The 128,165-nt window shown below is 47.1% G+C and overlaps 2 protein-coding genes and 1 long non-coding RNA gene across 8 annotated transcripts; 1 reads left to right on the top strand and 2 right to left on the bottom strand.

Annotated features, from left to right (window-relative positions):
• Nucleotides 1-14,816: 14,816 nt before the first annotated feature.
• ASPRV1 (aspartic peptidase retroviral like 1) lies at nt 14,817-16,461 on the bottom strand. Its single transcript, XM_046661618.1, has one exon. It carries the CDS (start codon nt 16,444-16,446, stop codon nt 15,415-15,417), a length of 1,032 nt encoding a protein of 343 aa, XP_046517574.1. The 5' UTR covers nt 16,447-16,461; the 3' UTR covers nt 14,817-15,414.
• Nucleotides 16,462-32,670: 16,209 nt separating this feature from the next.
• Nucleotides 32,671-119,001, bottom strand: LOC124238856 (uncharacterized). Of its 6 annotated transcripts, XR_006888419.1 has the most exons (8): nt 118,095-119,001; nt 117,503-117,593; nt 115,093-115,293; nt 93,118-93,226; nt 70,751-70,873; nt 67,895-68,047; nt 55,095-55,318; nt 52,488-53,874 (listed from the first exon to the last, which is right to left on the bottom strand). It is a non-coding gene; the product is annotated as an uncharacterized LOC124238856 (long non-coding RNA). The 6 variants fall into 6 exon arrangements; XR_006888421.1 differs by lacking the exons at nt 52,488-53,874; nt 55,095-55,318 and adding an exon at nt 32,671-33,312; XR_006888420.1 differs by lacking the exon at nt 55,095-55,318 and having other exon boundaries at nt 52,491-53,874.
• Nucleotides 119,002-119,534: 533 nt separating this feature from the next.
• On the top strand, nt 119,535-121,158 carry PCBP1 (poly(rC) binding protein 1). Its single transcript, XM_046660038.1, has one exon. It carries the CDS (start codon nt 119,740-119,742, stop codon nt 120,808-120,810), a length of 1,071 nt encoding a protein of 356 aa, XP_046515994.1. The 5' UTR covers nt 119,535-119,739; the 3' UTR covers nt 120,811-121,158.
• Nucleotides 121,159-128,165: the final 7,007 nt, after the last annotated feature.

Genomic DNA, 128,165 nt, shown 5'->3' with positions numbered 1-128,165 from the left:
ACAAGGCTTCCCGTCTTTCCAGCAGTCCAGGGTCTGGTGGGAAAGACAGACACATACTCACAATTTAATGCAATATGGTTAGCTCGTGGAATAAAGCTGTACAGGGACATGCCATGAAAAATCAGAGGTGGTGGCATCTGAGTTGGGCCCTGGAGAAAGAGTGGGTGTTCACTAGGAAAGGAGCCTTGCAGGGAAAGAGGACTCCTGTGCAAGGAAGCAAGCATTCGGGAAAGGGACTAGCTCCCTGCACTGGGGTGTGACCTGGAGGCTGAGAGCATGTGGTATGCAGTGGGACGTGTGCGAGGAGGATGCCAGACTGTGAAAGACCTCGTGTATCACGTGATTCACTGAGAGGAGAAATGCACCCGGTTTAGGAGGTTAGTTCTGTTACATATTGACCCCTTCGGCTAATTTACATTTATTCATTCATGGAACAAATAGAGATTGAGCACCTGCTCTGTGTCAGGCTCTGTCATGGAGCTGAAGGCACATCAATGAACAAAACACACACGCCCCTGCCCTCTGGAGCTGCCTTCCTAACGTAACTGACTGACTCGGGAGCTCAAGTCCTTGGCCCGGCAAGTCTGCTGAGCTGAGCGCACCTTCCTGAGCTGAGCGCACCTTCCTGAGCTGACTCTTCTTGCTCCCTCAAGAGAGCACTTGTTTAGACTCAAGAGGAAGGAAAAAGCTGTCTTTCTCCTTCTTGACCAGTGATTTCTTATTCTAAAAACCACCTAAATTTTTGGAAAGGTTTTTATGGTGCCCTAAAAGTTGACGACGATGGCCTGCAGCCTGCGGGTCTTATGAAAAAAGATCTTTCTGGCACTTCTCCTTGGGAAAAGTGGCCTAGCTCTTCCACTTTCTCCAAAAAGCAGGGGCCACACGCTGGGCCCTTCTGGGATGTGTGATTCTAGGACCCATCTCTGTGGACAGGCTCCAAATGGAACCCAAAGAGTGAATTGTCAGCAACATTGAAGAAAGCTACGTTCTACCACAGCATCAGGATCCCTGTTTGCTGTGGCTGAGGAGAGGAAGCTTTGAACGACAGATAATTACGAAGACAGCGTTCACATACAGATAGCCTCCCTCCCAAGATGACAAATCTTATTTCCAAGGTTTCCTGCCTCTGTTTGTTCACAGTAGCCTGGTGGCAAGTGTCCTTCATTATGCTGTGTAGGTCCATGTCATGCTCATGGACAGCTCCCAGGTGCTGAGTGCTTACCTAGTGCTGAGCACTCTCCTCCAGTGCCTCATGAGCTCTCACACCAGCCCTGGGGCTGAGTTGTGTCTTTACCCCCATGTCACAGATGAGGAAGCAGGGGGAGGGGTGAGGCACTTTGCCCCAAGTCCACAGAGCCGGTGAGCTCTGACTCCAGACCCCACAGTCCCTTACCTCAATTTTTGCAAGAGCTCTATCAACCTGGATTCTCTTTTCCATATATAACATCTTTTTCTTTTTTAAGACTTTGAATGCAGCTATTTTCCATGGAGGGGGACTTAGGTTCCAATTAATGGGGCAGGAACTGGGAATACACAAGACAACTGTGGATTGTCATTGCTAAGTCATCAGCCCCTGCTCCCCTCGAGCTTAACTTCTCTCTCTGCCTATCGTGAGGAATAACCCCTGACTCCTGAACCTCATGGGGATCTTGTGGCAATAACCCAGCATGCTCTTGGACAAAGATTCCTGTGCAGGTGTTGAAGTCATTCTTTCCGTACCACGTCTTTTTGATTGTGGACCCTGTGACATCACTGTATTGATTCAACCAGTATTTATTAAACACAACTTTCACCTAGGCCTTGGTGTCCCCATTAGCCAGTGCCAACTTGGTCCGCCTCTTAGATGTCACTGTGACCTAGACAAGGAGGGACACACCCCAAGGCTCTCTGCCAAGAGACTCTGGAATAGCAGCCCCTTGTCCCCTTTACCGACTTGGGCCTTCCCATCAATTAGGGACAGTCAGCTTCCAAACGCTGAGGGTTCCACAGGCAGGAAGCATTTTTCAGGGCTCAGCACTGACTAGGTGGCAAGTCAGCTCTCTGCCCACTCTGTCCCACGTGGAACTCTTGGGGTGTCCACGTGGAGATGAGGTGGATGGGGCTGCTGGCTGCTGACTAAGGGTGAACAAGTTGCCCAGAAGAAAAGGAAGCTGCATGTCGGGAGAGAGTGATTGATCCGCTCACAGGCCGGCAGGTAGGCAGGCTCTGCTCGGCTGGAGCGGGGCGGGGAGCCTCCCTCTGTGTGAGCAAAGGCAGTGGCTCTGCTGAAGACACTCTCAGGACATGGTGGGACAGCTGAGGCAAGAGGCAGTGCAGAAGCAATGAGGATGGCTGCAAGGCCAAGACAGAGCTGATGGGCTGGGGACACGGGGGCAGGAGAGGTGCACTGAGGCCCTGGGGGAAGAGGCAGGAGCCTTTTACAGCCTGCCCTTGGCCTCACCCAGGGGCAGAGGTGAGCGATGACTATCAGGGCGGGGAACTCTGGGTCAGGAATCTGTCTACCTTCAAGGAAACCAAGGTCCTGGGAGAGCCTAGAGGACAGAGGAAAGGGAGAGACACACCAGCCTGACCAACCCTGTTGGCCACCCAGAAGGTCAGGCTGGGTAACACCTGGCGGCAGTCCCCGGCCCTGCACAGTGGCCACTGGGGTTAAGAGATCCAACATGCATCTGCTGGAAAGGTTGTTTAGTTAAAAACAGAGGGTCTGTCAAATTGTTGCCTTGCTGATGTTCCCATTGCCCAGAAGGTAGAAGATAGCGTCATCGTGAAGCCCTGGAGCTAATTCCGATCAACAAAGATAGGCGGGCAGGCCAAGCGGCGTGGCAGAGCCTCACGGGAGTGCATGTCCCTTAAAGGCCCTGAGAGGAGGTCCTGAGTGACGGTCAGGCACACAGACTCTGGTCCGATGGATCCAAGGTCCAATGCCAACTCCACCCCTTACACTCGGGGTGACCCGGGCAAGTGTCTTGGGCTCTATTTTCCGGGTCTGTAAAGTAGGGATAAGAGTAAGTCGGTCTCCACTTACAATGGTTCGACTTACTAATCTTTCACGTTACGGTGATGAAAAGCGATGGGCATTCAGCAGAAATCCTACTTCAAATTCTGAATTTTGATCTTTTCCCGGGCCAGCACTAGATCTCTCTCGTGATGCTGGGCAGCGGCAGCCGCGGCAGCTCCCAGGCAGCCGCGCGATCACGCGGGTGGACAACCAGCACACTCACCCCCACGCTGCACCCATGCATCTGTTCTTCACTTTCAGTACCGGCCTCAGTAAATTACTGAGATATCCAACACTTTATTATAAAATAGGCTCTGTGTTAGATGGTTTTGCCCAACTGTGGGCTAATGCAAGTGTTCTGAACACATTCAAGGTAGGCGAGGCTAAACAATGATGCTCAGTAGGTTAAGTGCATTAAATGCATTTTCTACTTAGAATATTTTCAATTGACAGTGGATTTATTGGGATGTAAGCTCTCCGTAAATCGAGGAAGAGCTGTCCTTACTTCCCAGGGCTGTGGGGGGCAGTTAGTGAGGTAGGGTATGGAAAGAGCGCAGCCCAGTGCCTGACGTCCAGGAAGTGTTCACTACACATGAGCGACTGTGATGGTTTTACCAGCGAGGAGAGAAGCCGGAGCGCTACCGGGACGGTAAGCTAGACTTTCAGAAGACAAAATTCCAACATTCAGAAAAGGAGTCAGCCTGGAAGGGAAAATGACATTAGACGGTAGGGAAGTGTTCAAGTATGTCATTCTGACTGTGCTATTTAGACAACAAATAGTGGGCAGGAAGTGGTTAAACTGAAAGGGGGTGCAGGGAAGAGCGTGACTCAGGGACGGAACAGGGCCGACAGTAGGGGAGGAGGCGTCCTTCAGGTGGTGCCTCACCTGGGTGCTGCTCAGAAAGTTGCAAGAAACCCTAAAACCTCTCCAGCTCTGCAGGGCAGCTCCGAGCCTCTCAAAGAGAAACCAGGCCGTGCAGGGCGGCTCGGAGAGGGAGACCCTTGCTAAAGTGCCTACCTTTCAAGTAGCTCATCCGAAGAGTGGGGGCTGCCTTAAGTCCAGTATACACACGTGTCTTTCCAACAGCTAATTCAGAACAACGGTAGCTAGAGCTCTAGCCAGACAATCAACAAAGATGCCACACTTCTTGTGGAAACTCTGAGCAACTGCAGAGGTTGTGACAACTCTCTGCAACTTTGCAGTTAAAAGCTTTGGTCAAAGCAGCTGCCTGTCAAATGCAGACCAACCCAGGGCATGGAACAGCATGGGGCCAGAAGAGGCATCAGTAGAAACAGATGATCAGAACAGGACCTGGGCAAGGCACTCCTCTCTCTTCACCTCACTTAGATCCTTTAACGTTGGGTGAAACAATCTTGGAGAACTCAGTGCAGGAATCCCATTGCTTTCCCTGAAGAATGGGTGTGTGTTTCCTTAGGGAAACAGTGAATCATGAAATGGATCATCTTTCTCTTCTTGCTTTGGCTGCCAGGAAGCTCAGAGTCATATTCACACCTCACCTTTAGTAATTATGTAAGACTTTGTGATTTGTATATTTGTGCCCTAAATTCCCCCTAGTCTTTTCTCTGGCCTTGATTTTTATTTAAAAACTTTCCTATTTTAATATATGTGATTTTGAAGTCATTTCAGATGCATCTTTGTAGAGAACAAGGAGGACATGGTCATTTGGAGCACTGCCTGTGTATAATGAAAAAATGTTCTAGTCTTCTTTTGTAAGTAGAGGGAAGTGAGGTTGACTAAGCAAGGGTGAGGTTATTTGGGTAGAGAATGTAGAGAGGGAAGAGTATGACTTTTCTTTAAGTAGTGGGAACAAACTTGCCAAAGAATAGAAGGGAGTTGCCTCAGGGCTGAAGGTGATCTCGACTAGTCTAGCGGAGCCGGAGAGTCTCCAGGGGTTTCCACAGAGGCTGCAGACAGCAGCAGAGTTGACCTGCGTCTGAGTCACCTGTCAGATGCAAAGGAACATCACCCTTTCTCCCCAACTCAAGACAGTATATTGGTTTGCAAGTCAGAGAATTGTGCTTCTACAGGACGAGCCTGGAATCTGCGCGGCTGCATATTTTTAGAAAGTATATCAATTGCAAATTTCAGTATTTTATTAACAAACTACTTGTGGCCCCAGTGAGGTTAAGTTAGTGGGTGCAGGTCAACCTACAAGAAGGCGTCCAGCGGCATGAATGGGACACTGTCCTCAGCCCTGGCCCGTTCAACATGAATGCAATAATTTGGAACTGAGGATGGATGACTCACTCTCCACATCCGGCGATGGCCCCAAGGTAGCAGGATGGCACCCGATCGCCCAACAGAATCAGGATCCAAAACATTCTTGACGGACTAAAGTGAGGGGTGGGCTGAAGTGAGGGGCGTCTTGGACAAGATTCATTTTAAGAGATAAGTGCAGGCTCCTGGATTGGCTGTGAATGCACCATTCACGGAGGAAAGCGCTGTTTACTGCCCTGGCTGGGGTGCGGGGGGGAGGGCGGCAAACAGAAAAGGGGGCCGTCTGTCGCAGAGTCCGCAGAGTGAAGGGACCAGCGCAGAGAGAAGCTCCTAGGCCGAAAAAAGAGGCCCAGAGAGCAAACCAGAGCAAGGGAGGGGACACGAGAGCAGGGCTGGGGCTAAAGGCAGCACTGGACCTCAACAAGGCCCTGAGCGGGTCTCCCCGCTTCCTCCCTTCCTCTGCTCCCCCTACCCAACTCAGGGCTCTCCCCATGCCCCGAGGATCCTTTTAAAACTGACATTGGATCCCAGGCTGCCTCGGAGCAAAACCATCCCGTGCAACTCCACTGCTCCACAGCACGTCCAGGTCTCTGCAATGGCAAGTCCCCACCTGACCTGGCCCTGCCCATCCTCCCCCACCTCCTGTCCAGCCACCCTCTGCCTCACTCACTCTGCTCCACCCACCCAGCCTACGGGCTGTTCCACGAATACCCAGGGCCTTTGCACTGGCTACTGCTTCTGCCTGGACTACCCTCCCCTCCCCCTGACACCTCATGGCTTGTTCCCTCACTTCACTCAGGTCTCTGCACACATGTCACCTTATCTATAGAGGCCCCCACAACCCCCTCTGTGTAAAATTGCACCTTCCCCATCACTTTCTATCCACTATCCCCCTTACCCTGATTCATTTCTTCTTGTCCACACATTACGTTTTTATCTGTTTGATGTAAAAACGGGGGCTCTGCGAGAGCAGAGACTGAACTCTCTGTGGTGGCTCAGTTGCAGCATCTAGAACATTGCCTGGCACATAGCAGGGGCTCAGCGGGAAACATTTGTGGATGGATGGATGGATGGACGGACAGAAGGATGGATGGATGAATGAGTGAATGAATAAGAGACAGAGATAAGCTTCAGGCTCAGAGCTGAGGCAGGACAACAGTCTCCCATGTCATGTGCCCCAACGGCAGGTGGAGAAACAGGGAGTGAGGTTTTTGTTACAAATTAAGAATTTTATTACCATCAGAGTTGTAGGAAGGCAGGCAGTGAGGGTCCCAGAAGATGCCTGGGCTTTAGAATAATCCAGATGACTTGGTCAAAACCAAAAGCAATTTGATGACAGAAAACAATTTGGTTGAGAACAAGTTGGAGGGAAAACAATGCAATCCCTCTGTGCCTTTTCAAGTACTTTGCTTAAATTTCAGAAGAGTTTTACCCTCTGCTTTAAATTTCTGGTTAATATTTTAGCCAACTGTTTTAATTCTGTTCATTTTAAAAAATTTATTGTGAAATGTGCACATAGATAAAAGTGCATAAAACATAAACGTGACGTATTATAATTCTATTTTGCCTAAAAAGGGAGAAAGAAAAAACGAGAATTAAAGAGCGAAAGAGAAAGAAACAATGATGAAAAATACATCCATATGAATGTCGACAGAGAAAGGTCTGAGAAAATGAGCCATGTTTGTCCCAGGGAGCCAGCGTAGGTACAAGGTTCATCATGAAGTTTCTTTATATGTTTTTGGACTGACCTAATTTTGGGGTTTTTCTAAAATAAGCACTCAGTTTTCTTCCTTTTCTTTTTCGAAAGCTTTAAAAGGAATTTAAACAAAAAAAAAATTAACCAAGCAATAATAAGTAACAATCAAAGAAAAAGATCTGGAATTTGGGGGAGGTTTTAGAGATTTTTTTTTTTTCCTCCCAGTTTATTTTCAGCCAATTATATCTCCTCTACTTGTTTGGTGGTTTTTGTGAATTTTTAAATTTCGTAAGTTGATAAAAACAATGAATGTTTCCAACCACAGTGAATAAGTTCATGGGTTTTATAAATCCCTTACACACTGTTTAATTAACCAAGACCCACCCATTTGTTGGACACCGCAGCTTCTCAAACTCATTTCCACGCACTTTGTCGTGCCTTACTCTACTTATAGTAGATGAAAACAACCTAAATCCATTTTTACCAAATCTTTGTCTGTCCAGACTGCTCCAGCAGACTGAACCGAGCACTCTGAAGTCAGGCAGGCCTAAACTCCAACCTCGGTTCAGCCATTTACCGTTTGAGTAACCTTGGGCAAACTACCCTCTCCTGATTCCAGTTTCCCCATCTGTTAAATGGGGGTAAAACCTACATTACAGGGGTTTTGTGGCACAGAAAGAAGTTGCTAAATCAGCACCCTGTGTGTCACCTCAGGCCAGTTTCTCAGCCTTGGCACTGTTGACATTCAGGGCTGGAGCACTCGGGAGTGAAGGGGCGGGCTGGGGGGCGTCCTGTGCATTGTGGGAGACTGAGCAGCATCCCTGGCCTCTACTGACCCCCCTCCCTGAAGTTATGACAACCAAAAATGTCTCCAGACATTGTGAAATGTGCCCTGGGGGCAAACCCGCCCCCGTTAAGATCGCTGCCTTAGTCTTTCCCTCTCTCACACCCTGACTGATGCCCAGAGTCCTTTCCGTGTCACCTCGGAAATCAGTCCCCTTCCCCACTGAGCCTGCTCAGCTCCTTCAGGACTCACCTGGGCCAGCGCGGACTCCCCACCAGACAACCTCCCTCCGTGCAGTCTTGTTCCCTGTGCCCATCCAGGGGCTGTGGGACATGAAGATACTAACATGTGCTTTTGCTCTTGATTCTTCTGCCTCAGGCAAGTGGCCAGGCCTTTTAGGGCCCTCTTACGTTCCTGGGCCAAAAGCCAGTATTGCCTGTAAGGTGTAAGACACTTTTCTTCACCATCTTTTGTACCTGCCTAAACCCATGAACGAGAAAATGTTCAGATGCCCTGGTCAGGGAGGTGTGGGGTGGCGTCAGAACGTACAGGAGATGAGGAGAGCAGATCTGGCTGGACAGAATGGACGGTGGTCAGTCCTGGAGAGAACAGGCACCCACACACCACTTGGCAGCCTCACCCCCATGAAGCGGCAGGATATCCCAGGGAGGGGCTTCCTGGCGTCCCTAGGAAGGCAGGATCTGAGACCTGGGCTCCTAGTGCCCCCATGTGTGGCACAGAAGACAGCACAGCCGTGTGGCCTAAAGGGATTGTGTGAACAGGGACATGGACATCTCCGTGGTAACAGTGCGCCTGGGCATCCATGACCTACAGCTCCTCCCCCTCCACAATGAGTCAGTGCTGCCTAAGATTCTGGGACCTTTCCCCAATCCAAAGAAGAACAAGCCCCCAAAATGACTGAGTGACTGTCTCCACAGTGGCTGAATGGGGACGCAGAGTTGGACGTAATTAGCTTTAATTTAAGAAAAACATTTTAATATATTTCTCACACATCTCTGAGTTTGTGGACTGAGGCTCAGATGTGTTACAAATGCAGATGTCATCATGTCACTTCCCTGCCTACAACTCTTGCACGGCTCCTTGTTACCTAAGAATGAAGGTCCCTGATTGCACACAGCCAAGCAAGCTGGTGCTGACTCTCCACACTTGCTCCCAGGGCAGACATTGCTAATCAATCATGGCATCTTTCTGGCCATGTCTGAGCATAGTCCCAGAATCCTTTGCAGCACCTCCCACTGGACAGCTGCATGGATCAGAGTTGATACTTGAGATAAAGTCAAGTATTTTCTCTACTTTAGGATCTACACCCATCACCACCACCATCTCCCCCATGCAGAATTTTTTACTGCTTCTTAAATCAGGATATACCATTGGTATATACACTTATTTTACAGGGTTTATTTTTTCTTTCTCGAAAAAATATTATTAAATTTATAAGGTATTTTTTTAATTGAGTGCATCTTAGAGCTGAAGAAATCCGGCATTGGCTATCCTTGGCCTTCTGGAGTTTCCTCAAAGGTCATACAGGAACTCACACCTGGCCCTTTGTCTACCCCGGACACTCAGTCACCCAGTTAGCTGGCACCAGCCCAGCTGGTCCTTGCCTGCCTCTCCTTCCTCCCTCCACTCAGCGTCTTCTTGGGAAATGGTCACTTATCTTTCAAGACTTGGCTTAAAGATATCCTCTGTGGGGTCTGGCCCCATGGCCGAGTGGTTAAGTTCGCGCACTCCGCTTCAGTGGCCCAGGGTTTCCCCAGTTTGGAGACTGGACACGAACGTGGCACTGCTCATGAAGCCATGCTGAGGCAGTGTCCCACACAGCACAACCAGAGGCACTCACAACTGCAATATACAACTATGTACCGGGGGGCTTTGGCGAGAAGAAAAAAAGAAGATTGGCAACAGATGTTAGCTCAGGTGCCAATCCAATCTTCAAAAAAAAAAAAGAAGATATCCTGTGTGGAGCCTTTCCTGACCCCCACCCCTACCACGTGACCCTCCCTGTGCCCCCACCCCTGCACAGATGGGAGCAGGAGAGGACACAGCACCTGGCCAGTCCCAGGCCCACTTCCTGTGCCTGGCTGCCTTCCTCCGCAGACTGTAAACCCCTAGAGGGCTGGGCTCACTGCACGCACTCCCAGGTGCAGGAAGACACTCGACTAGGAGCCCACGGACACAGGGCAGGCCACGGCTGGCCCCAGGAGAGTCCCGCAGGCAACACGTGCCTTGGAGACTTCACCTCAGTCCAGGCTGGGGGAGGCTGGCCCAAGAGACCTGAGCAGTCAGAACTTGAGAATCAATTTATGAACCCACAATGAGAAACAGAACAGCTGGGTGGAGTGGGTGGTCAGAGTGGCCCAATCAGAGTTTGCCCTCCTCGCAGCCTGGCCAGGGAAGCCACATGCATTCCCCAGGGCTGCTTGGCAGCCATGGACTCTGGATGGGACAGTGACTGATGAGACTGGAATGTGTGGTGGCGTCAGCTCCAACAGCTGCCTCCATGTCTCCTCAGTGGCTGAGGACCATCTGGGCAGGCCAGGTCACCTCTCTGGGGCAAGAGGTTGGCTACTTCCTCAGCATCGCCACAAGAGAAGGACTTGTGGCCCTGGGTCTCTGACTCCAGCTGCCCTCCTGATTGACACATTGAGTCCTCAAGATAAAGTAATACCTTCAGCCTAGCACCTAAAGCCTTGCACACCTGGGAGCCTTAGCTCTCCTCCAGATAACCACAGTCTGATTTCATAATTTCTCTTGTTTGCTAACAAGGACCACCCACACCTGGCACTGAGTAGGTGATTAATAACTGGTTGCTTCTAGGTTTGTTTTTCATAGGCACATGGCTTAGCAATTCTGAAACTACTCTCTGGGTATTCTAGGATTGAGCAAATAAGTAACCGGGAGCCAGGTTTCTCACTGTTGGAGAAAAAAGTTGCAAATATGGAAAGGGGGAAGTTTAGAAGAAACCCTATGGTGCTGGAATTGTAGGTATTCATATGGACTCATATTTTAACATATTTAGAGAGGTAGATATGGAAACATATATAGATATGCTATATGTCTTTTTTTTTCTTAGCTCTGACCTCTGAAAGGACCTAGGGATAATGACACTCCAGTAGCAATGAGTACACCTGACACCCAGATGCTGGTTTCTGAATATCGGACTCCGCCAAAAGGAATCAGGGTCCTGGGAGAAATGGCCAGTCCCAGGGCCAGTGCAGGGAAAGTACGAGATGAACCTGGGATATCTGGTGACAGAAAATAAGGAAGGGCTCAGATTATGATGGGGACACGTCCCAGGAAGACAGGAGCCAGTTTGAAGAGCCTCGTAAGGCCAATCTAAAACAATTTGAACATCAAAATAAATAATGATAGAAAGAGTATAAATCATCAAATAAGAGTCTGTGAGTCTACAGTGATGTAAATAAATAATAAATAAATCAAAGGGAAAGCTCTTCTTTAGAGCTGAGCACCAGCTCATAAACGCAGAAGGGTAGAATTAGAAAATCACCATGGGCGGGCAGGGATCGTGGATGGATCTAGTGGGTGACTGACGAGAAACAGGCTACTCGTGTGGTCTCAGAGCAGCAACCCAGCAGACACAGGAAAAATAGTTTACAGTAGAAAAACCCGGCGGACACCAGTCTGACCAACGGATTCAAGTTGACATCACCAGTAATGGAACAAACAGGGATCCTGTGCCTCCTGATATGATGCGCTGGGAAGGACAGCACATCACTTCTGGGTATTTCTACCCAAAACACATAACCTGAATCTAATCCTGAGAAAACATCAGTCACCCAAACATAGATTCACATTCTACAAAATAACTGACCAGGCCTCATCAGAAACATCAAGGTCATGAAGGTCAAAGACAGACTGAGGACTTGTTCATATTAAAGGACACTAAAGAGACAGGGCCACTAAATGCAGTGTGTGACTGGATTGGATCCTGGACCAGAAAACAATTGTTTTCTCTTGCTTATAAAAGTCATTATTGGGATAATTGGTAAAATTTAATAAGGTGTGCAGATTAGATAATGGTAATATTATATCAATGTTAATATCCTGATTTTGATTGTTATATTGTGGTCATATAAAAGAAATCCTTATTTCGGGGGAAATAAATACTAAAGTATTTAGAGGTAAATGTGTATCATATTTGCAGTTTCCGAACAGTTCATTTACATGTAGATGCAGAGAAAGATGAAGATGAGAGAGAGAGAGAATGATCAACTTAACTGGTAAAGGTTCCTACTCGGGGACGAGGAGAAGCACACATGGAAATTCTTTGTACTACTCTTGTGACTCTTCTGTAAGTCTGAAATTATTTCAAAACAAAAGTTTTTAAAAATAAAATAAATGTTTGCTGGATAAAAGCATGAAGAATTATCTAGAATAGTCGGGGCATTAGTAGGCATCCGGTGTGTGGTCATTATTAGTGTAGAGGGGGTCTTGTGGGGGCCGTGAGTTGGCCCTTAACCAGAGGTACCAGAACATTCTAGGTCAGAGTTTTTCAAACATTCGTGTGCATGAGAATCCCCTGGAGATCTTGTTCAGCGCAGGCTCTGGTGCAGGTTTGGGGAGCATTTCTGACCTGCTGCCTTCCTGGGGGTTCAGGGATCACCCTTTGGGTCACAGGGTGGTAGATACAGCTGGGACTTAGGCCAGGGGTTCCCAGCCTGGCTGCACATTAGGACCACAGGAAGAACCGGCTTAATGGATCTTCCCAGTGATTCCAATGTGCAGCCAGGATCAGACCTTTACATTGTTGCCTGCGTCCATCTCCTGCTTTCCATCATCTCAAATTCACCCCCAAGTCTGGATCCTGCCATGGCTTCCAAGCTGGAGTCTTTGCTGCTGCTTTACGCACGCAATCCAATACCCAGAAACCAGGTGAATCTTCCTGCTCCTCCACGGTTCAAACACGCATGCAAATCAAGTGTAAACTCCTCACCCAGGCCTCAAGACCCCCCGCAATGTGGTTGCAACCCACTTTTCCTGGCTGCTCTCCAGGGCTCCCCCGCTTGAAACTCTGCTCCCAGGAGAGCGGCGTTCAGCACCCTCGGGCCCAGGTTCCACCTTCTCACGTTTGCGTTGGTAACCCCCTCACACACGCGCAGCGCCTGTCTTAAGCCTGACTCTGTCTCCAGTAACAGCCACCACTTGGTTCCTTCCTCCACGGGGCCTGTGCCACACACAGCCCCCTCCTCTCGCCGGGCCCACCCGGCACTCATTTTCTTCTAGGAGAGAGAGCTGGCGGAGAGCCTGGTGGCTCAGCCAGGCTCTCCTCACAAAGAACAGGGGAAAAAGAGTCTCTGAGGCTGGGACACGGGTCCCCTGGTTCCTGTTCTCCCACGACAAGCCTCCGCAGCCAGCCGTGTGTGGGGAAGGGCAGAGAGGGAACACTGCGGGTGTTGCCCTGGAATTCTGGCCTGGCACTCAATGCCCCAACCCCCGCCTGCCGCCCAGTGACCCACCCACCCCACACCCTCCCTCCTTCAACCTGGCCTGTGGTTAGGATCTGAAGGAAAATAGGTCACAGGGAGGTGCCACCTGGTTTGTCCCCTCAGGGGAGGGTTTGGCCTAGGAGAGAAGCCACATTTGTTAGTGGTGGAAAAACAGATTTGAGAAGGAGGACACATGACCTGGAGACTCGAGGAGACCGTCTTTTCCAGTTTCTCCCTGCTTTTCCTACCTCCACAGCACGGCCTCTTGGGGGGCCCTCCCTGTCTCCAGGCCTCACTTTCCTGGGAAAAGACTTCCTCCTGATCTAGCGCCTCCCATCATGCCACGTGCCCTGGGGCTGACGGAGCTAATTCCTGTTAAGATGCTTGGCTGCCCAGGGACAGGGGCTCCAGTAATCATGAGGATTAGGGGCAGAGCGGGTGCCTCAGTTCTCAGGAGAATCACAGCTGGGATCCGAGGGAGGAGCGGCTGCTCTTGGCTCAGATCAGCTTCCAGAGGTCCAGGGTCAAGTCCCCAGAGGCTTCCTGGGAAGAAGGCTCATTCCCACCTCTGCCTCCGGCTCAGGCTGTTTGTCTTTCCCTTGGAGATGTCCAGGTGAAAACTTCCAGAAGAAGCTCATCTCACCCTCATGAAGATGGGGGCCAGCCCCAGTGGCCTGGTGGTTAAGTTCAGTGCACTCCGCTTGGGTGGCCCAGGTTCTGTTCCCAGGCATGGACCTATACCACTCTGTTCATAGCCATGGGGGTTCACACACTAAAAAATAGAGGAAGATTAGCATGGATGTTAGCTCAGAGTGAATCTTCCTTAGCAAAAAAAAAAAAAAAAGAAGAAGAAGATGGCCCTTCCTGCCTCCCATCCAAAGCTTGAAAAGCTTTGCGCCCCCCAGTCTCCCTGCAGATCCCTTTTGTCTGCAGAATTTCCTTTCCAGATTCGCAGCCTGGCTGAGTTCCAGAGAAAGAGGCAGGAACTTGGAAGCAAATATGAGGTAGACCCCTTAAAGAGATGAACACCGCATTCCCAGATCTGGGGCGGTCCTCCCCACTCCATCCTGCCTCACTAGTCTCGAGTCCATGCCAAGTCCCTCCAGGAAGAAACTATCCTCCTGCCACCAGAGCCGCCTGCTGCCGTCTCCTCCTCTGTCCTCCAAAGCTCCCTTGGGCTGCCCCATGCCGGTCAACACATGTGCCCGGCCTTGCTGTCTGCCTCCACGTCCCGGCTCCCAAGCAGCTGTAAGAACCTATTTGCCAGTCAGATCCTTTCCCCTTTGCCTACAGTAACCATAATTCTCAAATCCCCAATTAAGACCTCACAAATAACTTTAGGGTCACTTTTGGGTATAAGAGGCAATTTGGATGCTAAAATATTATAGTTTGAAATGATTAGAGGAATCATCATTAGATTAGAAATGATGACAGGAATTATGGAGGAAACAAGTCAAAATATTTTAAATTGAGGCTGTCATAGAAAACCCAAGAGATATAGTCCCTGTATATATATACAGTCTCAAACCTCCAGGCTAGGCACTCAGTAAATACTTGGATCTTCCCTCTCCTTGACATTTACTGTTTTTCCCACCCTCTCACATCCGTTCCCCAAGTAACACATTACGTGGTTTTTCCATGAGTCAATCTTTATTGGTTTTTGAAGTAATGAATTATTGACATAAGGCTCAATGCATTTCAAAGCAAATGACAGAAGGAAACAGATGATGCAGGTGAGAAGATTCAACAGGGAGGACTCCCTGGCCGCGGTGACCCTCACCTGTGAGAGCTGGGTGTTGCTGGTGAGGACCCTGCAGCCAGGACCCAGCCCAGCTGAGATAGGCTGCATGGACCTGAAGGTCACTGAGCTACATCTCAGGGGATCTGAAGGGGTCCCCAGTCCTCTCTCAAAGACAATCATCTCTAGCCTTCTTGGAACCTTCTTTTAGCCTGAGAGTCTTTGCCAACGATAGCAGCTTGACAAACATAAGGACCCTCCCTCCCTCTGAGAAAGTCGGCCGCTCTCCCTCACCTGCGCCTTTTCAAACGGAAGCCTCCCCCACCAGGGGCAAATCAAGGCCCCTGCAGAGGGAAGAGGAGTGGGAGGAGGAAGGCAAGAGTTGGTTTTAGAGGGTTGGCCAAACCCAGTGACCCCTGAGGGTCTGTGCCCTTCCCCTCCACTGTGGTGGGTCTTCCCACTGATGTTTGGGGATGAGGAAAAGGGGCTTCTCAACAGGAGAGCTGCTGCTGCCCCTCCTCCGAGGGCTCCTCCTCTATGAGCTCCAGGTCAAACTCATCTTCCAGGGACCCTCCAACAGGCAGAAGGCGGAACTTCTTCCCTTTCAGGGTGCAGGTGCGATGCTCGAAGTCCAGGATGGCTTGGTGGTCCTGGAGCACGTCGGTACCAATGATGGCTTCCTCAGCACTTGCGTTGGCCACTAGGAACTCTGCCTTCAACTTCAGCTTGCCCAGGGACACCACTGTATCCCAGATGCCCAGGATCTTCATTTCGGCCCCATTGGCTACTTTCACCACGTTCTCAAAGGGCCGCAGGGTGTCCAAGTCGCCATCGGTGACCTCCTCCCACAAGCTTGGGTGGACCACGGAGACCTGGGCCCCAGAGTCCACCAGGAACCTCACCGGCACTCCGCCAATCTTCCCCTTGAGGTAGTAGCCCTTGCCCATGCTGTTGGCAAAGACGATCTCCTTGGGCAGGTGGCTGTGGGCAGTCCCGGACCCCCCAAAGGCCTTCAGGAGAGTCTCCTTCACAGCCCTATAGTCCCCCTGGTCCTGAGGACTAAGTGCATGGTAGACCTCCAGGGCGTCTCCCCTGAGAGCCTCCTTCAGGAACCGTAGCTTGGTGCCATGGTCCCAATGGTTGAGGTTGTCTATGGCCTCAAAGCGGTGCAGCCAGAGGTTTGGGGCTACATTAGCTCCATCAAAAGGCTCCGGCACGAAGGTACGCTCCCGGTGGCCCTCCCGGCTCCTGGCTCCGCTCTCGGCCATCCCTCTTCTCTCCCCTGGAACTGCAGCAGCAACGCACGCCAAGTAGAGAAAGCCCCAGAGCAGTGTCGGCGCAATCACGCTGGAGAACAAGGCCGCTCTAAACAGTGTTGCTAAGGTGGCCGGCCTCGGGCAGCCAGAAGGGACCGGGCGAGAGCTGTCTGACCGACTTCTAGGTGCAGAGGCGGGCAGCTGCTGTGGCCTGCTCCCTCTACAGAGCCTTTTTGATGCCTTGGCTGAGCCCCCAGGGCTCCTCATTCTCCTTTGTTCTGGAAGCTCCACCTCTCCTCGTCCCGCCCTCCAGCCAGCATCCTGCCCAACTAGCAGGATCAGTGCCTCACCCTTCTGCATCCATCCACGGGAATGGCGCAGGCCAGCCCACGTTGCAGGAAAGGTCAGCCTCACTCAGAGGGAGCCTACCCAGGTACCCTCCTCAGCCTGTGTCCCATCATAACAGATGAGGACACGGCGGACATTATGACACTCAGGGGTTTGCATCAGCTGGAGAAGGGAGGGGGAGGCAGGGACCGGAGGCCCATCAGCTTCTAGACTGGGAAAGCCCTCTTGCCCTCAAACCAAAGTGACCACAGAACAATTAAAGGAAAGGAGCTTACATTTATTGCACTCCTACTATGTGTGAGGCATAGGGTAGATGTTTCTCGTGCATTCTAAACCAACTATGGAATCCCATAAGATTCCCTGGGGAGGGAGATAGAGGAGGGTCCTAGAAACAAGAATACACAGAAATAGTTTTTGGTGTTTTTGTTTTTTTTTTTGAGGAAGATTAGCCCTGAGCTAACATCTGCTGCCAATCCTCCTCTGTTTGCTGAGGAAGACTGGCCCTGAGCTAACATCCATGCCCATCTTCATCTACTTTATATGTGGGATGCCTACCACAGCATGGCTTTTGCCAAGCGGTGTCATGTCCACACCCAGGATCAGAACCGGCAAACCCCGGGCCGCCAAAGCAGAACATTCAAACTTAAACATTGAGCCACCTGGCTCACCCCAGAAATAGCTTTTTTTTTTTTTTTTCAAATAAGGGCACACACACACACACACACACACACCAGCATTTTCCATGAACTCAATTGCTATTTTCCCTCATTGATCACACTTAATTCAGAGTCAGCACTTTTCGGGGCTAGGCCTCAGCCCATGCACCCTCCTTAAGGTCCTGAAATGGGCTCCACAGGTGTTGTCTCTTCCCCCACTGGTCCCTCTCACCTTCCAGGAACCTTCCAAGAGCCTTTGCCCAGGTGCTGCAGCCCTGGCCCCACTCCCCCCACCCCCCCTCAGCTGGTCATCTATGGAAAGAGCAGCCAGGGAATTTCACCCCCTTCTCTTCTGAGAGGGGGAAATGTCTGCCATGTCGGTGAAGCCAGTGGTGAGGATCTGAAGTCTTTGGCTGGAGGAAGCTGGCTGTGTGACTTAATGTGGGAAGGGGGTGGGGGTGCAGGGCTGCCCCACAGAAGACCAGAGGCAGATCTGCGGGTCCTAGGGCTGGAGCCCGACTTGGGCCTGTCCAGGGCCATTGGGGCTGTTGGGAGGACCCACTTTTATGACTCTGTTCAAAAGTCACCCCCTCCATGGAGCCTTCACCCCTGCCCCAGGCACCTGTGCCCACTCCCGGTTGAGCCATGTGTTGTGCTGGTCTGTTCAGTCTGTCTCCTGCGATGAACCAGGGCATGAGGCCACACAAACCTGTCATGTATGACTGTCTCCAGCCCCCATGGAAACTGACTCTGGGGCTCAGCAGGTGCTCTCTTCTGGGCTCCAGAACTGGCTGAATGCTGTCACCAAACCGGAGAGGGGAGCAAGAACCAGGGGCACACTCGTGGCTCTGGGCTGTTTTTCCTGGCCTAGAGCCTGTCCTTTTCTGGCTCCCTGTACCACTCATCACCCAGTGCCTGCCTGAATCCCAGAGGACCCTGGCCACAGTCCTGCCTCTGGGCGGCCCCCATGTTGAAAAGCCCTTGGGCCCTGCTGCTGTCTCAGCCCCTTCCACCTGACCCCGTGAGCCAGCAGCGAGGCAGCTGGGGCAACACCTCGAATCACAGCTGCCTGGCTAAGGTGGGGCCCTAGTGCCATTCCAGGAGCCTAGAGGAGGGGGAAATGAAGTCACGGGGAAGGTGTCAAGGTGGGTCTCTGAGAAGGTTACACAATGAAACACCTGCACCCCACCTGCAAGACCAGGATGCCTCTTCCGCAAGTCCACTTGTGAAGATGGACTCCCAGCCCCTGGGACGGGCATTCTGCGGGCCAAGGGACTGACCTAGTGGCTTCCTGACTCTCTGGGATGCATCACTCTGCACACATGGTCCCCTGGAAGTGGGAAGGAAGTGGGAAGCTGACATGTGACCCAAGCAGGTGAGAGGCAAGGTGGCTCATCAGCTAGCAAACAAAGACGGCTAGGACTGTGGCTTTGCAAACCGTCATGGTGGACTCTGAGGTCAGACCTCCCCGTCGCCCTGGACTAGCGGTAGATGGTGCTGGCCCACAGGTTGGGCACTTCACTTGATGGGGTTCGGTGTTCGCTTTGGCAAAGCTACCTCCCATCCACCACCTCAGTAGCGCCAGGACAGCCTGCGAGGCAGCCTGCCGCCTGATTACAGGACTCTCAGGCATAGGAACTTAAACGGCTGACCGGCATGCCTCAGGCCCCAAGGGACACGAGAAGGGCATTTTGCAAATAAAGGCAGGCAAGAGGTGTGCTGCATTCAGGGAGGTGTAGGTTGGGGTCGGGCGGCCTGAGCTGTTGATGGCCTGTGACGTGGACAGGGACCTAACGCACAGTGAGCAAGAGCTGACTGTTAAATACTCAAGAATTTTGTGAGCCAGCTGTTAAACCAACTGGCAGCTTGAAATCGGACTTGGTGGGAATATTACACCACGGAAATTGGCAAACTCTAAATCAGGACTTTTGTTTTTCTGGAAAGCCGGTTCATCATGACACCCCTGAATTGGGGGCCTCGGTCACTCTCTCTCTCTGGGGCAGGCAAAGCCCCATGGCTAGTGATTAACAGGTTTATAGCACTCTCCACTGCTGCCCACCCACTTGGCCCCAAATCCCCTCCCTGGCGCACCCCGCCCCCCCCGCCACGCTCCCTCACACCCTGTACACTCCTGGGTCCTTTGGCTTGGGGCAGGTGGCCCTCCTCAGGGAGGCCCTCCAGGCTGGCTGTTCACACAGGCCCATCTGGATCCTCAAGACAGAAGCATACAGGGGTCCCATGGGTACTAGGAGAGCTGGAAGGGGTTGAGCTGAGGGGCCGTTTCTGGCTAGGACCAGGAACATGGTGAAGTAAGTTCTCAAGTGCCCATAACCCTTGGGAGATGCCCATATCTGGAACACCCAGAACCACTCAGGGACCTTGGAATTGCTATGTTAATGGTACTAATGAGCTAAACCAGCAGGGGCGGGCCAGGTGCCACTACCTCCTCCCAGAACCTAGGAAATCACGGCTAATTATTGACAAATATAGGTATTGGGGCAGGAGCACCCTCATTCTTGCCCATTAGCACCTCCTGAGCGTGCTCTGAAGCAGGCAAGCTGCACCTAACCTGAGGGGAGGCAAATCAGGACGTAAACAGGAAGGACCTAGGGAGTCCCCACCCTCCAACCCCTCCATGAGGTCTCAGGATGTGAGCTCTGCCAGCCCAGTGTGGTCCCAGGTCCCCGGTTCCTCTTTGCCATTTCTTCCCCCCAGGAGAGGACTGGGCCCACTGGGGCCCCTGGGAATCGAAGCCCTTGGTGGGCAGTGAGGACGTAGCTCCTGCTCTGTGCTGTTTCTGCTGCCTGATGACTTCTGGGAGCAAAGTGAAGGCAGGGCAGGCAGGGGGGCTGGGAGGGGACCTGACTGTGCTCAGGTGATCGTTTTGAGCAAAGAGCCGAGAGACACCTTATGGATTTGGGTGTCCCAGTGAGACCCAGACCGAAGTGCAAGGAGGGTCAGGAAAGGAGCAGACAAGCCCTTGCAGGGCGCAGGCTGAGCCACAGCTCCTCTCCAGGCCGCCTCAGCTGGGTCACCCCGGGAGCTGCACGGGGAGAGCACAGCCGGGGGTGGGGGGGTGCTCCAGGACTTTCAGCAAAGGAAGGACGTGGGGAGACAGGAGGTGCATGTTCTCCAACCAGGGCTGGCTTCGAGCCATTCCACCTGTGAAGTCACGTGAGCTCTGCCCTCAGAAAGGCCCCGAGCCTGGTTTGATGCTCTGCTCTTGCTATCTTGAAATTCCCAATAATTTTGAACAAGGGGCCCCACACTTTCGTTTTGCACCAGGCCCTGTAAATTACGTAGCTGGTTTTGTCTCCACACTGAGGGGGACTTCTCTGTTTTATTTATTTATTTATTTTTTTGAGGAAGATCAGCCCTGAACTAACTACTGCCAATCCTCCTCTTTTTGCTGAGGAAGACCGGCCCTGAGCTAACATCCATGCCCATCTTCCTCTACTTTATACGTGGGACGCCTACCACAGCGTGGCTTTTGCCAAGCGGTGTCATGTCGCACCCGGCATCCGAACCAGTGAACCCTGGGCCACCAAGAAGTGGAACGTGCAAACTTAACCACTGGGCTGGCCCCATGAGGGGGACTTCTCTTCACACACACATACACACCACAAACATATGCACACAGACCCATACACACACTCCCTACCACACACCACACATATACTCCGTCTGCAAAAACACACTCCCCACACACTGTACACACATCCTGCACATGTAGAACACACGCCACACACACACAGTCGCACTACAGTTCTCAGTTCAAAACAGCTAAGAAACTGTGTAACGTGCATATAGAATTCAGCTCCCACCTTTCATTTCACATATTTATTTGCAAGCACATTTACACTGAGTACTAGAATCATATTTACTGGGGGCACCTGCTGTTTATTAGCCTCTGGGCACACTTGCTGGCTCAGAAAACTAGGCAGGTCTCCATCACTATGGCTTTCAAGCTAATGAAAACAGGATACAGATGTTTAACAGCCCAGTTTTGAAGAGTTTCAGACCAACGTGTATGCGCTGGCTGACCACCTGAAGCAGCTCCAGTCACAGCCACCCGAGCTTCGACGGTGGGTCATCCAGCCTTCTGCGCGCCACGCTGTGGGGCCAAGGACACGATGCCGTCCATTCTTCCCACCGCTGGGCACTCACCACTGTGAGCAGGGTCCCGTTGCCTGCCCCCATCCGGCCCCCCTCCTGCCCCAGCCTGTCCTGAGGCCCGGCCCCCCGGACCCCCTGGGTTGGTGTTGGGGGTTGTGCCAGCTTTGATGGCGCAGCTCCTAGGAGCAGGGACCACAGCTGCGTCCAGCTTCCGGCATTCTGCTTCAGTGGGTTATGGCGCCAGTTCTGTGAGTTAAAAGAGGGGCAAAGAGGTGAATTCTGCACAGAAGTCTGGTTAGGGATTCAAATCAGAGCCCAAGGGGGTCTGGATGGGCTCTGACCAAAGCAAGGCGTGTGGGGAGCCCAAGGCACCAGCAGGTTCCTTATTTCCAAACCACAAGCCCTCTGACGACCAGCGTGCTCTTCCCGAGTGGGAACCACCCAGCTCCCACATGGGTTATGGCTAAAAGCACTTGGGCAGGACAACTTGTCCTTGGCTGGTCCCCCTCCTCGGTCCCTGCCACAGCCCTCTCTGAACAGGCCAGTGTTGCTGCTGAGGGACAGAGCATTCCTGCCAGCAGGGCCCTCCCCCAGTTCTCCACTGCTCTGGAACCTCTTCCTCCACTTTGGGTCGCCCTCCACCCTTCTGCACCATCCAGTTTCGAACCCTCGCCCAGGAAGCCGCCTGGCTGAGCCCAGCTGAACCCACTCTGTCAGCAGGCAGCAAGATGCTTGGTGCCAGTTGTGGCCCTGGAGGATCTTGGAGGGTTCCAGCAGTATTTAGGGAACAGGGACCCCAGGCCCCAATGCCACGGCCAGCCCTCCAGGCCTGGGGTCACGGACAGGGCCAACCAAGAGCTGGTCAGAAGCAGTTGCTGACTAATTCCCTGGAAGTCCAATATGCCAAAACCGGTTCTGTGCCTGTTTTATCTTTCAATCGAATATGAAGATTACTTAAGGTGTCCTAAAGGCCTCCCCACGCCTCCTCACAGCCCGGCCCTCCAAACGGGGTTCCCGCCTTCTTCCCAATTGCTGATGCCCCCACCCGAGACCTGGCCCACATCCCTTCCTGCTCTGATTCCTGCAGCTCTCCCTCCGGGTTTTGCCCGGCCAGAGGGACTGGATGTATGGAAAAACCCTATACAGATCCCCTCATCCTCTCCTTCTCCGTGGTCCCCTCCTCTTAGTTGAGGTTGGAAGTGGGGCTTGTAAGACATTACAAACAGCTCTGGGGACATTTGCCCACTTTCGACAAACACCCCTGCTATATATGAAATGTTCAGGCAATCAAGTCCCCAAATACTAGGCTTCTAATGCCACCAAGAAACTTGACTTGGAGCTAGACTCATGGAGGACTTTGTCCAACTTCAAATACCTCAAAGGCAGCTTTGAACTGATCCTGAAACAGTTTTAATTGCTGTTACTGATACGTGGTATTGTGAGCAATACAAACATGTAAAATAGCCTCAGCGCAGGGAACTGCTTCTCGTGAATCCACTGCCAGCTCAGCTTTGCTCCTGACTCATGGAAGACGGGGCACAAGGCGTGGGCACCTGCCCGCTGGCACATCAGAGTGGTCTCTCTTCTTCACCATGAGGAAGAAGTGGGGGAGGCTGGAAAGGGAAGGGGGAAAGAATAGCAGGGCCCTAACATGTAGGGAAGTCTCCAGGTTATTGGTAACAGTAGTAACAAACATTTACTGAGCACCTACCGTACGCCAGGCACCATGCTGGTGGCTGTAAATTATGTAAGGCACTCTGAGAGTCTGCAGCATAGATGGGGATGGGCAATGCCAAATAAGTGGGTTGATTCAATTCCATGCATATTTCTTGAGGCCAACTCTGCCTCATGTTGAGAGATGAATCAGACCTGAGCCCTAACCTCAGGGCTCAGGTGAGTGGGGAGACAGATCAGACACTGATGCCCCAAATCCAGAGAGATGAGTGTGGGAGGTGAGCAAGGTGGCAGTCCAGGGAACTTTGGGCAATTTGTCCCACCAGAAATCAACCCCTATTATCCAAGAAAAACAAAGAGGAGAGGGATGTTAAAGGGGAGACCTGCGTTAGCACTGAAACCAGGGAATGAGGGCATCCACGAACCACAAACTTGGATTAACTTGTTGCTCTCAGCAGACTCTCGGTTGGAGGGGTTTAGGGTGGAGGCCTGGGACTAAGCCAGCTCATGTGGACACACCAGACCGGAAGGCTTTGGGGGATGGGGTTAGTCTCTGAATAAAACAGTCCAATTAAAAATACGTATGTAAGGAGCCAGCCCTGATGGCCTAGTGGTTAAAGTTCGGCGCTCTCACAGCTTTGGTGGCCTGGGTTTGTTTCCCACGGAACCACACCACCCATCTGTCAGTTGCCGTGCTATGGCAGTGGCTCACATAGAACTAGAAGGACTTACAACTGGAATACACAACCACGCACTAGGGCTTTGTGGAGGACAAAAAAAGAAGAAGATTGGCAACAGATGTTAGCTCAGGGTGAAACTTTCCCTGCAAAAAGAAAAAAAACAATGTATGTAAGCATAGAAAAAAGACTGGAAGGAAATACACCAAAACAATGACAGTAGCTATTTTCAGGTGGTAGAATCCTGAATGATCTCAATTTTCTTCTGAGAATAGATTCTCTAATAAGAAAAATATTATATAAAATAAAAAGACTAGTTCTTGCAATTTTCTGTAAGCTTAAAATTAATTCCAAATAAAAAAGTTTTTAACCAGATATATATGCGAAATCTCTGTACCTTCCATTCAGTTTTGCTCTGAACCTAAAACTGCTCTAAAACAGTCTGTTAAAAGATTTTTTTAAGTTTTTAAAAAGATACTTAAAAGGGGGATCATAAAATAACATTGACATTAGTAATAATTATTGAAGCCAAATGATAAAGAAGGTTCATTTGCATTTCCCACGACTTTTAGATGTTTGAAAATTTTCCATAGTAAAAAGTAAAATAATAAGTAAACAAAATCTCTTTGCCAACACCCTCCCCAGCCTGGCCTGCCTAGCTCTAGGCTCGCTGCCTGGGCAGGCTGCATGTCACCCAGTCTTGGGCATGGGAACTGCTGGTCACCTAGGACAGGGCTTCTCAGCTGTGTCTGTGTCCCTGCTCAGCGTCCTCTCCCACGCCTCACCTCAGAGATTCACAGCTAACTCTTGCCTGCACACCAGCCCAGGGCTCCAGGCTGCGTGCACAGCCCTGCTCTCCTTCAGCCTCCGCCCCCTCCCGCAACAACCCTGGGAGCCGCACCAGCCTTGTCCTGGCTCCCAGCACATCAGAGGCGTGCCCACTCCGGCCTGGGTTCCCACGCAGCTTCTTGTTGCAGGTCTCCCTGTCCTGTACTCTTTTTCCTCAGGGATTCCCCTCTCTCATCCGAGTCAGCACGCACCAGGCTCTCACATCTTAAATAAACCCCTCACATGGTCCAGCAGCCCCCTTGGTCAATGACTACTTCTCTCCTTCCTTCCAGGTCAGTTTCCAGAAGGGCTTGTCCACTCTCGCAGGACTGTGGCATGCAGATGCCCCACTGTGAGCCATGTGGGGCTGAGGTCCCGCCCGCATCCCTCCCTCGCCCAGCCAGCATGCTGGGATGAGGGACTGATCTGCCCAGAGGAAGGGGCCCCCCTGTCTAATTCGCACAAAGGCGTCACATGGTCTAGACACAGCCCTGCTTCCTCTCTGCCTCACTGTGTCATCTCCACTCGCCCCCAAAGCCCCTGGTTCTGCCCCCACCACCCTCCGCTGTACCCTTCCCAAGGGCATCAGTTGCCTCCCAATGGCCACATCCCACGGGCCCTTCAGAGAATTTGATTTTCTGAAGCATTTGCATTGCTGCTTTTCCTCCTACGTCCTTTCCACCCCACTGGCTCTTGTGACCCAAGTTTCCAGATTCTGTGCCTCAAAGACCACTCTCCTCAGTCTTTCCTGGACTCCTTTCACCCTGAGGCTCCCTCTACAGCCTTTTCTCTCTCATTCTACATGCTCCCCGGGCTGTATCCCCCCGCCTAACCTCTCTCCGCTGCTCCAGCTGCCCATTGCCATGTCCACCTACAAGGGCCACTTTCAGCATTAAATGCGTTATCTTCTCCCTAGACCCGCTCTGCCCCCCACCGTGTGCTTTATCTGGGCAAAAGGCACTATCATCTAGCCAGTTTCCCGAGTCAACAACCCTGAACTCGTCCTCACCTCCTCCCTTCTCTCACTGCCCATCCAATTGATTGATGAGTGGCTGCGTTCTGTGGGCCCCTCCTCCTGAGGCTCCCTCCCACCTCCCGCTGCACCCGCACTGCCCTACTTCAGGCCCAACTATTGCAATAGTCATCCTACAGGTCTGTGGCCTCCTGCCTCCTCCCTGTTAATCCACTCTCCTCAGGGCTGCTGGAGTCCTGAGATGTAAGTCTACTCGTCATTCTTCTGCTGAAAATTCCTCCACGACTCCCCATGCCACAATGAATCCTGACTCTCAATACGGCACGTGAAGGCCCCTCCCTAGTTCATGCTCTACCTGTACTGAATGGCTCTACATATACTAAACGCTTCCCCCAAACATGACGGGCTTTCTCGTGCCTTTTCACAAGCCACTCGCTTGGCCAGACAAGCCTTCCCCACACCCCTGTTCCCCTGGCAAACCCCAACTCTTCCCTCAGAAGTCAGCTAGGAAAAAAATTAAATTAAATTAAAATTAATGTTAAAAAAAGGGGCCGGCCCCGTGGCCAAGTGATTGGGTTTACGAGCTCTGCTTCAGCCGCCCAGGGTTTTGCCGGTTTGGATCCTGGGTGCGGACATGGCACCGCTCATCTGGTCATGCTGGGGCAGCATCCCACACAGCACAACCAGAGGGACTCATGACTAGAATATACAACTATGTACTGGGGGCTTTGGGGAGAAGAAGAGAAAAAAAAGAAGTCAGCTAAGGCATTGCCACCTCTTGAAGTCTCCTTTGATTTCCCCAGCAGACTTAGGGACTCCCTCCTCTAAACTCCCATCACAGGGACTACAGTCCTCACACAACCTGCAAGCTCCCAGAGGCCACGTCAGACCCATTCTCTCTTTTTTTTTTTTTTTTTTGAGGAAGATTAGCCCTGAGCTAACATCTGCTGCCAGTCCTCCTCTTTTTGCTGGGGAAGACTGGCCCTGAGCTAATATCCATGCCCATCTTCCTCTACTTTATATGTGGGACGCCTACCACAGTATGGCTTGTCAAGCAGTGCCCTGTCCGCACCCGGGATCCAAACCGGTAAACCCAGGGCCAGGGAAGTGGAACATGTGCACTTAACTGCTGTGTCACCGGGCCGGCCCCTCAGACCCCTTCTGAGTTGGAGCACCGACACAATCGAGGCTTGAAAGTCGTCGTCTTTCTGGGTCTCTGCTCATGTCCTTCCCTCTGTTCGTTCACAACCTGGACATCCTCCAAACCCAGCTCACCCTCACCCTTTCCCTGGAAAGTGGTGCCTGCTCTTCCTCAGCAATTGCTCTCTCTTCCATGGCTTCCAGTGGCAGGCCTGGCAGTGCCATCTTTATCCAGTAGACCGGTGGAAGACATTTTTCATCAAATTCCGGTACATACATGCATTATAATATATGAAATACCAAAAATATATGAAATACCAAAAATAAATATATGTGAGTATACGGCACGTGACATACACATGCACTGCATAATGATGTTTTGGTCAGTGACAGATGGCATATACGTTGGTGGTCCCATAAGATGTGTACCATACAGCCTAGGTGTGTAGTGGGCTATACCATCTAGGTTTGTGTAAGTGCACTGTATGATGTTTGACAATGAAACTGCCTAGCGACGCATTTCTCAGAACGCATCCCTGTCGTTAAGCGACGCGAGACTGTACACAGCCAAAATAATGTATTTACTAGATGTGATATACTCCAATATTTTCTCTTTCACCCCACTTCTTTTCTTGTTTTAACGCTGGTAATGACTCACTAAATTAAGCTCCTACCCACGAATTGGTCCCCGCCCACCCTTTGGAACCTCTGCTGTAGCCAGTGGGGATCACAGAGGGTTCCCAGCAGGGGAGCAACCCGATCAGAAGGGGCATTAGGTCAGTGCTGCCCAAATGTTCTCAGGCGAAGGACCGATTCTGTAAATTTCCAATCTGTCGTGTACTTTACTTTTTTTTTTTTTTTAAAGATTTTATTTTTTTCCTTTTTCTCCCCAAAGCCCCCCAGTACATAGTTGTATATTCTTCGTTGTGGGTCCTTCTAGTTGTGGCATGTGGGACGCCGCCTCAGCGTGGTTTGATGAGCAGTGCCATGTCCGCCCCCAGGATTCGAACCAACGAAATACTGGGCCACCTGCAGCGGAGCGCGCGAACTTAACCACTCGGCCACAGGGCCAGCCCCCGTGTACTTTACTTTTTAAAAATACAATAAGAATGAATTATTAGAAAACGAAATAGCCAAGACAGAAGAAAAGGCAATCCTGATTCGTTACTATTAGCTTCGGCAGACACTGAGGAGGGGCTGCATGAACGTTGTTAGGTGGACACCAGCTTGGGGTTAGAGGCGTGAGGCGCTTGCCAGTCCTTTTGATGCCCTCAAGCCCTTGACGTGTGGCCACACCTGCCCTGCCAATCTGTTCTGGAGCTGTTCCAATTTGCATAGTCTGCAGGGCTTTGCTAAGGAGAGAGGCGCTGTGCAGGCTCCTGCCCTGTCAACACAGCCCAGCTGCCTGAGTTCGCATCCTGCTTCTGCCACTAACTGGCTGTGGGCCGTGGATAAAGGGCTTCACCTCTCCAAACCTCGGTTTCCTCCTCGGACTGTCCTGGGAGATTAAGAAAGCAATCCACACTGCGGGGCTTGACGCAGGGCCAGAACCGGGTTTACACCTCACCTTCCAGCTCTCACAGCTGTGATTCTGTTGTTGTTTTCTGTCTTTCTGAGTCAGGCTCATCCTCTCGGGTCCCTTCTCTTTGTCCCTCACTGGCCACGTAGGCCAAGCCTTCTCCCTGCCTCAGCTCTTCGCTTCTTCTCTCCCTCGCGCGTCAGAAGATGGCTTACATCCTACTTGGCAGAGAAAACGGCGAGCTTCCTCCCCCAGCTTCCTTCTCCTCCAGGTTCTCCTCACTCCTACATCCTTCCTCCGGGCTGACCCTCCACCTGAGCCCCACTTACCTGCCCCTCTTCGCTCCATTGCTAGGAGCTTCTTTCCATCAGTGATTCCCTCCCTCTTCTGGGAATCCTTCCAAAGTCACATCTCTGGTCACTCCTCAGCCTAAGGCAGTCTGCCCTGTGGTGTGCTGCTAAATGTCTAACAACAGGCCCTCTGGAGAGAAAATGTATGCATATATACGCAGATATGAGTTTATTATAAATTTTATTGACATAAAGAATGTTTAGCAATTTACAAATAATAAAATATACAATATTCTTCATTGTAATTGCATATAGCAAATTGAATCTTACAGAAAACTTTCACTGATTTTTATCAACCTGCTAAATCCATAACCAACCTATAATTGTAACTGACAAATGAGTGCAGTTCTGACACAAATGTTGGCTGATATTTTCGTTTGTGCCAACTAGTAAGAAAAAAGTGAAACAATGAAGATGCATGTGGGAACTGCACTCATTTGTCAATGGTGTAAGCAACTTCTTTACTGAATCAGATATAGTTTTTGAATACTGAAAGAACATTTGCTCAATTTTTCTGTGCTATTCACAATGTAATGGCTACAGGCACAACATACATTTAAGTTTAATGTGCATTATTAACATTTTCTCCATAACTTTCCTAAGTGTAGACAGTCAACAAAACAATAACTCAAGCCCTGATTTCTGGTGTTTGCCAGTTTCCATGGTGTAAATGTTCCCACTGTGGCCAATTTCAAGGTACCAAAGTGATGTCACTGAATGCATACTTGGGAAGAACAGGGCAGCTGCATAACGTTATATAGTATTTGCACAGACACAATAGATGTAAATAACCTTAAAAGCATAAACAATAAATGATGAGGATTTCAGGCTGGTTACTTTTAAAACTGTAGATGAGAAGCAGGCTCTGAGGACTGGAATTTGCTTGCTCTTCCAGAGATATTTGCACTTGTGAAGGAAGTGGGGATGACCTTGTAGGGACCTGAAATTGGCCACCCCAGGATATGTCTCTTTGGAATCGGGATTGTTTGGGGCTGATTGTTTTGGGACAGGGAAGGAGGCTCTGAGGAATGGAACTTGCCCTTGTTGGGACACATTTACATTTGTAAGGTAAATCTCTATCTGTAAAAGGTGCCTCCCTCTGTGTACCAGGAAGGAGAAGAGAGATGACCTTGTCCCTAGAAACTCTTAATGGGGAAGGCAAGAACTTAAGGTGGTTGCTGTCTGGCAATCTCATGCAACTGATTTAGGGTGGTGGCTTCTAACCTTTCTAACCTTTACTTAATCCGATTTGATTCTTGTCTAAAAGTCATGGGATCACCCAATGACCAGACCCCACCTGCACTGATACCATTTTAACTTTTTTTCATGTTCTTTCCTTTGTCTTGTAAAGAGATGACTCACATACCCATGCCTTATAAAATTAGCCCTAACCCTCAACTCGGGGCAGCAGCAGGAGCTCTGACTGCCCGTGGGTCCTGTCCCCACGCACCAGCTCTGCCTGCCCATGGGTCCTGTCCCCATGCCAGCAGGGGCAGCAGAGGCAGCAGCAGCAGCAGCTGTGACTGCCCGTGGGTCCTGTCCCCACACACCAGCTCTGGCTGCCCATGGGTCCTGTCCCCATGCCCGCGGCAGCAGCAGCGGCTCCTCCTGCCCGTGGGCCCTGTCCCCACGCAGCAGCAGCAGCTCTGACTGCCCATGGGCCCTGTCCCCATGCTATTCCACACTATTCTCTAAATAAAAGAGCACTACTGCCAGATCTTGAGAGTCCAAGAAATCTTTCTTTTGACTCCTCGGCTCACCGATCCCGCATCAATAAAATACTGTAAAATTCTTAGGAAGTGATGAGTTTTGAGTATTTATCTTTGTGTGTGTTTTTTGGTTTTTTTGAGGAAGATTAGCCCTTAGCTAACATCTGCTGCCAATCTTCCTCTTGCTGAGGAAGACTGGCCCTGAGCTAACATGCCTGCCCATCTTCCTCTACTTTATACGTGGGACACCTACCACAGCATGGCTTGACAAGTGGTGCCATATCCGCACCTGGGATCTGAACTGGCAAACCCCGGGTCGCCGAAGCGGAAGGTGCAAAATTAACCACTGTGCCACCAGGCCGGCCCCTCTTTGTTTTTAATATAACTTATTTAATTGTAATTTTATATAATTTTTTTTTTAAAGATTGGCACCTGAGCTAACAACTGTCGCCAAGGCCAGGACTGGAGAGTGGGGATTCTGGAATCGCTTTGGAGCAGAAGTGGAACAGTTCTGCGTGATGACAATGCTCGATGGCTGAGGAGGGTATGGACCACGAGGCCAGGCTGTTCCCAGAATACGGGGTCATGGGCTGGCGGCACGTTTACATTCCTGTCACACCCCCTGTCAGCTAGCCACCCTGCAACCCTGTGTCTCACAGCCCCAGAGCTCCTGGGGGCAGGGCTGGTGCTCAGGCACAGAGCAGGCCCTGGTCACAGGCCTGGCTGCTCCCCACCAACACCCCCGGGACAGTTCCAGGCTAAGGCTTGATCTTCAGGCAGGAGGAAGGAGGGCCAACCTCAGCCAGAGGCCCCAGAAAGCTGAAAATCCCCAGGGCTTGAAGGTCAGAGCTCCCTCTGAGGTGAAATAAAGGCCTGGAGGGGAAGAGGAAGAGGGCATTTAACAGAGGACCTGGCCGTATCCAGGTGCTCAGGGAAGGCTTTCCAGAGAAGGCCCTGCCTGGATCAAGATCTGAGGAAGGAAAGGGGTGTCCTAGGTGAACTGGGGGACCACGGTGAGTGGGGCTCACAGAAAGGCCCCACTTGCCCAGCAAGAGCCCAACCTGCAAACTCACCTTTCCTTCCTTGTCACACTGCCTTCCCTTGGGTTTTTGAAGGGCCCTTGTTCCCTTTGACCACAGGGCCTTTGCCCATGCTGTTCCTCTCCCTAGAAACCTTCCCTGCCTCCTCCTCCATCCTTTAGGGAGTTGGTAAGTTTGGAAGTAACCCAGAAGGACTTGAGGAAACGACTGTTAGTAGCAGATACATTTGAGTTTGCCAAGAAACTTTGCCACTGGCTTCACCCACGAAGAGCCAGAGGCCAAGTCTGTGGTTTTCTCCCTGTGGTCCCACATCTTCGCTGGTAAAATGTGGGCCTTGATGAGCGATAATGGGGAAAGCAGTGGAGCGTGAAGGAGACATGAGCCAGAATCCCCCTCACTGTGGAAGGCACAAAGTCAGTGCCAAAAAATTATCTGCTAAATGATAGGTCAGATGAGCAGAAGAGCCTGGCCAAGGCTGCATAGTTAATACCCCCCAGCCCTTACTCCAGGGTCAATGGATTTGCTTTTGAGTGGGCTGAGCCAGGGTCAATTTCTAGTGGCTTTGGGGCCATAGGCACACCTCAGGGCACACTGGGTTATACCTGTCCTTGCTCAAAAGTTACGGGAAGTTGCTAAAGGGGTCAAAAGAAGAACCAGCGGCCTTGCTGCTCTCTGTTCTCTCCCCCACCCCCCAGCTGTTGCCTCACAGAGGGTCAAAACAGGCAAGATAAAATCTGTCTGACTCATGGCTCCAAAGAAACGGGACTTAGAGATGGGACCCGACCGCACCCTGCCCTGCCCATCCCTTTCTCTCCCCTCTGGGGTCCTGGAGTCCCTACCCGACCCAACCTGACACTGTGCCCACCTGCACCCAGCTCTCCGGGCTTCCGCTTTGAGACTCTCTTCTGATCTCACCTGAGATCCAAATCTGGTTTCATTTCTGGAGAGTGGACCCGGTTGTGTGCATCTTCTCTAACAAAAAGTCGGATGTGAGTCAGGGAGGGGTGGAAACCCCATATCCTCCAAGACCTGCCCTCGGCCGCCGGCTTCTCAGAAGAGCGGTGGTGGCAGTTCTCCTGGGGAGCCAGGCCCGGCCCACACACCGCGCTGCCTCCAACCGGATCTTGGTGAGGCGGCAGTGTGGACGGGCACCTTTAGCACCCCGCCAACCCCAGGAGGCCCAGAACCAGGAGTCAACTCTGGATCCCTTGAGGTTGAGCGGGAGCCCTCAGGCAGCCCCTGGGACCTGCAGGAGACAGGAGAGAATATAACCAAGGCACATCCCTGGATATAGCACACATCCCTCCTGGAACCTGACACAGGGCCTCTGCCTGGGGTGATTTTTAGATCACTACTTATTGACTGTTCTCCAGAATAATTTGAATGAATGAATGAGTGACATTGACATTGAGTCAGGAGTCTTCAAAACCTGTACACTTCTGGGTTAAGAAAGCCCTTTACCTGCCTCTTTCCTTTCACTGAGAGCCCCCACCCCGCCTCAGAGGACAGCCACGGCAGACGCCCTTCTCCCTCCAGGTTCAGAGTCCCAGTCAGTAAGACGGCACAAGGTCTCCTTTCCACACAGGCCCAGTTCCCTCTTCCCCACACTTCATTCCCATTCTCTTCTGTCTCTGTTGTCGTGCCCACGCAAAGCACACACAGAGAGCCCTAACCCAGGTCAACCTATGTGAAATTGTCTGAGAATAGAAAGTGCTAGAATACCCCCCACAAAACACACACATACACTGAAGCAGCACAAACTGGGCAAATATGAAGGAATTCAATTTCACCAAATCATTTTTTTTAATCATGGGATTTCCCAGTGTTTCAAAAGAAAATTACAACCCACAGACAAGCATATATAAGTAAACAACATGTAACACTGGCAGTGAGAAACCACCACCAAGGGGAACTGCTGGCTCTGTCGTTGTTTCAGAGGCGTCACTCCTGCTCCTCCAACCACAGCGTGAGTTGTGTAAGATGCTGTTGAAAGAGCACAGGGCTGAAAGGCAGGAACTTAATGTTCCAAACCCACAACTGCCCCCAAGTAGCTGTGTGACCTTGGCCGATCTCCTTAGCATCTCTGGGCTGTCTTGTTTCCATCTGTAAAATGAAGGATGGCCTTTAGAACTTTTGCCTTGGATTTCTGTTATACTCACAGGTGCCTAGCCCACTACCACCTAGGAAGGGCTTAATAAGTACAAATGGAAAGAAACGGCCCAAAGTGATTTTTGAGTCAATATAACCCTAAACCTGGCTTAAGTTAAGATTTGGATAAACAAGGTACCATTTCCCAACCGGCTCATCAGGAAAGTTGGATAGGATACATCTTTGGAAGGCCGCACGGTCTTGGGATTTTGTCTTTTTCCAATTTTTAGCCCACGGGGTGAAGGGAGAGAGGTGGAAATTGGCAGTAGGAGTAACTCTGTGGAGACAGTGGAGGGACCCATGTGACAGAATCACTGTAGGGGAGGCTTGCTGGCGTCACTGTGAGGGGCACCATTCCAGGCTGTCTTGGACCTGTCTTTAGGTGGAAGCCCCAGATGCGGGTCCTGCGCTTGGGGATGCATGATGACAGTGGCATGTGTCTGCCCATAACCTGGATGCAAACCCAGACATAGCCCCAGCCCAGTCCAAGGAGGAAGCAGGCTGAGGTATTCCAGACCACCCTTGCCTGAACACAACTGGCCATGTGCCTGTCCCCGGCCACTGGAGAAAGGACAGCCCTCTGCAGGGCAGCTGTGCAGGCAGGGTCCTGGGCTTTATGTCCCGGCAGTGGCCGCAGAACTTTGAGAAATGCTTCTTTCACCCCCAGGGTGTCCATATGCTCCTCCCAGCACTCTCTCTCTACCTTGTCAGGACCCAGGGGACACAAGAACCTGGGAGTCTCTTCAGGGAGAGTTTTCACAGACTGGATCTGAGGACAGTCACACACCGGTCCCAGAACATTTGCCTTCCGGTTCCCTCTGCCTCCTGAGGGGACACAACCCAGTGGGCTGGAAAGCTCAGCTTCAGAGGCAGGCCGCTCCACCTCTCACCCACAGGGTGGCTGTGGGAAAGCTACCTGGCCTCTGTTTCCTCTTTCAGAAAATGAAAACAATAGGACCAACCCAACAAACAGTTAAGAAGATTAAATGAGATAATGCAGACAGAGCACTTAGGCCAAACCCAGAGCAAGCTCATACTGACCGTGAGGATTACACAGAGCTACAGAAAACCCTCACAGAGTAGACCAAAAACAGCCTCAGTAACAATCTGTCGGCGATGCTGCTATAAGGGTCCCGTCTGGTCATATGATAGTGACTGGGAAAGGCCAGGAATGCCAAAATAAAAGAAAAGCTTGCCCCCTCCCAGGAAGTGGCAGACTCTAGGACAGTGAGTGCCCATGACTGCTTTAGAGGTTATGGACCCACCCCTCACTGCACAGCTGAGGAAACAGGCTCAGAGACAATGGGTGGTGTGCCTGAGACCACATTGCAGGTTTGTGACAGTAGTTGGACAAGAGGACATAGCTTCCAGTTTGTTCTTGCTGCGGCCAGTTTATCTTCTCAGATATTAATTTGTGTTTAGATGGTTGCATTTTCTTCCCCCTCCCACTCCAAGAAGTTCTTGGATCAGTCCTCTGAGTTTCAGGACCAGATACAACAGCCCCAGGCCCTCCTCTCCTTTCTGTTTTCCTGAGCCTGGGCTCCTTGCAGACTCTGAGGGCAGTGTCTTGAAGGTCGTGCTGACTATGAGAGGGGAGAGAGAAGAGGAAACTGAGGAGTGGGAAGAGGAGCAAGAATGTGCTCTCCACCCCGAGGGGGCAGCCTCAGAGGTGGGGAGGCAGGGCTCTGGACATGAAAGCATCAAGGAGCCTGGGGACAAGAGTGTGAGCCACACAGGGCACCTGGCCCATGAGAGCAAACGGCGCATGGAAGTGCCCCTTTCCTGGGCAGCCCCATGAGCCTCCTGGATTCTAGGGTAACCCTTACTGGGAGGGGACCTATGCCGACCGTGATGGAATTTCCTCCTAGTCAGGCAAGATGGGAGCTCAGGGTTGCAACTAGTTGATCTCAGGAGCATCTGCTGCCCTGGTGAGATGGCAGACTGAGAATCACACTGTCCACATGAGGCACTGCTCAGTCCCCTTCATGATGTCATTCCCAAGACAATATCACCCATTTGTATAGGGCTTTACAAAGTGCCTTCACAATCGTCTATTGGGTCCCTGAGATTCCGCCTGTTAACCAGATGAAAAAACCAGAGCTCAGAAAACAGACTGGATTTGCTCAAGTTCACATAGATAGTAAGAGAACTAGGACGAAACCCCAGTTCTCCTGACCCCTAGACAGTGCTCTTCACAACATGTCACTGCCCACCCTGTACTGCTCTTTGTACACAGCTGGCCTCCGGGCCACCAGCCGAGCCAGCTCTCTAGGAGAGCACACGTCGCTGTCACCTAGGTTCCAGGGTCGGCCTGGGACAGGCCTCTGCAGGAGAAACAAGGCCTGCAGGCAGCATGTGGGCAGGCCTGCCTTTCCTAGGTGGCCCTGCCTTGGGGACTTTGCAGGATGCAGTGACAGCTTTCTAGATGCTCACCTAACACTGGTTGTGTGCCAGCTAGAATGGAAACTAAAGTCCTAATTATTGACAAAAACCTCTTTAGATGATGGGAAAAACAAAAACAAAAAGTATAACTGGTCACCAAACAGATGGAAAAATCTATAAACCTACCAGCAGTTAAGAAATGCCCAGTAAATTTCACACTGTTGTTGCTGTTGTGCCTATTGGGTTAGCAAAGTCTTTTTTTCGCCTATGTTGGTGGGAATATAAATTGATACAACTTTTCTACACATACACACACCAAAAGACTTAAAACTATTCACACCCTGGGGCTGGCCCTGTGGCCGAGTGGTTAAGTTCTTGCGCTCCGCTTCGGTGGCCCAGTGTTTTGTGGGTTCAGATCCCGGGCACGGACACGGCACCGCTCATCAGGCCACGATGAGGCGGCGTGCCACACGCCACAACTAGAAGGACCTGCAACTAGAATATACAACTATGTACTGGGGGGCTTTGGGGAGAAGAAGAAAAAGAAGAAGAAGAAGATTGGCAACAGATGCTAGCTCAGGTGCCAATCTTAAAAAAAAAAAGTATCCACATCCTAAATACAACACGGTATCTTAGATTGGATCCTGGAATGGAAAAAGGACATTAGTAAGAAAACTGGTGAAAGCCAAATAAATAAAGTCTGGAGTTTAGTTAATAGTAGTGTATCAACGCTAATTTATTAGTTTTGATGAATCCACTCTGGTAACCACGTTAAGACACGAACATTAGAGGAAGCTGAGAAAAGGGTATCTGGGAACTCTCTGTACTGTCTTTGCAACTTTTCTGTAAATCTAAAATTATTTCAAAGTGAAAAGTTTATTTTTAAAAATGCTTACATTTTTTACCCAGAATTTTACTTCTAAGATTTTATCTCAAAACTTATCAGAGATGTAGAGGGACATTTATGTACAAGGATATTGCATCACTTGTGATAATTAAAAAATGTGAAATTATCTACATGTCCAAGAAGAGCAGGTTGATTAAACAGGTTATGATGCGCCCAGTGACGACAGAATGTGGTCAGAAAGAATCACTTTATAATAACATTTATTGACATGGAAAATGCTAACAATTGAAGGTAAAGTGAAAGAATGAAGACGCAAAACTATATATAGTTTAAGCTCAATACAACACTTAAAATGATGTACATAAGCAAGACAAGAAGGAAATATACCAAAATATTAAAGGTAGTTATTCACAGGTTATATAATTTGAGCGAATCTTATTTTCTTCTTAATATGTTTATATATACTATAAATTTTCTACAATGAACATATGTTATGTTTATAATAAGGAAAAAAGGTATGAAAAATCCAAAACCCATGGCAGTTCCTCAAAAGTTTATAGACAGGGGCAGGCCCGGTGGCACAGCAGTTAAGTTCGCACGTTCCACTTCTCGGCAGCCTGGGGTTCACCAGTTCAGATCCCGGGTGCAGACATGGCACCACTTGGCAAGCCATGCTGTGGTAGGTGTCCCACATATAAACTAGAGGAAGATGGGCACGGATGTTAGCTCAGGGCCAGTCTTCCTCAGCAAAAAGAGGAGGATTGGCAGTAGTTAGCTCAGAGCTAATCTTCCTCAAAAAAAGAGAAGTTTATAGACAGAATTACTATATGGCCCAGCAATTCTACTACTAGGTATATACTCAAAAGAATTGAAAACATATGTCCACAAGAAAACTTGTACCTGAATGTTCAGAGCAACATTATTTGTAACAACCAAAAAGTGGAAATAATCAACGTGGCCATCAGGATAAACAAAATGTGGTACAATGGAATATTATTCAGCAGTAAACAGGAATAAAGTACTGATACATGCTACAACATGGATGAACCTTGAAAACATTAAGTGAAAGAAGCCAGACACTAAAGGCCGTTTATTGTATGATTCTATTCATACGAAATGTCCAGAATAAGCAAATTCACAGAGAAAGTTGATTAGTGGTTACCAGGGGCTGGGGGCAGGGAGTGACTGCTAATGGGTCTGAGGTTTCTTTTGGGGGTAATAAAAATTTTCTGGAATTAGATAGTAATGATGGTTGCAAAACCCTGTGAATATACTAAAAGCCATTGAAGTGTACATTTTAAAGTGTAAATTTTGTGGTCTGTGGATTATTATAGCTCAAAAAAAGAAATGAAGGAGAAACAAAAAAAATTTCTCCTACCCTAATGGCACATGTCACTGCTTCTCATAATTTTCTCTAAAAAAATTGTTTTCCCAAGCCAGCACGGATGGGCTAGTGGTTAAAGTTCGGCACTCACCACTTCAGCGGCCTAGGTTCGTTTCCTGGTCGCAGAACCACACCACCTGTCTGTCAGTTGCCATGCTGTGGTGGCAACTCACATAGAAACTAGAATGACTTACGACTAGGAGATATATACAACCATGTACTGGGGTGTCAGGGAGGAAAAAAACAAAGAGGAAGATTGGCAACAGACGTTAACTCAAACATTGTTTTCTGGGGCTGGCCCAGTGGTGCAGTGCTTAAGTGCGCACGTTCCACTCCTTGGCAGCCTGGGGTTAGCCGGTTTGGATCCCGGGTATGGACATGGCACCATTTGGCAAAAGCCATGCTGTGGTAGGCATCCCACATATAAAGTAGAGGAAGATGGGCACGGATGTTGGCTCAGGGCCAGTCTTCCCTAGCAAAAAGAGGAGGATTGGCAGTAGTTAGCTCAGGGCTAATCTTCAAAAAAAAAAAAAAATTGCTTTCCTTACTTTTAAATGATGCTCCATCTGATGGAGTCCAGCTGCCCTTCCGGCCAGCCAGAACTGTGTAGGCAGAGCAGGCAGTCATGTGTTTATGTCGTGGATGACTGGAAACCCCTCCCCATCAGTCCCTTCCTTCTCCACCAGTTGTCTGTTAGTTCCTTCCATCCCTCCCTCCCTCCATCCCTCAGGCACTAGAGCTACACTGCCTGGAGGCCCCACAACGAGGAGCTAATCTTTAGACTTTCCCTTTGAAATTGCCACTATGTCCCATTAAATCTCCCCTATAAAATACAAGTTTTCTGGGATTTTAAATTTACTCCCCGTGTGGGAATTAATCAGAGCTTTCTAACACACAGCTGGCTGAAAGGGACAGACACACAGCAGAGAGGGGCTTTAACAAGGGCAAAAGGAACGGGAAGGTTCGCAGCAAGTGGCAACTCCTGGAAGGGACGGTCTTGGTGGTCTGGGAGCACTGGCCCTCGGCGTCTTCCAGGAGAGAGGGGAGGACAAGGGCAAAAAGGCAAACAGGCTGACCTACCAATCCTGAGAAGGCAGGCCTGCCTCTCACCCTTGTCGAGCCTGAGGCTGGTCACCATGAAATCTTAGGCCTCTGAAGTGTGACCCCCTCGGGTCTAGAGGCCTTTGAGACATCCTGAGTGGAAGATATTGCTGCGTTAGAATACTGGGAGCAGAAAGGGCTGGCAAAGCTGGCAGCTGGGTCCCTCTGCCAAGCCCTTCCCTCCCACGGCCCAGTGGAGGGCTCAGTACTGTGTTTGCAATCTGTCTCAGCTGAGCCTGTTGTTCTATTGGAAACCCAAGATCTCCCAGTAGCCTAAGAACATATTCCCTGCAGGACTGTACCAAGAGTAAAGTAAAAAGAAGAGTCAGTTTTGAAAAAGTAAAAGTATGGAGAAGCAAATGAAAATTTAAAAACTGGCCTGGGTTCCTTTCTGTAGGGTGTCTAGAACTTCGTAAAGAGTGGGCAAGTGTTTGGGCCTGGGACTCCTGAGGAGGGACGGGGAGGAGGCAGGAGGCCCTGGAGCAAGGCAGACCTTTGAGTCAAGATTCCACCCTACTGCTCAGGGCCAGGCTGGGCTGGCCTGGGCCGGGCAGACAGTGTACTGAAATGAAAAGTTGGTGGAGAAATTTAAGGAATGGGGGAGGGTGTGGGGAAGTAGTAGTTAATAGTTCTGCACATGGAGGCTCCCCTGGCCAGCCTACATGAGCCCCAGGGTGGGAGTGAGATTGGGGGTAGAGGGATCCTCATGTGTGATGGTCAACAGTTCTGCCTGTCTCTACCTCCCTTCTTCTGGATATAGCACCTTACTTCTCTGAGGGAGAACTCCATCTCCCTCAATTCCCAGTGGGACTGTCAGCACAGAACCCACACCAGCCAGTGAGACTCGATCAAGAGATCACACAAGGAGGCTGGCACTACCTCTACCCAAAGGCAGCCTTCCTGTTCCTGAGACCCTAGGCCCAACTTTCCTGCCTTCCTGAGGCCTCAGAGTCAATCTCTTCTTCAAGGCTGTGAGCCAGAATTCTTCTAATAAATGACCCCTTTTTGGGCTTACGTTAGCTGGACCCACACTGATATGGCATGCAGAACAGGATGCCACAGCACTAACAATTCCCCTTATTTACTGAGGGTCTCGCATGTGCTAAGAACAGTGTGGGGTGACACACATATTAATCTCTCATTCCACAGACGCAGAAATTAGGATTCACATTAATACCATGTCTCGAGTTCCATAAGTAAAGGAGATGGAAAGGGGATTTAAATCCAGTTTGATCTAGGTTCCAAGCCTAGCTTGCTCTCTCTCCTTCCTTCCTCCCTCCCTTCTTTCCTTCTTTCCTTCCTTCCTTCCCTCTTTCTCTTTTAGATTTGGACCTTGCAGGCAGAGAGCTGAGTTAGCCAGCTCCTCAGGTCCTGGCACTTGATCACCATTGTTCCATGCAAAGCCCCTCTCTTGTTTCATTACTCAAGTTCTTCTCACCTCAGTGTACCACCTTCCTATTGTCCATGATCATGGCTCACAGGTAATAGAGTCGGGCCCTCACTGCCAGGCACTCTAGATATTTGGGAGAGGCTAGCCTTTGGGTTTCTTTGTTTACTTGTGGATCAAAATCCAGTTTGACCTGAGAAATTTTTCCAGGTGACTCTCTAGCACTCCCATCAATTGGCCAACCTATTGGCCTTATTATGGGCTCAGCTCTGGGCTGCGCTGAGATGTGGACTTGGTGAGAAAGGGATAGACAGTTTCCACCCTCAAGAAGTTTAAAATTCATCCAGCCAGCCACTCAACAAATACATATCTAGCACTGACTTGATGTGCCAGGTCCAAGGACAGAAAGATGAATGCAACAGTTGCTACCCTCTGAGAGCTAAGAGTGTCGTGGGGGAGAAGACGATTAAGCAATCAGACTGGTGTCACAAGGCTGTGGTAGGGGAGATGCAGGAAAGCTGGGTGGACACGGAACCCAGGCCTGGGTGTGGCTCAGAGAGTAACATTAACCCCAGAAATTATGAAGAAATATACATCTATAAGTACATTTGTTTCTGCTCATCTGCCTCAGCATCGTACAATCATGGTGGATGGAATTTTCATCAGATTTGGAGGGGAAGTTTGGGACGACCAGACTTAAAATGCAGCCTATGTGGCATGCAGGGTGGGGAGCCACGGGGTACACCTCAGAGAAGGAAGAAGTCATCCTAGACTAGACCTGTGGGGACTGGGGCCAAGGGAGGCCTGTCTGACTGTTGAATGGAATACAGATGTCCCCATAGGCAGGTGCCTTTACTGGAGAAACCAACCAGGGTGTCTAATACAAATCCCAATCAAAAGCCATGGTGCGGAACCTGCCCTGCAGGCGGCAGTCAGGACTGGGCTGCTTCCCACAGGGGTAACTGCGTGTGGCCCGGGAGAGGTAGCGGGGGGCCATTTAGCTAACGGTAGTGAATGGCCCTCCTGAGCAGCCTAGCTGCCCAGCAGGTGAGAAGCCAGCAGCGAGCACTCCTCCCACCCTGGGCAGAGTGCGCCCAGGACAGAATCTGCTCACCAGAGGCTGCCCCCTGGGGTGGGTCAAGGCCTCCCAGGTCAGCAAGTCCATATGAGGACACCTAAAAGGTTCTTTAACTCAGGTTTTCACATCCACAGCCCAGCTGTGTTGAGCAGGAAGAAGCCCACCCTTGGAAGTGGGAGGACAGTTTCCTAGCCCTGTTCCATGCAGCAGACCTCAGGAGGTGCCAGTGTTTGGGACATGGGTTCCCAGCCCCTTCTCACTCAGAGACTGGGGACTGTTTGACTAAATGGTGAGGGACATCAGGGCCATCAGAACCCCCCCTTCTGGGGGCCTCGCTGCTGGTCCACGATGATTGGGATGCAGAGTTTGGGGCCCGGACCACTAGGAGCCAGGCGAGTGGGAGGGGATGTGAGGTCACTCAGAGGAGAAGACAAGCATCCTGCTCCCAGCTGGAGCTCAAGAGGGGTCCCCATTGGTGTAGTGCCACAAGACCTGCTGTGGAACACAATTCTTCCCAGCCCTGCTGACCACAGACGTGTGCGGCTGGGGCTCGGCACAGGGGAATTAGAATGGCAGGAAAGCCCTGCAGAGGGTGTGGGCCTTCCTTTGGGCCTCGATGGTTGAGCCACCTTGGGTTAGGAAGAAAGGGAAAGGGTCAGGAAGGGTATTCCAGGGAGCAGAAACAGCCCAAACAAAAGTGGAGAGGGCGTTTGATCAGAAGTCCAGCCTGAGTGAGGAGAAACCACCAGGAAGAGGAGTCCTGGAGACTACAAGACTCCCACACACCCACCCGCCCCCGCCCTCCAGCAGAAGATGCCCATGTTCCCCTGTCACAGGTGCATCTCCTGTCTCTTCTCCTATCCCCCACCTCCAGGGCCAAAAAGCCAAATTCCAGGATCCACAGGAAACAAAGGTGGGCTTTCCAAGGCCCCTCACAGCTTCCCTTCCTTCCTGTTCCTCTCGGCCTCCTGACTCTTATCTTTGCCCTGGATATACTTTTCCTTTCATGTAAAAATAAATCATCACTCACACACACACTTGCTTAAAACTCTCCAGTGGCTCCTCACTGCCCATGGGACACAATCCCAAATTCTTACTCTAGGCCGGCCCTACCTGGTCCCTGGCCCTCCCCAGGCTGGCTCAGCCCCTCCCCTCTCCTCTCTCAGCTGCCACTTGCTCAGGGTCTTCTGCACCCCTCTCCTGGCCTTTGTCCATGCTGCCTCCTCTGCCGGGAAGGCTCGTTGCCTGCAGGCTGCAACTTACTATCCTTTCCTCACAGAAGCCTTCCCTCCTGGTCGAAACCGGGTCCCCCTTCACCAGCTCTCTCAGGACCCTCTTGTTTCCCTTCACGCCGTTCATGCCACTTTCTATAGCCATGTGTCTCTTGCGTGACCCCTTATTTCGTGTCTGCTCCCCATGCTGGAGTGCCAGCTTCTCAGGCGAGGTCTTTGTTTCATTCACCCTAATTCCCCAGGCCCCAGCGCACATCCAGACCCGTGTTTCCTAAATATTCAAATGACACCCCTCTGGCTGTAGGGTGAAAAATCTAAGTTCTTGGCACAAAGACACAATGTGCCCTTCGCCTGCCCTCCTGCCTCATGTCCCCCTAGTTAGTCACCCCCATCCCTGACCTCCTTAGGGATCCTGGACTCAAGTCGGACAAGGCTACTTTCTATTCTTTGAACATAATCTGCTCTTTCTCATCTCCATACTTTCCTATAAGTTTTTCTCTTGGTAGAGAACAGCAAACTCTTGTTCACCCTTCAAGACCCATTCCAGCATCCTTCCTGGACTCCCCCAGGCAGAGTTCACTGTCTCTCCTCTTCCATCCCTCCCCACAGCAGGCTGTCCCCTTTCTTGTCCTCCAGCCTCTCTTCTCCATTAAACTCCTGGAGGCAACCTCTGATCTTTTTCATCTCAAGTGTCTTTTACACAGCCTAGCACACAGTAGGGCCTCAAAACAAAGATCTTACATGCTGAATGGTTTCTGCTCAATAAGAGAGGAATGTTCCAATGTTACAGTGGACCCCCAAAAAACATGGGCTTCCTTGGAAGGTAGTAGGCTCCCTGCTATGGGGAAGTCTTTAAGCAGAGGCTGCACATGCTATACAAGTGTTTTTTAAACTCTTTGTGATCCATTACACACGTACATAAATATCACACTAAAAACAAAAGTTTCACAAAGTGATACTTACTCTTTCTCCTGTGTTGTATACCCTGGTATTTTTATTCTATTTCATTTTTCATAAATGCTGGTTTTAACCACTAACAACTGGTATCACAAGCCACAAAAGGGTCGACACCCACAGTTTGTAAAGCACTCCCATGCTAGCCAACATGTTAGATTCCCTGACCTCCACAGTGCCACATTTTCTCTTTAACGCAGCTCTCAACACCAGTGGGCACCTCAAGGTAACTTACCCCATCGAAAGGGTGCTTCTCTTACAGCTGAGCAGGGACTAGAAGAGGAAGGTTCTGTGGATTGGGTGACAGGCAGGAGGACTCCCTGCTACAGCTGCCCAGAGACCAAGGCCTCCCATTCATTCAACCCAACAAACATTTATTGAGTACCTAATATGTGCTGGGCACTGTCCTAGTCTCTGCAAATATAGCCATGAGCAAGAGATAAAAACCCCTGCTATGAAGACAAGGATGTGGAGAAATTAGAACCTTTGTGAATTGTTGGTGGGAATGTAAATGGTGCATCCTTTGTAGGAAATGGCGTGATACTTCCTCAAAAAGTTAAACATAGAATTATCATATGATCCAGCAATTCCACTTCTGGCCATATATCCAAAAGCAATGCAAGCAGTGACTCAAACAGGTATTTGTACATTAATGCTCATAGTAGCATTGTTCACAAGAGCCAAAAGGTGGAAGCAACCCAAATGTCCATCCACAGACAAATGGATAAAGAAATGTGGTATATACAATGGAATATTATTCAACCTCAAAAAGGAAGGAAATTCTGAGACATGCTACCACCTGGATGAACCTTGAAGACATTATGCTAAGTGAATTAAGCCAAGCACAAAGAGATAAATACTGTACGATTCCACTTGTGAGGTATGTAGAATAGGCAAATTCATAGAGAGAGAGTAGAATGGTGGTTGCCACGATCTGGGGAGAGGGAGGATGGGGAGTTATTTTTTTTTTTTTTTAAGATTTTATTTTTTTCCTTTTTCTCCCCAAAGCCCCCCGGTACAGAGTGCGCGAACTTAACCACTCGACCACGGGGCCAGCCCCCGGGGAGTTATTTTTTAATGGGTATAGAGATTCAGTTTGAGATGATGAAAAAGTTCTGGAGGGGCTGGCCCTGCGGCCGAGTGGTTAAGTTCTCGCGCTCCGCTGCAGGCGGCCCAGTGTTTCGCTGGTTCGAATCCTGGGCGCGGACATGACACTGCTCATCAAACCACGCTGAGGCGGTGTCCCACATGCCACAACTGGAAGGACCCACAACAAAGAATATACAACTACGTACTTGGGGGCTTTGGGGAGAAAAAGGAAAAAAAATAAAATCTTGGAAAAAAAAAAAGAAAATTTCTGGAAATGGATGGTGGTGATAGTTACACAACAATGGGAATATACTTAATGCCACTGAATTGTACACTTAAAAATGGTTAAAATGGTAAATTTTATGTTATGTATATTTTACCGTAATTTTTTTTTAAAAAAAACATGCCGCATGGAACTTATGCTCTAGAGGCACAGACCCAGAGAGGAGCTCATTAACAAAGAGTAGCATTAACTCTCGCCACCTCAGAGTAGGGGTCATAAACTACATCTGGCTCTGCAGAATCTGAGTGGGTGGTAGGAGGGGTCAGAAACAGGAGGGCTGACAGGTTCCCCCACACTCTCCACACAGAATAATTCCCCTTGTATCTGTTTGCAATTTTAAGCATGTTCAGATGAAATTCTGTTTGGGAAAAAAGGCTACCACATAGACTCATCGACTGTAACAAATGCACCGGTCTGCTGGGGGATGGAGATAATAGGGGCTGCTATGCATGTGTAGGGGCAAGGGGCATATGGGAAATTTCTGTACCTTCCTATTAATTTTGCTGTGACCTAAAGCTGTTCTGAAAAAATAATAGCCTTTGGGGGGAAAAAAAGGCTAACACTGCTTTAAAACATGTGTTTTTCTAAACCACTGCCTTCCTTCTCTAAAATGACCACTGGTTGAGACATGTTTCCATGAAGTGAGCAGGTATGCAGCACTTTGCAGACAGGTGTTGGCTTTGTGAGGGAGGTCCCATGAGTGGGCAGGGATCCAAGGAGCCAGCAGGGGACCAGCCTGGAAGGGCAGTGCTCTCAGAGCCCTTCTGGCCCATCCCCTGGGCTGCAGTGGTCAGTTATCAGATCTCTGGCTCCATCTCCTCCTGAGGGCAGAGTTCTCGGCTGAGTCATCTCTGGTCTTGCCCAGGGTGGGGTATGGAAACAGCACCCAACGTTGGCCTTGGAAACCTTGGCTCCAAGTCCTGGCTCTGCTCTTTATAACACTTAATGTCCCAGGCTGTTTACTTAGCTGTAAAATGGGGACGACTGGACACCACCCATCTCCCGGGATACAGTGTGCATGACACCACCGGAGGACGCCCAGCACAGTGCCAGGCACAGAGGAAGCACGCAGAGGGAGCTTTAGTGTACAAGCTCGAAAGGTCAAAAATGGGGTCTGTGGGCCCTAGCTGTGCCCGGGAGACCTGGGGGCAGGGCCCTGCCCCCTCAGACGTGCCGGGTAGGCCTGGCCAGTCCTAGCACCGGCTTGGGGTGCAGAAGGGGCACCTTGTGCACAGCCACCCCCAGAGCAAATAGCCAAGGAGAGCACTGGACTGACGAGACAGCAGCCCTCAGATGCCTCCAAATGCTTTGGAGTCAAGTCAAGTTTCAGGAGCTGGTTTCCGATGAAGGATGCCCCAGCCCGCTGCCCCCTCCCCAAAGGGCCACACCCTGCCCTGCCCCCAAACCAGTCTCCACATGTGACAGTTCTCTGCCTTCCATACTGGGCTGCAACTTCTTGAAGGCAGAGATCCAACCTACTCATCTCTACACTCCCAGAACGTAGAGATCAGTAACTGTGTGATAAATCGGTGGTGGCAGTGGTGGTGGTGATGATGACAATGGGGTCGATGACAATCACAGCAGCTATCTGTATACAGCCCTGACCGGGCACGGCACAGTTCTAAGTGCCCCGCTTTAACTCTTTTAAACCTCACAAATGTCCTAACGGGTGTGTACTTATTCCAAGACCCTTATTTTTAATGAAGGACTGAGGTGTAGGGGGTAACTTGCCAAAGGTCACACACGAAGTGACAGAAGCAGGACCTGAACCTGGGGGCCTCCGTTTGCCGTTTTACCGCCACTCCCAAGTGCCTGGGCAACGGTGCTTACCCTTCTGCTGACTCCTCATCCATGGCGAAGGGAGCATCTTGAGAAGGGACTTCAGAACCCTCAAGTCCCTTCCTAGGCAGGCTGTGCAGTCCCCTCTGAGATGCCCCCGGCAGGGAGGCCATCCCAAGACTGTGCAAACCTTCCACTGACAGGGAAGACACAGGGCACCTTTCTCAGACGGAAGGCAGGCCTGCTTCCCTCCAATGTGGCCCAGCCCCTGGACATACAGATTTGTCCTCTCCTTCACCCTCAGGTGGCTCGTCAGGTGTGTGGGTTCACCTCTCTTCTCCAGGCTGATGGTCCCTGCCTCATCACCCACTCTTCCATCTCCAGACCCTCTCCCTTCTGGTGACCCGCCTAGGACATTTCCTACTTGGTTAGTCTCCAGGAGCCTGTGCCCCACGGTGGATATCCCCATGGCCTGAGCAGGGAGTGGAGATGGCCATGTCCTCTCCTTTGTCTGCACCTCTCATGTGTGGGTGGGCTCTCCTGAGCCCCAGACTCCTGGCCCACGTGGAGCCTGTGGTTTCCCAGCCCCTGGCACCCCTCCACAAGCCCAGCTCCAGCGCCCCATCATCTACTTAGATGACTGATTTTGTTGAACCCAAATATAAAATGTTACATTTTCCCTTGTAAAATTCCCTCCTTTTCCTCTACTCTGACAAGACTGTTTTGAATCCTGACTTTGTCACCCCAAAGCCATTTACTTGTCCCTCCCAAGGCTGTGTCATCCGCAGCCTAGAGAAGCCTACCTGTAGGATCTTTATTGATTTAAAAAAATTGGGGCTGGCCCAGCGGCGCAGCGGTTAAGTGCGCACGTTCTGCTTCTCAGCGGCCCGGGGTGCGCCAGTTCGGATCACGGGTGCAGACATGGCACTGCTTGGCACGCCATGCTATGGTAGGTGTCCAACATATAAAGTGGAGGAAGACGGGCATGGATGTTAGCTCAGGACCAGTCTTCCTCAGAGAAAAAGAGGAAGATTGGCAGCAGTTAGCTCAGGACTAACCTTCCTCAAAATAAATAAATAAATAAATAAATAAATAAATAAATAAATAAATAAATAAATAAATAAATAAATAGAAATTAATTAATTAATTAAAAATTACTGAACAGGACAGGTTTCAGTTTCCTCCTCTGTGTTTAAATCTAGGACTAATAAATGAATGTGTCTCTGGTTAGCCCACCTCCCCAGAGGGCTGATTCAGGGACGCGAGTCAACCTGGATAACCACCTTTGGGGAATGTGACAGGTGGACTTTGCCCCTGAAAGGGGTTGAGGGGGTTCCACTAACATCTCCTCTCCTGTTGGGAGCTTTATTTCACTCCATATGATCTTTGTAACTTTTTCTCCCACTTTGAGGACTATTCTCAGGGGAGGCAGAGTTGGAAACAAACCAGAACTGGGCACTCCTGTCTCTCTGACGTTACCACTCCATGCCTCCCCCTGCAGAGGGCCTGCCCTTGCGTTGTTCATCCTTCTGCTAGAAATAGACTTCAATAAGGAAGCAGATGAGCAACCTTTGTGCTGGCCGGGCTTCCTTTATAATCACTGCTAATTCTGGACTTTGGTCCTTCTGGACGTTCTGACACACCAGGCATCATGTACATGTGAAAATCCAGTAGGTTCATTGAAAATCTAAGCTCATCTGTCTTCTTTTGCTGTTGACTCCCCTTCTCTCTGTTCAAATCATTTTGTGATTTCATCATCAGAATCTAATTTCCACTAGTTAGAATGCTTAAAAGCTTGAGTGGTTTTTCTCTACCCCACACATTATTATATTCCTATTGAAAAAAAGAATTTCATTAGGCAGCTTCTTAGAACCACCACTTGACCAAGCCCTACTCCATTTCTGGCCTTAGGGACACATCAGTGAATGGCTTTGCAAACCTCTGAAATCTTTTCAGACTTCTTTTTTTTCCTTCTTCTCCCCAAAGCCCCCCAGTACATAGTTGTGTATTCTAGTTGTAGGTCCTTCTAGTTCTGCTATGTGGGAGGCCACCTCAGTCTGCCTTGATGAACATTGCTAGGTCTGCACCCGGGATTCGAACCTGCGAACCCTGGGCCACCAAAGCAGAGCATGAGAACTTAACCACTTGGCCACAGGGCCAGCCCCTCAAAGACTTTTGATATTGTTGTTTTAGTTTATTATTGTTATTCTCCCCAATTAGGAGAAACAGTTTCATCATTTTGTAATCAAACAGTATTTGCAAATACCAACAACAGGAGGTGCAATGCATTATGCAGGCATACTATGTAATACCCTATTGTGAAGACAGAAACCTCCTGGTGGTGTGACACATCTCCAACCCCGCAGCCTTCTACTTAACATTCACCTTCTCAGATGGTGTGGAATAAATCACCTTTGTCTCAGAAATATCCGGCTTTTCTTTGAGGTTCCCTCACTGATTGGAACACCCCTGCAGTCACCCAGGGTGACTCACAGAAGCAGCTCTGGGGACCAGGTGGCCAAGAGGCAAGGAGAGAACAGCCTACTGAAGAAACAGACCTGGCCCTGCTGCTTGAGTAGGCTGTCCTCAGGCAAAGCAGGGAACAGGGTAGAATTTGTCTTACAAGCCAAGCCCACCCACCACTGCTCTCTAAAAACTCACCCCAGCCCAAATCTCAGGGGCTTTGTCCTGCCCTCTGGTCATTTAGGCCACCCCACCCAGGCCTGCCATCTCCAGGGAGTGTCCAGCTCAGAGTCCTCTCTCTACACCTATCTTCAGGGCATCAGGAAGCCACTATCAGCAAGCTTTCAGACTGGAAAGGATTATTCGGGAATTCACACTGGTGAAAAAGGAATGCAAGAGTAACAAGGGGTTTGGGGCTGTGAGGCAGACTAGGGCTGGGTGGGTAGGACCCTGAGATCACAGCGTGCCTCAAACCCATGGGGACGATGGATGGCCCTAGTCAGGACTGGCTCAACAGCACCTAATTTATCCAAAATCACTGAGGTTCCCATGGATTACTTTTTCTGAAAAGTGAAATTTCAATTGCTAAAACACTATTTTAACCACTTTAAAGGGAAATCTTGCTAAAATGTGACCACAGTTCCCTAACACCTTAAAAAAATATCCTTTTCCCACTGAAGTAGTCATCTTTAGGAGCATCCCCTATGGAACTAGAGAGTAAAGTGACTGTGTGTCCTTCTTATTGTTTCTGTCCTTCCCATGGTCTTTACTTTTCTGTTATCTACACATCTGGCTCTAAAAACCGCCTCCCACCTCTCCGGGCCATTTCTTTTCTTCTGTAGGAGTTGGGAAATCAGACAGCCACTCTTGTTAGAACAGTTTGCTAAGTAAGAGTTGACAGAGTGTGAGGCCATGAGAGGAATAAACACCCGGTTTAGAGGCAGGGATTCTGATGTAGCTATTTCTGTGGGTCCTGTTTTCAATAACTTCTGGTTCAGGGCTAAAGTCCAAAGGCAGACGGGGCTCCCAGACTCCCACCTGGAACACTCCTTACATACATTTATGACCCATCCTCTGGCTGGTAAGACGTTTCTATTCTTATGACGCTGCATGCAGGAGCCCCATGTTTTGCTCTTACTCTATCTGCTGTTTGTAGCCCCACTAGGCCTGGGAGCTTTGCCTCCATGAGGAGCCTCATCAAGAGGGATGAGGTGTACAGTCTTATGACGCCTGACGGTGAGCTGGTGTCTTTCTCTCTACTGTCTGGAGTGCTTTATAGGCTGGAACCTCCTTCCACAGCACTGAGGCAGCATCTGTGACCATGACCACTTTATGGCATGAGCAACTGGGGCCCTGAAAGGAGACTCCACGGAGAGAGCAGAGCCCCACCACGTCAACCACCACCAAGAGCACAGAGCTGCCAGTGCCATTGGCTGCCAGCTCTTCAGGAACCCAGAGGAACTGTCTGGACAGGGCCACTTGGCCTGTGTTTGGAGTTTTCCTGAGCAGCAATGACCTCACTCTGTATTTTTTTACCCTGTGGGTTGTGACCTGTTACTGGGTTGTGAAATCAGTTTAGTGGGTCACAACCAACATTTTTTTTTAAAAAATAAATAGAACAGAAAATATCCAAGTGCATCACATGTAGTGAGAGTGTTATTTTTCTAAAGCTTTTGCTTTGGTTGTATCTATCTGTACGGAGGTGTGTGTGGTGGTTGGGACATGAGAGATATTGAAGGAAGTTTGAAACACAGTGATCCAATGCACATCCGTCCTGCAGCTACATCTTCCTGAGATCCATCCCTGCCACCTCCACCTGCAACGGGGAAGCCAAATGGAATCTATTCAGGGCCCTAAACCTGGCTTCACCTGGAAGGGACAGGAGTCAGGGAAGCCTTTTGGGGGGGAAGTGAGGATGCTATGGCATGAGCAGGAATACGGAGAGGGGGCAGCAGGGCAAAAGGAAAGGCATGGGCAATGTCCTAGGTAAGGAGTGGGGAGCGCAGGGGCTCAGAGAGGCCTATGGGGGCAGCTGTAGATACCTGCTTCTTGGAGGGGCGAGAGACAGAAAGCCCATTTGATTTCAAAGTGACCTTTGGGGGCTGCTTGATAGTAGGGTGTCAGGCCTGGCGTCCCTATCGTTCATTGATCCAGTGAATGCAAACTAACAGTGCGTGCTTTTCTTCTGTCAACTTAAATTTAACTTTTAATTAATTAAAATGAAAAATCCAATTCCTCGGTTACACTAGCCACATTTCAAACACTCAATAGCCACATGTGGCTAGTGACTATCGTATTGTATAGCACAGAAGAACATTTCCATCAACGCAGAAAGGTCTACTAGACAGGGATGTTCTAGAATGAGAGAATGAATATTTCATTCCAGGATCGCCTTCCCTCAGGAATGCAACATCTTCCATTATTTCTATTACACCTATAGTTCTAAATGCAAACGCCTCTGGGAGAGGTACTCGAAGGGCTTAAATTCTTGCCAAAGAGCAACTCGTTGATATCAAGGGCCTGAAGAAAGCCAGAGTCTAAGAAGCCATCCACCAGAGGCTGAGTATGTGTGAGAGCATGGGGGATGAGGGGGTGTTGGAAGATAAGACATTGCCCCAACCAGATGTGCTGTCTGAAGATACTGATGAATAAGGATTAAGCTCCTCCATCAGAGGATGCGGAAAATTTTGAGACCTGTAAGGAAAGGAAGTGACCCATAGTCATTGGTCATCTTCAAGTGAGAAGACTGAGTTTATTCCCCAACGTCCTCAGCAAAGGGGTTATTACACGAGAAACAAGCGCTTCTCTATTGCTAGGGAGGAAACAGGAAGTGGACGCAGGCCTTCCCAGAGGTGGATACTAGTGAATGTGGCCCTCTTCTGCCCTCTATGTTTGCACTGTGACCAGGTCCATGGCTTTATCTATCTCCTTGACATCGATGACTCCCTGAAAAACACCAGAAGCCCAGGCCTAGAGATCCAAATACTAACTTGCTATTCCCACCAGGAGTCTCCACTCAACAATCCCAAGGGGAATTATAACAATCTCTGGCCCACTGCCCCACCCCACGCCCCCTTCCTGTATTCCCACTTCTGGCTCATCCTCCACCTGCTCACTCCATTGTCCAGTCAGCAGCCTCTGAGTCACCCCAGACTCCTCCCCCTCCTTCCTCGCTCCTCCACCCAAGGTCGCCACATCTTGGCCACCTCTCCACTCTGCCTCAAATCTGCTCAGCTCTGATCCTCTCCGGCTCTCACTATCGCAGGGGCTACCTGTTGGCCTTCCTGCTTCCAGTCATGACCACCTCCAGCCCAGTGGTTCTCAACCACGGATGAGCAACAGAATGAACCTGGGGAGGCATTTAAAATCCAGATTCTGACTCAGTAGATCTGGCCAGGTTGAGAATGTGTATTTTGCGAAAGTGCCCCAGGTGATTCTGATACATATCCTTCATTAAGAACCACTGCCTCCTCCTCGTTATTAATAACAACAAAAATAACAATTAACATTTTTTGTGCACTTACATGTACTGCCTCGTGTAATCTTCATGATAACCTTGTGAGGTAAGAGCTATCATCTACTCCCATTTTACAGTGGTTGAAACTGAGGCACAGACGTCCCACGGCTAGTAAGGGGGAGGACCAGAACATGACCTGCCACTCCTAAGCATTCTGCTCTCCACACCACTGTATAGACTTGACGTTCAGCTCCCTCCTTAACACCCTTTAAAGAGAGTTCTAGAAAAAGACGGCAGCTCGTGGACACACTCATGATTTCCTTCTCCACTCAACCTCCCACCAAGAACTTCTCAACTCTAAAAGAAACACCTTGATTGGGGTGGTGGTTACATAGTGTACACATATGTAAAAATTCACTGCAATGTATGCTTAGGATTTGTGACTTTACTGTTCGTTCATTACTCCTCAATAGAAAAGATCCTGAAGAAGTCACTTAAGTAGGAGAGAACCTAGAAAATGTCAAGTAGGGAAAAACATGCAGGCTCAAAAGAAACTAGGAAGAAGCCATCACAATGCTGGCAATTATGAATAATTCTTTCTGTAATAACACATGTAGGAACAGATTAAGAAAAGATCCCCAGAGCTAACCCACAGGAAATCCTTAGAGGAGACCAGGCTTGGAGGGGGCACTGGCTGGAGGCAGGGTCCCCTGCAAGATGGACAGGAACACCCCAGTACAGGCTGGCTCGGCCACAGTGGGGCACATATGGATGGGAACTGCAGCAGCAGAGACACAAGAGCTCTGAGGTCCATAGGATTGTCTTTGGACTGGAGACAGGAGGATGCCCCAAGTGGAGGTCAATGGCGGCGAGGGGCTTCTTCCTAAAGAGGCCATGTGATTCTGCATGGAGGAGAAGTCCAGCCCCACCAAAACCAGCTCCTGGGACTTGCTGTGTTTGTATTCGTAAGCCTGGTGCTTATGAATACAAAAGCCCCTACTGGGGTCACCCATGTTTCCAGCTCCCACTGTGTAGTCCAAAGGAACAAGCAGGACTTGGCACAATGACTTCAAAGTTCATCCTAAAAGAACAAAGAAAATTCTGAGGAAAAAAGTGTGATGAAGTACACCTTACCTTAGCACTTATTAAGATATATTTAAGGAAAATGTGACCAAAACAGATGGTGCTGGTATAGGAACAGGCAATTCACTGGAACAGACCAGGGAGTCCTAGAGCAGACCCACGTATACGTGGAAATGCATTGTAAGATATAGGTAGTATTTCAGATCATGAGGGCAAGAATACATATTTTAATCATTAGTGACTTCAGGAAAAAGAAGTTAAATCCTCAACTCTCACAATTCACCAAAACACAACAAATTCCACCCAGCTTAAGATTTAAATGTAAAAAAACCCAAAAAGCCCCATTAAAGTATTAAAAGAGAATTTACGTAAACATATAATTCTGCAGCAGAAAAAGCCTTTCTGAGCCTGACACAAAAAGAGAAACCAGGCCAGGCCTCGAGATCCAAATACCAATGAGAACTCTACACCAGAAGCCTCCATCAACAACCCCAAGGGGAATTACAACAATCTCTGCCCCTGACCCCATCCCCTCCCCTTCCTGTATTCCTGATTCTGGCTCATCCTCCACCTGCTGGCTCTGTCTTTCAGGTCAGCACCCTGTGAGTCACTGCAGACTCCTCCCCCTCCTTCCGTGCTCCCCCACCCAAGGTTACCACATCTTGGCCGCCTCTCCACTCTGCCTTGAATCTAACCAGCTCTATCCTCTCCAGGCTGGCCCTGACTGAAGACCTCGACCTGCCGCCCCTGTACCAGTCACGGCTACCTCCAGCCCAGTGGTTTGGAAAGCCTATATAGACTACCTTGATTGCATGGACATTTTAGATTTGTAAATGCTTAAATAGTGAACAAAACTGAATGGCCAAGGACAATCTAGGATAAAAAATTTGTAATATAAGAAAGACAAAGAGTTAATAGGCTAAATATATATCAAGTACTCTTATAGATCAATAAGATAAAAAGAATAAACCACACTAAATAATAATAATAAAATACTACACAAATGAGATGAAAAAAAGAAAAGAATATACCAACAGAAAACTCGACAAAGCACATAATCAAATAATTTGCCAAAAGAGAATTACCAATGACTAATTGGCCTGTAAAAAAACCAGTCAAATTAATAAAATAATAATAAAAAGAAAAGCAAAATAAGGCAGCAATGATGAAATACTATTTTTGTTTATCAAATTTGCAATTTAAAAAAAATAATAATACCTTGTGTTGGGAAGGATGTAGTGAAAGAGATACTCTCACAGGACTGGTGGTGAGAGTCTAAGTTGATACATCTTTTCTGGAAGACAATTGGGCAATTTGTACCAACATCCTTGAGGGGCTGGCCCGGTGGCATAGCAGTTAAGTTTGTGCACTCCGCTTCAGCAGCCTGGGGTTCACTGGTTCGGATCCCGGGCATGGATGTACACGCTGCTTATCAAGCCATGCTGTGGCAGGCATCCCACATATAAAATAGAGGAAGACGGGCACAGATGTTAGCTCAGGGCCAATCTTACTCAGCAAAAAGAGGATTGGTGGCAGATGTTAGCTCAGGGCTAATCTCCCAAAAAAAAAAAAAAGAGTAAGAGGAAACATGTAAAGCTATTAAAATATATGAAAGATGTTCCATTTCTTGAGTAATAAGGAAAAATGCAAATTCATATTGTAAAAAATAAATCCTTGAAAGTGTACATATTCTTCCATCTAGTGATTCCACTTAAAGACTATACCCTAAGGATAAAAATAAGAAGGTGTGGGGCCGGCCCCTTGGCCGAGCGGTTAAGTTTGCGCACTCCGCTGCGGTGGCCCAGGGTTTCACCGGTTCGAATCCGGGGCACAGACATGGCACTGCTCATCAAGCCATGCTGAGGCAGCATCCCACATGCCACAACTAGAAGGACCCACAAAATAAGAATATACAACTATGTACCTAGGGGCTTTGGGGAGAAAAAGGAAAAAAATAAAATCTTTATTTTATTTTATTATTGTTTTTTTGGGGGGAAGATTAGCCCTGAGCTAACATCTGCTGCCAATCCTCCTCTTTTTGCTGAGGAAGACTGGCCCTGAGCTAACATCCATGCCCATCTTCCTCTTCTTTATATGTGGGACGCCTACCACAGCATGGCGCGCCAAGCAGTACCATGTCCATACCTGCCAGGTCCGAACCGGTGAACCACGGGCCACCAAGAAGCAGAATGTGCGCACTTAACCACTGAACCACCGGGCCAGCCCCTAAAATCTTTTAAAAAAATAAGAATAAATAAGGAGGTGCACAGAGTTAGTATTATACATAGGCCACAACTGTTAGTAACCTAAACGGGCAATAACAAGGGATTAGTTAAACCATGGTAGGTACACAGTGAAATATGAGAGACTCACAAGAAGTTTATTTATTGACAAGGAAAACTGTTCACAACTAACTATAAAAAGCAATTCACAGAACAGTATGTACAATACAAACCAATTTATGTAGTGAAATGTGTATGTTTGTATATATCCACAAATACGCACAGAAAAAAATCTTAAAAGATGTAACCAAAATAATAACAATATATATCTCTGGAAGTGTAATTAGTATGATTTGTTATTTTCTTCTTTGTGTTTCCTACTTCTTTTACAAGAAACATGGCAGTGTGATGCAGACTTCGCCTCCTACCATCCACCTGGTGAGGAATCCCTGTCCAGAACACCCATTTGGCTCTGAGCATCCCCATCCCTTATACGTGACATATATGATATTTCCTTTGCTGTGATTTAACTTTTCAGACTTAATCTTGTCTCCTCAATTCTCTAGATTATGGGTAAGATCTGTGTCTTCCATTTCTTTTGTGTTCCTCTCAGTGCCTAGTATACAGCAAGTTCTCAGCAAATGACCCAAGAAAGAATGTGTCACTTCCGTGCCCGTGCCCCTGCCCCTGCCAGCTGCCCAAGCATGGCTGGCTCTACAAGTGAGGCGTCCAAGCCCAGTTCCAGGCCAGGCTGGAGGCTGTGTGTTGTGGGCCACCTGTCAATCTGGTCCTGTGAAGATGCCTATTGTTGCTGCTAATTATTGTTGGGTGATGGGGCTGTTTGTTTCAAGCATAGGTTCTGCCCCCACACCCAGAGGCAAAGCCAATCCCATGGCATCCTATCATTAATGAGCCAATAAGTATTTCCTCTGGTGCGACATTGGCTTTGATCCAGTAGATCCCTTCCCACTTCTTCCACCCCCCTCACCTCATTACAGCTTCCCATCTTGGCTTTTGGAGGCCTCCTTTGGAAAAGCACCCACTTCGTCCAAACTACGGGCCTCGTCAAAATAGCCCCGTGTCCCTGGTGTCCCAAGCCTGACTCACCAGCTCCTCCTGTGCTCCTGGATGATAAAGTTTGCTCTCATGTCTAAGCAAAGCTACTACCCAAGCAGCCTAGCCTGTAGGCCCAGAGACTGAAAGAGCTCTAAGAGAACACTGTAGGAGTGACAGAGGATTTTTTCATGCAAATTCAACAAGTAAATTTTCATGGTTGTCCATAGTCTCTGCAATTAGCACTCACTTCAATTAAACTCTCTGGAGAAGAAAATACAAAAGCCATCAGAAATGGAGGAGTCAGAATCAGGGAGAGAAGATCAGTCAACTTTTTTTCCTCCTTGTACAGAAATAAACAATCCCTGGTGCTGCCAAGGTTCTAGAAGGATCAGAGAGAGCAGACAAGTCCAGGAGCACTTGCATGAGCACGTGTGAGAAGCTATAGGGAGGCCAAGCCTAGACTGCCACCATGAGAACCTTGGGCTAGGCACTTCACATCTCCATGCCTCAGCTCCTCATCTGTAAAATGGGATGATAACAGTAGGGCTGCCTCATAGACTTGTTGTGAGGGTTAAACGAGTTAATGGATATAAAGCACTTAGAATAGCAGCGAGCTATAGGTGAACAAGACATCACTGTCACTGCTAACGAGAGCAAAGGGAGACACAGTGACAGTCACGTGCTGGGCACTGTCTGCCCTTCTGTAGCCCAGGGTTTCTCAACTTCAACACCATTGACATTTTGAGCTTGACAACTCTTTGTTGTGAGCAGCTATCCTGTGCACTGTGGGATATTTAGCAGCATCCCTGGCCTCTCTCTACCCATTAGATGCCAGTAGCAGCCCCCACCCTCCACCAAGTTGTGACAACCAAAAATATCTCCAAATATTGCTAAATGTCCCCTGCTGGTGGGGGTGGGTACAAAATTGCCCCCATTTGAGAACTGCTGATATGGTCCTACAAAAGCTACTGCCGTGGAGAAGCCATGCCACACTCTCTGACCTCCCACCTCTGTGCAGGCCTGGAGATCCCACATTGGGGCCCCTTGTGGTTAGACGTAGGAGCTGCAGGCAGGGAAGCAAAGAGTGGCCAATTCTCTCTCTAGGTGGCTGCCATTTTCTCTTCTTGCAGATGGAATAGGAAACTGGGGCCTAGGCAGCCATCTAGTTTGGGAGGCACGCTCTCCCCTGACAGACAAAGAGGGTACAGAAACAAAAGGAGCCCAGGGGCTGACTTCTCTGGCAGCCTGTGGCTGTGGCCTTAGTAAGAGGGAATGAGCAGGGTTTACCAAGACTCCTGGGAGCCCAGTCCAGCCCAGAGGAGAGAAGGCCAAATAGGATTCAGAGCCGAAGCCCTGGCCACGGCAGAGAAAATGCCCTTACAATGAGGCCTCTGGGCACAGGATCTGCAGCCCCTCTATTTTTAGGAAACAAGTGGGCTCTGCACTTGTGCTGTTTTAGTAAAGTAACCTCCTGACTACTTCACACTATTAAAGTCTATCAGCACTTCTTCCGACTCAGCAGCAGCACTGCTACAAATGTACTCTACGGCTATGTTAGCACAGGTACACGGCATCCCTGCAGGTGTTGTGCTGTACTCATCCAGAGTGCAGGCTTGGGACCCGGCTGCCTGGTTCAAATCCCAGACCTACCACCTCTCAACTATGTGACCCTGGGAAAGTTATTGACCTCTTTGTGACTTAGATCCTTCACCTGGGAAGCAGGGACAATAACAGGGCCTATCTCACTGGGCTGTTACAAAGGTTATGCGACTTACTATATGCCAGGAATGATGTCTGTGGTCAACAAACGCCAGCTATTATTATGTTCATTGTGCCCTTAATTGATAATAGCTAAAAATCTGGAATCTTATGCCAATCAACTGGTTAAATATATGTAGCACATTCATTCTATGGAATACCGGGTATCACTGAAAGAAATGAAGTCAAACTATATCTACTTAAATAGAATTTATTCAATGATAAGGTCAAATTGTTAAAGAATCAAATGAGGTGCAGATAAGTATATGTAGTTTGATAATATTTGTATATAAAAAGAGCTATATAGAAATATATACATGTCTTTATCTGCTTAGAAAATTTCTAGAAAAACCCTCAAGAAGCTGTTAGCAACAGTTACACCTAGGGTATGGGAATGGAGGACTAGAGAACTTCTGCTTTCTCCTTTGGTACTGTCAGAATTTCCTACTATGAGCATTTTTTTTAAATAATATTATTTTTAAAAAGAATACAATAAATCTATACATACTGCTGTGGAAACATCTTGAAGATACATTGTGAAATTTTTTTCAAAAGTGGCAGAAAATGAACAGTACAAGCCACAGGAATAAATCTTAATTCACAAATTCAGGAGACCAAACTTTATTTTCTATAGCTCAACTCAATGTTTATGGTATGCTTCCATCCTGGCAACAGGAAACTTAATTCTAGGTGTGTCTCAGTTCTCCAGAACACTGAGAACTGCAAGCATGGGACAGAGGAGGTGGCTGTGAAGTTGGCCAAGGTCAGGTCTAGCAGCCTCTGCTGCTCTGTGCCAGGGGGCAGCCAGAAATGTTGGGCCAGGTTGCCTGTGTCCTCACAGCTTGGCCCCACCATGTGGCCACCACTCTCTGGGATCTTACTCCTGCCTGCCCAGGAGTAAGACGAGCTGCCAGCAGGCAGGGTGGGACTCCGGAGACCACAGATCTTTCTCCCTCGTCTCTCCAGCCCCTGGCCAGTTTTGGGAGGGGAGGGCTGCAAAGAGTTGGAGTGGAGGTCTTTCTACTCCAGGGGAAATCCTTCTTCCACCTTGTTTCCAGCCAAGGCATTCAGGCTGTGTGCAAGGATCTTTGCTGTGATGAGCTGTTCCACAAATCCTGAAGTTTCCCTAAGTGCATAAGCTCTTGGCACACAAAAGCCAGAGACACCTGAAGGTTGATTCCATTTTCTAATCTGGGGAGCTGACTCGGGGAGAAATGAGCTTCATGAATGTGAGAGTGGAAAAGGGAAAAATCCAGGTGGTAAAAAGAGATTAATTTCTCAAATATTATGCCAGCCATACGTATGTGTAAATACACAGCAAAAAGTCTGAACATTTCCCCCAAATAATTAACAGTGCCTACTAGTAGCGTAAGCTTAAGCATAGGGGGAGAGGTAGAAAGGGGGCTTTACCTTTCTACTCCATGTGTTTCTAAACTGCTTGGATTTTTTAATGATGAAGCTGTATTCAGTATTGCTTGTATAATCTATGATTTTAAATAAATAAATACCCACACATCTTTTGCCTCCAGGCTGGAGATGGTGGGAGATGCAGGTCACACCTGTCTGGCCTGCTGCTGGGCAGGACCTTGGGAAGTGTATTTGCATGAGGGGCTGAGCGGCCTGTTGGAAAAGAACTGTTTCTAAGGAAAGAAGGAAACAGGCACAGTGAGCTGACCCAGAGACAAAGCTTTGCTCAGTGGAAAGAGGAAGGTAATCCTGAGCTAGAGTGGTAGTTGTGAATTAGATCTATCTGTGGCGCCAAACCTCACGGCTCCCTAAGGCAATAAGGGCATCAGCAGCCCCAGAGACCTGCTCCTACAGTGCAGCTGGCTGACCTCATGCCAACAGGAGTGTCAGGCTCCCAGCAGGTGTAGGTGCCTGATGGGTGTGGCAATGTCCAGGAGAACTGATACCTCCATGGGTGTGGCAGGAGTAAGGGGAGGTTGCAGAGCTGGAGGAGGGGAAAAGATAGCTGGGGTGGAGAGGAGGGGGTAACTGTCTAACCTTATCCACCAACACACAGGAGACACCCACCCCGGGGACACCTAAAATGCTCGTGGAGTGAGGGTGTGGGAACTAGGCAGCACCTGGGATTTTGCACTAGCAGGTGGGAGTAAGAGTCAGAGACACACGTGGATAAGCGCTAACCATGGGATGAGTACACAGGAGTCCAGGTGTGTTCACAGGCAGGGAGCACAGGAGAGGGAGCCACAAAGTCTACGTGGGAGGGGTCAGAAAAGGTCTCCTGACAGCTGATGTTGGTAATTCACTGAGAGTGGGGAGGGTGGAGAGCACGAGGAACCAAGGGCAAAGGCCTAGAGCTGTGAAGGCACCAGCCCAGGTTGGGGGAAACTGAAAGCCGCCTGGGTTGAATACAGGGGAGTGGTGGATGAGGCCACAAAAGTTGTGTTCCTTGGTAAGGAATTTGGACTTTATCCTGCAGGCAGTGGTGAAGCTCAGAAGAGGGCTCTAAGCAGGGAAATAAGATGATCAAATTACCAGGAAACCTTTTCACCACCACACTCCCACCACTTCTGGCTAACTCCCATCTAAGGTGCACTCTCAGAGCGTGGCTTCCTCCAGGAAGTAGTCCCTGACCACCCCTCAGACTCAGCTGGCCCTCAGCTAAAGCTATCAGGGGTTCCCCAGCATGCCGCCCTTTCTCTCCATTGCACTGTGTCTTGATTAACTGTGCCTTGTATTTTTCCCTTTCCTCTCATACACTGTCGGTGCTAAAGGCCAGGGACGATGTCTGTTGTGTTCTATGTTGTATTCCCAGTACCCTGCACAGTTCTTGGTGTGATGAGTACTCAATATGTGTTTATTTAATGGAAAAAAAAAACATGAGAAGATAACTCTTGTGGTTTCCAGCCTGAGCTGTATAGGTTGGAAAGTGAGGGCAGGGGACCAGGGAGAAGGCTCTTGCGATAGTTTGGGTAGGAAGTGATGGGGGCCTGACCTGAGGCAGCGGTAGTGGAGCTGGAGGTCAGGGAGAAATTAGGAAAACGTTTAGGAGACAGAACTGATAGGCCTGGGTGATTAGATGAGGGAAGTAAGGGGACCAGATAAGGGGAGGAGGGCTCCTGGGCTTCTGGCTTAAGCAGTTAGGTGAATGATGGATGTTCTGGAAGAGGAGGTAATGTGTGGGGGAAGATGATGAAGTCAGTTTAGACATGTTGACTTTGACATGCCTGTAGGGCATTCAGGTGGAGAGGTCCCAGGGGCAGCTGGAATCACAGAACTGGAGCCCAGGCCAGACATCTGGACTGAAGATAAAGATTTGGGAGCTGTCAGCCTGCAAGTGATGGTTAAAGACAAAGGAGGGGATAAGATCACCTGAGGAGTGAAGGAGGTGGTGAAACAACAAGGAGGACGCCCACCTCTTATAGGTGGAGGGGCTAACGAGGAGCTACAAAGGGAAAAGGAGGCATCAGAGGTGGGGGGAAGAAAAGAGAGCAGTGTCACAATCGCTAGGGGAGAAATGGCTTCAAGGGCTAGCAACAGGGTTCAATATTGTGAAGAAACTGAGAGCCTGCCCAGGACCCCCTTACAGTTGAGAAAATGAGGCCCAGGGAGGTTGACTGAGGTTTTGTTTTCTGTGGGGGTTTTTTTGTTGAGGAAGACTGGCCCTGAGCTAATATGCACACCCATCTTCCTCTATTTTATATGTAAGACGCCTACTACAGCATGGCGTGCCAACCGGTGCCATGTCTGCAGCTGGGACGCAAACCCCGGGCCGCCAAAGCACAACATGCAAACTTAACTGCTGCGCCACCGGGCCGGCCCTTGACTGAGGTATTTGACATCATGAGCTACTACTGCCTACATCACATGAATCAGTGGTTCTCAAAGTATGATCCCAGGACTCCTGGGGGTCCCCGAGACCTTTCCAGGGTGGTCCGAGAGACAAAGAACATTTTTATACTAATACCGAGACTTTTTTGCAGTATTCACTTTGTTGACATTTGTACTGATAACGCAAAAGTTATAGTGGGTAAAATTGCTGGGCCTTAACACAAATCAACAAAGTCACATTCTTTACTCCCATGCACTTATGATTTAACAAAAAGGTCAGCTTCACAGAAGAATGTCCACAATAGAGCACTAATAGTTAATTTTATTAATAAACACAACCCTTGAGTACACATCTCGTTAACCATCTGTGCGTAGAGCTTCTGCTGCATACTGCAGTACTGGACGCATTTATGCGATGGTTTGCGTTGAGAACTGAACTACCTGCTTTTTTCATGGAACATCATTTTTTTAGAAAGAACAATTGACAAGCTATGATTATTTAGACTTGAGTACTTGGCAGACATTTTCTCACAAATGAATGAAGTGAGTGTGTCACATTGAGGAAAATAACTGACAGTATTTCTTGCCAATTATAAAATTTGAACCGTAAAGTGAAAATCAGAGTTTTAGAAAATTTGTATCCACACTGTGAGCTTGACAGCTTCCCGATACCTGAGTATTTGCTGATGAAATCAGTGGTAATATTAACAAATGTGATATTGTGGACTGAAATGTGTCTACACTGGGAAGACCTGCATAAACCACTGAGTCGTTATTTTCCAAATGACCAGCCCATGATGTTACAAAATCAGGCATGAGAAAAAGACCCATTCAAAGTGCCAGACAGACCAATGGAATTTAATGTAGCTGAGTATGAGAAGTTCACTGATATGTTTTCAGATCCCACATTGCAACTAATCTTTCAGAAACTGCCATTTGTTCAATTTTGGTGACATATCAAAGAAGATATCCACGATTATCTGAAAAGGCTACTAAAATGCTTCTTTTTCCAACTACAAATCTGTATGAAGCTAGATTTTATGCATCTACTCCAAAGAACATATCACAAGACTAAACACAGAAGCAGACATGAGAATCCAGCTGTCTTCTACTAAGCTAGTCATCAAAGAGATTTGCAAAACTGTAAAACAATACAACTCTTCTCTCTAAATTTTTTTATTTTGAATACATATATTTTATAAAAAGTACATTAATATGTAAAGAACTTATTACAATTATTTTTAACTAATTAATACTTTAAAGCCTCAGTTTCTAATATTTATTTCCATATTTGTACTATGGTAAATATCTATGGCTACAGCCCACATAAATAAAAGTCTTTGAAGTCCAATAATTTTTTTTTTTTGAGGAAGATTAGCCCTGAGCTAACTACTGCCAATCTTCCTCTTTTTGCTGAGGAAGACTGGCCCTGAGCTAACATCCACGCCCATCTTCCTCTGTGTTATATGTGGGATGCCTATCACAGCATGGCTGGCCAACCGGTGCCATGTGTGCACCCGGGAACCGAACCGGCAAACCCCGGGCTGCCGAAGCGGAATGTGTGCACTTAACTGCTGCAACACTGGGTCAGCCCAGGAGTCCAATAATTTTTTTTTAAAGATTGGCACCTGAGCTAACAATTTGGCAATCTTTTTTTTTGCTTTTTCTCCCCAAATCCCCCCCCAGTAGATAGTTGTATACTTTTAGTTGTGGGTCCTTCTAGTTGTGGCATGTGGGACACTGTCTCAACATGGCCTAAAGAGTGGTTCCACGTCTGCGCCCAGGATCTGAACCGGTGAAACCCTGGGTCGCCAAAGCGGAGCATGTGAACTTAACCACTCAGCCATGGGGCGGGCCCCATCCAATAATTTTCAAGAGCATAAAAGGGTCCCAAGTCCAAAACATCTGAGAACCACTGATACAGACCACCCATTTCAGTCTCCCAGTTCTCAGGGCTTGTTTCCAGCACACCTACCCCCTCCACTGGCTTCTCCACAGAATACAGAATTATAAAACCTAAAAGCAAAACTTAAAACATAAAAGCTGAAGAAGAAATAAGACAGCAGGCATAGTGAGCTAAAGAGAGACTAAGACCCTTTCCTTCCCTTCAAATAATGTTCCTTTAAGGGCCAGGGCTGGCTAAGCAGCCCTGCCCCGCTAGGCTGGTTCACCCACAACCCCTGCCTCCTGCCACCTGCAGGAGAAGAAAGATGGGGACAGAGCTCCGAGTAGCAGTTCAGGTGTCTTACCACCTTCAGATTCAGCATCTAATTGGATAAAATAGCCGATGAAGTAAGGCAGATGGGGCCATTTTGTATTACTCATGAGGTCTGTGCCTTGCCTAACACCAGTAAATAAAAGACAGGCTGGGGGCTGTGGCCTTGGGGTTGTAATCCAGGGTTCCCTCCACTGGGCACTCCTCTAAGAGGCCTCTCTTCCCCACTCAAGCCAGCCCAGAGGTCAACCAGTAAGGATGCATTATTTTATGTGCAAATAAATATAAGCCACATTCCTTTGGGTAACTGGTCTTTTTATAATAGTTTGTAGGAAAAAGTGACCCTTTGTATTACTTTTCAATTACAAAACTAGTTTAAAAATGACTAAAAAGTAAAAGTTAATGAAATAGAAGACAAAGAAACAATAGAGATAACACAAAAGCTGGTTCTTAGAAAAAGAAAACAGGGGGCAGGCCTAGTGGTGGCGTAGTCGTTGAGTTGGTGCACTCTGCTTCGACAGCCCAGGGTTTGTGGGTTTGGATCCTGGGCATGGACCTACACACAGCTCACCAAGCCATGCTGTGGCAGCAACCCACACACAAAAAACAGAGGATGATTGGGACAGATGTTAGCTCAGCAACAATCTTCCTTACTGAAAAAAAAAAGAAAAGGAAAATAGACCTCTAACAAAACTAATCATGAAAAAGGGCACAAAGCATTAAATAAGCAATATTGGGAAAGAAAAAAGGAAGATAAATAAAACACAGTAGAGATATGAAAACAGAAGACTATGAAAATTTTATGCTAATGATTTAAGTTTTTGACTTTTTAAACTTTTTTTGAGAAAAATTTAAAAGTACGAAAATTGACTAGAGGAAGAGGGAACTAATAGTTTTAGTAATACTTATAGTAGTAGTAGAAGTAATATTTTGGGGTCTTCTCTTAAAATACAAACCCCACAGGGCAGTAAGTGGTGGTGAGTTCGTTCCTCCCTTGCCTTGTGACAAAAGAGATGGGTCCTTGGAGCCCAGGCCTGCCTGTCTGCTTGGAAGGAAAGAGGGTGCTGAGAGTAAGAGAAGGGCTGGCACTGCCCCTTGTGTAGCAACCCTGGTTGGCCTGGAGTGAGATTACCCCAAGGCTGTACCAGGCTACCGAGACATCTCCTGCTTGCTTCCCCAAGACTCAGCACCTCAAACATGAGATTCTGCCTGGCCCACCGTTGGTCCCAGGTGGGCACAGAGACACCCCAATCAATCTGGCTCTGCCCAGCCTCAAGGTTCAGCCTACAATCCCCTTCTCCTTTACCCCCTTTCTACTTCCCTTTCCTCCTTCTCTTCTTTCTCTCTCTGCTTCCTCTCCCTCATTTTCTATTGGAAAACAAAGAGTAGCTCCAGGTGTGGCTGGAGTCATATCAGCCACCTCATCCCACATCCTGCCCTCTCCCCACTCCCACTGCTTAGTACTTCTGGCCAGAGGAGTCACAGCAAACAGGTGGAGTTCTAACGACTAACCCTCAGCCTGTCTTGGCCCATTCCCCAAACTCATTTCTGAGTCTGATGTCAGAATGGGACAGAGAAGGGGCCTAAGGGGTGTGGTGGTATGTGCAGTAAAGGGAGACAGCTGGTTAGCTCTGAGCTCTGGTACTGGAGTTACTACAAGAGATCTATCATTTAAACCTTGCCCTGTCTGTGGCCCAAATGAATGTCCCACATATATAAGCAATACTGTGCCTCAAATTTGTCAATGTAGTTGGATAAATAAAAATTAAATCTATCGCTTATCAGCCTTTTGGCTAAGATCAAGCGTAAAAATTAAATCTACTTAAATGTGTTACTCTGTCCATACCAGCTTGTGATCAGTATTATCCCAAGCAACAGACACTAGAAGCACAACCCCATAATGTGTGCATGCACGCATGTATGTGTGTGTGTGTGTGCACGTGCGTGCGTGCACGCATGTGCAAGCGCTGAGGGGTGGAAATCCATTAAATATTTTAATGATAGAAAGTGTGATTTCCTTCAGGGAAAGGATGGGATGACCAGTGTACCCAGCATTGCTGTAGTCAAGTCATGATGTCTCCTTATGGTCTCATCCATGGAGGCAGGAGTGAGAAGTGGGCCGCAACAGACAGTCGAGCTTAGGCAGAGAGGGTTCCTTTGTGGGCCTTGCTAATGATTTAGTCCTGGATTGACTCTAGTCCCTAGCAGGCCCTAAGGCAGCTTCTTCAGTGGACTCCTTATCTTGCTCAAAGCCTTAGAGATGGGATGGGATATGGAGGGCTGTGACCTCACTGTGACCTCCAGCCTCTGCTGACTACTTGGTCTGGAGTGGGCATCCTGTCCAGATAACAGAAAACTGATGCTGCAACGACACTGACCACACCTGAGGCCAGGACACTTGACCAGGCACATTCAAGTGCATTAATGGACATAGTAGGTTAAAAAAATTGGAATCTGGACCATAGCAGATGTGTAGCAGTCCTTACCAAAGTCAGCCTCTGGTAAGAACATGTATAGGAATCCAGCATCAGAGAACTAAAAACCGACAAGAGTAAGAAAGAGGTGCCATGTCACAGGTACTTCCCAGTCCAGTATGGCATTATGATTTGAAAGGCCCTAAGGAAGGTCCCCAGATCCTCCCTCCTATCTAATGAAATGGCTAGACTTTCAGGCCTCTCTTCCTAACGCCACCAAACCAATATTTGGGTTCATTCTTTGGAAACAGTGAGCTGCTTCTTCAAAGAACCCACCACTCTTGTCTGCCACCCAAGATCTACAAAGTAGGGAGTTTTCAGCAAGAGTTCTAGGTAGGTTCAAGGGCTATAAGTGACTAACTCAAAACCTCCCTCTGGGGTGCCTCTGCATCCAGGATGGGAGCGTGCCTTGGAGGTGACATAGCAGGAAGCCTGGTATATTTTGATGTCATCTGTCAGGCGCTCCTTCCAAAAATATCCCCCCTGCCCCAGACCTACCTTGTACCGAAAATTTCACCATTAAGAGGGTCCTTGGGCCAGCCCTGGTGGCCTCGTGGTTAAGTTTGGCATGCTCTGCTTTGGCTGCCTGGGTTTGGATCCTGGGCACGGACGTACACCACTCATCTGTTAGTGGCCATGCTGTGGCCGTGGCTCACATGAAAAAGAAAAAACAATGAGGACTGGCAACTGATGTTAGCTCAGGGCGAATCTTCCTCAGCAAAAAAAAAAGAGAGAGAGAGAGGGTCCTTAAAGTTATTCAACAAGTCTCTAGAAAAACACAAAGATTTCTTAACTTGGGGTGGGATGGGGGTGGAGATTAGTAAGAAGTCACACAAGAACAAACCAGTGGTAGCCCTGGAATTCCTACATGAGGGGCTTAGAGGTGGCAATCCAGTGAGAAGAGGAGTGGAGTGGGGACAGACAGTGGAAGGGTTGGGAGTAACTATAGTAAAGCAGTGTTTTCCTAGTGAGCACACAGTTTTCAAATACGCTGACTATTTATTTGGGGTGGCTTTGGGAAGATACTGACAGAAATTTGGGATGCTAAAGACTCCCCCATAAACTACCCCTTGACTCTACCACTGCGACAAGAGAAACAAACTGAGCACCAAGACCTTGGAAATCAAGACACAGGAGTCCTGGATTTGGGGGTGGAGGGAGGACTTCAAATTCAGTCCCCTCCCTCCTTAGTCATTTTGCTTGTCAGAGGCAGGCAAACACCCCAAGGCTGAGCTGAGGAGTATCCATGAGGGTTTTTTGTCCCCGGAATTCTCTGCAGGGTCTCCTCCCTGGAGGAGGCTGAGGAAGGGAGTGCAGCCCCTTGGACCAAGAACGGCAGGAGAAGGGAAGAGTAAACTGTGGGCTGGATTGTCCAGTCACATGAAGCCATCTCACTGCTTCTTGTCACGTAATCTCTTTTTCCCTCCTCCTCTAGTCTCTCCCTCTCCTCCTTTCCCCTCCCTTTGCTCTCTTTTGATTTGGTTAAAATAGATGCAAACTCTGGTCTTTTCTATTTTTAATACCCAGCCATTACATAATCCACACCGTAATTGCTGACTTGAAAAACTACTGGCAACAGTAGAAAATCCCCAGAGTTTTAAACAGGAAAAGGATTATTACAGCACAAAAGCCTTTGGCAGTTTTACTGACTAGTAAACCATCTGTAATCGTCACTTGCCAGTGGAAGTCACATGGGCCCTGGGAAACACTCTCCCCACCTCAGGGAAAGCAGGCTGGGGGAAGGGATGAATCGCAGCCTCAGCTGGGAGGAGAACGCTTTGTGTGGCAAAGCAGGGGACAAGGTGGTACTCCTGGAGCTCCCACTGGGCCCAGAAGTGAGGGCTGAAGGAGTCAGCTTCAGGTTACCCCGGGGCCACCTTCTACAGCTTTTGTTTCCTGCAAGGGAGTGAAGTCTCCAGAATCCAGGACCTTTCCCTCATCGACTTCCCAGGCGTTCCTACAGGATCCAACACTTCCTGAGTGAGCCTGAGTGAGCATGGACTATTCCAGTTAAATAATTTTATAAAGACACAGGAGCAAGGAAGACTGCTTGTTAATCACAGAGACCTGACCCACTCCTCTGCAAGGCTTTCCACATATTAGGCCAATCACCACAATAGTGAATTCTTCAATAAAATGGTCCAATAAAAATATAAGAAATAGAGCTTTGGTAAAGGGTTTCACAACCAAATCGAAATTAACTATCTCATTGACACAAAATTCTCTGTATGTGCTTTAGGGTATGAATAGCATAGGAGATGCAGAGGGGACAAGGACAACTTTCCCTGATTTTGCCAATTCTGCCACAACCCTAACCCCAATAATCAAGGAGGGTCAGTCCAATTTGAGTAACTATACATGACAATTCATTCAACAGATGTTTGCTGAATGCCACATGCTGGGCTGTTGCTGGGGGTATAACAGTAAGCACAATCACTGCCCTGGTGGAACTGCCAGGTCAGCGAGGAAGGCAGACATTAATCAAATATTACATAAAAACGTCATTACAAACCATGGTGAAGGGTGACAAGGGAAAAGGATAGGGCGCTAGGGGCATTTAGAACAAGGGGACTTGATAAGGTCTGAAGGTTCCTAGAGGATTACCCTAAAGACTTCAGGGTTCTTATAATTCAGCACCTCATCTTCCTCCCCTCCTCCTCCCTCCCTCCTTCCTTGCTTCCTGTAGTTAATATGTACTGTTTTTTTCTATGTACAGAAGATAAAATTAGGTTCTTTACATATATGGTCTCACTTGATTCATATAGCAAACTTACAGTTCAAGACACTTTAAGACAAAAGGATCTGGTGAGAAAGGTCAAACCATACTTTTTAATGAGAACTATATACAATTCATAACATGAATTAAGACTACTACCTGCAGATGACAAAAATCCAAATTAAATTTTCATAAGAAAAACAAAAGGGAAGCCTGGGCCTCTGTAAATGAAATGTCCAGAGTTAGACTAGCTTAAGGAGTAGTTAGGTCTAGGTGCTGAAAAGACGTCATCTAGTCTCCATCTCTTTCCACCTCCCAGCTCAGCTTTCATCTGTGTTGACTTCAGCACTCCCGTGGGGCGGCAAGATGGCCACCAGCCACCTCAGGGTTACAAACATTCTACAGGCTTGGTGACCCAGTTGGAAAAGAAATGAGAATTCACTTCTTAATAGTTCCAACAAAAGTCAGGAAGTCCTCATTGGCCTGGATTTAACACCATGCCCATGCCAACCGCTGTTCTCTGATAGGCATGGTTATATGTCCCCTAACCAGAACCCAGAGATAGACCTGACCCCATCAGAGCCCAGACTGAGAATGGGGAAGGAGGTAGCCCCAAAGGAAAATCAAGGTGCTCTTACCTAAGAAGAGAGAATGCGTGCTGGGCAGGCAAAGCCCACCCATCTCTGCTGTCCTCAAACTTTGGAACTACAATGGAGGCTAAGACTATACAACAGGTTCTTCCATCAACCTGTTCTTCTTCCCTAAGGAATGAGCAAGAGTGCTTGTTCAGTGTGGCACCGGCTGGATTTGCCATGATCCCACTCCCGCTGCTCGGAGACCTTGGGTTCTTGCTTTAGGGCACTCACTCGTCTTAATATTTGCTTACATGCTTGCTCAGAGCAGTCTTCAAGTCCCAAGAGTCTGAGGAAGACTTTACCCATGTCCCTTCACTCCCAAATGATGTGCCCTACTCAGTGCTGGTGAGGCTGGGGCGGCTGCAGCTCTCTAGCTCTTTGACCAGCATCCTCAGGATCTGTGGATTCCTAATTGGAAGGGAAGGGAATGACAAGCCCTTTCTTGGAAAGTTTTACTTCCCTTTTGGAGTCTGAACTGAAAAAATGGAGTCCATGGGGCAGGAAGAGGAATATCAGGATAGTTCCTGGGGCATCCAACAAATAGACCTCCATAAGAAGGATCTTGGCAGGGGGGAGCGGGGAACACTGTTAAACATTCTATGAGATACACAGCACTACAGCAATCAGATGTTAGCTGCAACCACCTTATCCTTGGACATGTTTTTAAAAGCTTCTTGGATCCCCCTATCCCAAATCCTATGGGAAGTCCAATGACCTTCCCCCAATTTCTGCAAACTTCCAGCAGCTAATGCTCTTAGTAATCCCTTCCGGCTCTAACTCCAGCTCCTGCTGGACTTTTGATCTCACTCACATCTCACCTCCTGAGGCTGGTCCTTTCCCTCTGCTCTGAGCTGTCCAAATGTGGGACTCAGCTCTCTTTCTCCATGCTTTACCAAAAGAACAAATACACCTATACAAACTCACTCAAAATATTGTGTATTCATCAGGCTTTCCTGAAGTTATGAAGAGACAGGGGTTTTATACTACCATGCTGCTTGTCTTCTTCACCTTCTCCAGACACTTCCCACATTTGGGAAGGGGTCTCCCCTTCCCTCAGGAAACTAAATTCCCCTTATATTATTCAGAGCAACTTAGCTCTCCATCCTCCTTCCTCTGACATCCAATGACCCATAGCTGGAGTCAGCCGCACTACAAACCATCCACTCCGGGTTCCACCACTGACCAGTGCTGAGGAACAAAAAGAAGTTTTGAATTTTCACTCTCTCATCACCGTTCTGCAGTGGAGAAGAAAATGGAACCATTTTTTCCCCTACAAATAAGAGTTATGCCACTCATCTTTAGAAGCAGAACTGGCTGCAGTCAGTACTGGTTTTAAATAAGTTTCTACAATTCTATGTAAACTCTCCAGCTCAAAGAAAAGCCTATGTTACAAGTCCAAAACAATTCTCCCATACCCCTACTGGGGTCTACTGACACTGAGAATGTGACGAAGGAAAGCAATGCTTCTGTCCCAAAAGTGTTGCCTGTTTTTGAAAGACAAAAGAGTTTACATCCCTGTGCCACCTTGTGATGGAATTCCTGTTGTTTCCAGGCTGGAGCTCCAGAGCCTCAAACTCCAGTGAAATAGGCAAAACTAAGGTGTCAGCTTCAAGGACTCCTTTCACCTAGGTTGGTGTGGGCCCGAGACCAAGATAAAAACCGGCTAATAGGCTTCTCCAAAGGTGATGCAAGGGCAACCACAAGGAGCTGGTTTCCTCCCAAGACCTAGGCTAGCTCTAAGCCATGCCTTCCTGGGCCACTCAGATAATTCCCTTCCCTTTCTAAGGGGAAGGAGCAAGCAGGGTGTCCCAAAGAGAGGAGGCCCCAGCCTCTCTCAATGCTTCAGAGGCAGGAGACAGGATCTGTAAGGCTGTGAATACCAAAAAAGAGCAAATCCTAGGAAAGAATTCTGAGCTTTGAATTCCTTTGTTCATCACACCAAAAAGAGGAGCAGCAGGCACCATGGCCAGCCCATAGAATCTCTTAGGAATCCTTCTGGTTCCCACGGAAGAAGGAATAAGGAGAGGTCCCTAAATTCTTCTTGGAGGCTAAGATTTACAATACCAGGTTAAACAAATAAAGAGGAAGAAGGTGAGGATGGGAATACACCTTTCATCTTACATAAGGGGAAGACAAAAGTTGGCATTTCATTCATTAAAGTCATGACTAGAAAAATACACCCTTAAATATTTTTTAACCTAAAGGAATCCTCTAATAAAATTTAAAACAGAATGAATACATTCCAAATCAAATAAATAGGAATGTTTTTTAAAAAATAAATGGGAACATTCTATTCCCATTGCTCTGCACTTGCTTTTCTCACTGATACAGAACCTACTTCAGCGTTTTCACAACCACACTACTTTACAGTCCCCTACTCATGGATATTTACTAATGCAATGAACATTCTTGTCCAGTACATCCCTGTACTCAAGGATAACCACTTCTTCAGATGAAATTCCAGTTTGCCCTGCTATGACTTGCCTGTTTGTATTCTTTGCCCATTTTCTATTGGATTTGTTGTCTTTTTCTTATTGATTAATAGGAATCTTTTATAAATTATAGATATTAATCCATTGTCTATTACATATATTGCAAAAATTTTCTCCCAGCCTGTTGATTGTCTTCTACCTTTATTTATGATGACTTTTGCCAGACAGAAGTTTCTCATTTTTACATGGTAAAACCAATTACAAACAATTTAGAAAGTACCTCCATGGGAGCAGCACACCCCGAGCCCTGACCCACCTAGCTTCTTCTGCTGGGGGCCACACAACCTTGCTTAGGTTTCTGTGGTGAAATGGCTATTAGGCAATCATTTTCTGAGCAGTTCCCATCTGGTTTTATAGCCACAGTGGTGGTGTAAATGGATCAGGTTAAGAAGGGGCAAAAAGAATTGTGAGATTTTGTTTGTTTATTTTCAGCTATTTCGGCGCTTTTTTTTTTTTTTGAGGTTTGCTGAGGAAGACTGGCCCCGAGCCAACATCTGTGCCCATCTTCCTCCACTTTACATTTGGGACGCCTACCACAGGACGGCTTGCCAAACAGTGCCATGTCTGTACCCGGGATCCGAACCGACGAACCCCAGGCTGCCAAAGCAGAACGTGCACACTTAACCGCTGCACCACCAGGCAGCCCTCAGGGCTTCTTTCTTAATTTTTGCTTAGAATCATGTATTAACAATGTCAAAGGAAACCTGAACCACTGAAAATCCAAAAACATCTTTATAAACAATAATCTGAGTACTTCCAGATTCTTTCAAACTATGTGGGCTTTTTAGGGCATTATTTACTGTCACCATGGAAGGAAAAATAAATTCCAGACCCCACAGGAACAGAAAGGCTCAAGAGTCCATTGCCTCCCAGAGTTTTAAGCAAGACCTTTACAACACTTCCCTTGAGCCTCTCACAGAAGATTAGCACTGGCCCAATCTGATCCTGAACAGTTCAAAAAACCCTGTGGCCAAATGGGATTTTGCCTGCAAGAATACTTAGTCCCGGTTCCCACAAAATCTGCCTAAAGGCCCCGTACTTTGTGGGGATGTCTCACTTGGCCAGAACTTCTCCCGTCCCCCAACTATTAAAACTCCACTGTATTTAGGCAGGCAGTGTAGAAAGCAGGCCCAAAAGATGGTTCTGGCCTCTTTCCCCCAGCTGAAACCTGACACTCCTTGAGGAACTGGGTTTCTGGGCCATGAAGATTCTGCCAAAAAATCATTCTTCAGTACCCAGCGGTACCAAGAGGAGAAACAGACGAACTGTCTTGATGGTGCTTCAAGCTATTATTCCCACAACCTTACAAAAACCCTTCCTTTGCCGAGGCCATGGCTACACTCCTCCTCACTGCCATCAGCTACTAACCTCGTGGTCATCAAGGACTTTGGTCCTCGATCAGAGTCTGCTTTTCTACTCCAAGTCAGACCCTTTGCCTTGTCATGAACTCCTAAATTTCTACCTCTTCTTGTCTTTACTTTTCGGCTTCTGTATTTCAACTACACTGAGATTTCCAGTCTCTTCACACCCCAGCCCCCATCATTTTGCTGCCTATCATGCCTCTTTCTCTAGCCAACTAGATGACAACTACTCTGCTACCATATCCTAGGCCCCCTTTACTCCAAGTCTTCCATTTGCCCCACAAACCAGAGCTCCTATTTGAGTACAAAAGTCCTCTGCCTTAACCCCCAAGTTGCTGAGCACTTCTAAAGCAACCATTAAGTCATGAGGGCTGCTCCTCTAGAAAGTCAGCATCTCCAACATTATCTGGGTCTTAAGCACAGCTCAACTGTCCTCCTCCACGTCCTCAGATCACTGCCATTGGCACAACAGCTTTTAAAAACCATGCCACCATACCCACTATGTCCCCTGCTCCCAGCAGATGACTTCAACTTCTTCTGCCCAGAGAAAACAAAGCCCAACAAGAGGAAACTCCAACATTCTGTCTCCCCAAAATCTTACCAAATTCCTCTGCCCCATAACATCTCTCATCCCTAGCAAATGAAACTTAAAAGAGCTCAAACGAGTGCTAACAAAAGGTAGGAAAACAATAAAGGGTGGTAGTCGTGGTGGTGAAGCTAACCTCAGTGGTAGCCTTGTCATTTGTTCAGTTCAAGTTCAAACTCTCCACCTGTGCTCAGGATGCAGTAGCCCCTTCTCCCCAGGGGCCTTGCTCAACAATTTTTCTTTCTCTTTTCTATCTTCAACTTTTCCCTCTCTACTAGCCCTTTCCCCACAGCGCAGGGACATGCTTGGGTCTCAAAAAATAAAGAACTCACCTTAGATGCTGGGTCCCCTCCCTTCACTAACTCTCCTCACTTTACAGACAAGCTCCTTGAAGAAGTGGTCTCCCTGACTGTGTCCCTAACCTTGCCCCCATTCCCTAGCTGCAGAGGTACTGTCTAGCAAACAGAGTGGACTGCTCCTGGTTACCAAAGGTCTGCTCTTTGGAAACTGCTTTAGAGATCAGTAAAGAAGCACAGTGAAAGGAAATGTATTGTGTTGATACTAATTCAGTTTTAATAATGTGGATGAGAACAGATTTTCCTTTGTATCAACACTACCTTTGACTGGAGTATATGCAAAACTGTTTAAGGTTTTTTTTTTTTTTTTTGCTGAGGAAGATTCGCCCTGAGCTAACATCTGTGCCAGTCTTCCTCTATTTTGTATGTGAGTCACCACCACAGCACGGCCGTTGATGAATGGTGTGGGTCTGTGCCCAGGAACCAAACCTGGGCCACCAAAGCAAAGCATGCAGAACTGAATCACTAGGCCATGGGGCCAGCCCCAGCAAGACTGTTTAAAGCATTCTTTAAAACAAAGAAACTTGTTTTCACAAAACTTCCCTGATTCTCTAGGTCCAAAAGCTACAAACCACCTCTCCTGAGTTCCCACAGTTTTAGTCTATATCTCAAGTTACCATAGAACTCTCTGTAGTTAATAAATATTTGATAAATGAATGAATGGATTTTATAAATACCTATTATAGATTGGATAATTCTAATTAAAAATCAATCTAATCAACTAATTCAATAAGGCCCCCTGAAGAACTTCCACTAACATTTTGCTAACTTAATATTTGGCTTTTTTTACACATTGAATTTAAAGTTGCATTCACATCCTGTAATTTAGAGTTTTACTTATTTAAACGTGCCTCTAAGTCTCAAATACTGAGGTATTACCATGTTGTTTTGGGTTCAGTCTGGAAGGACTACATTAAAAGTCAGTGAGGCAGGAATTACCCAATCCGAGGGATATGAGCAGGGCATTCCTGGGGAAGAAATGCGTTCTTCCCCTCCCTCACTTGGAAAACAACCAGAAAAATGCTCCTCCAGGAGCAACTGAGACTTCCTCTCACACAGTGTCTGCTCCTCTCTGCTTCAATTCCTTTCACATAACCTGAGCGTCAGCTCCCCAGCACAGGCACGGCTTTGCCCTTGCTGGACCTCCTGAAGTTTGCTGACTTGTGAAACAAGGAAGTTTGCCTAGAAAATCTCAAAAGTTTTTTTCTGTTGCAAATAATTGTACATTACTTACAGCGTGAAATCAAATTTTATTTTGAAAAGCAGGTTCAATGCTTAAAGAAACCTAGCAGTAAGTCCTTTTGTGATATGAAGAATCTCCAAGTCCCCCAACCACTCCCAATATAACTGTTAGATCATCTATATAAGACCAATAATTCTCCTAAGGCAAGACATGGAGATTGGTGTCAGGAGCGTCTTCCAAAACATGATATTCTTGCCCTGACAGTCCCTCTGAAGAAGCCAGTACTTAATCCTTACCCAGGCAGAATTACAGGCTTGGAGGACTGTGCTAAGGGTAAAAAGGTGGCCAGGAATGCATGCCAAGAAACACAGGGCAGGGCCAGGTGATTGGAGCCAGAACCAGAACTTCACAGTTTGCTTTACCCTCATAAAGGGTGCAATTTCCAGGAGGGCTAAAAATCGCCAATGGCTCACAGTCAGAGGGCAGGGCCAGGCAGGATAAGCAGAAGCCAGCGAGGGCCCTACTTAGAATCCAAGCAGTGAGAAGGAAGGGTGGCGGAGAGCCTCCTTCAGAGGACTTAGAAAGTAGCTGCCCTCTTTGGGTAACACCAAGGTTGCCAACAGGAAATCTCCTAACTCCGTGGGCCTCATCACTTGCTCCAGAGACCTTCTCAGCAGCCTGATCTTTTTAGGAGGAGAGCTCATATGACCTGGACTCAAGTGGCACCAGCTTACTGGTTTTGGATACATCCCTTCTGTGGAGTCACCAACTCACAGAACAGCAACTTCCCATGGTGCCTCCATTTCCACCCTCCCCATTACAAAATCCCAAATGATAAGGCTTGTCCTAAAACCACCCAGCCAAGCTGTAGCAGGAGGCTGTGGGAAGATAGCTCAAGACGCCTCAGGGAGAGATTCCTTCTGTCCTTCACTCGCTCGCTCACTCATTCATTCAACCACTGTTTCTCGACTGCCCACTATGCTCCCAGCACCGGGCTGCAGGGATGCCTGTGGGATTCTCTGTGGACACCAGCCCAATAGTTGCAGGAAAACCTCTTTAAAGTGGACCCTGTTGATTCAGAACTTCTGACAGGATATAACTGTGGTTTTTTTAATTTTTATTTTTTTTAGTTGAGGTCATTATAGTTTGCAGCATCGTGAAATTACAGTTGTACATTATTTGTCAGTCACCACACAGGTGTGCCCCTTCGCCCTTTGTGCCCACCCCCACCTCCGTTCCCCGTGGTAACCACTAATAGTAACCACAGAAGTCCGCGTGTTTGTTTAGGAGATAACTGCTTTTTGTGTTTATGCTATCAGAACGGGTTAGCTATATAATTTAATTCCATGAACACGACTGTCAGTTGGAAAACCGAAGTGACTTAAAAGACTTGATTTCTGCTCATTAAAGTAGATCCTCTTACGATCTCTACCACCTGGTGCCTACACAAGTGAGTTACCACGTGACTCCAAAACTAAACAAACCTAATGACTTCACAAAAAAATATGTCTTCATGTCATTAATCCAGACAAGCCTAACAATTTCACACACACAAAATTTTTTCATGTAATTAATACAGACAAGCCCTTCCCTCATGGGCGTAAGTCAATATGCTTTTACTGTGTTGCCTTCAACAGAATGAAGCCAGAATTCAATAAACCACTAAGCCACCACACTAACTCTGCTGTAACCAAACTGGTGAACCCTACTTCCAAAACACCTCCAGGGATTTATGAACAAATTAGGACTTCCTCCCAACTTGGATGTTTCAAAGGAACATCCAACATTCTCTGGTTTAGAGGACTGTCAGGGCCTACAAAGGCCAGGGGACAGGGCAGTGACTGTGAGTGACTGAGTGTCTTCTCTGGCCCTCCTCCTCCCACCTCTTAACTGTGGGTACCCCGAGCTCCAGGTTGCAGCTTTTGCTCTAGTCTCTCTCTCTGTGGAAAATTCATCTCCAAGAGACAGAGAGTGGAGAAATGAGAAATGAAATTTGAGACCTGAATACCTTAGTTTGAGTCCTAATTCTAACCCTCTAATTGAGATTCAGTAAAACGAGAAATTGAACTTCACCCAAAAGGAAAAAAATAATAATGCAAAGCATATAGGATTGTGTTAGGTAAGTCACTGTATATAATGGCCTTTGTACATGATAGAGTGATTTTTTTTTTTCAGGGAAGATTAGCCCTGAGCTAACATCTGCTGCCAGTCCTCCTCTTTTTGCTGAGGAAGACTGGCCCTGAGCTAACATCCATGCCCATCTTCCTCAACTGTATATGTGGGACGCCTACCACAGCATGGCTTGCCACGCGGTGCCATGTCTGCACCCGGGATCTGAACCGGCGAACCCTGGGCTGCTGAAGCGGAATGTGCGCACTTAACTGCTGCGCCACCGGGCGAACCCCGTAGAGTGATTTTTAAATAATGTTGTGGCTGTTGTTTTACTCTGGTGACTACTGCCCACTCCTACCCCTCCTCAAGCTCTACTCTCAGGTTCCAGCTGAGACCACTGCCACACGCTCCTCTCCAGGGTCTGTCAAGACTGCCAACAAAGCACAACCAGTAGGACCTACACCTAGAATATACAACTATGTACTGGGGGGCTTTGGGGGGGGGAGGAGCAGCAGGGGGAGGAGCAGGGGGAGGAGGAGGGGAAGGAGGAGGGGGAGGAGGGGAAGGAGAAGGGAGAAGAAGGGAGGAGGAGAAGGAGAAGAAGAAGAAGAAAAGATTGGCACAGATGTTAGCTCAGGTGCCAATCTTAAAAAAAAAAAAAAAAAGACTGCCAACAGGAAAAAGAACCAAAATATGACCACCCCTCCCCCAAGCACATGTCGAGGGGGTCAAATCTAGAGAGTGACTCCGGTGACTGAGTCTATTCTAGAAGTACCTTTTCCTCTAAATGAATCCCCAGCCTACAGAACATTTCGTTTTGGATGCACCTCTGGCCCTTCAAATTCAACTCCACAAAACAAATTTGTCTCACCCTTCTAGAAGACTGGTTCTCCTTTCCAGTCATGATGAGTAATTTTCAAGCTGCACAGAGTAAATAGACACCTTGGCATTATCAGTGACTTGTTATTCTTTCTTCTTTTTTTTTTTTAAGGAAGATTAGCCCTGAGCTAACATCTGCTGTCAATCCTGCTCTTTTTCCTGAGGAAGACTGGCCCTGAACTAACATCCGTGCCCATCTTCCTCTACTTTATATGTGGGATGCCTGCCACAGCATGGCTTGTCCGCCATGTCCGCACCCGGGATCCAAACCGGTGAACCACTGGGAAGCGGATCATGCGCACTTAACTGCTGCACCACTAGACAGGCCCTTTTATTTTTGATTCTTTATCCTCTTCCTGACTGACAGACTATCAGATCAGTGGTTTCTTCCATGAAATGTCTCTCAGATTGGTCCTTTCCGTTCTAATCCTGCTACCTACCCCAGTTGATGCTTTATTATCCTAACTGGTTTCTCTAACCTCATTTTTCACTTCATTCATTTCACACATTCACACCATAAAACCTTCCCTGATCACTGCTTTTATCAACACTATTCACTACCTAGTCCACCAGGGTAAAATAACTGTCAGCCCCCACCACCCTCAAGTCGGAATCCATTTCCCTTTTTTTTTTTTTTGAGGAAGATTAGCCCTGAGCTAACATCTGCTGCCAATTCTCCTCTTTTTGCAGAGGAAGACTGGCCCTGAGCTAACATCTGTGCCCATCTTCCTCCACCTTATATGTGGGACGCCTGCCACAGCATGGCTTGCCAAGTGGGGCCATGTCTGCACCCGGGATCCAAACCAGCAAACCGTGGGCCACCAAAGCGGAACGTGCAAACTTAACCACTGCACCACTGGGCCAGCCCTTCCATTTCCTATGTTTTTAAGTGGCTTTTTTTTTCTGAATCATAAAAGGTAATTTCTATTAACAATTTGTTATATGGTTTTTTAATATTTACACATAGTTATGGCTATATTTATTTATTTCAACTGAAACAGGTTCATATGCTACACATTTCTTCATGTATATATTGTGGCCATCTTTCTGTGTCAATAATTATAAATCTACTTTATTTATCATTGTATGGACACACCATATTTGACCAATCTCCTACTGATGGCCATGGTGATTGTTTTATAAGCTCTGTAGTAATAAATATCCTCATACATATATCTCTGCACACTTGCCCTTGGGATAAATACCTAGAAGTTGAATTGCTAGTTTAAGAGTGTAAGCACTTTAAATTTGCTACATTTTGTCAAACCGAATGTCAGAGAGATCATATTTATATTCCCAGCAACAGAGTATGAATTCCTGTTTCCTCAAGCCCTCAACAGCAATAAATATTTTCTTCTTTTTAATATTTGTCAATCTAACAATTGAAAAATGATATCTCATTTCTCTTTGTGTTTCCTGGATTGTAAGTGAAACAGCCTTTTTCTATATGCTTTATTAGTCATTTATATTTATTCTTCTATGACTTTGGCCCATTTTCTCTTGATGTTTTTGCTTTTTTTCCTAGAGATTTGTAAGAGCCTTGTGCACATTAGAGATACGCTGAAAATCCTCTTTAACCTGTTTGTCATCTATCTTTTATTTATGCAGACTGTTGTGATTTTTTTTTTATAGCTAATTCACCACACTTTTTCCTTTATAGTTTCTGCCTTTGGTGTCATACTGAAAAAATCTATTTTCTAGTGCATTTATTACTTTAGCTTTTATGTAGAAATCTTTAATCCATCTAAAATTTATTTTGGTAGAAGGTGACAGAGATTTTTTTTTTTAATGGCTAAACATTTGTCCTAAACAATATCCTTTCCCATTGAAACTTAGCTCTGTTTCTGGACTTTCTAATCTATTCTGAGCTCTGCTCCCCAAGAATTCTTCTTCTTTCCAGTTGGACTAGTTTTCTCATTGCCCACAATAGGTTTTATGTAGGTTGCTGCCTATATTCACATTGTTGCCCTCGCCTGGAATATCCTCTTACCTTCCCTTCACAGATGCTTCAAAGTAAACCACTCCTGGGGTAAGAGAAGTAAATGAGAGTTAAAACAAGAGATGCTTTCAAAAGAGGGAAGGTCATGTAAAGGAACACATCAGAGCTTCTACAAATTCTTTGTGTGGTTAAAGAAGTGGATGAGCTTTTTACACAGCCGAGCCCTTTGGTGGGCTTTGGACATACAGAGGTAAATTTGGGAGGGAGAGTTAGAGTTCACTGGCTTTGCATAATAGAGTAAGAAGTATCTGGAGTACTTAGTGGCTACAGAGTCAGGAAGGTTTGCAGAGGAAAGAAAGATAAGATAATAAGAGACCAAGGCCATATTCATGGGTGATATGAATAGTGACGAATCCCTAATGGAGAGGTGGCCAAAAGTACTTTAAGGCACAGGGATAGCCAGTATTAGAATTCAAGTTGCTTGCTTTGCTGCAATATACAATACTCTCCATTATACCAAACCTTTAATAAAGTCTGCTGCATACATAAAAGCTTTAGCTGGGAGATATCTGAGTTCTACATCTGGGCCAATGTGGATGGAAACAGGGACAGCATGCTTGAGACAGTAAGATCATCTATAACCTGAACTAATACAGTGGAAGCAAGAGCTCACAATTAGAGTGACCATAAATACATGATCTTCCAGGAATTTGAAGAAATCTGAGTGAAGGAATCAGACTTTCTTTCTACAAGTCGTAAACTGACACTTTGAGCCAAAATTTTAAGGGAAAGGATACTTCCAGCTACTAGGTTACACTAGGATGGTCAATCCTGAGAACCTTTTAAAAGGAACCAAACTGAATGAGGTTCAGTGGTGACTTACAGAAGCAGCCAGTGGCTAAGGATCATATGCCCCATCCCTTCTCCACTCCGTATGCCCCCCAAGGGGTCTTCTGCTACTTGCCCTACCTAGGGTGTCCTCGATCAATTCTCATCTCTTTCATGAAGCTTTCTCCCAAGGTTTTAGCCCTGAGATGCTTCCTTTCCAGAACTTCCACTTTACTTAGAATCTGAATATCAGTTTAACCTTTAACTGTTATTTTTTTCTATCTTCTAACTTCTCTATTGAATTCAACTATAGATGCCTTACAGACAAGAACCACAACCGGAAGGAAGGAAGGAAGGAAGGAAGGAAGGAAGGAAGGAAGGAAGGAAGGGAGGGAGGAAGGGAGGGAGGGAGGGAGGGGGAGAGAGGGAGGGAGGGAGAGGGAGAGGGAGAGAGGGAGAGAGGGGGGGAGAGAGAGAGAGAGAGAGAAAGAGAGAAGAAAGAGAGAAAGAGAGAAAGAGAGAAAGAGAGAAAGAGAGAAAGAGAGAAAGAGAGAAAGAGAGAAAGAGAGAAAGAAAGAAAGAAAGAAAGAAAGAAAGAAAGAAAGAAAGAAAGAAAGAAGGAAGGAACCACCCACCCCCACATCCTAAACATCCTACATTACACTCAGAGCCTACTAAATTCCTGGTGGGGGAATAGTGGAAGATAGTGATGCAGAAGCAAGTTTACAAATGACTCTGGATGGCGATGCTCCTAAGTCAAGGCGCAAAGGAGGAGGAATAGGAACAGGAAGGAACAGGGGAATAGGAGGAGGAGGTTGGGTTGATGAAAAATATAATTTGGCTTAGGACATGTTGAGTTTAAAATGCCTAAGAGCAGGGCTGGCCCTGTGGCCGAGTGGTTAAGTTCATGTGCTCTGCTTCGGCAGCCCAGGGTTCACCAGTTCAGATGCTGGGCGCAGACCTAGCACCACTCATCAAGCCATGCTGAGGCAGTGTCCCACCCACATAGAAGAACCAGAAAGACCTATAACTAGGATATACAACTATGCACTGGGGGACTCTGGGGTGGGGGAAAAAGGGGGAAGATTGGCAAGAGATGTTAGCTCAGGGCCAATCTTCCTCACCAAAAAACATACCTTAAAAAAAAAGAAGTAAAATTCCTCTTTAAAAAAAATGCCTAAGAGCCATCCAGGTTATAATGTCAATAGTGTTTGGCCATCCTGACTCAGGAACTCAGAAAAGAGATTTAGGTTCGAGACAGAGATTTTGAGAGTTTTTGGTATATCAGTAGAAGCTAAAACTGTAAGCACAGATGACACCACTCAAGGAGAGTATATAGAGGGAAGAGAGAAGGGGGCCAAGGACAGAATCTTTGGAAATGTCTTCACGTAAGGGAGCCTGTTAGGGAAAGACTAGTCAGGGAAAACAAGCCTTCTGTAGTTATAAACCAATTGATACTAGACTGACCAAATAACAAACTGGCTCTATTTTTCTTTTTTTTTTTTAGATTTTTTTACTTTCCCTTTTTCTCCCCAAAGTCCCCGGGTACATAGTTATGTATTTTAAGTTGTGGGTCCTTCTAGTTGTGCTATGTGGGACACCTCCTCAGCATGGCTTGATGAATGGTGTCATCCATGTCCGCACTCAGGATCCGAACCCGTGAAACCCTGGGCCGCCAAAGCGGAGCATGTGAACTTAACCACTCAGGCACAGGGCTGACCCCAATTTAAGATTTCTAAATGTCCATTTCAAGCCCTCTTTCCACCTTCCTGTAAGTGAGCTTAGTCCCTGACCTTCACAGTTAAAACTAAGGTCTTTCAGAAGAAGGGGCAGAAATGGACAAGTGCCATAGGCCAAGGCCACTAGGTTGGGGCTTGTGGGTGGAGGATGCCACTTGTTGGATGTTCAAAGAACACCAGAACTAAAGGGCAGGGTCAAAGCTGAGCCTTTCCATCTAGTCTGTCTTAGAATTAGCTCAGCCAACTATCTGAGTTCAGATCAGCCAACCAAAGATCTCACTCATGACAGTAAAGACACATACATCAGGGTCTCAAAGGGCCCTAGTATTTCTTAATCAGGAGTCTCAGTCAGAGATTTCTATCTGCTTCAAGTGGTCTTTTCCTGGCAGTCGTGGGAACGGCATACAGAAGAAGTGACTGGCTTCCTCTTTGGTTACCAGCTATGCCAGCTGGAGCTCATGGCACTTAGTCAAGCACCTTGCCAGATTTAAATGGCTCTCCACCTGCAAGATCACCCTGATCACGGAACACAGGTTTATCTTCACTGAAGGGTTGAAAAAAATTATAGTCTGGACTGTCCATGAACTATAAACAAAGAAGGATTTCACAGGGCAAGTAGAAAATTTATATCACACCCATTCCATAAAAACGAGCTCCATCTGACTTGACACTGACCTCCATATGTAAAGTTAAAATCCTGAACTAGCAGTGAGACTTGAGACTGTTGCTGAGATGAACAGTCTCAGAGTGGGAGGGAAGGGGTGCTCAGGAGCACTAGAGAAATCCTGGAAGAGATCAAACCTGGGGAAAGAAGCCTCAGAGAAGCCCTCCTTCCTTAGATCCAGAAGCTGATGATGTCTGTGGCCATGATGGCATCACTTCATGCACCATTTCCTGTTTCAACTGGAGGAAAGGGGAAGAGGACTGAAATATAGGAGAAAGAATGTAGAACCTCCTCCACTTTAGAGCACCACTCCAGATCAGAGCTGGCCTTATGCAGACACACAGTAAGTGGTCAAACATGTGGTGTGATTCCAGCAGAGAGACTGGTAAATAGTAGGAGCTCGGTGGCCATTTGTTGAATGAAGAGCACCAGGAGAGATTTCCTACCCCAAAAGAATTTTTTTCACTGATTGTCACATTATCTTCACCTAGAAATCTCCATATGCTGTCCATTCCTTTGGGATACAGCCTCATACTTTCCAAAACTGTGTTTCACCAAACACCATTTTCTGTGAAATTTTAATAAATATTCTTTCAAGGAAAAAAAATGGTCCTCCAGTTAAATAAGTTTGGAATCTGTTATATTTTCTATTTCCATTTTGGAGCTTTATAAATGCATATCGAAAGCTCTTTTTGAGGCAGAGGCAGTTGGAGAGCTAACATGAAATTCAGGACACAGGCCCAACTAAGCTAAGAGCCTTGTTCCAGAAGTACAGCTGGACAGACCAGCATGATATCCAATTAGCCCAAAGAGTATTAGGCAGAGTGCAGGGCGGTCAACACTGGGAGATGTGAGCACGTGCAGAACTCTACCTATTGATACTAGTTGCAAGAAAAAGTTCTAGTATTGGAGAAGGGACCCAGCCTGAGAGAGGCTGGAAAGCAAAGGCCACAGCCCCCGGTAAGGGGTCGACAACAGGGCTGCAGTCCTGGACAGGGATAGGGGTCCAGGCAGACCAACTGGACAGAGCTTGATCCCCTTAACAAAAAGCCAAAATAAAGGTGAGATGGAGGGGAGGCAGATTGGTGGACAGAGCTGGCACTCAGGGCACAGTACGCATGCCCAAGAGCCCTTCCCTGCTGGGGCCCCTGGCTCCAAAATCCTGATGATCAGCAGATCCAGCTACATCACTACATTTTGTGTATGGGGAAATGGTGGTTGGGGAGAGACGAAGGGACGTGGTACATCCAGAAACCTCCACAGAATCATGCTGATTCCAGCAGGGAAAGAGGTCCAGACCCTGTCAAACTCTAAGAAGTGAGGGGTAGAGACCATTCTTAGGATAGCCCACTAAGGGAATGTGCCAGAAGAAATGAATCAGAAGCCCAGAGTCCTGAAAGAAGCCAAAAGTCTGATCCCAAAGAAAATGCTCTGGATTTAGGGTAGGAAAATGAACAGAGTGTAAGTTGAAGCCTGAGGGTGAAGGGCATTCAGGAACCCAACTGTGAGGAGCTGGGAAAGGCACTGAGATTTGAGTTGCCTCTGTCAAAGACTCCTTGGGGGAGAAAAAGATGTGAGAATTCAGATCACAAAGGCAGTGTGACAGCACTGGCAAATGAAAGATGATGAAGAGTCAACTAGGAAGGCTCTCTCTCTCTGGAAAAATTCAGGCCAAAAAAGTTGTAGATCTGCATCACAGGCACTACGCTGGCAGCCTCTGGATTAGCTATTTTGGCTCTACAAAGTTGGTGGACAAGGAGGAACTGCACCTTTGTATGGACACCCCAAGTGCTTTGTCATTGCTTTTGACATGGCTTACTTTGCTTTCCGCTAAAGCCCAATCTCAGCACAGCTCATTGGGAAATCAAGACCAGAAGGTGTCAGTGACCAGTGGCCACGGAGGAAGTGCCCTGCCCATGTTGTCACTGGAGGCCTCTTTTGCACCACCATTCTACATCATTTCTGGGAAGCTGCCTTCCACTTCCTAACATCTGTGACAGTCTTGTCTGAGGACATCACAGCAAACCACAAACCCAAAGATCCTATACTCCTTGTTACATTATGCCTGTCAGCTGCTCTCCAGACAACGCTGTGCCTGTATACCCAGCATGCTGGTGGGAAATCTTTTTACAGCACCCCCTCTTGGGGTCAAGAGCCTCCATCCCCACCACCCTCAGCTGCTTGTGTTTACTCAGACAAAACTGTGAAGGAAACAAAGCATTTATTTAGGGACCTAACTTCTCTTTTCAGGGCCTTTATCTCAAAATCAGTGGTGCCTCCTTCCTGTCCCTCCAACCTGGGAGCACAGTGCCCTCTCCTCTCTGCCCCTGCTTTACTCTAGTTCTCAGAAATCAATCTCATAAACTCATTCACACTTCTACATACATGACCAAGACTCTTCACAATTAAACTCCTTCCTGGAGTCTCTTCATTTTTAATAGGGTACCAAAGACTTAAATCAAGGGAAAGAAATTTCACTTGTAGAATACCAAGCAATAGAAAACAGCTAAGGGAAGTCTTTGAGGGGCAGGGCACATTCTTGGGAAATTACACCACTTGACAGACCGTCCAGTCTCTTCTCACTCCATCATCTGACATCCTCAAGCTGTCTCCCCTGCCAACCCATACACCAGGCTCCCCTGAATCTCGGCCAGCACCCACTGCCATCTGGTCTCCCTTGGAAAGGCAAGAGAGAGACACCTCTTCTTTATTCAGTAATATTCACTGTAAGAGTCACATAACAGGGGCCACCACCTCCAGTACATACAGTAAGGGCACGGCACACCACACCCTCACCTCCGCCCCCACCACAGCTTACTCCTTGGGACACATCAACAGATTTTAATTGGATGGTAGGGCAGGGTCTCTTAAGCAGTACTCCAGAGTCACCAGTGGTGTTCTGACACTTGTGGGTTACATTGCTATGAAGACCTAGAGGCAAAGAACAAAGCCTTTTTTTAATCCTCCCCTACAGCCAATTGGTATCTTTCCCACATGTGCTGCTGCAGCATCTCTATATATAGAACCTAGTATTCTATAAACAGGATGCTCTGACTAAACGCAACTCAACAAGCAAAACTGTGAGGTAGAGAAGATGGCATCTCCTCATCTGTTCTTTCCCCATCCTCTTTTCCTAAATCTCATCAGAGACAGAAGAGCTCTGTGAAAACAGCATGGAACTGGACAGACCTGAGGAGAAATAAGTCCTGGCTCAGCCTTTACTATTAGCTGTCTGACCTTAGGCAAGTTACATAATTTCTTCAACTTTCAGCTTGCCAATGTGCAAAAACAAAGATGCTATTTTTTTGGTTTGCATTATGATAATTAAATAAGAAAATATGAGAAAAGCATCTAATACATGCCTCGCTCTCCAAGAATGTGAGTTTGTTCTTCTCTATCTAGCTTACTGCACACCTGGTGTCCTCATGTTACTTTCTGGCTGTCCAAAGCCAAAGTGTGTACTCCACACAAACGATCCCTTCCTTTCCTGAACTCTATCAAAGTCCCCATCCCTTAGAAGAACGATCTAATCACACTGCTAAAAAGAAATCAATTTGCAATTAATTCAAGTAAAATGTGGATGATATTGCTGGGTGCCCGTATTAACTCTGTGGGGGGTGTTTCTGCATTTAAAAGAGGAGCCTGGAAATTCAAATGAGAGGAAGGTTCTCCTAGAGGACAAGGGGCCAGTGTGTCAGTCTCTTTCCCTGCAGCACAGCCCATATCACTCTCTGTGCTGAAGAGACCATCAGAAACCACCAGAGCTACAGGACATCATCTCAGATTGCTGCATGTCACACCTCAAATCAACAGGTCCAGAATAGAACTTAGGAGCCTTGGCTACCCCTTCTGCTCTGGCCAGCACACACTACTTCCTTAGCCAAGAAATTATGGTGGCACTTTTTTCCCCTAGGAGGTTTCCAACACTATTTTAAACTCTTTGGAATTAAGCAGCAACAGGATTTGATTATGGTCATAGTGTTGAAACAGCCTATAGAAGGCCTGGGCTCCACTTCCAGAATCACACCTTACTTCTCTGAATGGTCTCAACAAGGCCCAGATTAACACAGGAGGCAGAGTAGGCCTGTGTCTTGACTTCTCTCTCAGTGATACAGGAAGGAAGACCACAGGGAAATTTCTGGGCCTTCCACATACAGGATCATGGAAGTAGATTATTATGACTAAAAACAGCCTAAGCGTAATCACTTGCCACAACGTGCTATGCTGACTATAAATCCTAATTCCACATGGGAATTCTCATATGGAGGTACTCTTCAGCAGTGTACATGTTCTATTTGACTTCCTGGCAGCACCCCTCAGAGCCCAGGGTACTAGCCAAGGTTGGAATCTCAGGACCCAGACACCCCTAGGGTGTGAAGGGGCCTGGCTGGCAGCTTCAGCAGATGGAGTAGAGGTGAGGTGAGGGGCTGGTCCAGGCAGGATTATCCAACAGCACGTACTTAGAGAACTGGCAAAGCAGAGACAACAATAACAAATGTTTTAAATTATTTTATATTTATCCAAGTAGTCACCATGGCAAAAATCAGAATTTTGCTGGATTTTTCTTATACTTTGCTAAATTTCCCTACACTTATTTTGTGTTTAATATTGTTTTTGAAATATACACTGAGGGCTGAAAGTATGAGAGACATCATAATCTTTCTATTGCTTAGGCCTCTAAAGTTCTTAATCTGGTCCTTGGCTTCAGCAAGAAGCAAGGAAAACCAGGATTCCAAAGCTTCAAGGTCAGTATTCATTTCTTCATTCAATAAACATTTCTTGAGGGGCTAGTCAAGTGTCAGATCTTTGCTGAGTCCTGGGATTCAGGAGCAAACAAAACAGATATGGTTCCTGAGTTCCTGGAGTTCACAGCCTAGAGAGAGAAGGTAAGAATAAGACCAGGACCCAAAGCAAAAGGTCTCTATTGGGAAAGAGGCAAGATTCCACAGCCAGTAACGGGATGCAGAGGGATGCCAGAAGAGACCCTGGGCAGACAAGGAGCTGTTCACGGAGATGAGCTGAGTCAGACAACGTCCTTATGCCCCTACTCCCTTCAGCAGGAAAGCGTACCACTGTGGTGAGCTGACTTATCAAGAACAGGTGACCAGGGCCCTCACAACCAGTGCTGCCATGAAGCTGTCCCTTCTCTGTTCACAGCCATGGACTGTGATACGTGCCCTTTGAGCTGTCAGATCCTGAAAGCTCCAAAGAAAAACACAACTTGAGTTGTCTACTGACAGGAATTCTAGGAAGGATAGCAGGCCAGAAATGGGAAGCATAAAAACAACGGCCAGAAGCAGCTGGGTGACCCTCCCCCTAATTGTCACCCACACTTCTCTAACATTGCACAGAAATGAAAAATAAAAGCCTGATCTCACCTAGAGGGGTGAGGCTGGGAAGAGAGCTGCTGAAATGATCAAGCTATAGTGCACGCCTTCTGAGGAGTTTTTGCTTTAGGGTGTGAAGGGGCAAGGACAAGGAAAGGCTATGGCCTGCTGTGCCAGAGAGAGGAGCCGTTCCAGCAGCTCAGTCCCAGCATTACCAGAAGCTGACGGCCACAGTGGAGGTGGAGCTGACAAAAGCAACAGTAGGAGCTTCAGAGTAAGTGTCCAGCCAGCAGAGCAGTGGCCTGGAGAGATCGCCAAGTATCTGACCACTCTGGGCCTCAGTTTCCTTACCTGAAAATGGAGATGATGATAAAAGCATGTATTGGTTTCCTATGGCTGCCGTAACAAATACTACAAACTAAGTGGCTTTAAACAACAGAAATTTATTCTCTCACAGTTCTGGGGGATAGAACTACAAAATCTAGGTCTCAGCAGAGCCAGGCTCCCTCTGAAGGCTCTAGGGAAGAACTCTTCCTTTCTTTTTCCAGCTTCTAGCGATTGCCAGGAATCCCTGCCATTCCTTGCTTTGCGGCAGCATAACTCCAATCCATGCGTAGGCTCACCCCCTAATCCAGTACCACTTCATCTTAACTTGATTACATCTACAAAGACCCTATTTCCAAACAAGATCACACTCATAGCTTCTGGGTAGACACGAATTTTTGCCGGGACACTATTCAACCCAGTACAGAGCACCGACCTCATAAAGATCAGATATGTAAGGTGCTTAGAGCAGTTCCTGACACATAACAGACATCATGTCAAAGCTGGCTACCCTTCATCACTAAACAAGAATGATCCTCCCTCCATCATGACTCAAGAGACAAGAAACTGGATGGCACTAGAGTTCCAAAAAGAGCTGATGAGGGCAGAGCTAGGACACAATGGGTTTATTACCATTCAATACTCTCTATCAAACTCCCAGGCTGGAGTGAGGAAATACCTGCTACAGCCACTTCATTTGGTTTTTCAAGAACACAGAACTTATCCCAAACTAACAATGGCCCGTTCAAAGCAGTCCCCAAATTAGGATCCACTTAAGAGAAGCCTCCACAGCCAGCAGAGAAGCTGCACCAGTGAGCACAGGAGTCTGTCTTGTCACTCAGAGTCAAGCTGGGAGTTCTGATCCCGCACTGCTTTACACAGCACATGCATCCCACAGCTTAGCAACTGAACAACTACTGACTGAGTCCAAACATCAACTCCATTCTCTGAAGTGGAGATGTGCCATCTCTAGGACAATCCACTTTCAAATTAGGGAAGGGGAGAACAGATTAAAGGCTCTTGCTGCTGCTTCTTCAATAAATGGGTTCAGGAAACTTTCCAACAGAAAAGAAATAGAGCCAGATCTCAACTGCTGTCTTCATATCCAAATAAATTCCAGATGGATTCAAGACTTAAATTTAAAGATTTAAAAACACACACAAACACAAAGTACTCAAAGAGAATTATTTTTCTAATTTTTTTTGAAGATTTTTTTACTTTTACTTTTTCTCCCCAAAGCCCCCCGGTACATAGTTGTATATTTTTAGTTGTAGGTCCTTCTAGTTGTGCTATGTGGGACGCCACCTCAGCATGGCTTGATGGGCGGTGCCATGTCCACGCCCAGGATCCAAACCGACAAAACCCTGGGCCGCTGAAGCGGAACGTGCGAACTTAACCACTCAGCCACAGGGCCAGCCCCTATTTTTATAATTTTGAGGTAAGAAAGCATGCCTTTTCTAAACATTGGCCTAGTAGCAGAAAAAACTATAAGGGAAAAGATTATTTTGACTACCTAAAAATGTAAAGCTTTCAGAGAGGAAAGAAATTGCATAAACAAAGTTGAAAGACAACAAACTGGGAACAATTCTAAACCATATATAATAGTCAACACTTTAGCTCTCATAAATCATTAAGAAAATATTACTGGGAAAATGTGCATAGGATATGAATAAGTGATTCAAAGAAAAAATATAAATGTCCAGGGGCCAGCTCAGTGGCACAGCAGTTAAGTTCACACACTCCACTTGGGTGGCCTGGGGTTGGCCAGTTTGGATCCCGGGCACAGACCTGCACAGCACTCATCAAGCCATGCTGTGTGGCATCCGACAATCTTTCTCAAGCAAAAAAAGAGGAAGACAGTCAACAGATGTTAGCTCAGGGACAATCTTCCTCACCAAAAAAATAGCAATAATAAAATAAATATGCAAAATACATTTCAAAATATCCAAAGAGAGGCTGGCCGGGTGGAGCAGCAGTTAAGTGCACACGTTCTACTTCGGCAGCCCAGGGCTTGCCAGTTCGGATCCCAGGTGGGGACATGGCATCTCTTGGTACGCCATGCTGTGGTAGGTGTCCCACACATAAAGTAGAGGAAGATGGGCATGGATGTTAGCTCAGGGCCAGCCTTCCTCAGCAAAAAGAGGAGGATTGGCAGCAGTTAGCTCAGGGCTAATCTTCCTCAAAAAAAAAAAAAGAACGAAAATATCCAAAGAAATGTAAATTAAATCATACTTATGGTGCGCCGTGTCTCAGTTACTATTCGAAGCATTTACTTGGATTAACTACAATCATGCATCACTTAATGACGGGGATATATTCTGAGAAATACAAAGCTAGGCGATTTCATCGTTGTGTGAACATCACAGAGTACACTTACACAACCCTAGATGATATAGGCTACTAACACCTAAGCTATATGGTAATAATCTTATGGGACCACTGTTATATACATGGTCTGTCATTGACCAAAACATCATTACGTGGCACATGACTATAATTTATTCCTCATGAAATAGGTGCAACCATTATCCCTACTTTACCAAGGATGGAACTGAGGGACACAGAAGTTAAATGACTTACCCAAGGCCACACAGTTAGTAAGTGGCTAAATCAGAATTCAGGCCCCAGCAGGCTGGCTCCAGAATCACATTATCAATTACCACATTACAGTGACAAGATCATGTTTCACCTGTCAGATGGGGAAGATGAAAAGCACACAACCCAGTGTTACTGACAGTGTGGAACAATAGGCAATCTCACATGCTGTTGGTAGAAGTTAACATTCTTAAGGGTAATCTAGCTCCATGAATTAACATTTTAAAAATGTGCATATCCTTTAACTCAGCCATTTCATTTCTAGGTATTTATCCTAAGGAGATAAGTAGACAAGTGTGCAAAGATGTATATACCAGGGTTATTTATTACAGAATGTACATAATATCAAAAATATTGCAAATAGGGGCCAGCCCCGTGGCTGAGTGGTTAAGTTCGTGTGCTCTGCTTCAGTGGTCCAGGCTTTCACCAGTTCAGCTCCCGGACACGGACATGGCATCGCTCATCAGGCCATGCTGAAGTGGCATCCCACATGCCACAACTGGAAGGACCAACAACTAAAATATACAACTATGTACTGGGGGACTTCGGGGAGAAGAAGGAAAAATAAAATCTTAAAAAATAAAATATTGCAAATAAAATATGCAATAGAGACACGAAAAGTCCAACAAATTCATTCATTCAACAAATACTTGTTGAGCACCAACTGTGTACAAGGAACTGCTCTAAGCACCAGGTATAGCACTGGATAAAAAAGAAAAAAAAATCCCTGTCCCCATGGAGCTTACATTCTAATGGAGCAATAAACAAATTGTTCAGCAATAAACAAATAAGAAAAATATGTAGTATATCAAGTGGTGCTAAATGCTACAGAGAAAAATGAGAGAAAGTAGATAGGAAAGGAAGGGGGTTTGTTACAATTTTGAGTAAGGGGGTCAGGGAAGGCTCCACTAATAAGAGATGAAATAAACAATAAATATTAGAGAATAAAATGCATTATAGTATATCCATACATTTAAATATAATTTGTCCATTTATTCCGCATTTATTGACATGAAAAGATATCTATAACACACAATCAAATGAAAAAAAATTCTTACCACACACAAAAACAATAGTAACTATGTGAGGTGATGGATGTGTTACCTGTATTGTGGTAATCATTTAACGATATATACATATATTAAATCATGTTGTACACCATGTTTATTCTTTAAATGGGACAGAGAACAACACAGAAAGAGATTGATAATGCCAAGCCAGGGTCCGGGCTGAGTGCCAGAGAAGCAGCACAGGCGGCTTTTGTTTGTTCTCCCACCCACTCACTTATCCTCCTCCCCACACCTACACTTTGTTCCAGAAAGGATTTAAGGACAGCAAATCCACATAGCCCCACAAGTTCTTTAACTCTCCTCATCCTCCCTCACCTTTCTCCCGCCTCTTCCCAGAAGCCAGGACAGTGACAGGGTGAAAGGGATAAAAGCTTACGATGGAGGTAAGCTGAGGGGGCACAGAAGGATGGAGGGAAACCCCCAGGGATCTGGATGGGATTCCTCTTATTTCAGCACATGAGGAACAGATCCTGAGAGGCACACTTCTTCCCTGCAGATCTGTAAGACTTGAAGCAAGGTATCTGATTCAGATCCCCTATTTCATCTCCTACTAAACCCCAATGCCTTGCAGGGCAGCCAGAAGCAAGAAACTCATTCACAGGGAGGTCACAAGCCACAGGAGACCAGAGCTCTGCCCCGGTACACAGGGGCCTCCATCTTCCTATAAGAAAAAATGACACAGAGCTGAGCCCTTTTTCCCCCTATGTTATCCCCTCCTCCACAGCTGGACCCAACAACCTATTCTGGCTAAGTTACTCACGCCCAACCCTGCACCCACCACCTTGCCACAACTACCCTACAGAGTCAGAGACTTTCCCACTAAGATTCTCAAGACTAGGTCCCTACCAAGAAAGCTGCCCAAGGTGATCTGACACGTTAGTTTGATTGGAACATTTTCAGTCTGGGCTGAGGTTTTGAGTAACCTGGTGGACAGGGTCCAGATATACCTGCTCTCAGATATGTGGGAGCAGATTACATTTCTTGCCTGAGCATAAAGCCACAAACAAGGAATTGGCAACCCAAAGGTGGAATCTATGTTGCTAGTCCCTACTTCTTTAGCCTGAGGGTAGGAGCAGAGGCACATGAGTAGAGGTAGGGGACCTAGGGAAAGACCTGTTTCAAAATATTTCTCACATACTCTCTGTCACCTCTTGGACACCTACTGTATGCCAGGCCCTCTATTAAGTGCTTTCATATAATAGCACCAAAAATGACAAATTATTTTTATCAAACATTCCTACCAAGTGCTACTAAGTTAAGAAGCATTGGGGCCGGCACAGTGGTTAAGTTCGCATGTTCTGCTTCAACAGCCTGGGGCTTGCTGGTTTGGATCCAGGGTGCAGACCTACACACTGCTTGTCAAACCATACTGTGGCTGGCGTCCCACATATAAAGTAGAAGAAGATGGGCATGGATGTTAGCTCAGGGCCAGTCTTCCTCAGCAAACAGAGGAGGACTGGTGGCAGATGTTAGCTCTGGGCTCATCTTCCTCAAAAAATAAAAGTTGTTTAAAAAAAAAAAGAAGCCGCCTAAGGCACATATAGGTCTAGCTGCCCTGCTGACAGCTGAATACCCAGGCTTAAAATTAGGAAGAGGGGAGAAATCTGAGATTCTACTCAGGGCTGCAACATAGAAGTCTCACTATCCACTATCAGGCCCCAATCCAGCTTCTGATATCTTTCCTTGGCTTTCAGAAGGGAACATCCCTCACACACACATACACACACACACACACACACACAAATCCTCCAATACACTTAGTCTGCAAGTAGAAGAAATTCTTCACTAGGTAAGAGTACAAGATGAGTCAGAGAAAACCCAAAAGCAATCATCTCTTCGGGAGAGGAGCCTCTTTCTCTCTCTCTGCCTCTCTCTTGTCTTCCTTGAATATGTAGTTACCAAGCAACTTCTATTATGCTTATCACTATAGGATGTAATCATAAGACATGTTTCCTGCCTTCAAGAATTTACTCCATTTAGCAAGACAAAATCAGCACACAAGAAACATGTTATAAAAAAGGGGGCTCTAGGGGCTAGCCCAGTGGCACAGTGGTTAAGTTCACACGTTTCGCTTTGGCAGCCCCAGGTTCACTGGCTCGGATCCCGGGTGCAGACCTACACACTGCTTGTCCAGCCATGATGTGGCAGGCATCCCCATTTAAAATAGAGGAAGATGGGCACAGACATTACCTCAGGGCCAGTCTTCCTCAGCAAAAAGAGGAGGACCAACAGCAGATGTTAGCTCAGGACTAATCTTCCTCAAAAAAAGGGGGAGGGGATGCTCTAAGATTTCTAGTGCATGGAACAGGAAGAACAAAGATGTTAGTAAGACAAACAGAGGGTGGGTGAAATAAGACAAATGGTGGGGTATCCTGATGAACACAGGCATCTTCAATTTCAAACACAATCTCTTCTTTTTTTGTTCCATTCTTAGTAGAGACATGTTTCACTTCAAGAAAAATCTCAAATACAAAAATCCAAGACATAAAGTTGGGGATCATTCATTAGACAAAAAGTCTCTTCCTCTTAGCTGTAAAGTTTAGGGAGATAAAATTGAACCCACAACCCCCAACCCTGCTGCCACACACACAATGTTTACATTCAACTTTTCAGGATCACACTTACAGGGTGAAGCAAAGTACTCAAAAAAAATGTATAAAAGCCAACGCATTGACAGAAGGATAAACAAAATGTGGTATATACATAAAATGGAATATTATCCAGCCTTAAAAAGGAAGGAAATCCTGCCACATGATACCACATAGATGAACCTCAAAGACATTTGGCAAAGAGAAATAAGCTAGTCACAAGAAGATAAATACTGCATGATTCCACTTATATGAGGTATTTAAAGTAGTCAAATTCACAGAAACAGAAAGCAGAAGGGTGGCTTACCAGGGGCTAGGAGGAGAGGAAACTGAGGAGTTGCTGTTTAATAGGTATAAGAGTTTCAGTTTTGCAAGATGAAAAAGTTCTGGTGATTTGTTGCACAACAGTGTGAATATACTTAACACTACTGAACTATACACACAAAAATGGTTAAGATGGTAAATTTTATGTTTGCTACCACAATTTTTTTTAAAAGGCAATGTACACATGGCCTGAAAAAAAATTTCAGCAATACCAGAAGATATTAAAAATATAAAAACTTCCAGAAGTAGTCTGAGTATAACAAGCATATAGAGTCCTCCCCTTTTTTCACACAAATACTGATACTAGCATGCCACAAACACCATTCTGCACCTTGCTTTAGTTTTCTCTTAATGATACATCTTGGAGATTGTTCCATATGACTGTGTAAGAGAGTGTGTGTGTCTACCCATCTTATTCTTTTTAATAGCTACATAACGTGCTAATATCCACCATAATTTACTCAACTAGTCCCTTGTCAATATATAATAAGACATATTTTTTAAGCAAAATGTATTAAAGACTTTTCACAGCAATTTTGTCTATTTTTTCCCTCAACAAGAATGTTCGGATTTTACTCTTTACATATCCTTCAAGCAACTACAAATGACTGACATCTGCTTTGGTTTGAATTTTATAGTGTTTCCCCTCAGCTCATTTCTACTAGGTTGCATGTTGACTTTGTCGTCATCACAAGGAGTCACCAAAGAGATGATCAAGGAAACACATGAAATACACATCATTCTCTGAACATTACGGTCACCCTTTACTCCCTCATCCTTATAAATGGCTGGTCCATAGTATACCTTTTACCATGTTTAACTCTGAGGAAATTCATATATATATATATACTCATACACACACACACACATACACACACTTACTTTTATTACCTAAGTAATTTTTTAAAAAGAGCACCTCTTTCACTTCAGTGTCTCTGGGTCTGCTATTTGGATTCTTTGAGAGAGAGCTCAGTGAAGTTAAATGAGTGAGGGTTCTACAGACACAGCGGGATTCTAATATCAGTTCTGCCATTTCTAAGTTAATCCATCTCTCAGAGCCTCTGGCTTGTCATCTGTAAACCAAGGGCAATACCATCTCTTACACAGGTGAAATCACCACACAAGGTGAAAAGTCCATTTAAGAGGACCAAAGTGCTGTCTCTGTTGAACTAGCACTGCCTGGGGAAGTCAAAGAATTGCTTAGAGAAGTGATAAAGGACAAGAAGGAATCTTGACCAGTTGATAAGAGAAAGGGTGTTCTGGCAGAGGCAACACACATGCAAAGGGTAAGAGATGTGCAGAGCCACAAAGCACCAACACAGATAGCGACAAAAAGGTGAAAGGCAATTTTAGTTAACAAGTACTTATTGAGTGCCTCTATGCACTAGGCAATGAAGATACAACCATGAGCAAGAAGGTCCCTGCCCTCAAGGAGCTTAAAATCTAGGGAGAGGGGCCAGCCCCATGGCCAAATCATTACATTCGCACGCCCCACTTCAGTGGCCCAGGGTTTCGCCGGTTCAGACCCAGGGCACGGACTTAGCACCGCTCATCAAGCCATGCTGAGGCAGCATCCCACATAGCAGAACTAGAAGGATCTACAAACAGAATATACAATTATGTACTGGGGGGCTTTGGGGAGAAGAAGAACAGAAAAATATTGGCAACAAATGTTAGCTCAGGGGCAATCTTTAACTAAAAAAATAAAAATAAAATCTAGGGAGAGAAAGGCTAACCAGTAAACAGCAATAAGTGGTCAAACCAATAAACAGTGATAGGTGGTCTAATGGAAGCAAATGGGGTGCTAAGATAGAGAGTAACATGGAGTTGCTTTGTATAGAGTGGCCATAAAAGACCTCTAAGAGGAGAGAATGCTTAACTGACACTTAAAGGCAAAGGACAGTTAATGTGGTGAAAAGCAGGTAAAGAGTGTTCTAAGCAGAGAGTATAGCACTGCAAAGGCCCTGAAGCCAGGGAGCCCAAGAAGAGGTCATGGAACTGTGAGCAGGTGAGGGTGCTTGCAGAGACAAGGAGGAGAGGGGTTTGGGATGAGTCTTGAGAAACAGGCCGGGACCAGATGTTGCTGGGCTTTGTGGGCCACAATTTGGGCCAAATTGTGCAAGACTGTTTATTCCAACCTGAGACATTTGGACTTGATTGTACAGGTAACATGAATACAACTGAGGATTTGAAAAGGAGAGACGAGGTTGGGTTATTTTACAGAAGATAGTGGAAACTGTGTAGAGGATGGCCGCAAGGAGGAGTGAGGACGGCTTGGAGACCAAATGAAGACAGCCCACACTAGGACAGGGTGAATGTACACAGGAAAGAGAGGCACCCCAGAGACAAATCTGAAGTGCAACTGGCAGCCTTCAAGGTCTCTGTTCTAGCCTATTTTCTAAGTCCAAAGTCAAAGCCCCCTATAAATCCCAATGGTAGTGACCTGTCATGAAGGAGTCATTAAGAAAGAGGAGTAATGAGGCCATCCCTGATGGCCTAGTGGTTAAAGTTTGGTGTGCTCTAGGTTCGGTTCCCTGAACCACTCATCTGTGATGAGTGAACACAACTCATCTGTCAGTAGCCATGCTGTGGTGGTGGCTCACATAGAACTAGAAGGACTTACAACTAGGATATACAACCATGCACTGGGGGTTTGGGGAAGAAAAAAAAAAAAGAGGAAGATTGGCAACAGATGTTAGTTCAGGATGAATCTTTCCTGGGAAAGAAAGAGGAGTGAAAACAGATTATGAAATTTGAAGGCCCCAAAGCAGAAAATAGAAGGCAGGACATTAGAGCAGGAGGCTTAGAAAGCAGAGGAGTCAAAGACAGGGAGCACCCTTGGGGAAATCACTAACAATGGCCATGATCTCCAGCTCTCTCAGGTTGGTTTTCCCAGAGGAGCGCTAGGAGGGGAGTGCAGATGCCTCACCTCATACAGACCAGGTGACCCAGCCTCAGACCGCCCAGTACATGCACACAATCACTCCGTCCAACCTTCAAAAGAGAACACACTCCTCCTCAATAAGAACTGTTTCTATCCCCGTGATTCCCCTTCAGCCACCACTATGATGCCAGCAACCAGGAAGTCTGCAGAAGAGCTCCAGGTTACGTAGAAAACATATAGAACACCTCCAAGGGCTAGTGATCATCACTACTCACCAAGATTCTCTACTTGGCACATCCCAGTCCCCTAATGCTGCCATAAATTCAAAGACCATTCCAGGTTAGAAATTTTTTTTTTTAAAAGACTGACACCTGAGCTAACAACTGTTGCCAATCTTTTTTTTTTCCTTCTCTCCAAAGCCCCCCAGTATACAGTTGTATACTCTAGTTGTGAGTGCTTCTAGTTGTGCTATGTAGGACACCACCTCAGCATGGCCTGATGAGTGGTGCCATGTCCACGCCCAGGATCCAAACCAGTGAAACCATGGGCTGCCAAAGCAGAGTGTGCAAACTGAACCACTCAGCCATGGGGCTGGTCCCCAGGTTAGAAATTCTGAAGCCCACTGCCTACACATCTTCAGATCCCACCATCCATGCACGTCCAGTCAGTCGTCCACTACTCCTTACTATGCCTCATCAATAGAGTCTCAACAGATATTCTACACTCCCATGTCCCTCCCCAAAATTCAGAGAGAAATTCCACAGATTCAGGTTGGGCAGAGAGTCCTGAACTCCTAAGGCTGCTGAGGCCAGCTCCTATACCTGGTTTGGTGGGAGGAGGTAGCCAGAAGGAGGGCTCACCTACATGAAGGGAGTATCCTCAGCCTACCTGAAGGGAGCACCAACACTGCTGCAGGCCTCTGTATACGAAACTTTTTTCAAAGATGAGCTAGTTGGGGGCCGGCCTGGTGGCGCAGTGGTTAAGTGTGCACGTTCCACTTTGGCGGCCCGGGGTTCACTGGTTTGGATCCCCAGTGCAGACATGGTACCGCTTGGCAAGCCATGCTGTGGCAGGCGTCCCACATACAAAGTAGAGGAAGATGAGCACGGATGTTAGCTCAGGGCCAGTCTTCCTCAGCAAAAAGAGGAGGGTTGGCAGCAGATGTCAGCTCAGGGCTAATCTTCCTGAAAAAAAAAAAAAGATGAGCTAGTTGAACCTAGCATATTTAAAAGGAAGAAAGGTGGGCTCTTGAGAGCAGAAACTAATGTGGAGGAAAAAGGTAAGGTAGGATTTTCTGGAGATTTGACTTAAGTAAATAGCACACAAAATACAAACAAAGTAATATGCAATCTAGCTCAAACCTTTGCATGTCAATTACTTGATCCTTCTTATAATCCAAAAGCTGGTTCAATACTAAAGAGGTAAGAATGGTAAAACATGATTTAAGTAATCCCCAAGATTATTTACGGCCCTAATCCTGAACTGCTTACCCTGTTCCTTCTTACACTCCACCCACTATCCTGATTCTCTAGGTTTCTGAGCTAATGATTCAGCTTCCTGTTTCATCTTTGCCTCACCTTATCCCTAAGGCCTTTTGCTTCCTTCCTTGCTTAGGATTCCACTCCACTCTCAGTTATTCTGCCAAGAGCAACTCAGAGTAAATAATCTGCCTACTCAGATCCTCAACTTTTATCCTCAGCACTCATGCCCCCTTCAAGGGCAAGTCTCCTGCCAGGCTTACCCTGATTTTACGAATATGTCTTGGAGAGAGACAGACATATTAGATGGTTCATCTAGGCAAACAGTGGAATCACCAAAGATGATGGAATAAGGAGAATGACAATGAGCCAGGCCCAAATGTCTAGACCTCACCCCGACATCCTAAAGCACATCTTCCTGGCCTTGAGGTGATAACCCTGATACTCCATTCCTCCTATCACCACTCCATGTCAAGGGATCCTTCCAGCCCACAGCAGCTAGGATTAAGAATACATGGTGAACAAGACACAGGCCTTCGCTTGACAGAATTTATAGTCTAGTGAAGGAGACAGACAAATAATTACAATATGCATGATAATTAAAGGCAACGCATGCAGAGCTGTAAGATTAAGAAAGCTAGTCAGGTGAAGTTACCCTTAAACTGAAACTTGAAGGATGAATAGGAGATAGCCAGGCAATGACAAGGCATTTGAGGAAGAGTGTTCTAGGCAGAAGGAATAGTATACACAAAGGTCCCGCAGCAAGAAAGCACATCTGAAGAGACAGGATGAGATGGGGGGTAGGGAGGCCAAGGGAGAGAGTGTACTGAGGTAGATGATGCTGGAGAGATCAAAAAGGGCCTCATACGACATATGAAGCTGTTCTATCATTCACTTAACAAGTATTCATTCAGTGCCTACAATGTGCCAGGCATTGTCCTATTCACTATGAAAAAGCGAATAAAATGTGCAATTTCCCTGTTCTCAGAGAATTTAATTCTAATTGGAGGAGGCTATAAACAAATATGTGAATAAACAAGAAAAATATCACATATTGATAAGTGCTATGCAAACAATTAAATTAGGTCATGTGACAGAAAGTACATGGGTGGCTACTTTAGACTCATTAGGTGGTCAGGGGAAGGGATGACATAAAAGCAGGTATCTCAATAAAAAGGAACCAGCCAAAGATCAAGGAAAAAAGCATCTTAGGTGGGGGTAACACTATGCGCAAAAGCCCAACAGAAAGATCACTAAAGATTTTTTAAGCAGCGGAGTTAGATCACGATCATTGTTACATTTTATAAACATCACTCTAGCTTCAGTGTGGAGAATGGAATGGAGGTGCGGGAGGATGAAATCAAGACTGGAAGCAGACATGAGAGCAGATTATGTAGACTAAGATGAAGAAGATGACAACAAGAGCTAACACTCACATAGCACTTACTAGGTACGGATCCATCGTTCTAAGCATTTTACATATATTAACATTTAATTCTCACAAATATTTTATAAATTAGGAAACTAAGGTACAGAGCAGTAGCAATGAAGGAGGAAAGAAAGCGACTGGATTCAAGAAGCACTGGGGAGGACAGTCCTGGCAACTGGCTGGTGTGGGCTGTGGGAGAGAAGGGAGGATTACGACGACTAGGCTTTGGGTCTAGCAACTGCATGGGTGGCGGTGCTGTTTACCACATGACAGGACATGGATGAGGAACAGTGAGGAAGCCCAGGAGGCTGCATTTTGCCAAGTCTGCAAAACATCCCAGTGGAGTTGTCCACGTGAGTATTGGATATTCTGGTCTGGAGAGAGATTTGGGCATCATCCAGGTGTAGATGGTGACTGAAGCTGTCAGAGAGGTTGAGATCACCTAGGGATAGTATGAGGAAAATAAAAAGAGGCCTAGGAACAGAATGCTGACATTTAAAACACAATAAGAATCACTTATAACAACAAAAAACTGGAAATACCCTAATGTCCCTCAACAGGAAAAGAGGTAAATAAAATACAGTATGTCTACGCTACAAAATATTATACAGTAACCAAAAAGAAGGAGAAGTACCTTTATGTACCAACACAGCATATTGTCAAGGCATATTACTGACTCAAAGAAAAAAATATCAGAATGATATATAAAATGTGACACCCCCTCTTCGTGTAAATAAATAAATAAAACACAAAAATAACACTTTAAATTTTTTCTAGGTTCACACATATGTATGCAAACATACAGAAAAAATTCTGGAAGGTACATTCCAAACCACTAACAGGTTACCCCTGGGGAACACAGAAATAATTAAAATGGGAGAGGGGGAGCAGAAGTAGTCAAAACATTATCCACAATGTTCTCATTTTTTGGTTATATTACTATTTTCTCTGTAAATTAAAGACCAATTTTCCAAAAAATAATGGAAATCTCTCCTCAATTTTGCTGTGAACCTAAAACTGTTCTAAAAAAGTAATTCTTCATTTAAGGAAAAAAACGGGCAGAAGCAGCTTAATACAAAGGACACCCTTTACCGCAAAGACTAAATTTTCTCTGTCCCTTCCACCCCTCAGTGGCCTTGATATTCAGATCTTTCAGCTTCCCATCCACCCACATCTGGGATGTTAACACCAAGCCCCCTAATTCCATGCTCCAGCCTGAATCCTTGGCCCCAGGCCAAGCCTGGCCACCAATTCCCTAGCCTGGACCAGAGCCCCAGGAGGGGAAGGGAGACACACCAAAGTCCTAAACAAACGTGGAAGAAGGAGTATCGATGCCAGTTTCAAGGACAGGGATCAGGTGACCTTGCTGGCCATCAGAAGTCTCAAAGGCAGAAAGGTATCTGAAGGTCTGGAAGCAGCTCTGCAGTGTGGGGGGATGGGGCGGAGAGACAGTCGGGCAAAATCAGGGGGAAGTAGTATGGGGTGAGTTGAAGAAAGAGGCAGTTCCACTAATAAAGATTCCAAGTGAAGTGCTGTAATATGGAGGAAACCAGGTTTATAGCAAAGGGAAGAGAGGAAGCTGCATTCTGTGATGGGGTTGGGGGCGGGGGGGGGGGGGGGTATCTAAGGATACCTAGATGAGTCACTTCACATCAAAGCAGCAATTCCTGGAGGCACAGTAAAAAGTTTAGCGTTTGGAGCAGCAGAAAGAGACAAGGGACTTGGCTTCTTCCTGAAAAGAAGGGAGGTTCCTCAAATGAGGAGAAAAGAGCCTGAAATAAAGCCTTTCCTTCCTCAGTAAATCAAAGGCAGAGAGATCAGGGCAGGCCTCTGGTGACCGTGCTCTTAACTTTCAACTTTCTGAGGATGAAAGACAACATATTTGTTCCACATGTTTTCCTGGTTACCCAAAGCAGTGACACTGCCTAGGCCTTACCCAACAGCTGATTCACCATCAATTAGTCTACATCACAACGTGCTGAGCCTCACGCCTCACTCGGTCACATACCAGACGGCTCCGGAAAGAAAACAAGCTGGTGTGAGCTGTCAAAGTCCTCTCGGTACCTGACCTCGCCCTCTGGGGTAGGTTTCATTTCAAAACTGAAAGAGACTGAAGGGCTGGGGAAATCCAAAGATCAGCAGAGCCAGGAATAAGTGGTTCCCAGCAGAAAAGGGTCCCAGGCTGGAGCTCAAAAAAGAAACCAGACCACTGATAAGACAGAGTTTATGATGTCTGTCACCAAGCCTTCAGATATCATTTACACGTTGTCCAATATTTACAACAGGGCATGACCATGCTTACCTAACTCCTGATACCTAAATACCGAATTCTTCAAATGTTCAATCAACTTCCTAGCTCTATGAAATTTTAGAGCTTTGGGGTAGCTCCAATAACTGGGATAACAAGGGACTTGTGAATTTTGCAGCCCTTCAAATGGGCCAGCTTTTAATTGTAATGAATTTTATCACCTCTTCTTCCTTCTTCATCTCCCTACAAACCCTTGGCAAAATTACTGTCTCACTAAAAAAATTTCCAAGTTGTTCATGACGGCCCTCTTTCTAGAACAATATTCCATACAGTGAAAGTCGAGCTCATCAAAGGAGTGAGGTTATTTGCTTGAGGTTCATTTTTTTTTTTTTAAGATTTTTTTTTTTCCTTTTTCTCCCCAAAGCCCCCTGGTACATAGTTGTATATTCTTAGTTGTGGGTCCTTCTAGTTGTGGCATGTGGGATGCCGCCTCAGCGTGGCTTGATGAGCAGTGCCATGTCTGCGCCCAGGATTCCAACTGACGAAACACTGGGCTGCCTGCAGCAGAGCGCACGAACTTAACCACTCGGCCACAGGGCTGGCCCCTTGAGGTTCATTTTTAACCAGCTGAGTGACCCTGGGAAACTCACAACCTTTCTGGGCTCAGTTTCCTCATCTGTAAAGAGGTTAGAAACATATAGAAGGAAAGCAATAAAACTTCCCTGGGGCCGGCCCAGTGGTGCATTAGTTAAGTGCACACATTGCGCTTTGGCAGCCTGGGGTTTGCTGGTTCAGATCCTGGATGCGGACATGGCACCACTTGGCAAGCCACGCTGGGGCAGGCGTCCCACATATAAAGTAGAGGAAGATGGGCACGGATGTTAGCTCAGGGCCAGTCTTCCTCAGGAAAAAGAGGAGGAGTGGCAGCAGATATTAGCTCAGAGCTAATCTTCCTCAAAAAAAAAAAAAACTTCCCTGAAGGAAAGAAAGACGTAAGCTTTTAAGTCTAAAAGGCTCATCAAGTGGCAAGAAGAGATATTTTAAAAAGACACAGAGCTAAGCATATCCTTATGAAATGCTAAGAATGAAGAAAAAATTTACAAACTTCCAGAAAGAGAGAATAGGTCATCACTTACAAAGAAAAAAGAATCCTATTGGCATTGGACTTCTCATCGCTATCACTAAAAACTAAAGACAGTAGAAAGCTGTCACAGACTCTGTAGAGACTAGGACTACTATTTAGGAATCTTACACGCAGCCAAGACATCATTCATAAATGAAAGCAAAAAAAGTATGTATATTTGGACATATAAGGACCTTGAAAGTACCATCTACGCCCTTTTTCTAAGAAAATCACTCAAGTATCCTAGTCAACTTAATATTTAAAATTGGAACAAAGCTTGGAAACACAAAATGTACACAAGACATGTTTTCCTTCTCTATGAAGAAACCTTTTAACAAGGTGGTACCAGATATCGCCTTTCCGGGTACAAACAGAAACTGTCCTGAACACAACCGTCCCTGGCAGTCTGGGTTTGCAAGTTGTTCAGCACCTAGTGGCCTGATGAAGTAAATACAATTTCATCAAGTACCCGGATAAACTTCCAGCCATTTTGTGAGCTCTGACAGCGTGTACAGGGCAGCAGCCTGACATCCTTGATATTATAAGAGTAGGACACTGCAAACCTTCCAGACTCATATACAACTTTATAGATTCAGCTCACTATCCATTCATTCTCCAAGGATGTGGGAAGATCCCATACTTTGTACCTAACTAATCACAAGAGAAGCATAGATTTGTTACAAGGCTACACTTGCAAAGTAGTGAGAAATAGAGACTGCATTTGGCCAGACTAACCTGAATTGAAAACAAGCTTATATGCTAAGAGAAAACTGTAAATGTGCCTTATAAACAGGAAGAGTGTCTTCAAATGCTCACAAGATTGGAATGTGGAAGATGGATTATATTTATCCTGTATGGTTCCAGGAGATAGGCCTAAAACTGATGAGAAGTCACCTCAATCAGATTGTAATTCAAAACAAGAAATAATTTTCTACCAATGAGAGCTATTCAACAACATAATGAGATTCCTGGAGAAGAGATGAGCTCCCCAGCAATGGAAGTATTCAAAACGAACTTGGACGATCATCTGTCAGGCAGATGACAGAAAGCATTCCTGTAACCGGATGGCAGACTAGAGACAAGGAGATTGATTGTATTACCTCAAAGGCCCTTTCCAAGAGTCTATCATTCTAAACAAAACAAGCAAAGAAACAAACAAAAGCCACTAACAGATAACTAAAGAGTCCTCTCCCTGCTTCTTATTTTTAAGCTCCAAGCAGGCAGTACAACTTAGTGAGTTTGATACCACTTTCCACTTGAGTAAATGTGGACAAATTATTTAACACTATTTGCCTCATTTTCATTATCTGTAAATTTAGAACAATAATAGTACCTATCTCATAAGATTACTAGGAAGATTAAATACCATACCTTGTAAAGTACTTAAAACAGTGCCTAACATAGTACATAAAACTAGCATCTTGGAAAGGAAAGGTAGCTAGGTGGTCGGGGTGCGGGGGGGGACAGTGAAACCTGAAATGTGCTGCTTGTTTCAGTTATCTCTACCCAACCCTCAACCAAAGCATTCCTGGTCATTGCTGGCCAAATGCGAGGTTCCCTTGGCAACCAACCTCAAAAAAGAATCCAGATCTACCTTCTTCAGGAAGGAGGCTGCTTCTCTGCCCTGAAATCTAGCATCTTCCCTTGCACAAAGCAGGCTCCCTAAAACCTCACAAATACCACTGCTCCAAAATCAAGGACATGAGCAGGTGCTACTCTCCTCACTTCATATCATCAATCATAGAACATGAGAGTTAGAAGGGACCATTTAGAGCGACCCCTTTGTTTAATGAATGAGGACAATAAAGCTGAGAAAAGTGAAGTCCTGGATGCAGCAAATTGGTGACGGGGTCAAGACAAGATCACAGGCCTCCTTATTCCTAGCCCAATAGTCAAAATCTTCCCATTTTTCCGATGGGAAAAATAGGACTGGCCCTACTAAGCCACCTGCCCATACTGTCTTCACAGACAGGTAAGAGAGGAATAGAAGCAGTAGAGTGTAGAGGTTAAGAGCATAGACTCTGGAGCCAGACTGCTTATTCAAATCCCAGTTCTACCACTTACGGTGCGACTTTAAGCAAGTTTCCTAACCTCTCTTTGTTTCTATAAAACAGGGATAAGAGCAACTACCTTATAGGGCTATTTTAAGGATTAGATGAGATAATCCATGTAAAATGCATGGCACATAGAAAGTGCTTGCATGTACACTGCTCTGCTGCTCATCATTACCAGTTGTATTAAGCAGAGAGCCAATCATAATAACAAGAGAGACCAGACAAGCTCCTACTTCTGGTCCAAAGAGCACTGGGAAGGACATAGGTGTTTATTTAGCTCCATTTTCTCGCCCTGGCCAGGGAACATCCAATCAATCAGCAGGAGAAGACCATAATTAACCCATCACTCATTTATTTCTTTGGATCTAGGGAAGAAACAACTCAGGGAATAACCAAGTATATGCTATGGTGATAAGATGCTTAAGATCATAGATAAAGGGATCAGCCCAGTGGTGTAGTGATTAAGTTTGTACACTCCACCTCGGTGGCCTAGGGTTCAGGAGTTCAGATCCTGGGCACAGACCTACACACCACTCACCAAGCCATGCTGTGGCACCATCTCACATACAAAATAGAGGGCTACTGGCATAGATGTTAGCTCAGGGACAATATTCCTCAAGCAAAAAGAGGAAGATTGGCAACAGATGTTAGCTCAGGGCCAATCTTCCTCACCAAAAAAAGGTCACAGATAAAGGTCAGGTAAGTCTGAACACAAGCATGATCTTTACATCTATGCTCATCTCAGTTTTGACAAAATGCAGTTCTTGTCCAGTCTCTTCCCCTCAAGCCATGAAAGTGGTATAGTGTAATGGTTAAGAAAAAGAGCTCTGGAGTGTGCCTGCCTGGGTGCAAGCTCCTGTTCCATCATTTATTTGCTGTGTCACTTTGGCAAATTACCTGACCTCTCTCTACGCCTTTGTTTCCCCATCTGTTAAATGAGGATAAAAACTATTTTAATTATGATAACAGCTGACATTTGGTGAGTACGTTCTATGTGCCAAGCACTATGCTAAGCACTTTACACAGTTTATATCATTTAATTATCACAACAACCTTATGAGGCAGGTACTATTACTACCCTCATTTTACAGATGAGGAAAATGAGGTACAGTTTTCTTATTCAAGGCCACATGGCTAGCTATGGCAAAGCTGAGATGTCAGTGCAGGAGATTCGACCCCAGAGTCTATGCTCCTTACTCCTACACTGCTCTACTTCTCACAACACCAGGCTTATATGGCTGTTATGTTGTTAAAATAAGACAATCTACATAAAGTGCTTACCACAGTCCCTCATTCATCAAGGTTAGCCATTACTATTATTGCTGTTGTTGTTATCACCATCATTGATCCCTTTGAGTTTCTCTCAAATACTACCACCTCCTGAGTTCCAGTATCGCCTGGAGGATGGCTGTTTTCCTACCTACACACCAGCTCACTGGGCAGCAGGGGTGGGGTTCTATTATTTCACTTCCCTCATGTAATACAGGGTTAAGTATCTGGGTGGAGAGACAAGGAAATATTTTCTATAAACCTGCTAGTCTATAAAAACAATATATTAAAATCTTTGCTTTTAAACATAAAATCCTCATTACTCTCATCAGAAAAGAAACATGTTTATTAAAAAAATTTTTTCAAAATAAAGCAGAGATATAAAGTATTTACTAAAAACAGAATTATCTGTCCTCTACCTCGTTCCCACTTCCACTCTCCTGTTCTCAAAACCAGTATATTATTTAGTCATTTAGTCCTCACAAGAAGTCAGATTGCTGTCATTTATCTTTATCTCCATTTGGCAGGTACTGAAACTGAGGTTCAGAGAGGTTCAAGATCAAACAGCTAGTAAGTGGAGGTCAGGGTTTCTGGAAAAGAACTTTCATATAAGGAAGAAGGTAAAGATAGTTAACTCCTTTAACTTACCCTGAAAGGAAGTGGCTATGATAGAAGGTTCCTAGAAGGTACCTAAGAAGAACCAAGACTGACAATGGCATTTTTAAGAAACTCTTGCTCTAAATGAGGCAAGACCAAACAGAAACTGTAACCCAAAAAGTCAGTAATGCAGTGAGCTTTCATCAATCCTTCCCTCCCAGAGACAGTACAAATTATTGATAAGCCCGACAAAGCAAGACTTCGTCTCTGAAGATATCCATCCTTTGCACACCAGTCCTTACCTCCTCAATTCCAAAAACTATGTATCACTGTGCTAGAGAGCACAGCACGGTCTAGGTCAAAATAAACATTTTTTAGACTGAGCAATCTGAGGGTAGAAACAACGTCTTATTCATACAGATCTTTCCTTTATTATCAGGTAAACAACCCTCTATATATTCAATATATTTTTGTTTAAAAATCAAGTGAACTTATTCATTCAATTCCCATGTGCTAGTCACTGTTCTAGGAGGTGAGGACATAGCAATGAGCACAACAGAGTCCTAGCCATCATGAAATTTACATTCTAGTGGCGGGTGACAAATAATAAACAAACTATAGCAGAGAGAGTCCCTAGAACAGTGCTGACCTGTAGTAGGCAGCACTCAATAAATACCTGAATAATGAATGAATGAATAAGTAGTATTTCAAACAGTGCTAAGTTCTGTGGAGAAAAATAAGACAGGGAAGGGGAACAGGGAATACCGAGGGCAGGAGACGGCTTTTACTTTCCATAGGAAGGTCAAGGAATGCTTCACAGATTAGGTGACAGCTGAGCAGAAACCTGAAGGAGGTAAGGGAGGAGGCCATACTGATATCTGGAAGAAGTGTTCCAGGCAGAGAAAAACAACTACAAATATCCCAAGGCTTGGCATGTTGCAGCAACTGCAAGGAGACCAGTGTGGCTAGAGTACAAAGGGAAAGTGGTAGAAGATGAGGTCAGAGTAGCTGAGAGAAGGTGGTGCAGAAGATCCTATGCGGCCCTGTAGACCACTGTAAGGACTAGGTTTTCAATCTGGGTGGGACCCAGTGGACAGTTTTCAGCAAAGGTGTGGCATGCTTTGAAATACGCTTAACAGGATTACTCTGGTCACTGTTAAGATTAGACTCAGGGGACCAAGAGCAAAAGAAGGAAGACCATTTAGGCTACTACAATAGTAGCAGGGGAGGTGGTGAGAAGAGTTCAAATCCTGAATATATTTTAAGGTAGAGCTCACAGGACCTGCTGGTGGAGTAAGAAAAAGAACAGAGTCAGGGCCTGGTGGCACAGTGGTTAAGTTTGCACATTCCGCCTCAGAGGCCTGGGGTTCGCCAGTGTGGATTCCGGGTGTGGACCTATGCACCGCTTGTCAAGCCATGCTGCGGCAAGTGTCCCACATATAAACAAAAGTAGAGGAAGATGGGCGCAGATGTTAGCTCAGAGCCAGTCTTCCTCAGCAAAAAGAGGAGGATTGGCAGCAAATGTTAGCTCAGGGCTAAACTTCCTCAAAAAAAAAAAAAAAAAAAACGAAAAACAAACAAACAGAACAGAGTGAAGGGAGAGTCCTCCATACATTCAATACAACTGAAACTGCGATGAGGAGGAATTGCTGGAGATGCAGATTTGAGAAGAAAAGTTCCAGAGCTGATTTTTTTAATACGTTAAGTTCAAGAAGCCATGAGATACCCAAGTAGAGGTATCCAGAGGAATTTGGACATACAAGTCTTGAGTTCAGGGGAAGACACTCAAGCTAGTAATTCACACTTGAGAACTGTGAGGGTATAAATGGTGTTTAAAGTCTTGAGAGAGAGCACCTAGGAATTGAGTGTAGATAAAGAAGGGATCCAAGGAGTGATCTGAGTACTTCATCTTGGAGGCAGAGGAGATACCGAGAAATTAGCCAAAAAAAAAAGCGGGGGAGGGTTTGAGAAGGAGGGGCCATTGAGGTGGGAGGAGAACCAAGGGAGCGACATCCTGGGAGCCAAGTGAAACTAGCGTGCAAGGAGGGAGAGTCAAATGCTGAGAGGTCACAAAGACGACTGAGAAATGACCACTGAATCTACGTGCTCTTTTCTAAGCATGTTCTTCCCTACTCCACACACATCATTTCTTTTCCTTTAATCCAGATAAAATCCCAGTATTGTCCAATGAATACACATACGGTTTCTGTTTAATGTAACTATATCTGTGTCTCAAAAAACAAAAATCAATGCTTTTAATGCGGACACACCAGATTTTACAGGGTGAATAACACTGAACAGATGCTTTGTCTGGTTGAAATAACTGTCTCTCTGAAACAAAGTCCCTAAGTCTTGCTTGTGCTCAGTAGGTAGAATCAGAGAAATGAGCTATTTAAATATATTTCTTTTGTTCTGCCATAAAGCAGCAATTATTCTTGAACTCCTTTCCCTCCTCCCTAACTCAAACATCCTAACCAGCTAAACAAAGACTAATTTCCACACACACCCCTTGAAAAACAAAGCAGGACACAATCAAATCCAAAAGTTGGATGAGAAAGGGATTTCTGTGCATTACACCTTCTTTCTTTTACTACAGAGAGGGTTAACAATTATTTGCTAATTCAAAGGTTGTGCTTTCTTTACATTTTGTCCTTAGAATCTCTAGACAGGAAGTGAAATTTCTGGTATCTTCATCTTAAAAGAGAATTCTGCTACAAAATAAGGATTTTAACTTTCTGTGCTCTAGCAAGCACAGTCCAGTCTCAATGATCTACACTTCTGAAGCAGTAGAAGAATAATCACCAAAAACTGTATCATGCCAACATCCTTCACACCTTCCTGAAACGGCTACAACTTTTGAATGGACTGTGCTCTCTGCCTTTGGGCCTTTGCTCCTTCTGCCTGGAATACCATTCCCTGCCCTCCACTTTGCAATTTGCTGACTTGGGACTCAGCCTGAATGTCAGCGTCTCTAGGCAGCCTTCCCGAATTCTCTCCATGACTGAACCAAGGGCCCTCCTCTGAGCTCACAGCACCCTCTGCTTACTCATATCCTTACACTTTAACACACTGCACTGTGAATCTGTTTACTCGTCTGTCTCCGTTTCGAGATCATAAACATCTTGAGGGCAAGGACAGGATCTCATTCATTTTTCTATCCTTAGTGTCTGGGACATATCAAGCAAACAAAAAAATATTTGCTGAGTAAATGAATAAGATGACTTTTGACCTAGTATTCCTTATGTAATTTTTGTAGCACATTTTCCTTGATAAACCAGTTGAACTGAGGCTAATATTAAAATTATTGGCATCTAATCACATCCCCAGCTGATTGTAGAAACAAAGAAATTTCTCCTACCTGATATTGGAAATAGGGGACAAAAAGACAGATGTGCTGCTCAAGACCAGCTCAGGAGAAGTTATCCTATCAGCTGCTCATCCTCGGCGCAAGACAGCAGCCTATGCTTCTGACACCACAGAAAGGGCCAACGGACCTCTGGACTAGTCCCTTCACCTTCCTTCCACTGATCCTGTATTCTCCTCTTCTCACCCCACTATGCTTTTCTCTCTTTCCTTTTCTTACGGTTTCTTGCTTCCTCAGTTTTCTGTACTTTGCATCTGCATTCTGTTCTCATTTTCCCTTTAACTTTTCTCTGCACTCCCTTCTCCATGCCTCATTTCAGTCAGAGTGACCCTGGGGAATCCAGGGGAATCACTTTGCCCAACTGGGAGAATTCAGGCCAAGGATGTTGAGGTATCTGCCAGTCACTTCTGAAAGGCACAGCAACATATTTCTTAAGTTTCTAAGGAAACCAAGCAGTGACCGCATAACAGCAGTACAGGGTCACAAGCACAAGAGGTCAAATGTACTCCACACAAAGTGGGTAAGCCATGCTTCTAGGCTGCACTCTGTAGTATCCTGCAAAGCAACACGAAAAAGGCCCTCTCAATTTACTAAAATCTTTCTCCTTTTTTGAGGAAGATCAGCCCTGAGCTAACATCTGCTGCCAATCTTCCTCTTTTCACTGAGGAAGACTGGCCCTGAGCTAATATCTGTGCCCATCTTCCTCTACTTTATATGTGGGATGCCTGCCACAGCATAGCTTGACAAGCAGTGTGTAGGTCCACACCCAGGATCCGAACTGGCAAACCCTGGACAGCTGAAGCAGAATGTGTGCACTTAACCGCTGTACCACTGGGCCAACCCCTACTATAATTTTAAATAAAAAGAGAAATGGAAGCTCTATCTGAAGGGCAGAAGAGAAAAGGAAACCACATGTTTTGGAAAAATTGCTGCCACATTCATAAGGCAAATTTAAAAAGCTGGAATATGCTGGCTGGGCCAGGTAGGTTAGCAAAAGAATGTGGTCCTTGCCCCCAGGGAAGTTAGAATCTCATTGAGGAATCGTTCCCACTACTTCTCAAACCCATAAACGTTAACATTAGAGAACAAGAGGGAAGAGATTCTCTTAAACCAAGGGAGTCAGGAACCTAACATAAGTGGAACAGAAGTTCTGGGACAGAAAAATACAAACTGGATGGAAGCTTTTTGAGTTTAAGATAAAGTTATTCCATGTGTCAGTCAGTGTCACAAGCATCAGAAGCCAAGGAAAGGAACAATCCACAACTGGGAATCAAGAGGCCCAGCTCAGGTCCCCATGAGCTGTGTAACCTTGGGCAAGTCACTTCACTACTGTGATCTAAAGAGGACTCTTCCATAAAATGGGCATAATAATACCTTTTGGCAAACTTGTCTGTGATGCTTAAATAAATAATGTGAAATCACTTTGAAAAGTTTTCTATAATATGCCAATGTGAGGTAAGAGGAGCGAAAACCCTTCCTCTGAATGGAGTTAAGTCCTGTGGTTCAGTTTCCAAAGTCTAAGCCTGACTCACCTTCCCAGCCTCATTTACCCCTTTTGCCAACTTGGAGTCACTGAGTGGGAGGAGAAGAGTCATGCGTGGGGCTCCAGGGGGAGGGCGGAGACTATTTGGTCAGTTGCTCCATATCAAAGTGGCTTCATCTGTAAAACGGGCGGTGTGGCATTCACTCACGGCGGTGTGGCATTCACTCGGTATCCAGAAGATAGTGCAGGCCTGAGGAAGGGAGTGGAAAGCTTACTATAAGTGAGTAAAATATTTATATAACCCTCCCCCTCAGGGATAAATAGCCAAGATCACCAAGTTTCATTACTCCCTGGACAGAATTAGAAGCGGCCTTAGAGATCATTTAATCTCTAGGTTTACAGACAGGAAAACTGAGGCCCACATAAATGAAGTGGGTTGTAGAAGTCTCAAAGCTAGTCAGTGGCAGAGATGGAACTAGGGGCCAGAGTCACAGACGCCCAAGTCGAGCACCCTCTCTGCCAGATCTCAGGGTCAGTCAGGGCACCTGTGGCCTGTACAATACATAATCAACACCAAGACACATTACAATTTAATCAACAGCTAAATGTGAGCTACCTAAGGGAGGGGATGCAGGACTCTGAGGGAAGGGAGGAGGCTGAGCAACGGGACTGGGAAGGCTTCGCTGAGACGAGCAGAGCCCTGGAAGTACTCAGATAAGGAAAAATGATGGCAATGTTTCAGGCAGAAAAGGCTTAAAATAGGCAGTGTTAGGAAGAAAGACCCAATAGATAAGTCTTTCTTTAGGGAAAATAAATAGGTGGCAGAACTAGAGGACCACAATGCTTGGAATCAGGATAATTCTTTTCTTTTTTCCTTTTTTATTTTTTTGGTAAAGATTGACACCTGAACTAATAACTGTTGCCAATCTTTTTTTTCCCCCCAGCTCTTTCTCCCCAAATCCCCCCAGTACATAGTTGTATATTTTTAGTTGTGGGTCCCTCTAGTTGTGGCATGTGGGACACTGCCTCAGCATGGCCTGATGAGCGGTGCCATGTCCACACCCAGCACCCAGGATCCAAACGGGCGAAACCCTGGGCCACCAAAATGGAGTGCAGGAACTTAACCACTCGGCCATGGGGCCGGCCCAGGATAATTCTTGATTATATGTAATTTAGTCCTTTTGCTGTGTCCTGAGTTTTTGACTATTTTTCATTCCCTAATCAACGCTGTCACCCTACAAGACAATGCCCTCTAAAGAGATCACGTGTAGCTTAGTGGTTAGGTATACAGGCTCTGGACTCAGACTGCCTAGATTCAAATCCTCGCTCTACCACTCAACAGCTGTGTGATCTTGCACAAAGTCCTTTACCTCTCTGTACCTCTATAAAATGGAAATAACATCACCCCATCTCAGGAGATTTTATGAGGATTAAATGCGTACGTTAATCATGTTGGTCACAACCTAACGAGTTTTTCATCACTTTAGCTTTGATATGACCTTTTTTATGTGAAGGAGAGAATTGAAATTACCAGAATACATTGCATGTAGTAAGGATAAGAAATGTTTCGCAAAACTCTCATTTCTGTTATAAACGTGTGTGTATGTATGTCTCAGCTATTATTTAAAATTGATCTCTTATGATGGTTTGCTTTTCAAAACCTGAGAGGCACTGAATTAATGCATAGAATAAAGCTTCAAACAGTGCCTGGCATATAGTAAGCACTTAGTGCTATTACTGTCATTGCTGCTGTTATGGACCTACCTACTGAAATCGTTTGTAGGATTATACAAGGTAACGCGAAAGCACTCTGGAAAGTGTGATATACCATATTAATGTCAGTTAAAGGAAGCAAAAAGCCCTTCCCTCCATCTCTAACCCCGACACAAGTCGAGCGCTGTTTAGGTTCCTATCTGTTGCTTGGCCCACAAGTTGTTACCTTGAACTGAAGAGTCCACAGACTACGATTTATCTAACACTCTGTCATGCTCTGTCAATGTTTGCAGAGAAATGAGGCTTGGCGCCAGAGTAAAATTATTTATTGTTACCTGGTCGGGGCTTTGGGGTGGGGAAGGCGGAAGCCATGCGGATAGGTCCCTGAAGGAAGCGAGTGAGTCACACAGGGCTACTGTTCGCTTCCGCAGAGCCAGGTGGACTCCACCGCGCCACAGACAAGGCGGGACTGACAGATACTCCAGCCTTTGGGCAGCGATGAGTCACTTCCCTCTCCCTGTCCTCACCCAGACACCTCATAAAAAATAGCATTGGAGCCCCTTACAGGTATAGCTCACACCAGGGAAAACTGGGAATCCCCAAACAGATACGGACAAAAACGGGGTGACTGAGCACCAAAAGATTACCGGGGTAATCCATCTTTAAATGACAAGCTCGCCACAACTTCCAAATAGCATTTAAATTCTAAAACCCTGACTTACAGAAAAATTTGGAAACGCGCTCACCAATAAGGATATCGGAAGGTCTGGATTCCATCCTGGACACTGTGTGACCTTGAATTAGTCACTTCATCTCTCTGGGCCTAAGTGAATTCGTCTGTTAAAAAAAGAAGAGAGAGAGAGATAACGACACCTACCTCAGAGCATCACTGTAAAATTTAAATAGTATTCGGCAAAATGGCTAGCACAGGATCTGACGCTGGTAAATACACAAGAGATATTCCTTCTAGACCAAGTGATCACCAATTGTGATAAACTTAAGTTCACCGACCAGCTGGTCCGTGAAAAAAGTCATAGGTATCTTACGTCGCTTCATGGGAATTGTTTTTTTTAAATAAATTTTATAAGACAATTTCTTGGTCTCTCCAGCACAACAGCCTATGCCAGAAGTCTAGGAAAGCAGGAATTTGCCATCTCATTCCTTAAAGCAGTGATTCCGAAGTGCTTCAGTACTGGGGGCCCAAATCACCCACTGCTACTGCCCCCTATTATCCATCATTAAATTTAAAACGCGCGAGACTCAGTATTCTTCCTACACTTTATGGTTATCCGCATTCCCGTTTCAATTAATGGAGGAAATGCATTAAAATTCGCCCACCGAGGTCTGGACCAGCCTGCGGGGCTTTATCCCAGAGCGGTCGGCGCACTCGCCGCGCACGGAAAGGCCCCGGCCCACGGGCACGGGGTGGGGGTCGCCTTCTAGAGCTTTCGGGCCGACCCCAATTTCTCGTTGGCGACGAATCCAGGCCACGTGTCGCCATTTTGTGTTCAGGAAACATGGCGGCCACCGCCGTGGGGAAGGGAGGGGGGCGGAGGGGCCGCCACGTTAGCCGCTATCCCTGCGGGACCCTGCAGTACGGGGCGCACACGGCCTTTTCTGCCTGGCTTAGGTGGAGGAGAGGGGAAGGGGCAGAAAGGAACGGGTACAGCAGCGTCCAGAGCGCCCTTTCTTTGACGAGAGGAACGTGAGGCAGCGACACCCGCAGGAAAGGCCTTCCAAGATGGCGGCCCGCGGGGGCCGCCCCCGGAGCGCGCAGGGCGCGGCGGCTGCACCGAGGGGCAAGGGCCGAAAGGCGGCAGCGGGGCCTGGACTGCAGGGACGCCCCAACGCACGGGTCGGCACCCCCTGAATAAATGCGGCCCCAAGAAGCACACCATTGTCTTAAATGTCTGACGCGGCTGCCAGGACTAAAACGACACTAGGGCAGGAGGTGGGGTTTCTGCGGGTTTAAGCGAAAGAAACTTGCAAAATGCAAACAAAGCATTATGTAAATGGACGCCATTCTTTTTAGGGCCGTGTTTCTAGCACTTCCCAGAAACCATGAACAGAGCCCCGACTCGGGCCCCGGCGGGGGGCTGGGTTTCGGTCTTTCTCTTCACCGGACGCCACCGCGGGGTCTGGGCAGGGGTGGGGGTTGGTGCGGGGCGCCCGGACGCCGGGGACGAAAGGGCCCCACGTGCCCGTCAGCGCGCGCGCCCGCCCCGCAGGCCTCGCCTCGCCGCCCTTCCCCCCCGGAAGTCCGCGGCTGCCCCGCCCGCCTCCCCACACCCTCGCGCCTGCGCTCTGGCCGCCTCACGCGCACGTTTTAAAACCGCGGCGTCCCAGCTGCCGCCTGCAGTTACCGCCGGGGCTGCCCGCGTCGCTCCCTGTCGAAATACCTTCTATAGAGATGGAGAGTAATGTGTCGCCGCAATTCAGAACACTAACGTTTCCAAACACTTGCCGGGGTCGCTAGGGTTAATAAAATACAGGTTCCTTTTAAAACGTTGCCGGGCTCACAGCTTTTGTCCATCGGGGCTTTATTTTCAACTCTAGGCTGTTAAAAGGGTTTTTTAAAAACTACCGTGTGGGAGTTGGCGCAATCTTGTGACCTAAAAAAGACGGGTCCTCATTTTTTTCAAGGGGTCCTGCGCAGCAAGCACTTCCGGGGTCAGAGGGTACGCGGGGTTGAAAGCGGGCTTCCCGCCCCGCCCAGACCGCCGAGGCTGCCGCCGGAGTCGCCACCGCCGCGCCCTCGCCCACCCGCCCGCCCGCCGCTCCCGGCCCCGCTCGCCCCCTCCGCTGCCGCCGCCCGCCCCTGCGACGACGCCGCGGCCTCCCGCCCGCGCCCGCTCGCTCCCGCGGCCCTCGCTCGCCTCGCGCCGGCAGTTTTGGGCCTACATCTCCCCTCCCCCCCCGCCAGCCACCAAAGACTTGACCACGTAACGAGCCCAACTCCCCCGAACGCCGCCCGCCGCTCGCCATGGATGCCGGTGTGACTGAAAGTGGACTAAATGTGACTCTCACCATTCGGCTGCTTATGCACGGAAAGGAAGTAGGAAGCATCATTGGGAAGAAAGGGGAGTCGGTTAAGAGGATCCGCGAGGAGAGTGGCGCGCGGATCAACATCTCGGAGGGGAATTGCCCGGAGAGAATCATCACTCTGACCGGCCCCACCAATGCCATCTTTAAGGCCTTCGCTATGATCATCGACAAGCTGGAAGAAGATATCAACAGCTCCATGACCAACAGCACGGCGGCCAGCAGGCCCCCGGTCACCCTGAGGCTCGTGGTGCCGGCCACCCAGTGCGGCTCCCTGATTGGGAAAGGCGGGTGTAAGATCAAAGAGATCCGCGAGAGTACGGGGGCCCAGGTCCAGGTGGCGGGGGATATGCTGCCCAACTCCACCGAGCGGGCCATCACCATTGCTGGCGTGCCGCAGTCTGTCACCGAGTGTGTCAAGCAGATCTGCCTGGTCATGCTGGAGACGCTCTCCCAGTCTCCGCAAGGGAGAGTCATGACCATTCCGTACCAGCCCATGCCGGCCAGCTCTCCAGTCATCTGCGCGGGCGGCCAAGATCGGTGCAGCGACGCTGCGGGCTACCCCCACGCCACCCATGACCTGGAGGGACCACCTCTAGATGCCTACTCGATTCAAGGACAACACACCATTTCTCCGCTCGATCTGGCCAAGCTGAACCAGGTGGCAAGACAACAGTCTCACTTTGCCATGATGCACGGCGGGACCGGATTCGCCGGAATTGACTCCAGCTCTCCAGAGGTGAAAGGCTATTGGGCAAGTTTGGATGCATCTACTCAAACCACCCATGAACTCACCATTCCAAATAACTTAATTGGCTGCATAATCGGGCGCCAAGGCGCCAACATTAATGAGATCCGCCAGATGTCCGGGGCCCAGATCAAAATTGCCAATCCAGTGGAAGGCTCTTCTGGTAGGCAGGTTACTATCACTGGCTCTGCTGCCAGTATTAGTCTGGCCCAATATCTAATCAATGCCAGGCTTTCTTCTGAGAAGGGCATGGGGTGCAGCTAGAACAGTGTAGGTTCACTCATAACGCCTTTCTGCTGTTTTCCCATGATCCAACTGTGTAATTTCTGGTCAGTGATTCCAGGTTTTAAATAATTTGTAAGTGTTCAGTTTCTACACAACTTTATCATCCGCTAAGAATTTAAAAAATCACATTCTCTGTTCAGCTGTTAATGCTGGGATCCATATTTAGTTTTATAAGCTTTTCCCTGTTTTTAGTTTTGTTTTGGGTTTTTTGGCTCATGAATTTTATTTCTGTTTGTCGATAAGAAATGTAAGAGTGGAATGTTAATAAATTTCAGTTTAGTTCTGTAATGTCAGGAATTTAAAAAATTAAAAAATGGATTGGTTAAACAATGCTTCATATTTGAAAAAGCTGGGAACTACTATCTTAAACTCTTTGTTGGTGCTTTTTTTTCCTTCCCCTTTTAGTGTTAGGCATCCGTACGGAGAAGGGTGGGTGCGTCCTTGGTATTCTCTCCAGCCCTTTTCACCTTACTGGTGAGATTCCATTCCCTCTGTCCCAACAAAGGAACCCGGTAGGCTGGGCCTGCTCTGGGTTGCTTGCAGACGGGGCCTCTCCCAGAGAGGTGACATCCCTCCAGCCAAGTTCCAGAGAAAGGCCTCTGCCCGTTTCTCTGGTGGAAAACATAAGGGTTTTCTCGGGTGGAAGAAGTATGCCCATTCGGTGGGAGCTCTGAGGAATGGCCATGTGTCCTCCCGTCTGACTATCCCCCCAACCCCCAATCTCACATGGGAAACTCTTAGCCAGGAACAAAAAAATTGTTCTGAGGTGGGAGGAGCCTGGGGGGACCCAGAGACAAGGGGGGAGGAAAGGGCTGGGCTGGGGGTGAAGGGAGGGGCTGATGGTGGGGGAAGGGAAAGGGGTAAGGGTGGGTTTGAGGGCTTGGAAGAGGGCAACTGCTGCAGGGTGGTGGTAGGGATGGGGGGGTCTTTGGTTGGGCAGCAGGACCGGGTGGGGGATGGTACCAGCGGGGTGCACGTGTCAAGCATGCACCTGTGGCAAGCAGCCTGTCAGAGGATGTTATTACACCTGCCAAGTGGTGTATCCAGAAACAAAGGAGGCCCAGCTTCTAATTCTTCAGCTGTGTGCAATGTTTAGAGAAATCATTATACCAGGAAATAATCCTGCCTATATGGGGCGGTCCTCACAGGCAGGAATGTAGACTGATCTATTGACTATGGCTTAGCAATGACCTCGGTGTTAAAAATACAAATTCCTGCGTCCCACCCCGGATATAATCGGAAGACTGCATTGTTAAACACTCCAAAAAGTTCTTAGATTTGAGTGCCACTGATTGTCTTCACCAGTGGATTAGGAAGATCCTGCTGTGAAGGCCTAACAGTCTCTTGTCCACATCAGCTAGTGAGGCTAGGCTGGACTTGATGAGAGGAGGGAAATTCTCTGCATTTAGGCAGACACACTAGAAAAAACAAGACAATAGATGATTGGGTGCTGAAGTGTGTAGTTCAAACCCCAGGTACTGTAGGAGATCACTAAGAGCAGAGAAATTTCTGTAGGAGAATATTCTCCGTGATCGATTACGTGTTGAGGCTTCCTCTCTACAGGGCATCTGCTTTTTTCTGAGGTACAGACCTGGTTCCCAGCGTCCCTGGAGGTAAGATTGGGGTCTACCATGCGCTTTACACCCACTGTGGGATCAGGCAGGCAGTCACTGAAACGAGCCCAAATTCTGGAATTAAACCTGAGTTCAAATTTGAATTCTACCACTTCTGGGCTTGGGCAAATTATTTAAACTCTGTGAACATGGAGGTGTTAAAAGTGCACGTCTCCTGGGCTTGAAGACAAATGAAAGCATACATGTAAAGCAGAACAAGTGCTTACAACGCAGTACGCTTCAGTATACTTTAGATTGCAAACAGCCAAAGGCCCGTTTCTGCCCACAATATCTTCGGGCAGAGAAGACAGACATTGAAAGGTAGGGAACAAAGCAATGTGTATTAAATGATAAGCTGAGAGAAGACAGTTGGACTGGCGCCGGGACAGATACAGGAGGCCCTAGTGAAGACCCAGAAATGGGTTCACTGTCTTTTGGAAATGAGCACAAGTCAGGCTGGCAGAGTAGGGCAAGAGTGGATAATTAGGTTGGACCCTCAAATACCAATCCACATGGTTTGTGAGGAGTCCCTGAAACTCGCTGGGCGAGGTTGTTCCCATGCCCTATGAAAAGTAGGCCTCCAATTTTTCTCAACCCCCTCCTCTTCTCCTCCCCTCCCCTTAAAAGGCAAAGTTGGCAATTATTTGTAAAATAATGATTTAGGCAGCAAGGCACAGGATAAATGGCAACTTGGAGAGACTAAAGGCAGGAACAGCAATTAGAAAACTACCTCAAAGGAACCGGCCCAGTAGCGTAGTGGTTCACGTGACCCAGGGTTCACTGGTTCGGATCCCAGGCACAGACCTACACGCTGCTCATTAAGCCATGCTGTGGTGGCATCCCATTTACAAAACAGAGGAAGGTTGACACAGATAGCTCAGCAACCATCTTCCTCACCAAAAAAAAAAAAAGAAGACCTCAAGTAAGAAGCAGATTCTAATATAGGTTGGGAAATGGTATCAATAGGAATCCATATAGAAAGGGACCAATGCAAGAGAGATTGAAACCGGGTGTGGAGACCAGAGAGAGAGACATAAGGACGTGGAGCAATGAATTCAGACATGGTGATGGGAGTTTGTACAGGTAGAAATATACAGCCAGTAGCTAGAAGCAGGAGACAAACTCTCAAGGAAGTCTGAGCAACAGGGAGACAGGTGAACAGGAGGAAAGGGCTAGAGACTGAGCTTTGGTAAGGGGCCTAGTCTAACTGTTCACCACTGTAACTCCAGTGCCTGTCACCATACCTGACGTACAGCAGGGGCTCAGTAGAGTATTTGTAGAGTGAATATGGAAGAAGCAGCCAATGAAGAAGGTATAGGCCAAGCAGCAGGAGAAAAACCGGGGATAGTGCCTTAGAGAGGAATCGAAGAGGAAAGTTTCAAGGCTGATGGAGTGACAATAATGCTACAGAGAGGTTTAACAGATTTGGCTGAAGACCTACTATGCGCAAAACAGTTTGAACTAAAACGATGTTTTGGTACGACTGAAAGAGGTGTAGTCGCTCATTGTACTTAGAGCCTGTGCATGGTAAAGGGAGGGAGGGGGAGGTGGAGGAAACCACAGAATCATTTGAGGCTAAATTATAAACAGCCTTGAATGCCGTAATGAAGGGTTCGAGCTTCATCCTGAAAACCAGTGGCCTCCAAGCATTTTCTCAAAGTAAAAAGTCTTTGGCATATACTCTTATTACATATTTATTTATTTATAAATTGCATATATGTATACTAGTCATGCTTATTTATAAACTATATATAAGCATAATTCTAAATATATATATTTGTAAACAAAAAACCTTAAATGTTAACAATTAGATTAAAAAAACTGAAATTTAATTTCTAATAGTTTTTTTTTTACCCCTTCCCCCCATCATTTTCTTTTTTTTTCTTTTTTTTTCAAGATTTTATTTTGGGGCCGGCCCCGTGGCCGAGTGGTGGAGTTCTCAAGCTCTGCTTCGGCAGCCCGGGGTTTTGTTGGTTAGGATCCTGGATGCCGACGTGGCACTGCTCATCAACTGGAAGGATCCACAACTGAAAAAATATATACAGCTATGTACCAGGGAGCCTTCTTCTCCCCAAGGCCCCCCGGTACATAGCTGTATATTTTAGCTGTGGGTCCTTCTAGTTGTGGCATGTGGGACGCCGCCTCAGCATGGCTTGATGAGCAGTGCTAGGTCCATGCCCAGGATGCGAACCAGCGAAACCCTGGGCCACCAAAGCAGAGGGCTCGAACTTAACCACTTGGCCCCGGGCCACATACCACCCCCCACCCCCAGTCATTTTAGAGACCACTTCAAGGGGATACTGGGGAAGACAATTTCAGCGTCATGGGTATCCTTGGGGAGCAGGGTTTCAGGGGAGTGATGGGGGGAAGCCAGGTGACGGCAGGAGAGGAAGGACTGGGAGGTGAAAGGGGAGACAGGAGTGTAGATTGCTCAAATGCTTGGTAGTGCAAAGTGGGAAAGAAATGGAACAATAATTTGAAGGGGGAGAATTGGGGCAAAGGTTTTTTTGTTTTTTTGTTTTTGAAAGGAACTTCACTAAAGGCAGATAATAAGGAGCCGATAGAAAGCTGAAAATAAAAGCTACAGGTAAGAAAGCACTGTGGATAGAAGGGGGTCCTGGAACAGTGAATATCAAGTGCAAAGCCCGTTGTTGTGTTTTTTTTTCTTGAGGAAGATTAGCCCTGAGCTAACATCTGCTGCCAATCCTCTTCTGTTTTTTGCTGAGGAAGGTTGGCCCAGAGCTAACATCCGTGCCCATCTTCCTCTATTTTACATGTGGGACGCCTGTCACAGCATGACTTGATAATTAGTGTGTAGGTCCGCACCCAGGATCCGAACCAGCAAATCCCGGGCCTCCAAAGCAGAATGTGCAAACTTAACCACTGCACCACCAGGCCAGCCCCAAAGCCGGTTTGACTATTAGAATTTAATTCACTTTGTTCCCTTTCCTATGGGGACTTGCATTTCTGGACTCCTCCTCTTTCTCTTGGGGGCAGCTTGAGCATGTCCTGTCCTCTTCTGAATTGAGGACTGGAAATCGATGAGCCCCCTCTGCAGTTGCTGTGTTTCTTGTCACAGCCCCATTCCTACCACCAGCTGTTAGGCCACAGCCAGTGCCACAGTTGGGAGGAGACTGAACAGGTTGACAAGCACCTGTTGTGTCATAGCCGCAGGAGTTGTCCCACATGTTTAGAAGGCTGGTCTCCCCTAAGTCCGCAGTCCCCTCCCTTGCTGCACTCAACATGCACACACGTACACCACTACCACGTGCCCCACCCCAGCCAGCAGTTTGGGCAATGAATCACCACTCTTGGGTCACCCCTGGAGCCACTACTTACCCTCTGTCACCTGGAAAGGAAGCAGTGTTTGCCAAGAGCTTGAGGTTTATGAGTTGAACCCACCTCAACCCCTGCTACTCTTGGCTATCCCAAGTAGTGAACCACATACCGTCCAGCATTGCTGGGCCTGTCACCTCCTGCCAATGGGACCAGCACCCAGCCAGACATATAAATAGGCCATCACCACCGGAGAAGCCTTCCACTGCCAAGTTCTCTGGCTACCTTGCCTGGCCTGGCCACCTGAGGGGCCTTCCTAAAATTCCAATCTGACCATATCATTCCCTTGCTTAAAGGCCATCAAGTCCCACCTCCACCCATGGTCTACAAAAGAAAACCCAAACTTCTCAGCATAGCTTGTAGACCCTTAAGGATCTGTTACCACCAGCCTCACCAGTGCAAGGCCTGCCAGTCTCTTGTCTCTGCCTTCAGCCTCCCACGTAGAATGACTCGCAGTTCCCCAGAGTCATTCCATTTGGGCATCCTTGCCTTTGGGAAAAAATTATTTCCTCCTAATTCTGACCCTGGCTTTCTTCTTCGTTACCTGCATGGGGTTCTGAGGCTCCTAACTGGGGCTCCTGCTCATGAGCATCAACATTCTGCAAGGAGCATTACAACCTGCTGAGGATCAGGAGACCTGAGTTCGAGTCCTGGCTCTGGCATCAACTCCCTGGGTGCTCTTGGACAAGCTCCTCCCCCTTTTGTCTTAGTCCTCCATCTGAGAAGACTGGACAAGATAATATCCACAATTCTCGGGCTGCCTTGGGAATTAATGCTGCCTTTGTGGGCACCCATCCCTGCTTCTGCCTTCTGCCACAGGGCTGAATTCTGACACACAGGACTTCCGTAAATACTCTAAGAGAGAAAAACGGAAGTTAACAAAAAACTGGCAGCACCAAGCCCCAGCTTGGCATTTGGGGTAAGTATTCATGAGGGCTTGATGGAGGAGGAAGCAGAAAGGAAGGAACCACGTGAGAGATTTGCTCTGAACATCCCTGAAGGTGCTGTCACCTTCAGACTTCGTGGGGAGGAAGAGAGGACAGTACAGGGGAAGGCAAAGAGCGGCATGCCAGAGAAGGCGACACAGAGGCGGAGTTAGTCCCTAAGAGGACCCAAGCCCCCTTCCCCTCCTTCTCCTGCTCTCATGCCCTAGCAGCAAGGGCTCTGTGAGAGGGCGCTGGCTCCCCTGAGTGCCCCCTGGACCCGAGTCCACTCAAGTAGGGAGAGGGCTTGCCTCCCTCTGCTCCCAGTGGTGGATGAGGACTCCAGACGTTTGCCACCAGGCTGAGTGCACCTTGGTAAGGAGCTGAGGCAGCTGTACTTCAGTGACAGCAAACACATCACCCAGTTAGTCACTCGCGGGGTGGAAGGCACCAGATCAGTTATTCCCTGAGCAGTTCAACCACATTGAGAAGACAGACGCACTTTCTTAAACCTGCCTCCATGTGGATTAAAACCTGTGCCTCCATCTGTTAGTTTACCAACTTCAAAAAGCATTTTCTGGGCTTGCTCAGAGGGCCCTTAAGAGAACCCTCCCCCACCGGCTCCTGACAGGACCTTCCTGAGGTCAGATGTGGTCATTTCGCAGTCTGGAACCTGAGCCGCTGCAAGCAACATCTCCAGGATGGGCTAATGTTTGTCAAAAGCTTACCATGTGCAAAGCACTGTTCCAAGCACTTTAAGTGAATTAACTCATTGACTCCACTGGGCCCTATGAGGTAGATATTATTTTGATGTCATTTTACAGGTGAGAAAACTGAGGCACAAAGCAGTGAGGTCACTTGTCCAAGGTTACAGAGCTAGCCAGTGGCAGAGCCAGTATTTGAACACAAGTGACGTGGCTCCCAAGCTGCTTTGTAACCACTATTCTGCATTGTCTCACAAGGCCAGAAAAACTGCCCCTGGGAGAGTCTAAATGAACGGATAGTATGCACATTGCTTTATTTTGTCTTTAATAACTTTTTTTTTTAGATTTTATTTTTTCCTTTTTTCTCCCCAAAGCCCCCCAGTACATAGTTGTATATTCTTCGTTGTGGGTCCTTCTAGTTGTGGCATGTGGGACGCTGCCTCAGCTGGTTTGATGAGCAGTGCCATGGATTCGAACCAACAAAACACTGGCCCGCCTGCAGCGGAGCGTGCGAACTTAACCCCTCGGCCACGGGGCCAACCCCTGTCTTTAATAACTTTTATTGCCCAATGTTTCAATTACGACAGTGATACATATTTTTATAGAACATATATTAGTATGTAATATGTATGAAAATGCATATTGCTACTAGTATCTTCTACTCCTTGTTTTATATACTACTCTCTCTTTTCTTTTAAATTTTTTTTTAGGAAGATTAGCCGAGCTAACTGCTGCCAATCCTCCTCTTTTTGCTGAGG

Source organism: Equus quagga, chromosome 5 (genome assembly GCF_021613505.1).
Source record: "Equus quagga isolate Etosha38 chromosome 5, UCLA_HA_Equagga_1.0, whole genome shotgun sequence".
Taxonomy (NCBI): domain Eukaryota; kingdom Metazoa; phylum Chordata; class Mammalia; order Perissodactyla; family Equidae; genus Equus; species Equus quagga.
The sequence above is the reverse complement of the archived record's forward strand: the minus strand, read 5'-3'. Positions and strand labels throughout refer to the sequence as shown.

Coding starts and splice junctions, on each gene's coding strand:
- ASPRV1 (XM_046661618.1), bottom strand. CDS start 16,446: ATGAGGAGCCCTGGGGGCTCAGCCAAGGCATCAAAAAGGCTCTGTAGA.
- PCBP1 (XM_046660038.1), top strand. CDS start 119,740: ATGGATGCCGGTGTGACTGAAAGTGGACTAAATGTGACTCTCACCATT.